Source organism: Apium graveolens, chromosome 7, assembly GCF_009905375.1.
Source record: "Apium graveolens cultivar Ventura chromosome 7, ASM990537v1, whole genome shotgun sequence".
NCBI classification, from domain to species: domain Eukaryota; kingdom Viridiplantae; phylum Streptophyta; class Magnoliopsida; order Apiales; family Apiaceae; genus Apium; species Apium graveolens.
Window position 1 is genome coordinate 5,494,361 of NC_133653.1, and position 144,179 is coordinate 5,638,539.

The window sequence follows — 144,179 nt, forward strand, 5'->3', positions numbered from 1 at the left end:
TGCAGGAAGAGAGATGAGTACCAAATGCACAAACAAGTCAAGCTTTAGTGCCTTAAGTTTTGAAGCGATGTTAGACATCTCCATAATGTACTCCCGAATATTTCCTTTAGCTTTGTACCTCATCTGAACAAGATCGGCTAAAAGCTTACTTGTGTCAGCCTTTTCATTTTTCGCAAAACGTTTTTCAAGCTAATCAAATAAATTCTTTACAGATACCTCATCAGAGTCATCGGACATACCGCCCTTGAATGCTTCAGAATTGTTGCACTTTATCATCATTAGACTTAAGCAATTAGAACGTTACCACTTCTCAAAGTTCAATTTATCAGTAGCTGAACTTTCCTCCGAAAAAGAAGAAAGTTGCTCTTTCCTTATAGCATAGTCTAAATCCATGCAGCCGAGAACTAACAGAAAGTTCTATTTCCAGCTTTTAAAGTTTGTGCCGTTAAGCACAAGATTGAAGTTCATGTTGGCAGTTATATTAGCAGCAGATGCATTAACCATCAGTTTGGAACAAAAAAAAGCTCGCATAAGATAAAATTCATATCACTTGCATATATAATAGCAAAAAAAATAAATTAAATAAAACTATATTGTTTGTGGGCCCATTTGGCAAGATACCTAACACAACATTAATATTTAGTCTTTGGACAGAAATATTAACTCGCAATTGGTACTCTCCACGCAACAATCAAATATTATTAATAAATTCGGTTAAGCAAAAAAACCTTCATTTGGGCCGGTTAGTTACTCACATGAAAAACTTAATAATTATTACATATTTATTCTCGCACGTACATTATTATTTGGCCATTAAATAACCTTCCTTTGGACCGATTATTTGACGCATAAATAATAAATATATACATCCTAATATTTCAAAATAAATAAATCTGCATATAATATTACTTTGGCAATATTTTGCTTCAACTCTCTTATTTGTGAAATAAAAGGACAAAACATATATTATTTATATATATATATTAAAAAATATGCTCCAAATCTGTAATATTGTAAAAATATTAAAATAATTTAAATGTTTATTAATAATATCTTACAACCATGAGATATTAATTTATTGGAACACGAGCCATTCACACAGGGAAAAGTTGAAATAACATTGTCGTGCATCACATGGATCGATGTTAAACTAATTACTCAACAAAAATATCGGACACTAATTTCATGTACTCGTTAACTATCTTACCTCGTATAAAATATAAATCGAATGCAAAAAAAAAAATCTCCTCATGAATAACCACTAGCCTGCTTCAATCAATAATAATATAAGAAGAGTATATGTTAACCAAAAGTCTACCCATTAGTTCTAACACTACAATACTACTATGACACTCTGTCTTTTATGTTTTTAATTAAGCACTTAATATGTGTTTGTCGCTAAAGATTAAAATTTCACCTTTCTATTGCAATTCATTAAACAACTTTTTTAGTCATGTTTTTTTGTTTATAAATATTTCTAAATAATTAAAGTTACAATTTAGATAATAATTTTGATCAATATCTAACATATAAAGATAAACATTACACGAAAAATTTAAATAAATTAAGACATGACATGTATTTAGTAAATAATGTAATATGTTTTCAAGTAATCGTCTTGTTAAAATCTACAATATTATATATAAGAATTAATTAACAATGTCAAATAATAAAGCTCACACTAATACGAAAAACAAGCAAATAAAGTTTATAATGCGTGTTTATTCGATAAAAAATATATTGTTAGAACGTATACATAATATAATTTTAAGAAAATAAAATGTTATATTTTAGTTATTTGACCAAATTTACAGCAAAAAATCAAATAAGTCAACAATTATGGTATAAATGTAATAGTGTTATATGTACACATAATTCATAAATTAATTCATTTTTTTATTTAGACCAACATATTTAGGTTTATTTCTAACTTGACATCATAATATACTCGATTTTAAAAAAAATCAAAATTTGTCCAATTTTCTAAAAAAATGAAAAAGTCGCAGAGAAAACCTGACAATCATTATCTATCCGAATTATAAGAATTCAATTCGTGGGAACACGATTGTTTTTGCTTCAAATGTGGTCGAAGTTATTCAAACTTCAGCTTCTCATTCTCCCAAAATTCTAAATTTTCAATATTATAAAATTTGAGAACCATCCTCACAAAATTCTAAAACTTTATACGTGAAATTCCGATATTGCTGAAAATAGCCCGTGCCTCGCACAGGCTATTATGATAGTTATTTATTTAATTACAAAAATTCATTATATAATCATATAAAAACATACTTTATAACTATTTATATGTAAGTTGACTTGGGAATATGATATCCATTATAAATAGTGAACATCTAATATAACAAATAAGGTACAGTTGGTTGTTGGTTGTGAGTGAATAAGTTGTTTTTTGTAACGTTACGTAAAACTAATGCATGTTAGTCAAATATCATTTTTATAAATATGAAAAATGTGAGAAATATGTATATTTTTTATTTTTTAAGAGATTTGATTGCGGATATGATCATATCCATTATGAATAATAAAGGGGCATATTAGATATGGAACAAAATATAGTTGGTTGTAAAATATGGGTGAAAGAATTATTCTTTATAGTCTCGCATTAAAATCGTGCATAATCATTCTTCAAATAATATCTTGCTTACTTACAAGCACAACCAACAACCAACCATATTGCTACCTAAATGCATATTTATATTGTAAAAGACAACTGACTGCAAAAATTTCTTAAAATTTTCAAAATTCCACTACTCACTTGTGTCATGTATATAAACAAGAGGAAATGTGTTATTATCTCCTTCAATATATGCATATAGTAATAACAAGTCTTGCATACAAACTACTCAATAAAAATGACATTTTCAAAAATCATTTGTTATGGCGTCTTGTTAATGTTTATCTCAACTTTCTATATTCAATCGGAGGGTGCAGTAAGTAGGATTCCAGCTCTGGATCAAGTGGCATATACTGCTCATTCTTTCCGTAAGATAGTTATATCTTGACATGTTATTGTGATTCTAATATTTAAAAGTTTTTATGACCGAAAATTTTGATGCACGATTTTTATTTTGTATTTATCAATTATAGAATTTTAAAATATTATATTCAAAAAATATATTTATTAAATATAATATATTTAATGACCTAAATATTATATTATATTGTATTAAAGTAAATAAAAAAATTAAAAATTAAATAATCATAATTTAATTGATTTGAATGATTTGATTCAAAAAATATGTAATTAGCAACAAGATAATTTATCAAGTTATTACAAGTATCTAAAGAATTGTAAAATGTTTTGTGCAGGAACATCGTGTCCTACTTGCCCTACCTATCAATGTTGTTGGTGGATATTTTGTTGCCAAGAAAAAGATATAAATGACAAAAATTTGACACCACTTCAAACCATCATTAATGGACAAGAATAAAGTTTTGTAATTCAATCATTCATGAGCGTATATTGTAATGTCCAACAATTAATACAATAACTTTTACTATTGGCCACCGGTGGTTTCTTTTTGCTTTCCAATTCTCAAAGAATGAATATGTATGAAATTAATATTTGAAAATATTTACTAATCCTTTATACTATTTAAAATATATTAATAGACGATAAAATTTATTTAGTACATTGTCGATGTCGATATGAGATATAAGAAACATTGAAAGAGCTATATATGTTAGCGAGAAATAAGTTATATATATTATTCAAATTTAATTGTAATCTTATAATAATTAATTTAAAAATTAAGTGACCTATAAGCTTTGAAAAAAATAAATAATAATGAATTTGTTGTTAAGTAATAGATGTATTATTTCAATAAACTAAAAAATATTCTAGGGCATATCCTAGGTGGAAAAATTTCAAGTTTAATAAAAAAGGCCGATCTTTATGATTCTACTAAAATGTCAATAAATACATCGGTTTATATCTAGCCAGAAACCACTAAAAATATTTAGTAAAAAAAGCAATAAAATCATTAAAGAATCAATCTTCTATATTGTGCTTATTTTTTTGTATACTTACACACCCTCGCGCACTCTCATTGTCTTTATCAAGTTTCGAACTCTCGACATCCCGTAAATGGAGCGATATAGACACTGCTACACGAAGAAGGAAACAAAAGACGACAGTATAAACTACACGATAACTATTTTATTCAAATTAAGAACTTATATTTGATTTGTAGTATTTATTGTAAAATGTGTATTTATTGTAAAATGTGTGATTTTAGTAATGTTTGTTTTGTCGAATATGATCCAATTTTGAATTTTTGTGTTAAATTACACGAGAAAGGTTTATAGCATCTATTAAAAATATATGTAAGTATTTTATATTATACATAGAAGATTTATTTATTTATGTAACGCCCCCAAATCCGAGGTCAAAGGATTTGGTCGTCACACTGAAATCTCAATATAAAACAACTTGTTTAAACAATAAACAAATGCCAGCAATTGCTCAGCAATTAAAATATATATTTTTTGACCTTAAACTAAACCAAGTTCTTTTAGGTTACAGTTCTATAAACAAGAATTCCAAAAGTTTCACAAATATATTTTTCCTTTTTCTTTTAAAACACTTTTCAACAATTCTCAAGTTCAAAACTTAACCCACTAGTATAAATTCGAAAAGAAGTATACTAGGCCAACTACACGATAAAATAACTAATATGCAAGAAACAATTTTATACAATATGACTTACTCTATTCCCGCATATCTTGAACCAACCCATCTTCACAATGGCACCTTTCTTTTCACTTTATGAATTACGCATCTAAACATTGTCAGACTATCTTTCATTGGAGGGTAAAATTTAAAACTGACAAGTATGAGCGAAAGAAATTCTCAGCAAGTTCAGTATAACATATTTATGGTCTTTTGATATAAAATCGATATCTGCAATAGAACAAACATGTATAAACATAATTGTTGAACCAGAAAATTTGTTAAGGAACACAGTCATTGTTTCCTCAACCGTATTCAAAACCATTTTGATATATGAGAAAAAAATGATTTGGCAATAATTTGAATCTCATTAAGGATCAGAACTTGTAAGACAGTATTTACGGGAATATCGTAAATAATAATATGAAACTGTGATTATGGACTGAATCATAAACTTTATATCAACCTATTCAAAACAACAATCTGATATTAATACTCATTTTTATGTCAATGTCAACTTAGATATCAATACTAATTTTGATGTCAACAACATCTCATACCTAAGTCAACAACAACTTAGATATCAATACCAATTTTTGATATTAACAGTAAATTAAATATCAAAATTAATTTTTGATATAAACCACGTAACAACAATTTATGATAAATCGTCTATTTTATGATTGTCAACAACAATTTAGATTGGAATCAATATCGACGGTATTTTGCCGTCGGTGATCAACCGCGAAGCAACACCAGTATGCCGAAGCACATCCAACCAAACAAAGGGTACGCAAGGTACACATAGGTCTAGAAAGGTATTATAATTAAATATAATACATAGCTCACACTGGACCACCGCAACGGCCTCCTACGCATTCATCCGATCTTAAAATATTTTATTGAAATGAACCATAACAATTAGCACCCATATTGTTTCTATCCCCCCATTCATTTGGGCAAGAATACTCACAATACAACTTTAATCTTATTAAAATATAAAACTTTTATCTATTCTGAATTTAGAATTGAGAATACTTGTATAATTTAAAACTCAACATCTGGATATGTAAAAATACATAACTATTATGAATGTAGAATTGTGAAATAGTACTTATATAATTAGAATTATATTTTTTGATATGTAAAGCATTGAACTATTCTGGAATAAACAAAGGGTACGCAAGGTACACATAGGTCTAGAAAGGTATTATAATTAAATATAATACATAGCTCACACTGGACCACCGCAACGGCCTCCTACGCATTCATCCGATCTTAAAATATTTTATTGAAAGGAACCATAACAATTAGCACCCATATTGTTTCTATCCCCCCATTCATTTGGGCAAGAATACTCACAATACAACTTTAATCTTATTAAAACATAAAACTTTTATCTATTCTGAATTTAGAATTGAGAACACTTGTATAATTTAAAACTCAACATCTGGATATGTAAAAATACATAACTATTATGAACGTAGAATTGTGAAATAGTACTTATATAATTAGAATTATATATTTTGATATGTAAAGCATTGAACTATTCTGGAATTAGAATAGACTAGCTTATAACATGTGCGATGCTTGGTTTTTAGCATTTTCACCATTTTTAATTTTTAATTTTTAAAATTTTTAGTATACATATATATCATTATTTCTGATGTTGTTGTAATATTATTTTTATTTTTAATATTTTTATTTTTAAAAGTTTAAGTATACATATATATGGTTATTTTTGACGTTGTTGTAATATTATTTTTATTTTTAATAGCTTGTTGGAATATTATTGCAATAAATATGCATATATTGAGAAATATACAATGAGGAATTGAATTATAACTATATATAGTATAATATCTAATCATATTTTATCTACTGTTGTATTATTGTATCATATTTCGGTGTTTAAATAGTAGTAAAAGAATGTAAGTTTTTTATATTTATGATTGCGAAAATCTCTAATCATATTCTATATAGAATTGTATTAGGACACTGTATCATAATTGGTGTGTGAATAATATTAGAACAATTTATATTAATAATATACTTATTTGAATAAGATATAATTTTAACCGTTTATTTTTAATTATATCAGATCAACGATTTAGATCGTTGTGGCGGTACATGACCAAAATTTTGGATAAAAAGTCTCTTACGCTTATTATATATAAAGATATAGTAGGGAATACTTGTCTTTGGTCCTTAACAATTAAGCCCGCTCAACTAACACAATTATCTCATCAGTCTTATGGCATCATCATTTTTATTACCAAGAATTTCTTGATATGTCGCTTCTACAGTTGTTATATAAGCCTGATATGCAATACTATTCAACTTTACTCTTCATCCAATCCGTCTGATCCTGATCATCTCGAACTATCCATAACCATAATTAAAATATACAACTTTAAAGATCTGTATGATAATTGCGCGATAAATTGCTCGTCTAACATTCTATCATCTACTCATACAATAGCCCACACATAAATACAACAATTAAACACACGAATCTCAAATCACGTAGACACGTAATTCACATCATGCGCAAGCACATAATTCAGATCATTACAACATTCGGCTCGGTATGTTTAAAACTGAAATCGAGTTCAAATACGACTTTTCGGTAAATATGCGACTCGGAAACATTTAAAAAATAAGCAACCTTTGTATAAAAAATGATTTATGTACGGAAAGTATTTGTAATGAAAGCAGAATAATTTTCCGAGTCTAGATGCGTTCGTCTCGTATCAAACGGACAAACGGTCTATTTATAATGAATAAAATACGAATAATATAATTAATCATTATATTAATTAGTTATTCAATACCTTTATATATTCTTAAAATCTCAAAATAATATTTAAAATATTATTCGTCTAAATTATAAATAATTACATTTTATTTAACTACTTATTAATAAAATTAATTTATTAAATGAATTAATCAATAAATAAAATAAATAAAATAATTATAAATAATCAAATCAACTTTAGATTTTCAAAAATAAAATTTAAAATAATTTTCTAAAATTAAAATAATTCATTTAATTATTAAAAATAATTAACCAAATTAATTTTGAATAAATAAATCAATTTTTGGAATTTAAAATGAATTTTGAATTATTTTAAAAAGTTAATCCTACAAACAGTTTTGAGAAAGGGAATTGGGGCTATGATGGATCGAACTTGGGTCACCCATCTGGGTTGCCAAGAACAGGTCCGGGTCGGGTATTAACACCGACCGAATTCTGGAAACAACCCAGTTTTTCGGCGGGTTTCCAATTACTCCGGTGAGCCCCGCTCCGGCCAAAAATGACCGGATTGATCCCGGTTCTCAGTCCAAACCACACGAGTAACATCCCAGAAGCCTAACGGAGGCATCAACAACAATAAAAGATATTGAAATCGTCGACACCGATGATATCTTCAAAAAAACCGGCGAACAAATCGACTTCCAAAAACTGACACCAATATCGATAAAATATATATCAAAATGTAGCTCCAATCGCATACAATCATATACAATAAGTTTTAGCAACAAACCACTAACGATCTAGCCGAAAAATCAATCTAAAGTCCAAAAAAAATACCGAACTCGGCCTACTACGAATCAAATTCAAAAATACACGAAATTCATATAACTAGACTCGATTTGCCTTGATAAACACAGTCATATCAGTTAACAATCATCATATATTCAAAACCCACATCCAACGAAATCGACAAAGAACGAGATTTAAAGATAATTAATCTTATACGAAAATCTTGGTATTAAAAGATTGGACTCGTCAAAGGCAACAATTTCATATAAAGATCGTAAAAATGGAGGTCTCTAGCACCTTCAATCGATTGAATTGCTTCAAAAACGAAACCCTAGCTTTAGTAGGATAATACTGATTTTTTCTGATTTTCTCAATATTATGGATAATTATGAAATAAACAAATAATTAAGTTATTTATACTTAAAAAAAATTATACCCCAAGAACTGTTTAAGAGTATTTGGTTAAAATAATTAGGCCCAAAAATAATAATTATGGGGAATAATTTATAAAATGATATTTTCAAACAAATACAAAATTAATGTCAAAATTCCTCAAAAATTATAAATATTTCAAAAATACAAAAAAAATGACTCTTCAAAATACACATGATTTTATAAAAATAAAAACGTAATTTTTGTGAGTTTTGACGTCCCGCTAGGGTCCCGATCGGAGCATTTTTTAGAAATTGAAATATTTTCTAAATTACCGATAAACCCCGAAAATAATAATAAAACATGTCGACGTACGCAAAACGATACAAAACATGACATACGAGATACATGCTAATATAATTAATTTCAGACAACAATTAAGTGCATACAATTGCATTTTAACATGTAACAAATATCTAAAAAATAATCTGGTCCATAGGGGACCGCTGATAATATTTACTGCATGTATATCATCGCCTAAATCATTTTGAACTTAGATAAACACATAATATTTTATTTATCATGTAACTAAATATTCCATAAATATTATTTTTGAATAATTTCACAACTCACCCTATACCAGGGAGAACACATATAAAATATTGAGACGAGTAAAATATCCCCTCGATCCCCAATAAGGCAACACAAACTCAATTTATCGATAACGATAAAATGATCGACTTTTAAATAAAAAAATTGAAAATTGTAAAAGTAATTAAATAATTTCACAACACCGACAAAGATCGACACCAACTATCAATTAGAATATTAACCCTGTAAGGACACAAACTCAAGAAACATGAATAAAATACCCATTATTTTATTCCATTTAAATCGAAACAATCACATATGATCATTTAACTAATAATAATAACAATAAAAATAATAATAATAATAATAATAATAGTAATAATAATAATAATAATAATAATAATAACAATAATATCTGAAAATCCAGTGTTGTGCAAGACATGCATGTACTATAATAAGACTAAGTCACATTGGCAACCCTAAGATTTAGTTGTATAATAGTCTAAATCTGTTTTTTGTAGCCCGCAATGGTTGGCTCAGTTGGTTAAAGAGAGGATAACTATCCTCTTGGTCACAGGTTTGAATCCCACGGGAAAAGAATTTATGATTATGCGTCCTGAGTCAGAGTCTGTCGCTTAAAGCGGTTTATCTTGGTTCACATGGTTTGCGGGCTATTGCGTGAGCCCGTAGGATTTACCAAGCGCGCACCTAAAGGATAGCGGTTGCGAGTTACCTACGATAAAAAAATCTGTATTTTGTATTGTATTACTTGAGTCTGTAAAAATGTTAAAGATTAGACTAGAGTATTTTTCTATGAACAGTCTCAAGTCTAAGAATAAACTCTGGAAGATCAACAAGATCATGCCTCAGAGAAAAGGTAAAGAAGCTTGGAGTTGAATAAATCTGTTTTAGGAAAAATGTTCTAAGTAAAGATATCTACAAGTCACAGATCAAGTCATATAGAGAAGTCATTCGAGAACTCCACAATGACTTATCGAGAAGTCCAAAATGGCTTATAGAGTAGTCCCAGAGATATCGACAAGTCAAATGAAGATATAGAGATTGGAGATATCGACAAGTCAGTTTCTCATTAAAGATCTCAGAGATATCGACAAGTCAAAATACATATAGAGATCGCAGAGATATCGACAAGTTATTTCTACATATAGAGAACTCAGAGATATCGACAAGTCAAAATGAAGATATGAGGATTGGAGATATCCACAAGTCATTTCTACATACAAAATTTTACAGACCTCGACAAGTCAAGTTCACTTATAGAGAACTCAGAGACCTCGACAAGCCAAATTCACTTATAGAAAACTCAGAGATCTCGATATGCCATTATACTTATCGAGATGTCAGTTCTCTATACAACAAACTGGAGATCTCGATATGAACCTCAAGTACAGAATGCAGACAAGTTGAAGATTCAAGATTATCAATCAACAAATGATCTAATCACTTAGATTGAAAAGTCTACAAAAGCAGCTTGAAGAGTGCAAGATTAAGGGCCAAGATTAACTGACAAAGGAAGGTCACAGATCTACAGGATTTGCAAAGATTTACTAAGCCATAAATGGAAATCTTTAGAGATAACTTAAAGTAGGGTTTAGTACATCTTATTGCATGATGTGCAAACCTGTGTTTAATGATCTATAAAGTAAACACTGGTCTTTTGTTTTAAAATGTAACAAAAAGATCTAGATTGTGTTGTACTCTCTCAAGCTAGAAGCTGAGTTTTTTACTTACAAAGAACCCATTAATTTGTAGCAAGACATACTTAATTTAAATACAAATTTAATTGAGTTTTGAAAATACTGTGTTTGTTGTGCATTCTTTATTAATTCTGTTAAACACAATATTTCTACAAATTAGACTGCCTTTGTTCACCATATCCAAATAGTTTGAAAAAGCCTAAAAATCAAGAAAACACATTCACCCCCCCCCGGTGTTGCACTCAATATCTAACAAGTGGTATCAGAGCAAAATCTGAAAGCAAACAGATGAAGATCTTGGAAGTATAAGTGGACAGAAGATAAGAAGTATTATGATACCAGCCTTTGACATAATCAACTATACACTCTGGAAAAAGAAAATGATGTTGTTCATAAGGATGGTCAATCCATTATACATCCAGATTCTCAAGAATGGCCCTTTCACCCCCATGGAAAGGGTAGATGAATCTACAGATGGAGACATGGTCATCCCAGCTCATTATACACCTAAGGACCCTTCAAAATACTCTGAATCTGAGAAGGAGAAAGTCTCTCTAGATAGTGGCCTACAATTAATTCTGATAGAGTCATTTGACAATTTCATGTACAACAACATTGTCAACTGTGACAAAACTAAACAGATCTGGGAGAAAATATAGATTTTATGTTAAGGTACAGAGGAAGTTAGATCAAACCAAAAGAGAATATTGGTGTCTCGGTATGAGGGATTCATGGCAAAACCCAAAGAAGGAATTATTGAAGTTTTTGAGAGGTTCAATAAATTGATAAATGACTTGCAGCTACATGATAAATATTATGAAGCTGAGGAGGTTAACCTGAAGTTCCTGCTAGCTCTTCCTAACCATCTTGAACAGAAGATATCAGCCATTAGAGAAGGAAGATATCTAAGCAGAATGACACTGGAAGTTCTGTATGGAATCTTGAAAACTTATGAACATGAGATGCTGCAAAGAAATTCATTCAAGGCAACCCATGGACATGTGGTTGATGGTTCCAATGCCTTGGTTGTACATGAAAGTGAAGAAAGTGAAGATGAGCAAGATAATCAAGTTCCAGTTATTCAAGCTGTGGAACAAAAGAACAAATGACCTCAGAAGCAAGTTATTTTGGAACTGGAAGAAGATGAATACTACACCTTGGATGAGCTAGATGAAATGGACCAATCCATGGCTTACTTGGCTAGAAATTTTTCCAACATAAGAGTCAAGAAGCCAAGGTTCTTCAAGAACAAGGGACAATCTTCCAACAGCAATAATTAGAAACCAAAAGCTCGGTATAACTCAGCTAGCAAAGGTGGCTACAAAATTGAATCTGTAGACAGATCAAAAATAAGGTGTTTCAATTGTGATGAGTTGGGTCACTTTGCTACTAAATGAAGGAAGCCCAAGAAGGTGAAAAAGGACAAGGCATATTTGGAGTTGGAGGCAAAGTATAAAGTTCTCTTGAAGAAACAGTCTGAAAAAGATTATATTGCATAAGGCAGAAGTTGGGATGATACTGATAATGATGATGAGGATGAAGAAGTTGGAAACTATGCATTAATGGCTCTTGAGCATGGAGAATCATCCACTTCAAAATCAGAGGTACCAACTCTAACCACTATTGATTTAAATGCTAGTCAATATAAGGAGACTGTTGAAAAGATGAGTGTAGAGATGTTTCATATACACACAAGCATGGTGGCAGCTACTGAGGAAGTGAGTAGGTTGTCAAAGATAAATGAGGAGCTTGAGATTGGGAAACAAAATTTAGAACTGCAGCTTGTTGAGGTGAAGAGAATTTTCAAATAATTAAAGGGGACTCCAAACTTGGAATTATGGTGTCCTAAGGGAACAGGATTTGAAACTGTTGGATACACAGATATAATTTTTGCTGGATGCAGGGTTGATCAAAAGAGCACTAGTGGAAGCTGTCAATTTCTTGGACAAAGACTTGTATCCTGGTATAGCAAGAAATAAGAATTTGTGTCAACTTCCATAGCTGAGGTTGAATACATAGTTGCTGGAAGTTGTTGTGCTCAAGTGCTTTGGATTAGAAATCAGCTAATGGACTATGGCCTAGTGTTACACAAAATTCCAATTATGTGTGACAATACTAGTGTTAAATCTATTGTGGCTAATCCAGTAAATCATTCTAGAACAAAGCACATTGATGTAAGGTACCATTTTATTAGAAAACATATTGCTAATGGTACCATTGAGCTCATTTTTGTTCCAACGGAAAAATAGTTAGCTGACATTTTTACTAAACCTTTGGATGTAGCAACTTTCACCAGACTTGTAGGTGAAATTGAAATGCTAAATTCTTCATCTTAAAGGCAAGAACTCAGCTAATGTGTTGTAGCAGAGTGATTTCTAATAAATCAAAATTAATTTGATTTAATTGGAAATTAACTGAAATATGAGTTATAAATATTTCATAAATCTTTGTATATATATTTTTCAAAATTCAAAACTTAGCTTGAAATTTTTCAATTCTGAGAAAACTGTCTACATGAAAATTTACATCTTTAATATGTAAAACTAACATAAGACAGATTCAAAAAGGACAAAAGTATATAGAGAACTGAGTTCTCAATAAGTCTAACTGACTTCTCGACAAGGAATTTTGAGACTTCTCAAGTGAGTTCTCGATAAGTCATTTTTCTGACTTCTCGAAGGACTTCTCGATAAGCATTATTATGAATTCTCGATAAGTCATTGTAGAGATATCGATAAGTGATAATTCACAAAGTTCTCTACAAGTATAAATTTTAGACTTATTAACAACTCAGAACTGAGATAATTTAATTCAATAAATTATTTTAGTAAAATACTTTTGATAAAACCATTCTAATTTTATTTTGATTTATTCAAATAAAAATTGAAAAAAAAATTCAGTCCATGCAAGACAAACTGGGTATTTACTGGACATCTCGATAAGACATTTTCTAGTTCTCGATAAGAGTCAGGAAAATGACATATCGATATGTATATATTCTCTCTATATGACTTCTCGATAAGCAAATTCCAAATGTTTATCTTTGAGTTCTCGATAAGTCATTTATCTTTTATTATAAATACCCAGACATCTTGACATACACCTCTTTACGCCTTCGAGATCTCTAAGTAACCTAATTCTTCCAAATCCAAACCGTTTTCTCTCATTTCAAAATCTTTCTCTCTAATTTTTCTTACCCACTCAAATTCAAACACTTCAAATGGCATCAAACACAGTTACACCTTTTATCCCAAAGGAGGGCACCAACTATCTTGCATTTACAGATGCAAACCAAGCTCATGATAGCTTCAAGAGCTTTGTGAAGTTTCTTTCTGAAACGTACTTTGCAGGTGCTCTAACTGCAAATCCAATAATGTACTTGGATGTTCTTAGGGATTTCTGGAACACGGCTGTGGTGAGGACAGTGGTACATGAGAACCAAGCTATGTCCATGGTGGTTAACTGCTCCATTCAAGGCCAACAGGTGGAGTTTTCTGAAAATGATGTGAATGCGGCCTTGGGGGTTCCTACTGACAACTTGGTAGAGGTGCCTACTCAAGAAGAATTGGCTGAATTCATGGACTTCATTAATTACAGTAAAAGGATCAACCTAGTCAGTCTGAAATAAGAAGAATTTGAGAAAGGAATGGTCATTCCTGTTTGACTCCATTGTGAGAGATTTCACATGCAGAAAGGCAGGGTATGATAACATTTCAAGTGTAGTCAAGAAGCTGGTATTCTCCATGGCTCACAACAGACACATCAATGTGGGGATGCTGATGCTGCAGTAACTTAGCACAAGGCTGACTATGCCTTTGTCTTCAAGAGGTAAGGAAAATTTTCTTCCTAAGTTTAAAATGTCTACTTTAAACCATAAAGTTCAAGACATTCATTTACTTAATGGTATAGATAGAACACAAATAGGCAATTGTAAACAGGTGTCCAAAATTCTATTTGGTTCACTTACTACAAAGAACAAGGTAACTGTAAGTCTTAGAATTACTCCGTTTATGTTGGAGAGATTCAGGACTTACCCTTACCCTATGCCTGACATGAGGTCTACAATCACAACTAGTACAGTAATGGCTCCTGTACCTATGGAAGAACAAACACAGGAACACCAACAGGGGTCTTCCCAAACTGAGACTCTTCTTTCCTTACCAATAGAAGCTAGGAAACCAACCACTTCATCCTCTCAAAAGGGTGAAATGAGTAAAAAGAAGAGAAAGTAGGAAATCCTAACTATAATTAATGAGAGTGGTGAGGATCAAACTCAAATAGAGTCCACCCTGGTCAAGAAACCAAAGTAGGCAAAGAAAACTGAGTTGAACACTCAAGCCAGCTCTGCATCCTCCCAATATGATGTAGTTGCAAAAGAGGGCATAAAGCAGACCCTAGGGGCATCCTCTCAACAGGGTGTCTCTATTGAAAAGAGCACTCTCCCTAGTGCACCTTGTAAAGAGTCTGTACCAACATTTGACCATATTCAAGTATATGAAAGAAGGAATAAGGATGGCACAGACACAGAGAGCACATCTTTTGAAGCTCCCTCCTCTATTCAGGGGGAGCTGTCAACACTCAGTTCTGAAATCTCAAATCTTATATCTAAAATTTCTTCTTCATATAATGGGACACTTGAATCTAATTCTCAAATGTTGCTAAAATCAAGTGACATGATTCAAGAAACTATTATCACCACCCAGGAACCACATTTAGTTGGTGAGAGGCTACACTCTGGGGTAGACCTTGATGACACAAACACAAACACAGGGGTTTCATCAGTTTTTACTGAAGACCCCCTGGTAGCTATTCAAGCACCTTCATGTGCTAAACAATCTTCACATATTGATAGGTTTGAGGGTAGTACTCCTGAGGGGGAGCTATCTAAATCCTCTCCAATTCAATTGGAGGTTCCTCATGTAGGGATAACTCCCCTCAAAACCTTAGTTGAAATTGCCTTAACAATTGAAGCTAGGAGTCCAATTGCCAATGAGCCTGTTATAGGGGAGGAAATTCTAGAACATTCAAGTGCCAGCTCTTTGTAAGAAGAGCAAGGGTTTGAGACCATGGTACATGATAGTAACTTGGTCAAATCCCCTACAATTCAATTAGAGGTTCCCACAAGTGGTGAACAACACACTGTCATAACAACAGTTCCAACTGTGAGTCAAACTATGGCATCTGTCACAGGTAATGTTACTAAACCTCAACCATCAACCTCAACACAAACAGACATACCTTCCCCATCTAATCCTTCTCAACAACCATCACACCTTATCTCTCAGTGGCTTCAAGATGCCCAAGCTCAACCCATTACAATGAATGACCTCTTAGTTGATCAACTTTTGGGCCTTGCCAACATCACACAACAACTTCTTACCAAAGACATGTCCAATCAGGACTATTAATCCATCTTGTTATCTTATAAAACTGATGTTGAAGAGCAACAACAAAAGATTGTAAATAAAGACTTTAGCTTGAGCATCGATGAGGTCTTGGCAAGATTTAGAGAAGAATATATCACAATATTGGGAAGCAATGCCAAGGCACTCACTCCACAGAAAGTCTATGATGTTGTGACAGAAGTCTACAAAGCTCAACTTAAAGCTTTTCACCTCATGAGTAAAGCACTCCAACGGACTCTGGATAGCCATCAAGATAGGATAAGAATGTTGGTGAGAGACAAACTTGATGACCTTGTGCCTACTCAAGTTCAGATCAAGACCAAGTTTCAGACATTTGCTGACCAAATGGCAAGGTTTTACATGACTGGCATGGAGCAGAGCATCAAAAATCTCAAACAATCAGTTGTAGCTTTGCATGAATTTGTCCAGGATCACATTACCAATAACAATGACACAAGGGTCAAACTGGATCAACTTCATCAAGTTAGATATGAACCATCTGCTCTTTTAATGGAAGACATCAAGGAATCAGTTCAAGCTATATTTGGTACTTCTACTTCAAGTTCTCACCAACCAATGTCAACATTTGCAAACTCGAAAATTCAAGCTCTCCAATCTCAAGTCTCCACCTTACAGTCTTCAAATAATTCATTAACAGGTTAAGTCTCTCAACTCACAGCTCTGGTACAAAGTCAATAAGATGAAATCAAGACTCTGGTGGACTTCCATAAGCATCTTCAAATGTAAAATTCAGTAGCTTTAAGAGCCATCATGGGTGCTCTAAACATTCCATTGCCTACACTTCTAGAAGCTGTTAGGCCTGAAACCCTACACCTCTCAACTTGCATGCTAACAAGACTAAGGGGGAGATAGAGGCTAGGTTGCTAAGATCATTTGTCCACGCTCAAAAAGGAAAATCCCAGGAAACTGAACAACAAGTTGATGTTGGAATGAAGAGGCTACTAAAAGCAGTTGAGGGACCTAGTCTAAGCAGAGAATTTGATGAATTGCTAAAGGCTCTCAGGGCTTCTCTAAAAAACAACTTCTTCACATACAAAAAGGCCTTTGACAAGACAGTAAACTTCCTAAGGCTGATCATGGTAACTGTGGATGGGTTTCAAGAAAGAAGAATTGTTGTCAACATAAATAACCCTGGGGTGGATAGATGTATGCAGGTGTCACTTAATTATCTCATAACAAGAAGGGCATCTGAATTGGACATTCTAATCAACAAAGTCAACAAAGTGATTCAAGAAGACACTCTCTTGCTCAATGAACTGAAGAAGGCTCAAGTAGCTGCTTTTCCGGAAGCATATCTACAACCAAGCAAGGGAGTGGCATACATCTGTCCAACCACCATATATTGCAAATATTTTTAAATTCCAAAGCAGTGTGTCATGGCAAACAAGAGGCTGATAATGACTCTGGAAACAGACTTGAAGACAAAGCAGTACAAGACTGTTGAAGATGAAGACATGATCAAGATATTGGGGAGATATTTGAAAAATGCTGAAACCAAGTTGCCCAAAACATAAATAAATACTACTGATGACTTGGATGATGATGAGCAGAAGAAAGATGATCAAAAACCTTCTGACTCAAATCCAAGTCAATCTACTAAGGCAACTGGCAGCAAAGTAGAAGACAAGAAAAGAGATGATAAGAGGAGGGGAGATGAAAGAAGAAGGAAGAAGAGGGAAGATGGTGAAGGCACCAAGAAAAATGTCCTACCAATCCAAATCCAACAAGCTCAAATCTCTAAGCCTGCAAACTTAAACACTCAACTACCTTTAACTCCTAAGCCAAGACTTTTATTCAAACAAACTACAAACACTCTACTTAAAATACCAATCACCTCTAGCCAAACCACCCTAAAGAAAATCTCAAACCTATCTTCATTTAAGTCACCTATCAAAACTCATTTCAAAACTGTTGGGAGAAAGCCAAAGAAGATGCAAGTTGAAGAGAGGGTTATCTGGATTGCTTTGATCAAACTGATTTTCTACCATTAAATTGTTGCATTACAGATAATGACTACTTTCAATAATTAACTGAAGAAATAGTCAAATTTTGGGTTGTATCATTGAGAGAAGACAAAATCTACTATCAAGATGGCTCTTTCACTCTACTTAACAGGGGATTAATGGACACATTTTCAACCACGGAAATTAAGAGGGTGATTAGCTTAATGAAGGATAAGGACACAAGTATAAGGGCATGGAGGGTTGTGATGTGTGTATGGTTAATAGTAAGAAAGGAAAGAAGAGCAAAAGAAAAAGCTGAAAGAGAGGAAAGGGAAAGGAAATATGCAGAAGAACTAGAAATGTTTGAGTAAAGATCTAATGAACTCAATGCAAAGGGGCTGAGCAAGATATCTAAGGATGGATACTTTCTAAACATACAAGCTGGCGGATTCTCTAGATTCAGAGTAAATTACTTGAACAGTTATTCATTGGATGATTGACTCAAGCTTGTGGAAGCTCTAAGGGGGATAGAAATCATAGAGGAACTTCAAGTTCTTGTAAATCTAAAGTACCTCATTAGAAAAGAATCAGGCTATGAGAAGTTTGTGTGATGAATGTAATTATTGAAATCATGTAATCCCTCAATGTATAAAAGCTGTATTTATTAGTCTGTCAATTTGTGTGTGTATTTTTTTGTAACTTGGGGTTAGTCTTGTTACCAGTCATGAATTTGTGATGAGCAATCTTCTCACAAATTGGGGGAGATTGTCGTGCAAGACATGTTTGTACTATAACAAGACTAAGTCACATTTACAACCCTAAGATTTAGTTGTATGATAGTCTAAATCTGTATTTTGTATTGTATTACTTGAGTCTGTAAAAATGTTAAAGATTAGACTAGAGTATTTTTCTTTGAACAGTCTCAAGTCTAAGAATAAAATTTGGAAGAAGTTCAACAAGATCATGCCTCGGAGAAAAGGTGAAGAAGTTTGGAGTTAAATAAATCTATTTTAGGAAAAATGTTTTAAGTTAAGATATCTACAAGTCACAGATCAAGTCATATAAAGAAGTCATTCGAGAACTCTAGAATGACTTATCGAGAAGTCCAAAATGGCTTATAGAGAAGTCCCAGAGATATCGAGAAGTCAAATGAAGATATGAAGATTGGAGATATCGACAAGTCAATTTCTCATTAGAGATCTCAAAGATATCGACATGTCAAAATGCATATAGAGATATTAGAGGTATCGACAAGTTATTTTTGCGTATAGAGAACTCAGAGATATCGACAAGTTAAAATGAAGATATGAAGATTGGAGATATCGACAAGTCATTTCTACATGCAAAGTTTTGGAGACCTCAACAAGTCAAGTTCACTTATAGAGAAATCAGAGACCTCGACAAGCCAAATTTACTTATAGAAAACTCAGAGATCTCGATAAGCCATTATACTTATCGAGATGTCAGTTCTCTATACAACAAACTGGAGATCTCGATATGAACCTCAAGTACAGAATGCAGACAAGTTGAAGATTCAAGATTATTAATCAACAAATGATCTAATTACTTAGATTGAAAAGTCTAAAAAAGCAGCTTGAAGAGTGCAAGATCAAGGGTCAAGATTAACTGATAAAGGAAGGTCACAGATCTACAGGATTTGCAAAAATTCACTAAGCCATAAATGAAAAGCTTTAGAGATAACTTAAAGTAGGGTTTAGTACATCTTATTGCATGTTGTGCAAACCTGTGTTTACTAATCTATAAAGTAAACACTGGTCTTTTGTTTTAAAATATAATAAACAAATCTAGATTGTGTTGTACTCTCTCAACATAGAAGCCGAGTTCTTTACTTACAAAGAACCTATAAATTTGTAGCAAGACATGCTTAACTTTAATACAAAGTTAAGTGAGTTTTGAAAATACTGTGTTTGTTGTGCATGCTTTATTAATTCTTTTAAACACAATATTTCTACAAATTAGACTGTTTTTGTTCACCATATCCAAATAGTTAGAAAATGCCTAAAAATCAAGAAAACACATTCACCCCTGTATTGTGCTCAATATCTAACATCCAGGATTTACAATTTAATTATTAAAGGATCAATTTTATAGAATATTATTTAAAATATTGTAATTCATTTTTTTAGTTTTTATATGAATTGTAAAAATTCATAAAATGAATATTTGGAAAACATTTTTAATGGAACATAATACATAATTAAAATAACTTTTTTGTTGGGCATGTTCTGTGTTTGATAGAAAAATAACTTTTTTTTGGGTCTGTTTGGTGTTTAATAGATAAATAACTTTTTTGTTGGCCCTATTTGATGTTTGATAGACAATTTGATTCATAATTTTATTTTTCTAGGCCTCGTTTATTTCGATGTAACCCAACTACATAACTAGAAGTTCCTTAGATTGTAAATGAGTTACGGTGTTTGGTTTGTTGTATTTTAAATTAGAAAAAGAAATTTCAAGTTCCCAGATTTTTGTAATTTCCACAAAACATAGGAACTTACTTACCAAGGTCACCCATGATCATCACACAAGTTACATAGTTATTTAAGTATAAAGTTATTAATTACTTACCAAAAATCATTAAATACTTACCAAAATTAACTACATAATTTCTAATTACATAGTAACAAAACAAACACAAACATTTTATTTACCATGGAACCTCTAGTGGTAACTTAATTTCATGGAAGTTCAATGTCCTTAAGTAACTATAAAATTGACGAAACAAAAGAGGCTCTAGTGTGTAACCAATAACGCACAATATACAATAAAGATGAGTTATCAAAATTTTAAAGTTCTATTTTTTGTATTTTTTATCAGAGTTTGATAAAGTCCTTGTCCTGAAATAGAATGAAGCTAAAGTGAGAAAACGACACTCCATTGGAAGCTAACTTCCCGGGGGATCATAGAGATCAACAACAAATAAAAAAATGGCCTGAGTTGACCCCATACAATTGCCGAAGATTCAAGTATTTCGCGGTGATATCATTTCCGTAATTATATATATAATTATAATTATAATAATACTCTTGTTAAAATTATAAAATTATGGTGTTTCTTTCGTGAAATACATAACCTCCCGTAATTACTATGACACTTTAATTTATTTAGTAGGAATATCCTTAACTTTTTAGAATCTCAAACACCTTAACTAATTAAAGGTTAAGTTAGAGCATACATAATGGGGTTCCCCATTTTGAACCCCTAAATAATATTAAAGTAATGGTTAACTAAAATATAGGGGGTCAAAATGTTATTTTCCTATATTGGTTCCCTATATTTCAAAAGTAATTAATTGATAATTTGAAATTGTAACAATTATATATTTACGAAAATATTTTAATGAATGTATTCCAGCGGTTATATTTTAACATCCATATTCTAATGATTATATTTTAATATTATATATATATATTATATATTTGTTAGAAGTCCCAACATATTATCCAAACATACTTGAATTCACTCCACAATGTCAAACAATATTCGAATTATTCACAATTTGATAAATGTAGAAGAAGAAGAAGCTCAAGACCTATTGACGATGATTTTTTTTTGACAAATCTATTGATGATGATTAATGTTGCTTATTATATCATCAACACATATAGCAAATATGACATCACATCATGGTAGATCACTAATGAATCGCAGTATGTTTAATCAAAATAGAGAAGAAATCATGCTAGAATTTATCACGATTACTTTTCTAATACTCAGAGGAATGTTTCCGTTGAAGATTTCGGATGCATCCGTCATTATTCTTACAATGTCAAGAAATGGTTATGGTTCATGATAATTATTTAACTTAAAGAAGTGATGATGTGGGATTTCATAGATTATCATCTATTCAAAAAATAACTGATGCACCTAGGATGCTTGCATATGGGACATTTGTTAAATCAGTTGTCAAAATTTTTGGTGAAAAAGATTTGAGACGGCCAACGAATGAAGATGTGGCTAAGTTGTTGGTGGAGAATAAATATCACGGCTTTCTTGGAATGTTAGGCAATACTGATTGTATGCATTGGAAGTGGAAAAAATATCCATTTGCGTGACAAGATATGTTTATTGGTAATATTCATGAACCCACTATTATCTTGAAGCAATAACCTTAAAAGATTTGAATATGTAGTTGCACTCGTATGAGGGATTTCATGAAATTTATGTCGGTGCATCAACAAATTCGTGACAAAAAGGCTCATATCCAGTTACAAAATGATGTCCGTGGAGCACCTTTGGGAGATTTACGATGCAGAGAAATAGTACGTCCGAAATAAATAGAATAATATTTTCCGAATAAGAAAGAGCGTGCCCGACTATTCATAAAAAAAATTATTGTTGTATTATGATGTACTCTTTTATTATATGTTGCTGAGCGTCACCATGTATTTATGTCCCGGATAATTAGAAACAAAAAATTGACCATACGAATACAACCAGGTATGGCCAATGATTTGTAATAATTAGTCATGACATGGTGTATATGGATGAAAATATATATATAATCAACCCTAATAATTCAACATAATATAGGCTCAAATATCATTTGTTAGATCTAAACATATAATCAGTATCATTTTATGCGATATTATTAAGTTTACATAATAAACTGTAATACGAAAGAGTACATGATTTCATGACAGTAGATATGAATACGGATTGTGGGATTTGATCTTCCGCAGACTTGATCCGACTTCTAGTTGTATCTCGCTCAAACTGATGGGAACAGAATAATAGAGGTTGCGAATAATCTCGAGGACCAAGACCCTATTATGTTCTTTATATAATAGTCCAATTAGACCCCATTAACCCTGATTAAACTCCTATTGGATATTACAATTTACAAAGTTCATACCGAATAAGATGTTATTGGAACCTTTATTTTACGAAAGATGTTCATAGCTTTTTGAATTACTCTTTTAAGAAATTCTCTCATTTATATTATATTCGAATAATATGTTAGCAAAAGTATTGCAATTGCAGCTAAACTCAGCTCAGGTAATGGGTAAGAGCTTTGCAAGATCCAGCCCAAATCTTTATTTAGTTCGTGGGCTTTTACCACGGCCCAATAACGTCTGCCCAAATACATGCATATTATTATGCAAGTATTTTAAAAAATCCATTACCAAAAATACAATTTTTTTTAAATTTATTTAAATTTTAACATCATTCGACAACATTTGTAAAATTCGGTTATCATATCAATCAAATATTCAATTTCTTTTTAGTTTTATGAAAAATATTTCAAAAAAAAATGATTACATTCAAAATTGCACGTGATTTCATTCAACTTTTTTTTTATCGTAGGTAACCCGCAGCCACTACCTTTCGGGCGCGCACTGGATAAACCCTACGGGCTCACGTAATAGCCTGATTTCATTCAACTTTACATGCATTGAACTGAACAATTTTATTTTTCACAAAAAATTAAAAAAATAATATTTTTTAAAATTGAAAAAATTGCATTTTTACAAAAATTACTTAAAATTTTATGTTTTAAAAAGAAAAAAAAATGAGGGTGAAAAATCAAAATATCCATCATTTGAGAAGAAATGCCGAGAATATCAATTGGGTGCTCAAAATACTCACGGAACACACATGTGGGATGCGTATTCAGCTTTTAAAAAATTAACAAAGCATACGCACGTAAAAATATGCATATTCATATTTTATATTTTTTGTAAATATGTATGTTGAATATACACATTTTTCTTAAAAGCAAGCAAAAGTGATAGCCATAACATGTATACTCTTTATTAAATTTTGAAAAGTTGAATACACATTTTTTAAATATATATATCGTGAATATTTTGGGCGATGTGCGCGTATATAATATTCTAGACGGTTAAGGCTAGAAGTGATTTATTTTAGGTATTATTTCTATTATTTCAAATAAAACAACTTCCAATAATCAGATAATGCATACGTGGACTACACAGAACCTCATTATCGTACAGTCTTTAACTCCAGTTTCTCTTTCTCGTCTTATTACAACCAAATATACTTACACACATACACACAACTTCACCTGTACAAAAATGTATATATAGCTAAATATATATTCATTTCTGCTACACTTTTAAAAATGGAACTATTATTAAGCACACACACTGTATATAGATCATCTTTCTTGGGCCACCGGCCGGAAAATTTTCCGGTGAGGAGAATTCCGGCGAGAAGAAATTTAAAGACGGCGAGAATTTCAAGTGCTTCGAGTGTAAATGAAGGTCAATTGTTGAATTTGAAGCTGAATAGTAGCGCTTTAGAGCAGCTCGATATCGAAAGAGGCGTTTGTATTCCGTTTCGAAAATATACTCCTGAAACTGTATGTATGATGCTTGTGTTGTTTGTGATTTTGTGTGTTTTTATGCTTTTTTTTGGATGATTTTGGTTGATCATGTGTTTGTTTGAATTTTGATGAATGGATGATTTTTTTCGGGGTGAACGTAATGGAGACGGTGTATTTTTAATCTCGATAAATGATTAGGATTATGTGTTAAGGGATTATTAGGTTTTTGAGGTTTGACTTTATTTTGTTGTGGATTTAGGGTTTATGTTTGTGTGTGGATGGTATAAGTTGATCATGTGTATAGTGATATCTCGATAAATTAATAATTTAACGTAATTTAAACGGTGTATTTTTAATTTCGATAAATTAGTAGAATATTGTGGCTAGGGATTATTGGTTTTTTGAGGTTTGACTTTATGATTGTGGATTGAGTGATTGTGGATTGAGTGTTTTTTTTTGTTTGTGTGTGGTTGGTGTAGGTAAGGAATAAGGTATTGGAATCACAAGGGGCGATATTGTCATTGATTGGTAGAGGGGTTGAGATTGTGTGGAGCTTGGGGTTTTATTATTCAACTTTGGTGTATGATTTTCTAGTTGGTAGAGATGAAGAAGTTGTTCCGTTTCGTGCGAGGCAGCTCAGGAATCTTTTGTGTGATTTGGGTCCTTCTTTTATCAAGGCTGGTCAGGTTTGTTTTATTTCTTGATTTCAATTGAACTTATTTTTCCAGCATTAGTTATTTAGATCGTTTTATGAATAGGAATGGAAGGATGGTGTCTGTTTGAGTCTATAATAGTGTTTGTGGCCCTGCTAATGGTTTAAATTTACTATAGAGATCAGTGGTTGTTTCGAATGTGAAGGACAAAGTTTGGTTTAAATGAATCTTTGAACATTATAATGTTTACTGGTTTTTCTTCTATAGGTTCTTGCAAATAGACCTGATATTATTCGAGAAGATTACATGAATGAACTTTGCATTCTTCAAGATGATGTTCCATCTTTCCCCAATAAGGTATTACTACACTAATAGTTCATTAATAACTTAATTTGTACTCTCTTCTTTTTCAGTAATATGTAAACTATGGTGTAGGTTGCTTTCAACATTATAGAAGAGGAATTGGGTCAACCACTTGAAACTGTCTTTAGCAAAATTTCATCTAGTACAATAGCAGCTGCAAGTCTGGGTCAAGTTTACAGAGCTACTCTACGTGCCACAGGGGAAGAAGTTGCAATTAAGGTAGATTAAACCCTTGTCGTGGTTCTATTCCAATCTTTTACATATAGGCATTCATTAGTCTTCATTTTCCACGTAATTAATTTTTATATTATTTTGTTACACTTAGAAATAAAGATGGTGCAAATCTTCATTTTCTTCAATTTTAATTGAAGAAGTCTTTGTTTTTTTCCTTATTAATATGATTCTGGACGAAACTATTGGTCCATCATATCTAAAACTATTTGGATGCAAGTTATTATAGTTTGAGGACCAAGAGAATGATCACATATACTAAGGAGAAAGTATTAGCACAAAGGGAATATCCAAAGTTGTGAATTAGATTTTTGAATGAATTTTTTGTGGTTTGTTTTGTGACCTAAATCCATGCATAGATATATAGCAATCATAATTCCCCCACTTAAGAGGTCGTTACACACGTATTTTATAAATATATTGTTGAGATCAGTTGCCTATTAATAGAAATAAAATGAGATCATTGTTAAAGATTCAGGGATTGCGTAGTGTGCTTACATTAGGTAGGCACTTGTTGCCCACCCCCTGCCCCCTGTAATCACTCCTCCTCCCCATGTAATTAAAAACTCTACTATGTTCCCGACAAAAATAAAGAAGCTATGTTGAAAATTTTGTAAACTATTAAAAGAAAAGTATTGAAATCATGTATGTTCACATTAAACTAAAATCACCACGGAAATGTAATTACAGCGCTGTTGCATGTTACCGCACACATATTTTAAAACAGTAAGATATCCAATTTGACTGGACTTGCCATGTAAACTAACAGCAGACAACTCTTTCAGAAGTATAGGAAACCTTGAACATGCTTTATCGCATCAGGTAGAGGAATGTGTACTTTAATTTTTTTCAAAAGTCCCAACAACGTACTACCTACCTTGTCCTTGCCTATTGAATCTAGGCAACCTACTTAGTAAAGCAGAATTAGTGGAATTATGCACTGCCCCCCCCCCCCGGCTAAATTACTGGTTAGGGTTTAACCTTGGCCTCAGCAATTGTTCAAGCTGTTTAATTTATTTATCTTGATTGGCCGAAATTGGAGTGTTTGGAATTTTTCTGTAGCAAAGATGCGTAATGAATAAAATGTGATTCAGGTGCTGGTGCAGACTTGGATAAATATCTAAGATAAGATTTATTGCACGATCACATTATCAAACTACTTGATGCTGATTACTTCCGCTCCGTTACTCCTCTAAACTTAACACTGACAGTCTAACATACACTTATAACAAGAACAGTGCTCATATTTAAAAAGCCTATGAAATGTGTAGCTTGCTAAAACTAACACATTGACTCTGTTTGCAGGTTCAAAGGCCTGAGATAGAGCCTATTATCTATCGAGATCTTTTTCTTTTCCGCACTCTTGCATCCTTTCTGAATGGCATCAGTTTACAGAAACTAGGTTGCAATGCAGAACTTATAGTTGATGAGTTTGGCGAAAAGCTTCTGGAGGAACTTGATTATACCTTGGTATTGGTTGCAATTGTTTTTATGCTTCAAATGATATACCGCTTGTTATAGTCTGAAAAAGATAATCCCGCCTTAGCTTTGTTTTTTTTTTAGAAATGATTGATGTCCTTAAGTTGCTCCTTTAGTTTTAAATTATATTCTGCGTAGGTAATTTCAACATATTTTATCACAGCCTTATCACTTATGAGATCATATATTAAACATTCTTATTAAATTTATTCTGGTATGCATTTTCTTTACTAAAATGCTGCTTCTCTCTTGCAAATTTTTGCACCAAAAAAATGACTATTTCATCATGGTCTGAATTAGTATCTAGAAAAAGAAAAGAGAGACATAGTAGTAATCTTGATTTCTTAGGCCCAAATAACTTAAGTTTTTGGTTTCCTGCTATCTTTTTGAGAGTATGGTAGAGAATTTTGGTAAAAGTAAATGTAGCAAGAGGTACTATTGAGAAATCCTATATATGAAATCAGGACATTACGGGAGTAAATTAATGTGGGCCTGCTGATCAAATTTTCCCTTCATATGATTTATTATTCACTTGTCATTTCCAAATCAGACGGCACCAAGTTTTTGTTACGTAAATTTTAGCTAACTGGCCCGAAGATAATGTAGCATCTGAACGTTAGGTGTTTCCTTGACTATGTATTTTGAATTTCAGGAAGCTCGGAACATTGAAGACTTTTTGGAGAACTTCAAAGGAGATCCTACTGTGAAAATTCCTCGGGTCTATAAACAACTTTCAGGTTCACGTGTTTTAGTAATGGAATGGATTGATGGTATACGGTGTACTAATCCACAAGTATGTTGTCCATCTTTCTTCTGTTAAGAAAGTTAAGAGTTTATCACCTTCTTCAATTGACCGATGGTCCGATTCTTCTTATTTTGTCAGGCTATTAAGGACGCTGGACTTGATATAGATGGATTCTTGACTATTGGAGTGAGTGCCGCTCTGCGTCAGTTGCTAGAATTTGGATTGTTTCATGGGGATCCACACCCAGGAAATATCTTCGCTATGCGTGATGGACGAATTGCATATGTGGACTTTGGAAATGTTGCTCAGTTGAGTCAGGTTGGATATGTGCTTCAAAACATATGTAGTGTCAAATACGAGGGCAAACATTTAATTACCATTGCATTTTTCATTTCTATGGTATAAAGTTTTTCCATACCTAATAAGATCCATCAAAATATACATTGAACTAGAGTTGTTTTATATACGCATTGAAGCCTTGTGTACTTTTGAATGGACTTTCCAGCCATCTCCAAATCTTTTGTGTAATGTGTGATAATTGATGAATCATAAGGGTTGTTGGGTATTTTATATGAAGTTCTTGTATACGTTGATTTTTCTGAGATGTTTGTTTAGGTAATGCGATACAGTAAGTAATACTGTAATAAATGAAGTATACAAAACTCTAATTTCTGAAACCCCTTTCTTTAATAGTGTGAAGTTTGTTGAGTGTTGACATTACAATATAAAATTGATTCAAATATCTGTCTATAGTGAATATCTGACCCTTTTCGCTTGTGTCATTGATTGTGTGTATGCGCAAGTATGAAAGACCTAGGTTTCTAAATTATTTGTTCGGTGTTCACTGATTCTGATATTAAGTATTTACCTGTTTCTTTTGTTTCTCCATCCAGCAAAATAAACAAATTTTGATTGATGCTGTGGTCCATGCTGTTAATGAGGATTATGCTGAAATGGCTAACGATTTCACTAGGCTTGGGTTCCTTGCGAGTGGAACAGATGTCACTCCAATTGTCCCAGCCTTGGAATCAATCTGGCAAAACTCTTCTGGGAAAGGACTGTCTGATTTTAATTTCAGAAGTGTTACAGGTTTTTTCTCTTCGAATAAATTGCAGTTTTCTGATGCTTAAATATAGAGTGATGTAAAGGGCACTGTAGTGTCGCAACTGCTGCTTATGGTCCTTATAATGAGCTGGGATTCAGTACCAGGGCCATAAGGAATACAATCTAGATTCAGAATTTATGTGCACATAACAATATTTTATCGAATTATGATATCTGAGACCTTTGACAGTTCATGTTTTTGGTTTTAATTTGTCCTTGATTGGAATTAGTTGTCTAAAATGTGATAACCATGAATATCTGATCTAATTACATATGCTGCAGGAAAATTTAATCAATTGGTTTACCAATATCCTATCCGTATACCTGAGAGGTTTTCTCTTGTCATTCGTTCTTTATTAACTCAAGAAGGCATCTGTTTTACATTGAAGCCAGAGTTTAAATTTCTAGAGGTTAAATCTCCTATCCTCTTAATTTATGTAGCGCACAATGTTTGTTAAAATGCTTAAATTTACTAAATGTAAGTCAGTTGTCATGCCTCTCTTCTATTAATCTGAATCAAGCTTGATTGCACTATCGGGCAAATTTTTCATTTTATGCAAAACCTTAGGAGAATGGACAATGTATTGATTAGATTCTACCGAGCTGATATAAATCTTTGACTTCTAACTTTACGAAGAAAATAAGCAGCTTATGTCTTGTGTTGATAAGAAAAGCAATTTGCGGGGATCTTAATTTTTTAATTGGTACATAATGGAGGTTGGGCTGCAATGAAAGTATGAAAATTAAATGGAGAAGGGAAGGGCAGATGACGAGGGAGTGAAGAGACTGGAGTCACTGGACTATAAATTTTCGAGTAATTATGTTTTTTAAAGAATATATGAGTGGGAGGAAGGAATGAGTGAAATCATGAACGGGGAGGACTGAGCTCTAGTTTGAGGTTGTGGAATAACGGAAATTACGGCGAATGAAGCAAAAGTTATGCATGAATGTCTGCATAGTTTATTCATTCTTCAATATGTTCCTGTCAACTGGATGAAACATAAGAAATAAATAAAGGATTGTGATAACATTCCCCTCCACCCCCCACCCCGGCACCCAACACTCGGCATTTCTCCTTATTCTTTCCAGCATAAATACGCGTACAGACACATGCAAACAGGCATATAGAGTATATCTTTTTTATGGTATTAGATGTCATGCTAATGTTTATTATTCTACGTTTATTAATTCGTTCATATCTTCTTTTATCTTGTACCAGGTTGCGTATCCATATGTGGCAAAACGCCTACTAACAGATCCAAACCCTGCTCTACGTGAACGCCTTATACAGGTTTGTCAAAATTTTCTTAGATGATAATCCATCACTAAAATTTTAAAGTGTTTCTTTATGAGGATCTTTTTGTTTTGTAGCTAATTTTCTAATTTAGTATATGTGAATTACTTTTTAGATTCCTTCTCTAATGTTATACGACATTTTCTGTGTGTCTAGCTTAAAAAAAATACTCTCAGTAATGAACTACAGTATATACTATTTCAGTGCTGGTGACCTGAATTTTTTCTGCTCGCTAGTACTGAACTATAAAAGATGATTCCATTCGGCATCAAATACATAAACTTATAGGATAGTCTTATGAGCAACTATCTTGCTATCATTAAATTGTAGAATATAGCTTCTCTACTCCCGGTTTCCACTTAGTTTCCGACACTTAAAATTACTTTGATTCACAAACTTCTGCTTCATGTTAGGTTTTATTTAAAGATGGTCTTTTCCAATGGAAACGGCTTGAAAACCTAATTGTTCTGGCTAAGGAAAATGTGGCAAAGATGAGTAGCAACCCAGCATTGCAAGGGAAGCAAATGTAGTACCCCTTTCCCTCTTCACTTCATGTTTCAAAAGAAAGTATGTTTTACTATCTCACTTGAATGTTTCAAGGATCTAACTCGCTCGCATCTGACATTTGTTTCAATAGGGAACTGTCTAGAGAGATGCAGGTCCAGAAGAAATTGGACCTAACAGACACTATAAAAGATGGTGCTCGTCTTTTCCTAGTTGATGCTGGGATTCGAAGGCAGCTTCTCCTTGCTTTAACTGAAGACTCTAAGCTTCACATCGATGAACTTGTTGACGTATATAAATTGCTTGATGACCAAATAGATATACCATCTGTTGCAGTAGAGGTAGCTCGAGGTAAATTTTACATAAACACATTAATATTAAGTGCTCTATTGGTTGTTTATGTGGTAGTAATCTTTTGAATAGGCATCTTACAAATCTCTAGTTTGACATCTCCTGTGATTTAACTGGCCATTTCTTAAAATCATGTGACCAAGAACTAGTTATTTTCCGCACAAAAATTACAAAAAACTAATATTGCAAGTTATGTTAATCCTTGATATTTGTTTGGTATAATGCATTCTTGAATGATATTGAAGTACTTTGTGATACCCTCAGGTTTTCCATCAGTTGCTCGGGAGGCCATGCTCTCATGGAGTGCATCTGTCTTGTCTGATAGATGATTCATAACATGTCATCGATATAGCAAAACAGCACGACTTCACCTAATTGTTGGTTTCGAGGTGAAATTCCAAAGTGTGCATATATTAACACAAGAAAATTCAGATGCAAGGGTGAGACACACTCTACGAAAATACATGTATATAAATATTGAAATGTATACATAGCTAGGTTAGTCGAGGCATGCGTCTTGCATGTGCCTTTCTACAGTTATTTGCTCTTTTCTTTCTAGTATAGGTTGAGGAGAGTTATTTCATATACGGAGTGATTTTTTGACAATTCTTTATCTGACTGTTGTCTCATATGAACCATGTATAAAGCAGTGGATATTTGGATATGAAGTAGATGTGAAATATATGGACTCCAGATTTCTGCGTATATTTATGAATTATATGACTCAAGATTTCTACGGATTAACGCATCGCTCTATAATGTGTGATGTTCTAGCCAATTGGCAAATAGAAAGTGTTGTTGTTCCAACTATGCTACAGGGTGCACACTGAAGTGCAGTAACACCTGATAAGGTAAAGATATGCCCTTCAGAAGTTCAGATGAACTAGAAATATTGAAGAGTTATCCCTGATGGATGCAGAAATGTTTCAAGACTCAAAATTAGGGCTGTCAAACGGATAATTCGGATACGGATACGCCTAATCCTAATCCGCATCCGTAATCGTCGGATTTGAATACGGATAATATCCGCTTTATTTTGGATACGGATATTATCCGCTTTTTCTCGGATACGAATGCGGATATTTCGGACGGATATCGGACATTTTGAAATTTTTTTATGACCTCACCGTATTGACGATAATTTTAGAATATTTTTTACGATTAAACTCAAATGATATATTTATATATGTATAAAGTATGTGTACAATCATGTAAAATTTGTATAAATGTAATATTTAATGTATATACACATATTATAAACTAATTGAATAAATCTTAAATTATATATAATTATATATTTATATAAATTAAATATCATATACTTATTTGATTTCGGATTCGAATATCCCGGATTCGGATACGGATAATATCCGCTTTATTTTGAATACGGATAATATCCGTTTTTTCTCGGATACGAATGCGAATTTTTCGGACGGATATCGAATTTTTTTAACAGCCCTACTTAAAATACATGAAGGCAGAGAAATGTATCAACACAGACATCATAAGCACAAGGAGTAAGGTCTAAAGCACCCTTGCAGATGTCGAGATAAATCACTACAAATGCATCACATAAGAAGCGCGAAACCAGTTGAACAAGCAACTACCTGCTGTCACTACAAATGCATCACATAAGAAGCGCAAAACCAGTTGAACAAGCTCTTGCTATATAGAACCAAATCTTACTTCTCGATCGTTTATTGACATAATTTCTTTCCTGAGTAAATAGTAACTTCTCGATCGTTTGAGGGATCATGCTTACGATAATGCTCTTTTAGAATATCAATCCTGAAGAGAACATTGAGTCATCAGCATAGAGAGGGTATGGTTACAACGACAGACAATAACACAAAAATCATAGATGCACACCTGACTTGCTATTTTTCCAATCATCTTCTGTCAGCTGATTGTAATGTACAACCACAACTCCCTGCTTATTATTCCCTCTTTTCATCCATAACCAGATACCCGAAATTGATGTTTGCTCCAGTCGACCACAATGTACTCGAGCAAACATCCCGGTGTTATTTAAGCAAATTATCGCTAAAGCATTTTTCTGAATATTTCTAGATTCATCTTCATGAAACACCCAATGTAGATAAACAAACCAAAAGAATGAACTAGCACACGATTACCCTCAACATTTCCGAGGCTTATCTAATCATCCCTCCCCCCAGTGGAACAAACGCCTAGAAGCCTAGTACCACTCGATCATCATCATCAATTTACAACCTACATCCTTCTTAATAAAACACACGCCTAGATGCCTAGAACAACTCGATCATCATCATCATCATCAATTTACAACCTACATCCTTCTTAATAAGAAACGCCTAGACGCCTATTACCACTCGATCGTCATCATCATCAATTTATGACATACATTTTTCTCAATCGACAACTTGACGATCACAAGGCACTAACTTCCCGCCTTTCTCACACAACGCTTGCTCACCAACACTCCTAACAACCTTCCCATATGAATACCTCAACGGCATTCTCCCAAGCAATCTATGAAACTCCGTAATACATTCCCCTCGTCTCTTCCTATGATCCTTTCTCCGACTACTCAATCCTACACTCTCCACTCCACTCCTCCCTTCATTTCTCGAATCTCCGTAATCCCTAACTCTCATCCCTTCCACCACCATCACTCCCTCCCCTATCTCCGCCGCAACAAAATTCATCAGAATATCCTCACAGTTCTTCCTCCTATCCACAACCTCCCTCGCTTTTGCCATCGCCACGTCACCACCACACCGATAAAAATACAAAAACTCGATTTTCGCAATCATAAACTTCGTCAACACAATCGAATACTTCTCCGAATGCATCGTGTACATCCAATTCCTATTCACAATATCCAAGTCATGCGATCGGCCGAAGAATCCGATCAACTTATCGCGATTCTTCGACCACATCGTAAACGCAAATTCAACCGATTTCACATCAATTTCCACATCGTCATCGCAAATCAACACCGCGCGAGTCAAGATCGATCGCCGCGGGTTGAATCGCGAGTTCAAACTATCGTTTTTCTGCCGGATCACGGCGATCGGAGCTCCGGGAGATGCAATCGAGAGGTTTTGAGACAATAAAGATAAGATCTTTATCGAAGTTCTAGGGTTTCCCCATAGAATCTGTACGGACGATACAATCGGAGAAGATGCATACGTGGCAGCTATTGATTGGAGGAGAGGTATACGTGACTCGGAGTAGCCGTTGATGAGGACTGTGAGCTGATCGGGTCGGAGCGTTTTCGGATCTCTCTGGTTGTTCGGGTCACATGGATTTGAATTTGTATAAGCGGCGCATAATAGCATAAATATATAGAAGATTATGATCCTCATTTTCAAAGCTCCGGTGATTTGCTAATGTGCGCCTGTAGAGATTTTAAAATTTAAACAGTGTTTTTATTCTGATGATTGGTTTGAAATTTTGATTTAACGATTTGTTGTAGGCTAATGTGCGCAGGGGTGTTAAGTTTAGGATGTGGGGTCGAGTTTTGTGTCAGTGGCATTTTTGTAATTTATTGGAGATTGAGGGTGTGATTTTGTTTGGTTTCTTGATTATTCTTATCATGTTGTTGAGATGGGGAATGGTTGTGATTGTGAAAGAAGCAGATGGCTATGCCTACTACTACTCACTGCATGGTTCGGGAGGTTTCTCGAACCATGTTATTGCGGGAGTCTTGTGCACTGGGTATGACTAGTCCTGAACTTGTGCGATTAAATACGTCTTTGTCGTCGGATAGAATAATGTGGAAGCCACTGCGGTGCACACCTCTGGAAGAACAGGTTTGCGGGTTCTTTGAATTGGATTAGTGATAATCATAATGTCTCACTGTTTTGAGTATAGTGCATATGCATGATATGTGAGTACAATTGCTAGAGTGAAAATATCAGGTTCTTTTTCTAGTGCTAATTGTATTAAGCTCTTTTACCCTATGGTATTATAAATGTTTTACATCAGGCAAATGTAAGTTATTCCGAAAATAAAAGGTTGTTTGAATAGTGTAGTCCAAAAACAGAACAAGGTCATACAGTCTTTGTAGTGTCTTTAAGATAGTGAAGTTTCAGGATTAGAGAGTGCAACAATCCTATCTTTCTAATTAATGTTATGCATCTGCAGTTACTTTCGCTCTTGAAGCAGAGGTTACAGCATAGCTATAAAAAAGAAGAGTGCTTTTACAACTTTGAAACTATAGATTGCATATTTTTATCTGATAAATGACTCCATATATTTTACACCACGGTGCATTGATTCGATATAAGTATTGGATGTTGGCTTCAATTGTCCAATAGTGCCTTCCTAATTCTGTAAAGGCACTAGTCAAAATTGCATAAATAAAACATGAACCGGCCTATACCCCAATTTCACTGGCTATTCCTGAAATGTCGCAACATTCAGATAGATGTCGGGTTGATGCATATGTCTCTGTTTGTGCTCCTACAGATAATTCAGAATCTAGCCTTTCGTTCTAAATTTGATCCATTAATTTCTATTGAAAGGTTGATGGGGGAATTATGTGTGAACCTTGTGAAGGAAGAGGATGGCTGCTTTGTGATTTTTGTAAAGGGCAGAAGACGAACGTGAAATCAGAAAACAATAGGATCTACCGTCGTTGTCCATCTTGCAGAGCTGTAATTATTACTTCTTGCACCTCTTTTCTTTTACTTGCCAAGTAGTGCTCCTTATTTCCTATCAAAGCACCAATTCATTCACTAAATGTAGCTTAATATACTTCAGCAGTGGAAATGTTTTTATAGTGGAAAGGAAATATGTGGAAACCAAGTAGTTCTGGATAAACCTTACACAGACACTGATGTGAGGGAGAAAAATCTGTGATACTATATGCATTTAAAATTCTTACCATCTTTGGGTGTTTTCCCAGCTATTAGTTTCATTCTCGTGGTTCAGCCAATAATGATTAAACTGGATACCTTAGTTAACTTGTGAGTACATAAGGTGAACCTAATTTTACTCGGGTAAACATTCTATGAGATTAATTCTGTTTATGAAAGATATTAACAGCTAATTAGTTTATCTCCGTGTGTGTACCGTAATTCATTCATTTGCAAGATTCACTTCTTCATCAAGTCAAGCAATTTTTTCCCTAAAGAGACAAAATAATCCATATGCACCAAATGGGCTGTAAATAGTAATTCATGTAGTACAGAACTCTGGATGAAAATTCAGTTTGTAGTGGTATTATCGGGATAAACCCTGCTTATATGAACTCTTTCTTTAAATCTTTGAAGTGCTATATTATTCGCCCTTTTCTATTTTATGGGTCATTGAGTATTTTGTTGGAAAACATCCTTGTCTGATCCGAGTGAAAGGAACCCCGAGTGTTATCATAACTTTGTTAAATTTTATCATGAGCAGAGGATAACTTATGTCTTGATTGTTGATCATTCAGATTCGAGAAAGATAGTGCATGTTAAAAGTCTTTATGATAAAGGCGTTTGATAAAGAAAGTTACTAGAATATTTCATGTCATTAGATAGCATTGGTCCAGTTATCTTGGCTTCTTATATATACTGATGCATTTGAAATGCATTAAATTTAAGTATTTTAACTAAGTAGAGTTGCAGGTTGGATATATACTGTGCTCCAAGTGCAAAGTTTTCAAGTGTGTTACCTTCCCAAATTACACTGATGGAGACATGGCATAAAGAACCTCGAGGCGGAATCGAGTAGTTTCAAAAGCAAAGTGGTAGCTATGATAGATCATGTTGTTGCAAGTTTAATTTGATCTGATTGTTTCAAGTGCCTCTATCCAGGTCTCCTCTTCTCTCTAGTGTACTCTTTCAATGAGATAAGTTATAATTGATGCATGAATTCACTTTCGAGTTACGACCCAATGTAAATCTTTAATTTAAGTGAACAATCTATATTATTATGTGATTCTATATCAATCTGGTTTTTTGGGGGAGCTGTGGTCATTTATTTGTGAATATATTACTATATTCCATGGCTGTATGAGACTTTCAAGGTCTACCTTTTTTATCATATTCAGTATTCATAACCATTCAATTCTCTGAATAGCTATTGACAACATTTTTTTAATTGGAATCATAAACTTTATAGTCCTAAATTGAGAGAAAAACTTCCTAACAACCATCTACTTTTCTAAAGAAATCTACTAGCATAATGGATGCGGAAAAAATATCCAATCTAAAATTAAACTACTAAATCAAGTACAATCATTTTTATTCCTGTATCTAATAGAAAATACATAGTTTAACAAATTTTGACTTAAAAAAATAGGTAGCCCAATCATGAGCCAGTTCTGGCAAAATCCCTATGAGGTATAGCATAATGGTTGACAAAAGTTAAAACTCTAATTCTCTGAGATACATTAATCTTCTTCTTTGTTTACCCTCCTCCTGTTTTTTCTCCAAAACTTACTCTCTCTTTTTTCAGTTTCAATTTTTTTTGCCTATTCTACTAAGTCTGGAGTAATATCAGTATCTATTGGAACCGAACTTAAAACGTTGTCTTTCTATTGAATAATATGTAAAAGACTGAATTACCACTGTTATATAGATATCTTGCTATTTCACAACCTCGTAGATTAAACTGATTAATGTAAGTTTAAGTTGCAGTAAAACTTACTTTTCAGTTGAATTTTATAATCATCCAACTGAAAAGTAGCTAAAACACTTTGGCCATAGTTGGAGAAGGCCTTTTGGGGTATAAACAACATGTCTTGGACATGTATAATGTGGATCATTACGTTGTTAAAATGCTTCGTAAAATATGGATCAACTTCTAACCCAGTGTGAGAGATTAAATTGGATAACACAGGGCAAGTGTGGCTCAGTGGCTGTTACGTGTAATACTTGGGAGAAAATTCCTACCCAGTTACTCATGAAGGGGTATAGGAGAATGGCAAAGAACAATGTGTGTAATATAGTTCAGTAATGTTACAGGATTTAGACAGTTTTAAATTTCCAATAGTATATTAAAAATTTATTATTAATTTTAGTTTGATTTGATTGTTTCAAGTGCCTTCACCCAGGTCTTCTCTTCCCTTAAGTGGACTCTTTTATTGAGATAAGTTATAACTGAGGCATGAATCACTCCTGAGTTTTGACCCCTTGTAGATCTTTAAAGAAATCCAAATTATAATGAAAAATCTTTTTTAAGCTTGTTTGTTGAAAAATGTGATTTTGTTACCTATATCCGAGCATATTCCATTGCTGTCATTATATATAGAGTTTTCGTTATCATCAGATCTGTAATTTATATTAATCATTAATTCTTTCTAATAGTGATTGACAACATCTGTTTGAATTGAAATCTTAACCTTAATAGTCCTACATTTTAAAGAAAAGTATCTTAACAACCATCTACTTCCATAAATTAATTAACAACCATAAAAGTTGAGGAAATATATATCCATTCTTAATTCAATTGAACTACTAAATCAAGTACAATCATTTTATTCCTATACATGATTTAAAGTACCTAGTTTAATAACTTTTTAACTTGGAAAAATAGGTAGACCAATCATGAGCCCCCTGGCTGGCAAAATCACAATGAGGTCCAACACAATCGTTGACAGTTTCTAATTCTCTGAGATACATTAGTTTTCCTCTAATTTACCTGGGATTTGGGATCCGACTTCTTTTCTGCTTCCCTTGTCAAATTAATTTCTGCATATTTTTACTAGTCTGGAGTAAAAGCAGTTCTCTATTAGATCCAAAATAAAGAAGGCCAATTTACCACTAAATATCTTGCTATTCAGCAACCTCATAGTTTCAAACTTAATTACTGTACATTTAAATTGCAGCAAGATTTACTTTTCTTTTTTTTTTTGAATGCAAGCAAGATTTACTTAATAGGTAAATGTCTATCTTCGTCCAATAGGTTTACGAATAAAACTTATCGGCATTTATAATAGAGCTAAATATGCTGTTAACATGCTTAGTAAAGTATGGTAGGACTTCTAAACAAGTTTAGGAGATTATACTAGGTGCCATAGAACAATGGTGGTTGTTGTATCTAACATATTGGAGAAATTTCCTCCTTGTCATGTAGGCAAAGTAGTTTATGATATGGTCTAATAAACCTACAAAATTAGGTGGTTTCATAAATTTTTATAGGTCAGCTGATTGTACATTTTTTAAATTTATCATTATTTGTAAACATATATATGAAAATATGGAGTTTGCAAAATATGCTGTAATACAAAATTCAAAGCTGAAGTTCCACTCCCTTTTACAGACAACCGTAAATTATGAAATTAAAATTAGACTAATGAGATGAGTACTTCTTATTTGGAAGTACATGTTTATTAATTAGTATAAACTTGTTGGAAGACTCAAATAGTAATGCTTGCACAGATAATCTGCATTTGTGTCAGTCAGATTTGTAACTGTAAATAGGATTATTTTTGCGTAACTAAATTTGAAACAGTTGACATCTAAAAACTTTGGATTCGGATGAAGAATCTAGTTTCTCTGTACAGGAATTTAAGTGCAGCAGAGTTCATTACATTAATCTAGGTTTGTTCTATGTAATCTCATTCAAACACAGATCCATAGTTATAATCATATTAGGTCTTTGATACATATCAAAAACAATTCTTGAATAGTAAAATTAATTTAAATGAAACTATATATTAATAATTTATATCTAAGACTGTAAGATATAACATCTATGTATTAGTACTCTCTATAGATTTACTATTGCTTACAATTCAAAAAACAAATATAGCAGATTGCCATTCCATCTTAAGAACTCTGTCTATGAACCTGAGGAATCCCTATGTTTTAACATGATTTGTTTACTACTTACAAGGTGTGTATTTCTGTAAAGAGAATTATGTTTAATAAATCATATGCATTTTTGCGAAGTTGTCATATTTCAACTCCTATAGTCAGGTTTATTATTAAGATCTCTTGGTGGTAGTTTGAAATTTCTTTGATTCCCATATGTTTTACTCTTTGCTTACAATTGGTAAGATAACACATGGGTATCAGTACAGATACCATGGAGAGGTCTTATGCAAATTAAATCTTGGGGTGGCAATTTGACTTTGACTGTGTCGGTTTCTCGCATACTATGTAAGAAATTATGTAAAAATACACAATTATTATCCCGCTGTTAATTTTAAATGCCAAATATCAGTCAGTGACTCTGTTGGTGCATGTGATCTGAGAAAATAACATATGATTTCTCTTGTTAGAAGTGCACATTTGTGTATTATATTAAACACACATGCATTAGTTAAATACATTGTATGCAGGGCAAGACTTACGGATCGTACATTTACATGCCTCACTCATTGATCTTGTTTGGCTAAATTAACATGTAGCTATCACGTCTGTTTGAAGCATTACTTTAAAGACAGTTGATAAACGGATCCTTGCTTTATGTTTATTTATATTACAAGCATCCAAACTTCTGTGATATCAGTTATACCATCCTCAAAAGTTGTAGCGAATCTCATCAGCTGTTACTTCTGTTTAATACATGACAAAGTTGTGATTTACACACTTCGATGCACTACAGTTTTGACACTTTTCATATTAGCTTAGATTTGTCCAGATGCTTATCTTATAGGAGTGCATAGTATCTGATAATCTTCGATAACCTTAAAAGAAAAATCTGAAAAACTAACTAATTAAAGATCATTTAATGACAGGTTGTGCATTATCTAGTCATTACAATTTGTCTGCCATGTTTTTTATCCTTGAATGATACTTGAAGCCTGAATATTGTTTGAATCTGAGGTTTTCATGTGTCTGTGTGGTCCTGAGTTCTGGACTAACATCTGGAGAACTTGGTGGTTATTATTTATATGCAACTTGATACGTAGGCATAGTTACAGTTAGAGTTATATTCGAGATATGCTTTTTTTAGGTAATCCTGTGACAATCCTAAAACTTAATAAGTGTTTTATATTTTGATTTTGTGTCTGTAGTGTGTGTGTATTCATGGCTGCACATGGATTAAGTAATGCTGCTTAGAACTTTTAAACTGCCGTACAAAACACAATACGACTCTATTAAAATTAACTTAAACCTGGATTAAATGGAATCAACTTTTTGCTCTTGTAAGCATTTGCATCTGTTTTTATTAAGTTCAAAGTAATGTTTAATATACTAATCATTTTGCTATAGCTTTTGTTGCTTTAAGATCTGTACATAAATTGATATGAGTTCTTCTGAATGTTGAGTTGGTAAAAGGAAAAAACAGTAGGTAAAACTTAGTCTTACTGTTACCTGTACGGTTATCAGAATCCGGCTATTATAGAGTGCAGGCGAGGGTTTTCCTGGTGGTAGTTGACAAATTTTCAATGTATTCTCTTTTAGTCAAGGGGGAAGTGAAGATCAAACTCTAGACATATTTTAGCACTAGGAGCAGTTTTGCAACCACTGCGCAATCCTCATTCTTAAGTGTAGGCCACTTTATCATGTTCAAATGTCTTACCTTGTCAGGTTATCATAATCTGGCCATTTTAATGTTTAGGTGAGCGATTTATGAGGATCGCTGACCTATTTTACAATGTATTTAGTTTCTTAAGTACAGGGGAAGAGGGGAGTGAAAATCGAATTCTGGACCTATTATAGCACTAGGAGCAATTTTGCCACCACTGCCCTCTACTGATTCTTAAATGTATGCCAGTTTATCCTGTTTAAATGTACTAATACTTATCATTAATTAGAAGTTTATCAATGATTCAAGATAAATTTTTCGAAACAACATTGCTGGTGATTCAAATAGTGAATGCATTTACATTATTTGTGTACGATACATGTCTCACGTGATCAAACAAATAATATTCAAAAGTAAGAATGATGAACATTGTTCTCCCTCTCTAATTGCTTCAACATAAAAACAAAAGCAGGTTGAGAAGTCTCAACTCTAAAGTTATCTGCAGACTGGACTTTGTGGATGGCAAGTATTAGTTATCGGGCTTTCTGCTAAGCTGCAGGCCAGTGAGTTATTGCATGCTGTAAAAACATAATCTTGAATGACCTCTGCATCTTTATTGTCATCCAACAGCTTGATAACTTCCTCAAAAAGCGAAACTTGGCATGGAATCCTTAAAATACCTTCTTGCTGGAACCCGAATTCTTCTTCTGCTTCCTTCAGTAGAATGTCAAATGCTTGACACCTTAAGTATGCCATAGGAATGACAAATCTCTTCATTTCTTCTCCAACACAGACAGCAAGGGATCCTTTCGGGACAGCACTGTCCCGAGCCATCCCTTGCAGTGCATTGTGATCAGAGAAGGACAGAGTTTTCTTAAGAAACTTGATGCTCTTTCCACCTCCTCCACCAGGGCTGGTTGTTTTCTTTGAGCTAGCAACCTTTCTCCACTTCTTAAGAATTTGCTGGAGCTTAACAATCTCACAGATCTTGTTAGACATCTTGGAATCCATAGGATATGATTATTGTGTTGTGTATAAGATTAGACCTCTATCTTTGATATGATTAGTGAGTGATGTAATCTAATGTGTTGATCTGTTTTGAAATTTATACTAGTAGGGTGATGGGGATTGGAGTTTAAACAATAGTTTCAAGGATTGTTATTATATTGCATGTACTGAGTGGTTTCCAGGTCTATGATTTGCAGATTATTAGATTTAGCTTATAATAATACAACTGCTCTTTCATTATTAGCCAATTAGGAGGGGTTCTTAATTATTAAGGGAGAGTTAGTTGACAATCAAATATAATATTGGAAGGAGCTCTTAGTTTTTTTCTTTGGCTTCTAGTTTGTTGATTAATTTATACTCATGCAGTTATGTGTACTTATATGATTACATAATTTGTTGTAACATACGGTCCGTGCTTATTAAAGATCAATCAGTATTTATTAAAGATTGATATGATCAACTGTAACATACTCTTCGTACTTAGTGAAGATCAATATGTTTAATGTCAAATATTTCACGCATATGCAAGATTTACTATCCTTATTTCCGTTGAAGATCGTCTTTTACGATACTGTAAATATGTATATAACAAATTTCTATATTGTAACGATCGTTTGTTCCTTTGAATCTTATATGCTATCAAATAATTATTGGAAGGAGCGCTCTTAGTTTTTTTCTTTGGCTTCTAGTTTGTTGATTAATTCACACTCCATGCAGTTATGTGTATTTATATTATTACATAATTCGTTGTAACATATTATCCGTGCTTATATAAGATCGATATGATCGAATATAATATATTATTCGTGCTTATCAAAAGTCGATACATATAATGTCAAATATTTCATGCAAATGCAAGATTTACTATCCTTATTTTCGTTGAAGATCGTCTTTTACGATATTATAAATCTGTAAATAACGAATTTCTATACTGTAACAATCGTTTGTTCCTTCAAATCTTATATGCTATCAAAAGCACTGAGCTCTCATTGAAATGGAATCTGTTACTCAACATATATTGTTTTTTACTCGAAAACTTCACCTGCTTAGGGGCACTTTGCCTTGAGGTTGTCAAACTTAACCTTGCATTTAGCATTTCTAGGAAATACCATGTTAGAAGTCTTTATTTTTTGTATTTTTAATGTTGTTTATGTTGTCATGGACTTATGGTGAAGGTCGGTCAAAGGAGGGGAAGGAGAACTTAAATTTTAACATGTAAATAATAATATTATATGACTTTGAAATTTACACCAGTTGTGATTAAAAGAAAAGGTTGCAAGTTGAAGTAGTTTACACACTACAAGAGTTTGGCAGTACATGTCACATGGCTAACTGCTGTATGTGATTCTGAGTTTGAAGTTTGAGTTGTACATGTTAAGTATAAACTTATACACTATATTTCAGGATATATTAAGGGAAATATATCACAAAATAGTTCTGAAAGATAAAAAAATTGCTTGGACAAGTTAACCTTACTGTATATCTATCCGATCACTGCAACTTTTTATAACCGGTCGAGGGATCAGTTTACTCGCACCTCTACTAATGAGCTATTTTAACATTCATATTGAGATTTGAGGGTTAAAAAGATTTCATTAGTTATTATTTATATGAAATACTAGTGTTTCATGTTTTAATTAAACCTTATTTGAGATAAGTTTAACTATGCTCGTATCATTCATCTGATTTCTCCAATTATATATTTTAGCTTGTTTTTGGGAGAAGAGGTAAGAATCTCAAATGTTAGATAATAAAGAGAAAGGATCTGCAATGGGCTATGAGTCCACATTTACTACGGTCCCGAACTCCCGATCCATTAATCTAAATGGGCTTTCTAATAGTTGGGCTGCCTATGGTTATACATTTAGTGACCCATGTACAGAAAATTATATGGTCCTTTTAAATTGGGCTGCCGTACATATAATGAGATGATAATGAATTTGAGGCATTTTCGCCCATACACATTATTCCATTACAAATTTTGTGAATACATAATTTTATTAGTAAACATAAAAAATTTAATGAAATTTGATTTTATAACTTAATTCAATTATATCATAGAATCACACAAATATAAATTCTAACTGTAAAATATAAAATTGTTAAAAAGACTAGCTTTTGTTTTAATTAATTACGAATAGTATATTTACGAATATGTTCATGAAACTAGTTATATATAAATATATTTTTTATTAAAAAAAATTTATTCAATTCTCTCAAATCCTAAAATTTAGTTTTTCAAAGGAAGAAAGCCAATCCCAAACATTTCAAAGAAATGAACTTTTTTCGATCATACAAAAATATGTAACACGTACCACTGACACTCGCCAAGTATCACTCTCGCTTTTCTTATAAAATGTCGGATCAACACACATTATTATTCATCCATCTAATCCACTTTCTTTGAAGTATTGTGCCTCAATGTTGTACAACAATTCGAACGCATTTGTTTTGTTAGGTCACATGATGTGACCTAATTCTTGTGGGGGTCATCAATTTCAAATAAGACGTGTATATCACCATGTGTGTGTAATGGAGCATGCGATGTTAATATGAAAGTCCATACCGAACGCATTATGTTACGGATTAATTATTATTTCCCGACTAATTTTTATTTGATGGCATTCGTACTGATTTTGCACATTATAAATCAACGCATTATAGGGGTTTTGCTAGTTGTGGGTTAAAAAGTAAAAGGGCATATTAAAAAATGGGATATCAGGTAGATCTGGCAAATCGTTTGTATCATATACTTTCGTGTCGTGTATTTTCGTATTTCGTGTATTCGAAGGTCAAATACAAAATCGGCATGTTTAGGGTTCGTGTACTTTCATTTCGTGTCATTTCGTGTCGTGTTTTTCGTGTAAAATTGAATATTAATATTTACTAAAATATATATATAAATAAAAATATAAGTTTTTAGGTAAAAAATTTACAAAATATATTAAAAATATATATTTAGATCACATTTATATACATATTATAAAATTAAATAATTGTTTTGAAAATACATACGCATATATCTATTATAAATATACATATATTTATTATAAATATTAATATTTAATTATAATATTTATTTATATCGTATACTTCGTGTCGTGTCGTGTACTTGAAGGGAAAACACAAAATCGACACTAAATCTCGGTCGTGTACTTTTGTGTTTGTATATTCTCGTGTCGTGAACTAAAAAAACAAATACAAACACAAACACTAAATTTTCGTGTCGTGTAAGTCATGTCGTGTCCAAAATTGTTGCGTCTAATGTCAGGTAACTCCTATGAAATTATAAGATTTTTGTATACATTTTTAATGTCATTTTTGTAAATATCAATTTTTTATTTTGAATTTATAAATTTATCCTCGTATATTTATATGAGAAAATGTTATAATCTCAAAATATTACCTGAGGTCAGGTACATGATTCTCCTTATTTTTAATCAAAACAAACAAGGTATAATCTATCAAGTTGTTAATATTTCATGTGTTCGGCACTCTTAAAAATGTGGATTAATCACACAAAAAAATGTGGATTAAAAAATAAAACATCACTTTTTTTTTTGAAATAAAATAAAGAGAGCACGGTCTATAATCTAATCGTAAAACTTGATAGTATATCTTAAAACTTTTTGAGGCCACTAAAATGTAATTACCTTGACCTTTGAAATTGTAAGTGTCCTCACTACAATGTCGCCCTTCCTTTGTAGTAACTGATAACTAATGAAATTACCTCCTTATAATTAATAGCTTCTTTGGACATCTAGTTATTTTTTTCCTAATTAATAACAACTAACATACGTGGGTGATCGAATTCCAGACAATAACTCAATCACTGCATCAACACTTTATTTTATTGATGAGCACAATTGTCGTCTTTCTTTAAAATAAAGAAAAATTAGGTAAATTGGTATTGATATTGCGCAAAAGTTCCTTAACTTTAACTTAGTATATTTATGTAATTATTGGCTTACACGAATCAAGCCTCGAAAGGTTTTATACTTTCAAAATTAGCTACATTCAACATAATTATTTAATTAAGTTGGCCACACCACCTCTTACACATCTCATTCTTCACCCTGCACAGACCCGACAATTTTGAAAACGACACGACTTATACGACAAGAAATGACACGAAAATTTAGTGTTTGTGTTTGCATTTTTAGTATACGAACACGAAAGTACACGATCAAGATTTAGTGTCGGTTTTGTGTTTAACCTTCGAGTACACGACACGACACGAAGTATACGACATAAATAAATATTATAATTAAATTTTAATATTTTTTATAAATATATGTAGAACTATAATAAATGTATGCATATTTATTTTTAAAATATTATTTGATTTCGTTATACTGAATATAATTGAGATCTAAATATATATTTTTCATATATTTTATAATTTTTTTACCTAAAAATCTTATATTTTATTTTATATTAATATTAAATTTAATATATATTAATATTCAATTAACACGATATACACGACACGAAACGAAAGTACACGAACACGAATGTACACGAATGTTAAACATGTCGGTTTTGTGTTTGACATTCAAGTACACGAAACACGAAAATACACGACACGAACGAATTGTCAGCTCTACCTGCACCAAACATGAAACACCCCTAGTCAGATTTTCACTATGTTCCCCTCCACCTTTTCTTCTCTCTCTCCTCGTGATCACATTCCTCTTTTATTTATATTAATTACATTAATAATTAATCCCAAATTTCCATTTTATATAGTGCTTTCTTATGGTCGTTACTATTGTTTACACATGCATCAACACTTTACCGAACAATTCTGCTAATCTTTTTTTTTAATTAACAAGGAATGATGTGTATCTGCTTTGCTTTGTAAGCGCAATTTATACTACTTGAAAGGTTCAGAAAAAGTCATAATGCTGAAATTGATGATAGTCATAAATTTGATACAGATAGCTAGGTTACCATCGTAGTAATTCTAATGCGTGTCTTTCTCTTGTAGTGTCATAGTGATACGGCAACAAGAGGTCATGTTTAATGAATTCCAACCATAACAACCAAACTAAACCTATGTGTCCCGCTCATCGGTCCAAGGAAAGTAAGATGTACGTTCTTGTCCCTATTTGAAAAATTAGGAAGGTTATTTTGTACATAAAAATCCCGACTTAATGCGAGACAAGATATACGTGTGTGTATGTATTGTTATATACATGATATTGTTGGTACATCATAATCAACATGATTGATCTACTCAATCGCACCAACTGCTCGCACCGCTCCCAATCACACCACTTATTATGGATATTTGCAAAATGCGGATCGAATACGAATTGAAAGTACAAGAATCACAAATTCACGGATTGACTGCAGTTTTAATTTTTAAATAATCACAAAAATCGAACCGCAATCACAAACCGCTATATATATATAATTATATATTATAAAATACCAAATATAAAAGTTATAAAATAAAAAGTTTGGCCTAAAGGTGTTGGGCTTTGGTGTACTATCTATTTATTTTGTTGGAGTATATTACTGGATGTGTTTTACGATTTACGGTAATCAAGCACTTAAATTTTACAAAATTCTAAGATTTCATAGGTATATAATAAACTATTTTATTTATCATTTATCGTACAAGTCGTGATTGAATCACAAGTCGATTCGCACCAACGGCAAAGTTGCGGTTGAAAAAATCGTGATTAACCGCAACCACAATTGTGACTAAGGTTGGAGATTTAAGAAACCGTCATATGTGATTTGATGCGATTTTGAGCTACCAACTACACCAAACCTAATCGCGTACATATAATTTTTTTGTTACATAAAGAGAAAGTAATATTAACAATATGGTGGAGGGACGGAGTATGTTTTATCATGTATACCGCATATATAGACTATATAAAATTTCAAATTTTATGCCTATGTTTTTGTAAGAAGTCATATAATACGAAATATTCATCAATGTAATGAAGTTTTAGGAAAAACGGGTAACTAAATAATATATTTTACATAAGAAACATACACATCAACAAATTTGTTTAATTGCTAAACTGACTGTTTAATCTATTAACGTATATGTTCATGACTTAACGTTTGCTTTTATATCTTGTGTACTAGGTTAAACATACATAGTCACATGTTTGATGATCAAGTATATGGCCCTTGCGTATGTAGAAGAAGCAAAAGAGGCAAATAAATTCATTCAAACTCGAGGAAAAAACAAAAACATGCACAAATTTAGCAGTACAACACAGTGAGTGGGAGTTATCTTTTCTATCTTACAAGCTTTAATTCTTTTCATTCTTTATATCATCAGGTTGATTGTTAGTTGAATGTTGCATGCAGACATTGTCTCTGTCCATTTTCATTCTAGCTTCCTCCTTTTTGTGCCTCTATAAATACGTATCCCAGTTCCCAACATTAATCACTTTGAGAGAGTTCTTATAAGTAATCATTCTCTGCAACATCAGTATATATCATTAGTAAGTTAAGTAGCTAGGTTTTGGTTAATCAGAATGGAATGGAGAAAGTGTTATCTGGATGCTGTACTCGTGCCTCTAGCGTTTCTTGTTTCAGTAAGTTATCATGCATGGTTATGGCATAAAGTTCGAAGACAACCGCTCTCGACTGTCGTCGGAACCAATGCCAGAGGTCGTCGATTGTGGGTTACTGCTATGATGAAGGTAAAACACACACTTTACTACAACAAAACTGCTCTCAGAAAAAGAAACTTAACCCGGACGTTACTCGTTAATTATAAATATTTGACTCGGAAACAGACTTGTGAGAGGGTAAAATGTACGCATGCTTTTCAGGAGTACCTTTTTATATGAATTCAAAATACTCTCTTGACTTTAGTTAAATTTCCAAAATTCGTTATCTATAGTTTAGGTTCAACTCTACTCTCCTAAATTCGTAAGATATTAGGAATTGGACTTGCCCGGATCATAATCATCAACATCCCCCATCCAATTTTAGTTACTAGTTGGGGATCTTGCGGAGCTTCTGATGTCATGTTAAGTTGTAATCCGTCCGTCCCTCCCATTTGTTATCGTTTATAAGAGAGTGTTTGACACGTATTTTAAAATGAATCGAAAATATAGTTCTATAACTTTTTTAAAAAAAATTCTTTTTCTAAACAAAAGAATAAACATTCTAGTTTTATTCAGAGAAAGAAAATTTTCAAAAAAAATTATAAAACTATACTTTATATTCATCTTAAAATACGTGTCAGACACTTTCTCGGAAGCGATAACTATTGGGTGGGACCGAGGGAGTACTAGTTAGGGATCATGTTCTATCATCAACATTTATACTTGTTAACTAGGTTCAATAACTTTGGCTATTTTTTGTAGGACAATGAAAAGAAAAACATATTAGCAGTCCAAACACTCAGGAACACAATCATGGGATCAACACTAATGGCCACAACCTCAATCCTCCTCTGCGCTGGGCTCGCCGCGGTTATAAGCAGCACGTACAGCGTAAAGAAGCCTCTCAATGACACCGTTTACGGTGCCCACGGCGAGTTCATGGTGGCCTTAAAATACGTCACACTTCTACTAATTTTCCTTTGTTCTTTCATGTGTCACTCCCTCTCCATAAGGTTCATAAACCAAGTAAATTTCCTCATTAATACGCCGCAGGACGACGCGATGGCGTGCATCGTGACTCCAGCGTACATTTCAGACCTCTTGGAGAAAGGGTTTACGTTAAATACGGTTGGAAATCGGATGTTTTATTCAGCATTGCCGATTTTGCTTTGGGTATTTGGTCCGGTTCTTGTGTTTTTGTGTTCTGTGACTTTGGTGCCTGTCCTTTACAATCTTGATGTTGTGTTTGTTAAGGAAAAAGGAAAGGGTAGTGAGTTCAATTGTGTATAGAAGAGGTTTGAAAATTATGGTATTATAAGTTTAATAAAGGAAAATGTTATTTCCGGATAGTTTTTCTTATTTCCGGATAAAAAAGAGTGAAAAGACAAAATTACACCAATAAAGACCCCTTGAAAAAATTAATGCAAGAATAATTTGGTCATTTCATACTTGTTGCTCTCAAAATAAAAAAACCTCTCCGAAAATAACATTTTCCTTAATAAACTATTTATTATTTTTGTTAAGTAAGTGTAATACACTACTTTAATGTATATGAATGAGGTGCTAATCACTAGTATTAGTTGTTGGATTGGTGCATTTCAATTGTCAAGTTCGATTGTGTTATCTACAAATTATGGTGTAATTCCATGTACTTTTATTGTTATTGATTGGTTGTTATTTGTTGGAGTGATATGTTAATCCACTTTAGCTTGTCGTTTCTCGTTTATAAAGGGGTCTATGAAGACTATGACACACATAATTTATTGAACACTGCAAAAAGCTTTTGCATTCTAATAAAAGATTGCAAGTCATTTTAGTTATACACCTAACTAGATGGATTTAACGACTATGAACTTATTCATAATTCGCTTGAAAATATAATGAAAATATTCATCTAAATTCTGAACAAATTTAAAATAAGGCAACGAAAAATTGCTAGTCCCATTCCTGGTCGCTACGAAATTTGTTGAAGATCTGGAGTTCCAATATTCGTCATTGCAAATTTATCCGTGCCCGTAAATATGACTTCTATACACAACTGCCCACAGCCACAAGGCAAATCATGCCTAGGAGAATTTCTCCGGTGCCACCTGTCCACGGCGCGGATTTGACATGGTTAGAACTAAAAATTACCACACAAGAACTTAATATCTTAATACCTAATGAACACACCAAAGAGAATTAGAGAGCAAATTCACAAAACAAAAAATGATCTAAGCCTCGAATCTTTAACAGAAACAATCAGTAGGAAAACAGTACAGCAAACCAGACAATTAGTTAGTTGCCTACAATCAGATAAATAGTGAACCAGTTACTTTCCAATCTTTACAAAACTACGTCGCACTAAGCACTAAATCTCGCAATAAATAACTTGAAGGAAAGGCCAGAACCAGCAAATTATTATCTAGATTTTACACCTCAACTGAGTACTTTCAAATACAACCTACATATTTGCTACAAGTGGAGATTATCTAGCCTAATGTACAAATTTAAATTATACAGGCACATCCATTCAATGACGTCATTTCCCCTTCCCCTTCACCCTTCTTTGGTTTCTGCTGGATTTTCTCTCTTGAGGCTTCTCATTTAAGCCCTTAGGAACTGGCATACCATTCTTCATATCTACTTGGTGGCCCGAATCTTTCAAGTCTTGGGAGCCATCAGCAGGGCTAATGATGTCATTTACAAGTGGAATTTCAAGAGAAGCTTCACTTGAAAAGGCACAGACTTCATCTGCAGGGATGCTGGTGGTTGGCTTATTGTCAGGTTGCTTGGGAAGCTGCTCTATATCCATGCCTTCTAATGAACTTTAGAGGGAAGCAAAAGTACAAATGAGTCAATACAAACATAACACAAATGTAGGCAAGTACATGACCTGATAACCTTTACCTAAATCTTAGAGATGCTGAACCATTAGCATTTGGTGGTCCACTGTTACTGACATTAACATTCGTAGAAACATTTTCAACTTTTGAGTTTGTATCATTTGCTGCACAATGATGATATGTTAGATAAACAAGAGTAATGGTAGAAAAGCAGACGAAAGTTTGCTTTATTCGGTATTAATAAATTACTCAAAAATGATAAGAAAAAGGTACGCACGACAAGAGCAACCAAGAATTGTTTTTCAGTACAAGGGGAGCAAAGTTAAATAAGATACTCCCTCCTCCTGTTTGACTTTTAAGTGGTCAAATTGACCAAAATTTGACTGAAAACTTAAGTTATTCTTTTATAATTTTAAAAAAACTGAAAAACGACATTTTAAAGTAAATTACATATACATTCTAATTTCTAAAAATATAAATTTTTTAAAATCATGTAATGTGTTACTTCCAGTCAATTCAACTAACAAAAGTCAATACTGAACTATTTCTAAAGATGGAAATGGAACTATTTAGTCTACCGCAAAAAAAACAATATCAGAGATATATATAGTGGAGAGTAATATACTGGGAAAAAAACAACGTAAACTTCTTTAGTTTTTTTCCTAACCCAACTAATCATGTTAAAAGAATCTACTCTGATAACAGAACACCACCTCAAGTAATTATATTGTATATTTACAAAGTTCACAGTTGCAGGCATCAATCTACAAAGAATCTCTCGAGTAGTACATAACAACCCCGGTGAAGATAATTGCCCGAACAAAATATATCAACTAAGATATTCTATTTACTCTTTCTTTGCGTTAGTATCAATTCTCTAATAGATGGATAAAGTTATTTTAAAAATACGTCAACTACAGGGTGATGATGTTTTAGTTTACCATCATGCTGCTTCGCCAAATGCTCCAAACTGATTGATTGGTGAGAATCAGTGGTTGTGCCCTCTTTGACATTTACATCCTTTGCAAAATTAAAATTCAATACGTCATTAATAAAAGGATCATTCCAGAATCTGAATGATGAAAGAGGAATATCACAATACCTGATTAGGTTCAGAAATGGATGTATCAGGAATAGTGGAAAACTGTTCAGCCTGCAAATGATCTTTTTTCATCCCCAAAGCAGAACCTGAAAGAACGTCTCCAATTAGCTACAGTATCCTGGCACTTACATTTCACATGTGATGCTCAAGGAATTACATAGTAAAAGTCCTATAGCTTATAACCAATTACATGTACAAAACGTCATCTCTGCAACAAAAAATAATAATACCTTTGGAGTCGTGGATAGTACTGGATCCAGCAACCAAGTCGACAGATGCATCTACAGGTTCTATTTCAGGTAAAGATTTTGACACATGCGCCTTGTCACTACTATCATCAGGCACAACAGAACTTTGGCTTTTTTTATGCTCTGAAGTAAATGATGAAATATCGATTCTTGAGGATGGAAGGCGTAGCATCTCTTCTGTTGCTTTGGAACGCACTTTTCGTATCTCGTCCTGGATAGTCCAAGAACCAGCAGAAAGAGTACCTCTTTTCTGCCAAAATTGAAACAGATTTATTCATATAAAATCAGCAAATAAAATTTGTATTCGTACTCTAGAGATATCAAAAAACATAAACAGAACATAATTATAATCTCTGCAATTTTGAGTCCCTGACAAACAGGGGTGCCCAAATCTCAAACATCAGATGTACTTCAATAAAAGTGTCATTAGAAAGAAGTACAGAGATACATGTTAAAATATGAGAAAAAATCATTCCACAATCTCCGGTTCATAGTCATCTAGCAAAGACAGCAAGATACCATGTGTCGATATTTAACCACGCAGATAGCTTTTCATTCTTTTTCGATTCTTTGCGGTTTCTACACCTCCTGTAATCCACTAAAATGGCTTTCAACAATCCATTCTGCTGAGATAAAAACTCGAGGGTTCTAGGTTGGCGACGGATCACAATCACTTTATACTTAAACTGCTTGCAATATTTCCCTTTAGAAGCGTAATCATCTTCCTAAATATATTAAGGGTCCCCTTCCCGAACCTCAGTTGGTGGTTAAAAACATTTCAACAACCAACAAACATCATCCATTCGTTTAAAATTTACACGACCAGGATTGAAGCCTTCTTCAATGTTTCACTGAGGGGGAAATTACCCTTTTGCCATATATTAATAATAAAAAATATATACTACATTTACATTTGTATAATTTAGTCATTTTATAGAGAAATAGTCCTAACATACCTAGGAAAGGTATCAAATGAATATTTTATAATGCATACCAATACCAAGTAGTAAACTTGAATGAATATCATAGCAAGCCTAAACAAGCAAGGTATTCTCCTCTGTCTGAGATATGGGAAATATTTTATTCAAGTCTTTATGTTTTAGCATTTGTCATTTCAGGCAATGACATGGGTCATAGTCATTTATACTAAACTACGAATGTAACAGATACTTGTCCTACTTCTACATCAGCCATCTAAAACTCTACTTCATTCCTTTTCAGTAATGTGGGAGAAGTGATGACATGATTAATGCTTATTAGATATGCAGAACAAAAACAAAATTACACAGCAGATCATCTTTCATTGCATCTTATTATCGTCCAGGAACATTGTTACATAAAAAATATTGAACCATTCAAAGAAGTACTATAAACAAAACCTGAGCAGAGGAAAAAGAACTGCCATCAACAGAAGATAATTTTTCATCTTTAAAGAGGTCAATGACCATTGGTGAAGGTGTTCTTGATCCAGAGTTCCTCAAAGAAGGAGAGGCCCAAGGAGGGCGAGCTTGCATATAGGATTTAGCCACATCCACAGGTGAGCCCTTGTCGACTTGGGCAAGCTGCATCAAGTAATAAACAAACAACAAATAGGGCACCAACTTTAAATGCTTGTCACAAACTAACTTCACCAGAATAATAATGACCGTAAAAATACATATAAAAGAACTGTGGAGTCAATTTGACAACAACATTAACACACACACACATATACATATCAACCAGCAACAAGATACTGTAAACATTCTAACGAAGCTGCTTGCTGTTATATATAAATTGTAGCTTTAGAGTTACTGACATGCTGCAATAGGACATAGCCAGAATCAGAAAGTCCATTACCATATCAGACTTGGAACTTGATCCTGTTTTCTTTTCTTCCAACCAATATTTTGCTTCCATGACCGCTTTACTGCATCGATCAGGAGTATCTGCATTATGAAAGACATGAGAATATTTGGGACAATATTCTGGAAACATGTCATACACTTTGTTCTTTATATTCTTACAAGTCCAAGAAGCAATATTATCACCATATCTTCTGCTGGGTGTCTCCATTAAACCAGCACCCTGTCCCTCTTCCATAGTGGAACAATCTACAACCCGCGACTTAATAATCTCTATCAGTTTGTCAGACTCTTCCCTGATCAAAGATTTTTAAAAGTTCAATAATTTGATTAATCACTAAAGGATCGGTAAGCTACCAATGACACAAGGGCAGCAAAGAGAATATGCTAGACCAGAGAGCTTTAGTATAAGGTGCAAGATGAATGGTGCAAAACAAACCAATTTTTGTCATACAGATGTGCACCCTTTAGCTAATTATATTGTCTACCAAATCTGAGCTCAACTAAGACAGCGTACAGTTTTATATCCTCGAAGTTTAGATGTTAGATGTTAGTGGAAGCTTGGATGAGCAGAGAAGTGTAATAGCTAAGAGCTAAGAGCTAATAAGCCACCATATTAGTCGTATTCATTTATTTTACCTAACTTTCTCTCCAAGGCTTCGTGCTCTCTCAAACCTCATCCTAGGATACATAGGTTCAAGGAAATTCACATTTACACCTTTTATTTCTTATATTTATCATTACAAACAATAAGGCCGTCTCCTTATGGAGACACAGACCACATTACGCCAAAATGCCATATGATTGCATAAAAAATCATGTGCCTATAAGGATAACCGGCAACCAATCATGTGCCTATTAGGAAAATGAACTGATTTCGTGACAAATTAATATACCCTTTGAGGTCTGAATGCCACTGCCAACCAATACGCATTGGAAATGTCTTAAAAGTGAATGCAAGGCTAAAAATATCATTATATAAAAAATTTAATACTAATAAATTTGCCAATCCAGATAAATCGCCAGTCTGAGAACACATGAAAAGAGGTGTTCAATAAGTTTACAGCGGTTAATAGCATCACAAGTTCACCATACATAGAAATATCATTGTAAGGGAATTAGCCGCTCACAATTTACAATCACGATGGGCAGTAAACAAAGAATCAGAACGAAGCTTTCTAAAGAACTACGAGAATGCTGAAATGAGGTGAAAGATGCTTAAGAATCCTACCACTACCAGAGGATGAAGCTGTGCACACTTATTTGGAACATGGAAGTATGAAGTACATTAATAAGAAAGTTGAAAAAAGGTTAGCAACTAGCAAGGTATGCCTTAAAGAGACAAATGTAAGGTAGGCGACAAGTTCAGGAACAAACACTTAAAATATATAATATACAGAAACTGCTATATATTAAACAATATAATAAATCTGACCAAAATAAAAAGCAGAAAGAGCTAGAACTATACTGTCATCTATATAATTACTGAAGGGAGAACAGAAGAAATGGATAATATTGGTTCTGCTTTTAAAAATCAGTTTAATTAATTACAAATAATATTAGCATACAGAAAAAAAAACTAAGCAATAACAATTGCAAAGTACAGTATTTGTTTTTCAAGTAACAAGATTAATTTGAGCTTCAAAAATGAGAAAGCTTGATTTTTAAGATTTGACAAATGACAAAAAGATGAAGAGCAATACAAACAAAACAGGTAATATTGTGGCAAATACATGTAAGGGAAAGGCACACCTGCATGAACAAGAGAATAAAAACACAACATTTTTACAGAGAGCAGTATAAAGAAGTTTAGCAGAAAACTAAATATATTAAACATAGAACTTTGTAAGTTACCTGGAAAATGTCTCCTGAAGAAGTAGCTTTTCAATCACCCATTTTGGGCTCTTTCCAGAAAGTTGAGGTTCCTCTCCATTATTTATCTCTGTTGCTGTATTATCCTTCTGATAGAGGGGAAAAATTATTTCACAAATCAGTTTTCTGACATTTAGTTTGCTGCATTATTCCTATAGACCCACAAATCATCCTGGCAGTGTCATTAACAGAAGGGATAAAGGAGAAAGGTTTGTGCATAAATTGTCGGGTTTTAAACAATGGGCATTACAAGAATATCAGTCCAACAAATATGTTTACTTTCATTTTATACCGACTTACATGTAGACTGTAAATATAAGCTCAAAGAAATTACAGCCCTAGTTTTAAAATACGCAATACAAATCCAACAGAATAGGCTTCCTACATATACAATGCTGGCCCGCCAGCATAAAAAACATGAAGTGCAATTGCTTCTTTCCATTTACTAACCTTGAAAGGGACATCATCATCATCGCAGCTAGCTACATCATCTTCATCTTCTAGCAAAATGAAATTATGCATCAGTGGATCTGATTGAAACTTATATCAAACAAAAAATATATATAGAAGATACAATCATACAAGGTCACGCGTCTTAATGAATTATATATATTGATCAGGAAGTTTAATATATATACATATATATAATGCTTATTTTAGAAAGAAAAAAAATTAAATCTCACTGACTTGATAGAACTTGTATCTAAGTTTAAAACTCGATTGAAAAATATAAAACTAGTAGAGGACTTTCACATAAGAAAATTTGCGAGCATCTTAATGTTCGTAAAATCAATACACGTACCAAAATTACAACTAAAACCGCACATAAAATCAATACAAACACTATTACACTAACATCAAGCGTAATTTCACCGCCTCAACTAAAATTAGATTAGTGTGACCATAATTAGGGCATATTAACACACGTACATATAATACAGTTACAAAAAGCTAAATTAACCGCAGTAAAAACTAGAAATGGCTCGAGATTTACCGGAATCGTCATCGTCGGAGACTGAATTAGTGTCAGTCATGAAGGTGAAAAGCTTCATAGCACCTTTCGCGATCATTCGAGAAGTATTGGGGAGAACATGACCTGTAAGCCAATTAGTTCTTGAATTCTCCGGCGGCGGTGGCGGAGGGCGGTCGTACGGTGTTTTGGCGGCGGAGGAACGGCGTCGGTGGGTGATTTTTCCGCCGGATCTGGCGCCGCCGGCGGCGGTTAGTGCCCTAGAATAAGGAGTGGTTGTGTCGTCCATTGAGAAGAGACCGTTGAGAAACTGCGTCTGTTTTTTTTGTTTTTTCGGGTTTTATTTTTGGGATTTTATGTTTATCCATTAAAAGTCCATTATTATCCGCTTTTTTGCTTTTTGTTTGCGACACGTAAGGTAACTAATAATTTAGGTAAATATTGTTTCAAAAAAAATTAGGTGAATAAGAGCAACTCCAAACCTCGATTTTTAAGACATTACAAGGTATGGCGACTTAAACAACAAATCTTATTTTGATTCCTTAATATTAAGTTCAAATAATATTCAAATTTTCAAAGAAGGAGAGAAAAAGGAGTGAGAAGAAAAGTGTGAAACACGAGGAAAATGATTATTTAATTATTTAAAATAAGATGAGAAATGATTATGCATACTTAGAGCAAACCCAATAATGTCTTAGTTTTTTTTAAAGAAATACTTCTCGTAAAATAAATTGTACCGAAATATAATACCGCAAAGGGAAGAGTTTCGTTCGTTCTATAAAAATTATCATCTGACGGGAGGTCATGCATAATATAAAATATTAACTCCTACTGATTTAGGATATCATTTTACATTTCAACTCCAACAATGATACACATTCTTCTTCCTTATTATTATTATAATTATAATAATAAATTTGAAGTGATATAGAAGAAAGAGAGAGAAAAGAAGTAAAAAAAAAAGTGAATGAAATTTTTATTGATAAAAATGATATAAGGATTGCTTAGTGGTTCGTTGAACATAAAGTTAGAAGGAGATGTATTAATGATATAAGGAGTCACTGAAACACTATTGAAGTGCAATTTTATGTCACATTCTTTCTATTTGGACATAAGAGTATGTTTAAGAAAGATGTTGGACTAACTCTTATGTTTAAGGAAATAAAAGAGAATCTTAACTTTTTATGGATTCACCAGGATGTTGTTGGAGTGTTAATATTGATTGAATCCTTAAAATTTTATGTAAAAACCCTTATAAGTGAGTCGTTATAGTTACTCTTAAACCAACACTATGGGTTAAGATTTGTTTCTAATACTTTTCAAATTAAGTTGGTTATTTTCACTTTTTACGTATTTTTACACACACACATCGAGGGTATTTCGAAAAATATCATATTCAATCTTCGGAATGAGGATAAGGTTACATACTTCTTACCCTCCTCAGATTATGCGCTAAGCGGGATATATTGGGTATATTTAGTATGGTTTGGTTTGTTTTGGTTTATTGTACTCCATTATTCTATTTATCTCGTTTGTTTATATTTGGTTTAACACGGAAGTTAACACATTACTCCCGAGTGTTTTTTAAGTGAAGAAAGTAAATATATGCAAAAGAAGTAATTTTACTGAAAGTAACATGTTTCACTCACTTGCTCTGAATTGTGAATTTAATTTCATCAACATGTTCACGAGTTAAAAGAAAAATACACACACAAATATATATATATATAATTGCCAAGTCACAATATAATCATTAAAAGTGTAAGAAGTTGTAATTTAAGTAGGAGTAAAATGCATTTCGTATACTTGTGCTTTGTGTATCTTGAGATTGTAACGTTTAGAAACTATCACTTACTATATCGGGTTCCTGATTTTTTTACGAAGTGTGTACCGCCGTCAAATATGTTTAACTCTGAGTACTAATTCACTGATATCTCAATCTTTTTCACTTTAAATTGCAATTAAAACTAGATTCATTAACATAAAATAGTATTTATTAAAACATGATAATTCATCCACCAAATTTGATGTATGCATTAGTTGGAGTCGATATCTTCAAAATCGCAATTATGAATTGAATATAAATTAGACATCTCATGTTTCTGACTTTTTTGGTCATCATCTAGTGACAAGCCCGTGATTTTCACCTGGAAAAATTAAACTGATGATTCTTCATTCTTTGATGTTTCAAAAGGTGAATAAAAATAGCTTATAAAATGAACCCTGGGCGTATTCATTTTTAAAAGAATGCAACACTATAAAAAGATGAAATCCAATGTATTGAACAATAGCCAAAACAATCTGACTAGTTTCGGTAAATAATATAATTTCGTATATGGTTTGTAGTTCTAAAAATGTGAAATTAAAATGAAAAAGTGATAGAGATGACATAATCACCAAAAAAATCACATGATGTAATTGATGATATCAGTATATAACTATCAGAGTTTGCCATCAGTACTTGTGATATCAGAGTTTGACAAATAGTGACGTCATCAGCATTTATCATCAGTATTTTCTGATCAATATTTGTCATCAACATATGTTCATATCAGTATTTGTCAAGATGAATATCATGAGATATTACAGGAAGATATATTTGCAGAGATATGCCGGTGTATGACTTTACTTGATTGTAGCAATCAATTGTTGGATATGTATTAGAATTCCTTTTTCATGTATATCATATCAACTGATTGATTGTGTAACTGTGCAGTATATAAGCACAGGTTAGGTTAACACTATATGTGTCATGCATTGTTTTATCAGACACATAACCTAGCGGTTCTCAAGAATATTTGTTCATCATTTGAGAGAATTTTGTAATCAGTTTTTATTCATTAATATAAAAACTATTTTTAATTGTTGAGTACTTATTTCGAATTGATTGTTAGAACTGTATTCATCCCCTCTACATTTACTTAAAGGCCTAGCAATTGGTATTAGAGCTTGCAGTTGATACACAAACAATTTAAGATCCAGTAAACAATAAATAATGTCAGACAAAGAAACTCAACAAAATCCCCCACCACCACCAGCCACAAACCAAATCAACCACAACATGAGCAGATATGAGACTATCAAGGTTCCAATCTTGAAGATTAATGAATATCCTATCTGAAAAGTTAAGATGGGTATGTGTCTGGAAGCAACAAATCTAGAATATCTGCACATGATTTATGATGGTCCTCACAGGCCCATTAAACTAGTTGTTGCAGTTATTGGTCAAAAGGAAAAGATGGTTGATAAGGACAAAAGGATTATACTCTTGAGGATCTTTCATCTATTATGAAAGATGCAAAAGTCAGATATTTTTTGCATAGCAGTTTAGACAGTGTGATGTCCAATAGGGTGATTGGATGCAAGACCGCCAAAGAAATTTGGGACACTTTGGAGGTAAAGTGTAAAGGCACAACTGCTATCAAGAAGAATAGAAGGACAATACACACTCAGTAGTACGAGCACTTTGACTTAAAAACTGATGAGTCTTTAACTGAAATCTGTGATAGATTTCAGAAATTGCTGAATAATTTGTCACTTGTTGACAAAGAATATGATTCAGAAAATTCAAACTTGAAGTTTCTTCTTGAACTCTTTGAAAAGTGGGACTTGATAGTCACATCAATAATGAATAATTATGATCTTGAGGATACATGAAACTCAGATGGAGCACAGGAACAGGAGGAAAGAGCCAAAAACAAGACAAGTTGCACTCAGGGTTGAAGAAAAACTAAGGGAGAAATCTGGAAGAAAGAACCATTCTAAAGGAAAGGTTATGATTGCAAATTCTGATACTGAGTCATCAAATACTGATGATGACTCAAACCTGATGATTATTCAGACTTTGAAAGTGATCATGATGATGATGAGAATATTCTACAGATGGCTGCTCTCTTGGTTAAAAGCTTCAAGAAGATGACATGTAAAGACTTTTAAAAAAGGAAAAATGTCTTCCAGAAAAGGCTCAAATTCCTAAAACTCTGATAGGAGGAATTTCAGGAAAAATGATGAGAAGGAATCAAGGTCTGGGAAAATTGATAAGTCAAAGATCAAGTGTTATAACTGTGATAAAGTTGGTGTTAGATAATGAATCACACACAGAGGGGGTGAATGTGTGTTTGTGTTTTTCTGCTTTTCTTGAAGTGTTTTTTACGGTGAACAAAGTAAATTAAAATCTTGTAGTAAAATGTGTTAGTACTGAATTTAGACAAATAAAACAGTGAACACAAATATTTCAAAACTCACTTAATTTTATATTAAAATTAAGAATGTTTTGATGCAAAATTTCTAGGCTCTTTGTTGATAAAGAGCTTAGCTTCTTCCTTGAGAGAATACAAGATTTTTCTTATCTAAATTGTTACTACTAACAAAGCATCCAGTGTTTACATTATAGAATAGTAAACACTAGTTATTACACAACATGCATTAGCATGTACTGAACCCTATTTTTGGATAATCAAATCTTTCTATTTTTGTCTTAGTGTATCTTTGTTAATCTTGCACGCCTGTGACTTTACTTTGCTGGTTAATCTTGGCCTTTGATCTTGTATTTTTCAAGCTGCTTTTGTGGACTTGTCAATCCGATTGATTAGATTGTTTGTTGATTGATAATCTTGGATATTGAACTGGTCTGCACTTTGTACTTTGAGTTTTACCTCGAGATCTCCAGTTTGGTATATAGAGAACTTGACATCTCGATAAGTGTATTGGCTTATCGAGATCTCTAATCACTCTATAGTTATTTTGACTTATCGAAGTCTTTGAGTTCTCTATAAGAGAATTTGGCTTGTCGATATCTCTCATCTTCATGTGTTCACTTTGGCTTATCGATAACTCTGAGTTCTCTAATGACAAGTTGACTTATCGATAACTCCGAGTTCTCTAGTGACAAATTGCCTTATCGATAAATCTGAGTTCTCTAGTGACAAATTGCCTTATCGATAACTCTGAGTTCTCTAGTGACAAATTGGCTTATCGATAACTCAAAGTTCTCTAGTGAATAAATGACTTGTCGATATCTCCATTCTTCGTGTCTTCAAATTGGTTTGTCGATATCTTTGAGTTCTCTAGTAGCTTTTCCTGACTTGTCGATAAATCATTCTGGAGTTCTCGAATGAATTCTCTATAACACTTAATCTGTGACTTGTAGAGATCTTGACTTAGAATATTTTTTTCAAAATAGATTTATTCAACTCCAAGCTTCTTCATAATTCTTCTGAGGCATGATCTTCTTCCAGATAGAATTCTTAGGCTTGATACTGTTTACAGAAAAAGACTCCAGTCTGCCCTTGAACATTTTTACAGACTTAAGTGGTATAATACAAAATGCAAACTTAGATTACAATACAACTTACTTAGGGTTAACAATTTGACTTATTCTTGTTATTGTACATGCATGTCTTGCACAACAATCTCCCCCAATTTGTGAGAAGATTGCTTATCACAAATTCATGCCTGTTAACAAGACTAACCCCAAGCTTCAATGGAAAATTAGACTAATACATAAAAAATTGACACAGATACATCATTTATACATTAGGTGATTTCTTGAGTTTAAACAGTTACATACATCAGACAAAGACTGGGACTTTTGATTCTTCTCTAATGAGGTCCTTTAGATATACAAGAATTTCAAGTTCCTTTATGATTGGTGTCCTTGTTAGAGCTTCCACAAGTTTGAGTCTATCTTTCTTTGGATAACCATCTAACAACTCAATCCTAAACTTTAAGAATGCGCCAACTTTTACATTTAGAAATCTTCCATCCTTGGAGATACTGCTCATCCCTTTTTCCTTGAGTTCTTTAGATCTTTTAATATACATTTCAATCTCCTCATCGTACTTCCTCTTTTTCTCCTTATATTCAGCTTTATTCCTTGCTCTTCTTTCCTCCCTTGCAATCAACCATTCAGCTAAAACAGATCTCCATGCTCTTGTAGCAGTATCCTTATCCTTCAGTAAACTTATCACTCTCTTTATTTCTGTGGGTGAAAAGGTGTCCATTAAGGTACTGCCAAGAAATGTAAAGGACCCATCTTCATAGTAGATTCTTACTTCCCTTAATGTTACAACCCAAACTCTGACTATTTCCTGAGCTAGTTGTTGAAAGTAGTCTACATCTAAGATGCACCAATTTAGAGGTAGAAAATCACTTTGCTTGTAACAGTTCCAGATGGCCCTTTCAGTAACTTGCACTTTTTTAGTATGCTTAGCTTTCTTAGATTTCCTCCCAACAGACTTGTAGTTAACTTTGAGTGATGGCTTGACAGAAGGTAGGTTTGTGATTTTCTTGAAAAATGTTTGGCTTATGGTAATTGGTATTTTCAGAAAGGTGTTAGCAGTTTGTTTGTATAGGAATTTAGGATTAGAAAATTGGGGTGATTTGGTGTTTGAATTTGTTGGCATAGAAGGTTGAGTTTGGTTAATTTGGATTTTTAGGGTTTGTTGGTGTGGTCCTGAACTGTCCTCATTTTTTTTCCTTCTCTCATCACCTCTCTTTTTCTCCTTCTTCTTCTTTTCTTTGCTTCCAGCTGCCTCAGAGGATTGACTTGGATATTAGCCATAAGGTTTTTGATCATCTTTCTTCTGCTCATCATCATCCAAGTTATCCTTATTGATTTGAGTTTTAGGCAAGTTGGCTTCATGATTTCTCAGATATCTTCCCAACAACTTAATCATTTCTTCATCTTAAACAGTCTTGTTTTTCTTGACTTTCAACTCAGTCTCCAGAATCATGATTAGCTTTTTGTTGGTCATGACACATTGTTTAGGGGTCTGAAAATGTTTGAAATATTTGGTGCTAGGACAAAAGTATGTCACTCCCTTGCTTGGTTGCAGATATGCTTCAGGAAAAGCAGCCACTTGAGCATTTTTCAATTTAGTTAACAAGAGAGTGTCTTCAGGAATCACTCTTGTGACCTTGTTTATCAAAATGTCCAACTCAAATTCCCTTCTAGAGATAAGATAATTAAGGGACACCTGCATACACATGTCTACCCCTGAGCCATTTATGTTGATCACGATTATTTAATCCTGAAAATTGTCCTTTGTCACTAAGATCACCCTTATAGAGTCTATTGTCCTGTCCAAGGCCTTTTTGTAGGTGAAGAAATTGTTATTGAGTGAAGCCCTGAGAGCCTTGAGCAATTCATCAAATTCCCTGCTCAGAATAGGTCCCTCGGCTGCTCTAATAAGCCTCTCCATGCCAATATCAATTTCTTGAGTTTTGCTCTTGTCAGCAACTTGGACAGTTTGAGTAGATGATCTTAATAGCCTAGTCTATATCTCCCCCTTAGTCTTGTTGGCAGGCATGAGAAGGGGAGTAGGAATTTCAGGCCCCATAGCTTCTGGAAGTGTGAACAGAGGTATGTTAAGCTTGCCCATGATAGCTCCCAAGGCCACATCATTTTGCATTTGTAAGTGCTTGTGGGAGTCTACCAAGGTTTGTATATCTGTCTGTTGACTCTGCACCAATGAGGTGAGAGCATGCACTTGAGATGTAATTGAGTCATTTGAAGACTGCAAGTTGGAGACTTGTTGTTGAAGAGACTGAATTTGAAGATTTGTAGATGTTGAAACAGGTTGATGATAGCTGGAAGAAGTAGAAGGTCCAAAAGTGTCTTCCATAACTTGTTTGATACCCTCCGTTAGCAATGCAGAAGGCTCATATCTGCTTTGGTGAAGCTGGTTCAACTTAAGCTTTGTGTCATTTGAACTTGTTATTTGTTATTGAACCACTTCATGGAGAGCAATGAAATACTGTCTGAGATTTTTGACATCTTTTTCCATAGTAGTCAGATCCATTATGCCATTTGATCAGCAAAATGTTTAAACTTTGAAGTGATCTTGACTTGTGAGGGTATAATCTCATCCATCTTCTCATTTATCGGTTTCCTTACTTTGTCTTCATGACCAATTAGCTTGAGTTCTAGAGCTCTACCAAAGAGATGGAAAGCTCTGAGTTTTGCTTTGGAAACTTCATTGATTGCATCATAAACTTCAGCAGGAGTTAAGGCTTTAGCATTGCTTCCCAAGATAGTTAGATAATCTTCCCTGAATTTAGCTAACATACCCTTCATTTCCAGATTGTAGTCCTTGCTCAGCCAAGCATCACAGTTGCCATCCTGTTCAGCTTCATTAACAATTTTATCTTGTTATTCTTGGACATCTGTTTGATATGAGAGCATTATGGCTTGGTAATCTTGGTTAGACATATCCGAGGTTAAGAGTTATTGAGAGATATGTGCAAGTCCAACTAGATGATCAACCCTGAAATCTTCAAGATTAGATTGAGATGCAGCTTCTTGGAGCCAGTTGGAGACTAGATGAGGTGGTTGGGAAGTTGAGGGTTCAGCTATTTAGATTTGTGAGGAGCCAGGAACACCTGTGACAGAAGTCATAGTTGAACTCACAGTTTGTACTGTGGTTATGACAGGTTGTTATTCCTCACCAGTTGTGGGAACCTCCATTTGAATTGGAGGGGATTTGACTGTGCTACTGTCATCTGCAACAACCTCAAACCCTTGTGTGTCTTGCACCACACTGTTACTTAAATGTGTTGTTTTTGCCTCCTCTATGACAGGATCATTGGCAATTGTTTGAAAAATTCCAAGCTGAATTTTGAATTTTGAAAAATAAATATGCAGAGATTTCTGAAATATTTATAATTCATATTTCAGTTAATTTCTAATAAAATCAAATTACTTTTGATTTGCTAGAAGTTAATCTGCTGCAACACATTAGCTGAGTTCTTGCTTTAGGATGAAGAATTAAGCATTCCAATTTCACCTACATGTCTAGTGAAAGTTGCTTCATCCAAAGTTTTAGTAAAAATGTCAGCTAATTGTTTTTCTGTTGGAACAAAAATGAGCTCAATGGTACCATTTGCAGCATGTTCTCTAATAAAATAGTACCTTACATCAATGTGTTTTGTCCTAGAGTGATTAACTGGATTAGCCACAATAGATATAGAACTAGTATTGTCACACATGATTGGAATTTTGTGTAACACTATGTTATAATCCATTAGTTGATTTCTAATCCAAAGCACTTGAGCACAGCAACTTCCAGCAACTATGTATTCAGCTTCAGCTGTGGAAGTTGACACAGATTGTTGTTTCTTTCTATACCAGGATACAAGCCTTTGTCAAAGAAACTGACAGCTTCCACTAGTACTCTTTCTGTCAACCCTGCATACAGCAAAATCTGCATCTGTGTATCCAACAGCTTCAAAACCAGTTCCCTTAATATACCATAATCCCAAGTTTGGAGTCCCCTTCAGGTATCTGAAAATCCTCTTCACAACCATCAAATGTGATTATTTTAGATTGGCTTGAAATCTTGTACACAGATATGTTGCAAACATGATGTCTGGTCTACTTGCAGTCAAATAAAGCAATGATTCAATCATTCCTCTATAGCTTGAAATATCTACACTCTTGCCCTTTTTATCTTCATCCAATTTTGTTGCTGTAGACGGAGGTGTAGATGCAGGTAAAAAATCAACCATGCCAAACTTTTTCAATAAATCTTTAACATATTTAGTCTGGCTGATGAAGATTTCATCACTTCTTTGACTGACTTGAAGTCCAATAAAGTAACTTAATTCCCCCATCATACTCATTTCATATTCACTTTGCATAAGCTTAGAGAATCTTTGACAGAGTTTCTCATTAGTAAAACCAAAGATGATATCATCCACATAAATCTGAACTAGGATCATATCACCACCATGCAGCTTGTAGAAGAGTGTCTTATCAATTGTTCCTCTAATGAAACCATGTTTAAGTAGAAAATCTGTCAGTGTGTCATAACAAGCTCTAGGTGCCTGTTTTAGTCCATACAGAGCCTTGAGTTATTTATACACAAAATCTGGAAATTCTGGATTTTCAAAGCCACAAGACTGTTGCACATAAACTTCTTCTTCCAACTCACCATTTAAGAAAGCACTCTTGACATCCATTTGATACACTTTGAAGTTTGAATGTGCAGCAAATGCTAGAAAAATCCTTATTGCTTTAAGTCTTGCAACTGGAGCAAAAGTTTCATCGTAAATAATTCCTTCTTCCTGTGAGTAGCCTTTTGCAACCAGTCTTGCCTTATTTCTGGTAACTATACCATTTTCATCCATCTTGTTCCTGAACACCCATTTTGTTCCAATTACACTTTTGTTCTTAGGTGTAGGAACTAACTCCCAAATTTTATTTCTTTCAAACTGATTAAGCTCTTCTTGCATGGCAGATATCCAATCAGGATCCATAAGAGCTTCTTCAATTTTCTTAGGCTCTACTTGAGACAGAAAGCATGCATGTAGGCACTCACTGACAGTTGCACTTCTAGTCCTTACACCAGCATTAGGATCACCAATTATTGCATTTTGATTGTGACTTCTATCCCATTTTCTGGTGTGAGTTTGTTGACTGATGCCTTCATCATTCTCTTCATTATTTATATGACTGGTAGATTCTTCTTTTCTTTCTCCCCTGAGTTTGTGCTATCAAATTCAGATGTATGAGATGAGCTTCTATTTTCATGATTTTCCTGTTCAGTAGTCTCTTCATTCATCATCTATTGTGCATTGCCTTTATTCTCTTTATCAGAATCACTGTTAATGTTGAGATTTTCGAATGCAAGGGCTTCAGCTTCATTATCATCAAGGCATTCCAAGCCTGGACACTTGTCATCATCAAAAATCACATTTGTGCTCTCCATGATTTTCTTTTGATCAATTACATAGACCTTGTAGGCAGTTCTCTCCAGTGAATATCCCAGAAAAATTGCTTCAAAAACCTTTGAGTCAAATTTTCCCACATATTCAGAGTTGTCTTTTAAAATGTAACACTTGCTTCCAAACACATGAAGATGCTTTACAGTAGACTTTCTCTTAGACATGATTGATGTTGTGAATATGTTGAGTACTTGATGATTACCTAAACAAAATATCTAAGTAGATTTTACTTAGTGAAATAATATAGCACTCGACGGATAAGAATTATAGTCCCGACGGATAACTCATTATAGTCCCGACGGATGATTAACTTATTATCCATCGAGTGAGTAGCTTATGTAATAAGTTTGTAGCACAGTGTTGTATGCACCTTTGTATAGAATCTGTAGTGGCATATAAGTCATGTTGACTTTAACTAGATATGCAGAATAGGTTGATTAACTGTACATAAGCAATGTCTTGTAATTCTGTATAAGTGAAATGAAGTCAAGTGCCAAAATAGCTACCAACGGATGATTAACAAAGCTTCGACGGATGACCAAAATAGCTATCAACGGATATTTAACATAGCAGTCGACGGATGATCAATTAAGTCATCGACGGATGATCTGAAAGTCGACAGATGATCAAGATTCAAACATCAGTTGAACAGTGAAAGCTGACACACAGCCGTTGAGTTGGATACAAGTACACTGTGGAAGCTCATTAACTGGGTAATAGAGGACGAAAAGCAGCAAAGATCAAGACTGTTAGATTTTATATTTGTTCAGTTCTTTTGACTTTGTAATCTTGGTATTATATAAACCAAGAGAGTAGCAAATAGAAAAACAACTGAGAGAGCTAAGAAACAACAACAGAGAAATCTTTGTAATCACTATCTTTAGCATTTCCTGTGTTCTTAGCAGTTCTATTTGTGTAAGCAGTTGTGGGCATTTCTGCACACAGAGTCCTCTCGATATATTAAATATATCTCTGGTGGAATTGTTTAAATCCACCAGAAAGTTTTTAAAGACTCTTGTTTTTAATTACTTATGTGTTGATTCATTCAAGTTTACATTCCGCATTGTGCTAATCAAAACAAATATATCCATAATCGAGTTGAACATTTTTTTAAGAAGAAAAAGGTTCAAGAATTCCATTCAACCCCCCTTCTGTAATTCTTGCTATATTGTTAAGGGACTAACAATTGGTATCAGAGCAGGCTCTTAATCAACAAAGAGTTTAAAGATCAAAATAATTCAGCAAGATGAACAAGAAAGATGTTGGAGTCAAGATTCCTTTTCTTGATAAAGACAATTACCATCATTGGAAGGTAAAAATGCATCTTCATATGCTTTCTTAATATGAGACCTATGTGGACTGCATAGAAAGAGGCCCTCATGTTCCAATGAGAGCTGCAACAGGAAATGAACCATCTGTTCCAAAGCCAAGGCATGAATGGTCTGATCCTGATATTGAACAAGTCAGGAAAGATAAAAAGGCCATGAACATTCTGTTCAATGGTGTTGATGCAGACATGTTTGATAACATCATCAACTGCAAGACTGCCAAGGAAGTTTGGGACACAATACAGATAATCTGTGATGGTACTGAGCAAGTAAGAGAAAATAAAATGCACCTCCTGATTCAGCAATATGAGCATTTTCACAATGAAGAAAGTGAATCACTCACTGACATTTTTAGTAGATTCCAAAAGCTACTAAATGCTCTTAAATTGCATGGAAGAGTCTATCAGACTAAAGACTCCAATCTGAAATTTTTCAGATCTCTTCCAAAGGAATGGAAACCAATAACAGTCTCATTGAGAAACTCACAAGATTATAAGGAGTTTACTTTGGAGAGACTGTATGGCATTCTGAAGACCTATGAGCTTGAGATAGAGCAGGATGAAAGAATGGAGAGAGGAAAGAAGAAAGGAGGATTCATTGCACTAGTGGCTGAACTGGAAAAGGAGAAGGAAGTGAAGATGGAAGCTGTGGAATCAACTTCAAAGGCCTGTGAAAGCAAGGGTAAAGGGCTAGCTGCAGAAAGTGAAGATTCATTGAGCCAAGATGACATGGAGGACATTGATGAGCACCTAGCATTCCTTTCAAGAAGATTTGCCAAGCTCAAGTTCAAGAAGAACTTTGGAGCTGCCAAGCCAAATAGAAACATGGTGGATAAATCAAAATTCAAGTGTTTCAAATGTGGCTTGGCAGGGCATTTTGCAAATGAGTGTAGAAAGTCAGATTCCAGTAAGAAAAGATTTGAGTCTATGGATTATAAGCAAAAATACTTTGATCTACTCAAACAGAAGGAAAGGGCTTTTATTACACAAGAGAATGACTGGGCAGCTGATGGTTTGGATGAAGATGAGGATGTCAGCTATGTCAATCTAGCCCTTATGGCCAAGTCTGATGAAACAGAGACAAGTTCCTCAAGTAATCAGGTAATCACTACAAACCTTGCACATTTATCTAAAGCTGAGTGTAATGATGCAAAAATGACATGTCTACAGAATTGTATCATTTGCGTGTTACACTTAAGTCCCTCACTAAAGAAAATGCTAAAATCAAAGAAAACAACTTGTTTTTGAGTGAGAGGAATAATGTGCTTGAGTCTCAGTTTGTTGAGTTTGAGAAACTAAAAATTGAGTGTAGAATTGCCAAGGAGGAATTAACTGAGTCCTTGAAAAAGGAAGAAATTTTAAAGAAGCAGCTCGATCGTGAACAGGAGGTGATTAAAGCATGGAAAACATCCAGAGATGTTCATGCTCAAATCATCAAGGTTCAAGGAATTGAGTCTTTTTGTGATGAAGCCTGGAAAAAGAATAAGGAGAAACTAGAACCTATTTTGGTAGATGGATTGCTGACAGATGTAGACTCGACGGATGATGAGATCTATCCGTCGGATAACAAAAAGTGTTATCCGTCGAATGATAAAAATCCTCATCCGTCGGCTATGAGCAAACCCATTAGCAAAGCCAAATTAACCAAGCTAAATGAAAAGTATGGGTCTGTTTTCAAGAACTTTATTTCAGGAGAGTCAAGTCAAGCCAAGAAAGGGAAGAAGGCTAATGTTGGTCACATGACTGTCAAACAGTTAAGTGACAGACTTGAGAAGATAGAGGTAAAAACAGAGACTAAAAGGAAAAATAATAGGAATGGTAAAGTAAGGATTAACAAACATAATAACTACACACCTGGAAAATATGCTCCTAGAAAAATCTGTGTCAAATGTGGTAGTGTAAATCATTTGTCTGTTAGTTGCAAATTTGCCATGCCTACTCCCATGTTTGTTCAGCCTCAATTCTCTAACATGAATGTCATGCCTCCCATGCCTGTTAATGCTATGCCTACACAGAACATGAATGCACAGTTTGCTAATATGCCATTTTCACCTAATCCATATTATGATGCATATAATATGCCTCAAATGCCATTTAGCATGCCTTACTGGAATAACATGTTTGCACCAAGCATGCCATTTCCTGTTAGCCATAACATGCATGATAATTTTGTTGCATCTAGTGGTTTCAAAGGCCCAACCCAAATGACTAAGGAAGAATCTGAAATTCCTAAGTCAAATGAGTTAAGACCTAAGAAACAGAAGAAGAAAGCTAACAAGGCAGGACCCAAGGAAACTTGGGTACCAAAATCAACTTGATTTGATTTTGATGTGTGCAGGGAAATAGAAGGAATATTTGGTACTTGGATAGTGGTTGTTCAAGACACATGACTGGTGATTCTACCCTGCTCACAGAGTTTGAAGAGAGAGTTGGCCCAAGTATCACTTTTGGAGATGACATCAAAGGTTATACTGTGGGATATGGCTTGATTTCAAAGGACAATGTCATCATTGAAGAGGTTGCCTTAGTGGATGGTCTCAAACACAATCTGTTGAGTATCGGCCAGCTTTGTGATAAAGGCAACTAAGTAACCTTCAATAAAGAAACCTGTGTTGTGATTAATAGTCTAAACAACAAAGTGGTTCTCACTGGTGTGAGAAGAGGAAATGTGTATCTTGCTGACTTCAACTCAACTAAAGCAGAATCTGTAACTTGTCTTCTCAGTAAAGTAAGTCAAGATGAAAGTTGGCTATGGCACAAGAAACTATCTCATTTGAACTTCAAGACCATGAATGAGATGGTAAAGAAAGAGCTGGTTAGAGGCATTCCTATGGTGGAGTTTACAAAGGATGGACTGTGTGATGCCTGCCAAAAAGGGAAGCAGATTAAAGCATAATTCAGGAAGAAACTTGATTCAGCAATTGAAGAGCCTCTACAACTGCTTCACATGGATTTGTTTGGACCAGTCAATATATTGTCAATCTCAAAGAAAAGATTTTGCCTAGTAATTGTAGATGATTTCTCAAAGTTCTCTTGGACCTATTTCCTAAAGTCCAAAGATGAGGCTAGTGAAATCATCATCAATCACATAAGGCAAGTTAACAATCATCATGATTTCAAAGTTAGAAGAATCAGGAGTGATAATGGAACTGAGTTCAAGAACTATGTCATGAGAGCATTTTGTGAGGAAAATGGAATCTTGCATGAGTTTTCAGCAGCAAGGACTCCACAATAGAATGGAGTAGTGGAAAGAAAGAATAGATCTCTTATTGAAGCTGCAAGGACAATGCTTGAAGAATCAAAACTACCAACATACTTCTGGGCTGAAGCTGTAAACACTGCATGCTACACTCAGAACATCTCTCTGATTAATCAAGCAAGATGCATGACACCTTATCAATTGTTCAAGAACAAGAAGCCAACTCTGAACTTTCTTCATGTCTTTGACTGTAAATGCTATATTATGAGAAATCAAACTGATCAAAATGGGAAGTTTGATGCTAAAGCAGATGAAGGAATTTTTGTTGGATATGCTGTTGGTAAAGCATATAGACTCTACAATCTAAGAACCAACATTGTTGTTGAATCTATACATGTTGTGTTTGATGATAAAAAGATTGAAGGACTAAAAGATGGAGATTACCATGAGAGCCTCAAATTCGACAATGTTGAGATGGTCAGTGATGAAAGTGATGATGAGAGTGATCAAGAAATAGTGTCTAAGGATAATGCAGACAAACCTACCACAAAACTCAACATCCGTCGAGTTACATAACGCTTCATCCGTCGGAAGGCAATCTGTATTATCCGTCGGAAGACAACCTGCCTCATCCGTCGGTACTCAAAATTCACCATCCGTCGAGTTATCAAAAGGAGCAGGAAGTCAAGGCAGATCACCCATAGAAAGCACCCCAATCTCAAATCAAAGATCCACAAACTCAGGGAGGGTTTCTAGCAATCAAAACTCAATTACACATCAAGACAACATTGAGGTCTCCTCATCTAGGGCTAATCTACCTCAACCAAGAAAATGGACAAAAGATCACCCCTTTGAACTGATTATTGGTGATGTTTCTTCCAGAGTTCAAACCAGGAGAGCAACTCAAGAAGAATGTCTATACAGCAGCTTCCTGTCTAAGGAAGAACCAAAAAAGGTAGAAGAAGCCTTGTTAGATCCTGATTGGATTGTAGCTATGCAGGAGGAGCTAAACCAATTTGAAAGGAATAAAGTATGGAAGCTGGTACCCAAGCCTACAGGAAAGAATCCAATAGACACCAAATGGGTATTCAGAAACAAGATGGATGAAAATGGCATAGTAGTAAGGAACAAAGCAAGATTGGTTGCTAAAGGCTATTGTCAGCAAGAAGGAATAGATTTTGATGAAACATTTGCTCCTGTTGCAAGACTTGAAGCCATCAGAATCTTCTTAGCCTATGTAGCCCATGCCAATTTCAAGGTTTATCAAATGGATGTCAAAAGTGCCTTTCTGACTGGTGATTTGGAGGAAGAAGTGTATGTAAGTCAACCTCCTGGCTTTGAAGATCCAAATTTCCCAGAGTATGTCTATTATCTACTGAAAGCACTTTATGGACTGAAGTAAGCACCTAGAGCCTGGTATGACACTTTATCAAAGTTCCTTTTGGAAAATCACTTCACAAGAGGTACTGTAGATAAAACTTTATTTTTCAGAAATGTGAATGGCTCTAGCATACTTGTTCAAATTTACGTAGATGATATTATTTTTGGCTCTACAGATGAGAAACTTTGTAAAAAGTTTGCCAAACTGATGCAAAGCAAGTATGAAATGAGTATGATGGGAGAACTAACTTACTTTCTTGGTTTACAAGTTAAGCAAGTTAGTGATGGAATATTCATTAGTCAAACTAAATATATTTTTGATCTTTTAAAGAAGTTTGATCTAATGGATTGCACATCTGCAAAAACTCCCATGGCCACTGCAACTAAGCTTGAACTAAACACTACTGAAAAGTCTGTGGATATTTCAAGTTATAGAGGCATGGTTGGCTCACATCTGTACTTAACAGCTAGTAGGCCAGATATAATGTTTGCTACATGTTTGTGTGCTAGATTTCAGGCTGATCCTAGAGAGTCTCATTTGATAGCTATTAAGAGAATTTTCAGATATCTCAAAGGAACACCAGACCTTGGCATTTGGTATCCTAGAGATTCTGGTTTTGATCTAACTGGTTATTCAGATGCAGATTATGCAGGTTGCAGAATTGATAGAAAAAGCACAACATGAACCTGTCAACTTTTAGGAGACAAGCTTGTGTCCTGGTTCAGTAAAAAGCAAAATTCAGTTTCTACTTCTACAGCTGAAGCTGAATATATTGCTGCTGGCAGTTGCTGTGCACAGATTTTATGGATGAAAAATTAATTGTTAGACTATGGTTTGCAAGTTGAAAGGATTCCTATTTTCTGTGACAACACAAGTGCAATTGCCATCACTGAAAATCCAGTGCAACATTCAAGGACAAAGCATATAGACATCAAGTACCATTTCATAAGGGAACATGTAATGAATGGTACTGTAGAGTTACATTTTGTTCCAAGTGAGAAGCAACTTGCAGATATTTTTACCAAACCACTGGATGAATCCACCTTTCTAGGTTGGTAAGTGAGTTAGGTATGCTTAATTACTCTTGAATTTATCTGAATTATTTTGCAAGTTGAAAGGTAGCCAGAAATTTAACTGATTTTTAGTCTTGGATGAAAATTTTGGCTAAGTCAAAATTTGCATCTCGACGGATGACCATTATCCATCGAGTTGAGTCATCCGTCGATATACAAATTGTAAATAAAAATCAATTACTTTTTTGGAGTATTTTAAAGCTCGACGGATATCAACTTATCCTCATCCGTCGAAGTGTCTAAATCTTAACCGTTAATTCCCTGAACATTATCCATCGAGTATACTTACAGTTTGTAAGCATTGCACGACGGATAATGGGTAGAATTTTTACAGTTTATTTTAAAACGGCTATTTTAGACAATTTCTATTGGGTAATTTACTTCTCTTTATTATTTTTATCAGTTGATTTTGAGAAAAGTATAAAAGCTTATTTCATTCTAATCATTTTCTTTTATCATTCTCAAATTCAACTGTGTTACTTCATTCTCTCTCAAGCAAAAATCCTCTTTCTCTTCAAGCTTTTCTTCTCTAATAATGGCACCCGTAGTTAAGATCATGTCACAGACTGGGTTCATCTATGAGAAGAACAACTTCACTGCTTTGGTCAATAAGGGGATTTAGCAATCTGAAGACTATCATAAGATGATGGACTTCGTGCACAACTGCAAGTTAAGTTTTGCCATGCTGGAATCACCCACAATTTATTGTGAAGTTGTTGAGGAGATGTGGACAACATCAATCTATAACTCTACTGACAAAACCATCACTCTAACCATCAAAGGTAATGATTTCTGTATCAATAGTGATGTAATAAAAGCATGTTTCAAGATTCCTGATGATAATGTAACTGCACCACACACTGACACTGATATTGTCAATATGCTCAATTCCATTCACTATGCACTTCCTACTGCAAAACTAAGTGAAATTAGAAGACTAGGTCTTAGGAAGGAATGTAGTTACTTGTGTGATGTAGTAACTAAAGTCTTTTCTGGAAAAATCAGTAATTTTGATTCTGTGAACATTTCCATATTTAACATGCTATACATGCTAGTTACAGACAAATATTACAATTTCAGTGACCTTGTTGTGTATGATTTAGGTTTTAAACTAGGTGACTTAGCCAAAAGAGGAAAGAACATTTACTATGCTAGATTTTTTATGCTTTTGGCTAACCATCTTTGTCAAGAGATTGAACTTGAGAACCCAAACAACAAATTAGCTTGTTGGGTTCAAGAGAGGAGAATCATTGCAGACTTGAACAGAGCCAACCATCACAAGGATATGCCAATGTTCTATTTCCCTGTAATGCTAACACCTCAGGTAAGTGAGGTAAGTTCATCCAGACCCTCAACTATTCCAATCTCTTATATTTCTTTGACTTCAGGCATAGCTATGGCATCTGTGACAATGATCAAACAGTTGCCTACCAAAGCTGCCAAAACAACTGCAATTTCTAAATCCAAATCAAAGAAAACCCCCTCTGGTATCTCTCAAAAGGTACCAGTTCAAAAATCTACCAAAACCAAAGAGGGGAGTGTGAAGGAGGGTAAGATAGGTGAGGGAAGGGGTGAACATCAAAGAAACCCCAAGGATAAGGTTGGAGAGTTGAGTGAATCCCAGCCTAGCCACACTGCAGTTTCCCAACAAAGTGTAGTGCTTAAAAAGGACAAAACCTCACTTCTAGCTGCATCCTCCCAAAAGGATGTGGCTATTGAACAAAGCTCTCATCCAAGAGCACAGACCAAAAGGGTTAGGGACACAAGCTCACACCAAACCTACACTAGAAAGAAGAAATCTAAAACAACTGGGGATGCACAGGGCACACACTTAGTGCAAATTGGTGCTAAAGACACAGTCCCTGCACCTTCTCAAATTCAGATTGATGTGGCTCCAATAAATGTTGAGTCACAGCCAAAATCTCTCATAATAGAAGCCACAGAAACACAATACTCACCAACTAACTCACTGGAAGTGGACATGGTAAACACTTCAATTCCTGATTCCCCTTCTTTAACTCTGTTGGGGAAGTCAAAATCTAGTACAAGTGAGCATCACCTTTTAGATGATTTGTTGGCTCACTTGCCAATTCTTTCTGATTCTATTGTGACATCTGTGCCTCAAATAACTTCAATCAATACAGAGTCAACAATAGTTTCTCTTCCCACCTCATTTATTTCTACTCTCTCGATGGATATTGCTCATCCGTTGAGTAGTGATTGTATCCCGACGGATAAGCTTAACAGCAGTTATCCGTCGGATAGCTTTACTACTCACCCGACGGATATCACTTATCCGTTGAGTGTCTCTGCACAACTTTAAAATTCAATAATTTCAAGTGCAGAAGATTTGGTGGTAATATAATCACTCTTAGGACTGAGAGAGGAGAGTGCATTGAGTGAGAGGCTGGGTTGCTCCCAGGCAAAAGGAGAGGAAATGAGTGAATCTCAGCAATCCATTCATTCAGGATTGGCAAAAGTGAGTGAGAGGAGTCCCACCTTAGTAGGTGAAGGTGAGGGTGTGAGGGTGGGGAGCCAGGGTGAGACCCTGATGCAACAAAAGAGAGAATATGAGAGAAAGGCAGGTACTGGAAAAATAAGGATGGAACCAGCCATTGCTAGTGAGTCAATGATTGTGGATGATGCTAAAAAGGAAAGCCAAGCTGCAGAACAGAGTTCAGGTTATTGAGAATTCAGTGGCTCTACTTCTTCAAAATCAACAGACTCAGATAAATCTTTTTATGCAACTGGCTAAAGCACAAGGCCTAACTTCTCCACTTGATGATAACAAAAAGGGGGAGAGAGAATCAAGTAAGGGGGAAAAAGGACCAACTGAGGGGGAGAAACTTCTAGTTCAAATCAGCAAAGTAATTATACCTTCAATTACTATATCCAAGCCACCAGTTGCAGATGGTATAGATCTTATAAATGCAGCAGCAGCAGCAAATTCGAAAGATGCTGATAAAGGAGATTGACTCTGATCAACTGGAAAAAGATTGATGAGGAAATACAGCAAAAGTTTCAATTAGTCAAGGAACCAGATCAGTCAGCCATCCATCACTCTCATGTCAAGCCAATCAATGTGAATGAGATGAGCATGAACTATCTGGAGAAAGGATAATCTTCCTGCATCAAGACTACAAAGGCTGAGATAATTCTTAAACCAAGGGCAAACTATCCAAAGTTATATTTGAAGAACCCTATGGATTCTGTGTATGAGACACCCAAGCCTGATGAAAAAAAGCTTCTGTCAAGATCTATTCTCCTCTACAAAGATCCAGCTGATTCAGCCTCAAGAAAGAGAATTACAAAGATATTCAGAAATGGGAAGGAAATTTTTGTGGTAGCTGGACATCCACAATTTGCTCATGCAAAGGAAGAAGAAAACGCCAGATTGAAGCAGGAAAAGAGGCAAGCTGCTCTAGATGCAAAGAAGTCTAAATAAAAGAAAGAACAGTTTGCTATCTTGGCCAAGCTACAGGCTGTGAATTCTTCTCAACAAATTCCCTCTCAACCATCTCAAGCTACTGAATCAGAGAAGAAGATTGAAGAATAGAAGAAATCCTCAAGAAAGAAAGAACTGGCTAAAAGAACAAAAAGAAAGTTGGATGTTGTTGACAAAGAATTGGAAGATCAATTTCCAAAGGAATCCACTCAAGCTGAAACTCAAGCATCAAAGCCCTCTATGATGTTTGAAGACATAAGGGTGGTGGACCCCTACAGGAACATACATGGAGAGCCTATTGTGCCAAAGCATGAGCCAATAGAGTGGGATAAATTACCAATTCCTGACTTCAACTTGCCAATTCTTACTAAGCCAAGAAGGACAAAATCAAGGGCAGTCAAGACAGTGAAGCTGTCACCTCTCAAATCCAAGTCAGTAGTCAAAGCTCAACCCAAGGTCAATAGTGGAGACTACCTGTACTTGTGTGACATCAAAGAATTCTCAGATCTAAACCTTTATCTGGAGGAGCTGGATGAGGTAAGGGCAATTGATGCATACAGAAACCTACCTGAAAGGTTGGTGTTCAAGTACAAAGGGGGAAGGGAGATTCAGTGGCCTCTTCACAGGATACTTCAAGAAAGCCAAGCTGTGTTGATCAAAATCTATTCATCCTTCAAGAAAAACTTTGGGTTCAATATAACTGCAAGAAGATTAGTATTGAAGAAGATTGAAGAGCTAAGGAGTGTTAGAGCCAAAGATGTACTACCCAAAACTCTTGTCATCCCATACACAGGGAGAAGAGTACATCTAAGGCCCTACTGGCTGATGGAATTCATGGATGACAAGGGTGTGAGAAGATTTTTCAGATTACAAGACCAATTGAATATCTCTAGCAATGAGACTCTCTTGGAAATGCAAGAAATGTTAGATCTCTCAGAATCTGATGAATTAGAATTCCACAGACAGCTCCAGAATCAAATCGAAGAAAACAACAGAAAGCTTGGAAGAAGATCCAGACCTTCAAGAAACTAGAAAAATCTGCTCAGACTAGAGGAGCATCTTGAACTGACTGTGAGCCAAACCTTGTACATTTTTGTTTAAATTGAAGCACTTTCAGTTTTATCTACTTATCTTTAAAGATATATGTTTAGGATGTTTTATCATCATCAAGTATCTCTTAATTTATGGCTACAATTCCAGTAGACATAAATTGGGGGAGATTGTTGTGAATATGTTGAGTACTTGATGATTACCTAAACAAAACATCTAAGTAGATTTTACTTAGTGAAATAATGTAGCACTCGACGGATAAGAATTATAGTCCCGACGGATAACTCATTATAGTCCCGACGGATGATTAACTTATTATCCGTCGAGTGAGTAGCTTATGTAATAAGTTTGTAGCACAGTGTTGTATGCACCTTTGTATAGAATCTGTAGTGGCATATAAGTCATGTTGACTTTAACTAGATATGCATAATAGGTTGATTAACTGTACATAAGCAATGTCTTGTAATTCTGTATAAGTGAAATGAAGTCAAGTGCCAAAATAGCTACCAACGGATGATTAACAAAGCTTCGACGGATGACCAAAATAGCTATCAACGGATGTTTAACATAGCAGTCGACGGATGATCAATTAAGTCATCGACGGATGATCTGAAAGTCGACAGATGATCAAGATTCAAACATCAGTTGAACAGTGAAAGCTGACACACAGCCGTTGAGTTGGATACAAGTACACTGTGGAAGCTCATTAACTGGGTAATAGAGGATGAAAAACAGCAAAGATCAAGACTGTTAGATTTTATATTTGTTCAGTTCTTTTGACTTTGTAATCTTGGTATTATATAAACCAAGAGAGTAGCAAATAGAAAAATAACTGAGAGAGCTAAGAAACAACAACAGAGAAATCTTTGTAATCACTATCTTTAGCATTTCCTGTGTTCTTAGCAGTTCTATTTGTGTAAGCAGCTGTGTGCATTTATGCACACAGAGTCCTCTCGATATATTAAATATATCTCTGGTGAAATTGTTTAAATCCACCAGAAAGTTTTTAAAGACTCTTGTTTTTAATTACTTATGTTTTGATTCATTCAAGTTTACATTCCGCATTGTGCTAATCAAAACAAATATATCCATAATCGAGTTGAACATTTTTTTTAAGAAGAAAAAGGTTCAAGAATTCCATTCAACCCCCCTTCTGTAATTCTTGCTATATTGTTAAGGGACTAACAATTGAGTAAGGTGATTTTCCATGAACCTTGTTAATGAGATATCTGTTTTGAGTGTAGCATGCAGTATTTACAGCTTCTTCCCAAAAACTAGTTGGCAGATTAGCATCTTGCAGCATTGTTCTTGCAGCTTCTACTAATGTTCTGTTATTTCTCTCAACTACCCCATTTTGTTGAGGTTTTCTTGTAGCAGAGAACTCTTGAACAATGCCTTTGTTTTTGCAAAATTCACTCAATGTTGCATTTCTGAATTCTGTTCCATTATCACTTCTCAATCTCTTCACACAGTTTTGATCTTCAGTCTGTTTCTCTATCTTTTTATGTGCTCAATTATGATGTGTGGAGTCTCATCTTTAGAATGCATAAATTCTACCCATGTGTATCCTGAGTAGTCATCCACCATCACAAGTGCATATTTGTTTCTTGAAATTGATAAGACATTCACTGGCCCAAACAAGTCCATGTGAATAAGTTGCAATGATGCACTTATGGAATTCACAGTTTTTGACTTGTGACTTGATCTTTTCATTTTTCCTTTCTAACAAGCTTCACAGACTTCATTTTGAGCAAACTCTAATTTTAGCATGTCTCTCACCAGCTCTTTCTTGACTAGAGTGTTGATTGCCTTGTAGTTTAAATGTGAGAGCTTCTTATGCCATAACATGCTTTGCTCTATGGATGCCTTGGTGTAGAAACAACAAATTTCATCCTCATTTGTTGAGTTAAAGTTTGCAACAAACAAGCTTCCTTTCCTTGCTCCTTTCAGAACAACTTTATTGGTTTTCTTGCTGATGAAAATACATTCTTCTTTGTCAAATAGAACTTTAAAACTTTTGTCTGCAAACTGGCTGACACTGAGAAGATTTCCTTCAAGACCAGCTACCAATGCTACATCATTAATGATAACATTTCCATAAATAATCTTGCCATATCCCATTGTGAATCCTTTGTTATTGTCTCCAAAGGTCACCAAAGGGCTAGCCTTCTCCTCAAATTGTGATAGCAGGGCCTTATCACCTGTCATATGTCTGGAGCATCCACTGTCTATGATTCATATGACCTTCTTCATTTTGTCCTGCACACAATGAGTTTTAAGTGTGTTTAACAACCCAAGAAGTGTTGGGTACTTTCTTCTTGTTAACTGATTTAACAGAAGTAGAGTTAGAAGTTTTAGAAAGAATAGCATTCATAGATATTTGTGCATTTTCCCTTGCAGCTGTAGATCCAATACTGACTTCTTTGAGATCTACTCTCAGCTTGTGGTAACTTTTCATTACTTTTAAGTTACAGAAAATGCAGTCAAACTTATCACAAAATGAATAGGGATCATTTGCCTTGGCTTCATTATACTTGCAGACTCCTTCTGTTGGCTTGCTAATAACCTTTCTACATAGGTGAGTTAGGTGATTCACAGAGCCACACTTTTTACATTTCTTCCTTAAAGCATCTGCAACATAAGCAAAATTGTTGTTTTTTTATCCGAATCTTCCCATTTCTATTCTTCTTTTTCTTTCTTGCATCTTCAGTTTTTGTTTCCTTGACAGGTGTCTTGGAATCTTAGTTATCCATGAGCTTCTTTTCAGCTTTGGAAGTTTGAGTTGTTTCTGCACTTTTCTTTTCAGCTTTATGATCAACTCTTCTTCACTGAAATCTACTTCACATGCTTTGAACAAAGGTGAGCCAACCTTTTTCAGCATAGCTGGAACATCTTCATTTTCATTTGTTTTCCCTTTTTCACCTACAACTTCCTTCTTGTTGTTCAAGGCATCATAATCAAGACCAATAGCAATATTTGCACATGGATTGTTCTTCACATGGTATTGTCCAACCAACTCATATGCATTCCTGAAAGATTTTAACTTGACTTCATTTTTTCTAACTTTTCCCTTAACACAGCTTCAATCTCTTTTGCACACTTGAGCTTGTTCTTTAGATATGCATTTTCTTGTTTCACAGCTTCAAGCTCTACCAGCAACAACTCGGTTTCTTGTTTCTCATTTTCAAGTTTCTCATTTATCTTTGTCAATCTGCTAACCTCTTCATTAGCAGCAACCATACTTGTATGAATGTTTAAAATATTTTTGTGCTCATCTTCTTAACAGTTTCCTTATATTGACTCACATTTAAATCAATGGTGGTAAGAGTTGGTACCTGTATTTTTGATGAGGATGACTCTCCTTGCTCCAAGGCCATAAATGCATAATTTCCAACTTTCTCATCTTCATCATTATCAGAATCATCCCAACTCTTTCCCTCTGCAATATAGGCTTTATTTTGTTGTTTCTTCAGAAGAGCTTCATACTTTGCTTCCAGTTCAAGATAAGCTTTTTCTTTCTTTGCTTTCTTGGGTTTCCTGCATTCTGTAGCAAAATGACATAGCTCATCATAATTATAGCACCTTATTTTTGATCTGTCAACAGATCCAGTTTTGTAACCATTTTTGCAATCAGATGTGTATTTCCCTTTTCCTTTCCAGCTGTTGTCTTTGTTGAATGATTGTCCTTTACCCCTTGAAGAATCTTGGCTTCTTTACTCTAATATTAGAGAACTTTCTTTCCATATATGTCATTGACTGATCTAGCTCATCAAGTTTATCCAGGGTGTAGAACTCATCTTTTTCCAATTCCAGTATGACTTGTTCTTGTGAATCATTATTTCTTTGCTCACTTGTTGAGGCAACTGAAGTCTGGGATCTTGGCTCATCATTAGAGGTCTGGCTTTCATTGACAATTAGAGCACTTGAGACATCTACAACATGCCCTTGACCATCCTTAATGACTTCCTTTGAATCATTTCCAATTCATATGTTTTTAAAATTCCATATAGAACTTCCAGAGTTATTCTACTCAAATCTCTCCCTTCTCTGATTGCTGAAATTTTCTGTTCCAAATGGTCAAGGAGTGTGAGCAAAAACTTCAAGTTCACTTCTTCAGCTTCATAATATTTATCATGCAGCTGCAAGTCATTAATCATCGTGATAAACCTTTCAAACACATCAGTAATACTTTCCTTTGGCTTAGCCATGAAACCCTCATACTGTGAAATCAGTATCCTTCTTTGATTTGACCTAACTTCCTCTGTTCCTTCACAAAGTATTTCAATCTTCTCCCAGATCTATTTATCAGTGTCACAGTTGACAATATTATTGTACATTACATTGTCAAGTGACTCTATCAAGATCAGCTGCAAACCACTGTCTAGGGAAACTTTTTCTTTCTCTGGCTCGGTGTAATCTGAAGGATCTTTGGGAGCATAATGAGATGGAATGACCATATCTCTATCTGTGGATTCCTCAACTCTTATCATAGGAGTGAAATGCCCATTCTTGAGAATTTGAATGTATAATGGATTGGCCATCCTTATAAATAGCAAAATTTTCTTCTTCCATAGAATGTAGTTAGTCTTATCAAAAGTAGGGATTTTGATGCTACTGATTTTCTGTATATTCATTCTTCCAAGATCTTGAATCTGTTTACTTTCAGATTTTGCTCTGATACCACTAGTTAGATAATGAATCACACACAGAGGAGGGTGAATGTGTGTTTGTGTTTTCTACTTTTCTTGAAGTGTTTTTGATGGTGAACAAAGTAAATTAAAATCTTGTAGTAAAATGTGTTAGTACTGAATTTAGACAAATAAAACAGTGAACACAAATCTTCCAAAACTCACTTAATTTTATATTAAAGTTAAGACTGTTTTGCTACAAAATTTCTAGGCTCTTTGTTGATAAAGAGCTTAGCTTCTTCCTTGAGAGAATACAAGATTTTTTTTATCTAAATTGTTACTACTAACAAAGCATCCAATGTTTACTTTATAGAATATTAAACACTAGTTATTACACAACATGCATTAGCATGTACTAAACCCTATTTTTGGATAATCAAATCTTTCTATTTCTGGCTTGGTGTATCTTTGCTAATCTTGCACGCCTGTGACTTACGTTGCCAGTTAATCTTGGCCTTTGATCTTGTACTTTTCAAGCTGCTTTTGTAGACTTTTTAATTCAATTGATTAGATTTTTTGTTGATTGATAATCTTGAAGATTGAACTGGTCTGCACTTTGTACTTTGAGTTTTACCTCGATATCTCCAGTTTGGTATAAAGAGAACTTGACATCTCGATAAGTGTATTGGCTTATCGAGATCTCTAATCACTCTACAGTTGTTTTGACTTATCGAAGTCTTTGAGTTCTCTATAAGAGAATTCGGCTTGTCGAAATCTCTCATCTTCATGTCTTCACTTTGGCTTATCGATAACTCTGAGTTCTCTAATGACAAGTTGACTTATCGATAACTCTGAGTTCTCTAGTCACAAATTGTCTTATCGATAACTCTGAGTTCTCTAGTGACAAATTGGCTTATCGATAACTCGGAGTTCTCTAGTGAAGAAATGACTTGTCGATATCTCCATTCTTCATGTCTTCAAATTGGCTTGTAGATGTCTCCGAGTTCTCTAGTAGCTTTTCCTGACTTGTCGATAAGTCATTCTGGAGTTCTCGAATGACTTCTCTATAACACTTAATCTGTGACTTGTAGAGATCTTGACTTAGAATATTTTTCCCAAAACAGATTTGTTCAACTCCAAACTTCTTCATAATTCTTCTGAGGCATGATCATCTTGATCTTCTTCCATATATAATTCTTAGGCTTGATACTGTTTACAGAAAAAGACTCCAGTATGCCCTTGAATATTTTTACAGACTTAAGTGGTACAATACAAAATGCAAACTTAGATTACAATACAAAATGTCTTGCACAACAGTTGGACACTTTGCAGTTGATTAAAGAGAGCCAAAAACTGAGAAGAAGCAAGCATTGATCACAAAGAAGAAGAATCGGGATGATACATCATAATCTGTTGAGGATACAAACTATGCTCACATTGTAAATGTTAATAGTGCACTTGAGGCTACTGAGATGAAGGTACCTCAAACTACTCTTGCTTTTGATACTGATGATATCTGTAATTAAGACAATTTCTTAAAACTCTGCATATTAGTTATAGGGATCCAACACTTGAAAATGCTAGGATCATAATTAAAAACTCTGACTTAAAGAAAAGAAATGATCGCCTGGAAGCTTAGTTAGTTTTCATGCTAGAAACTAAAAAGAAAGAGATGATTTGTGTATGTAAAAGATAAATTATCAGAAAAGCATGCTTATCTGGAAAAGGAATTAGCTAAAGAAAGAGAAGTTATTAAACTGAGTTTGTATGTGTGATGATGTAGGTTGATGCCAAAAGGTATAAGGACAATACTAACCTAATCATACACCTATAGGCTAAACAATAGAGCTGGAAATTTGTTCGTTTTGTGTACTTTCGTGTTTCGTAGAGGAGAGCATGGGTTGGTTCGACTCGGTTTCAGGATAAAACCAGAACCCCAACCATATATTTTCGGTTTTTAAAATTTAGATCTGCAACCGCCGGTTCGGATTCGGTTTCGATTTGAAAAATCTCGGTTCAGTTCTAATTGGTTCGGTTTCGGTTAACAAGCCGATAAATATTAAAACGAAAATTAATATATAAACGAGATAATGAAAATATATTAATTTTAACTAATACTTAGTTAATGTTTAGCTCTCCGTTAATTCAACTTAAATGAGCTAAGAAGCCAACATGCACATACTCTTGCTATTTGCTGTTTGGCAAGTTCCATGAACTGGGTTATCTGCTGCACACAATCATATTTAGTTAACTGCCACAAAGAAACTTTGGTGCAAATTAACAACGGAAAAGTAATCGCTAGAAGTAACACCATAATTTCGTATATGAACACACTGATAGAGCCACAAAGAATACTATACACCAACTTTTCCATTGTCACTGTTATCAACGAAAAGTTTATGGAAGCATTCTGCAGAAACTAACAAGGTTATGTAATTAAAAATTACAGATTAAACAGTTAAATCAATTAGTTATAAATTACAAAGTATAGACTGATTTTGAAATATCATAATACAGTTATATAAATTTACAAATTATATATGTAAAATATAATAGTTATTTGGTAATATTAATAATCGGTTCGGTTTTTATCGGTTCGGTTGGAACGTATAACCGGAACCGAGCCATCTAAATCGGTTCGGTTTCGGTTTCAGATCGGTTTTACTCGGATCGATTTTGTCCGGTTTTTTACGGTTTCGGTTCGGTTTCGGTTTTAATTCGATTTTTTGCTCTGCCCTAGTGTTTCGTGTCATGAATGTTTAACCCAAACCCGAATTGTTAAGGTTTCGTTTCGTTTAATTACGTGTACGTTTCATGTAATTTAACATTAATAATAAAATATTATATATATTTAAATATTAAGTTTTTCTTAATCGAGTCTTAATTCAATAAGTCATAGAGACTCAAGTGCAGTCAAGTCTTGTAAAATTTAAATTTGAATCTATTTTGTATCTATTTTTTGTAAAAATTATATGTAAAATATTATTATATGATATATAAATTCATATAATTTTGATAAATTAATTTATTTCGTGTATTTCGTTTCGTGTCGTGTACCCAAGGATAATCACAAAACCGACACTAAATTCATTCGTGTACTTTGTGTTCGTGTACTTTCGTGTTCATGTACAAAAATATTAATCAAAACCCGTAATTTTCGTGTCGTGTACAAGATTGCCGGTTTTACCAAACATGTTCAAATTTAATTCAATCAAATTCATTCCATATGGTTCCGCCCTCACATATGATAAGTCCATGGACTTCTTTTACAATCCAATAGTTGTGCAACAAACTGCATTTGTCACCATCCTAGAAAACCTCCCTAACCTTAGTACAACCGACTTGAAAAACCTCTAAAACTCTAGACCAGTTGATTTTGGTTTTACAAGTGCTCCTCTTCATAATTTATCACCACATACGACTAATACAAGCCTTCTTTTAAGACATGAACTGGCTAGACTTCTTGTTGTGAATATTATGATGACTTATTTCAAATGGTCATCATCACTGTTGGATGCCCCACATGAGGGCTTAACCACTATATAGTTCTTTTCTCTTATGTGTATCTCAAACCTCGCTATGCCTTACACACAATCCTGCAGATGTTTACGTTTTCACTGACATATATCCACTTTGGCCAATTATTTCCTATTAATGACATCATGACCAGTAACTTAATGGTGGTTATCATTGAGCAGGACATATTCAGAGGGTTGTGCGGCTTCGACGTTGTCCCCATCCGTCGAGGTGGGGACCCTCCTGATCGAGTGGTCCAAAATCAGATTAAGGTGATTGTTATGAAAAACTACATTATTTACTTATTCATCCATATAGATTTGTTATTCTAACCATTTTTTATTAGAATTATGTGTGTTATTTACAATTATGGCACTTTAAGTTTCAATTAATTGTCGATAGTTCAATATATATTAATTCACATATCTTTTTTTTTGTTAGGCATTAAATCATATATCTTGTTACAAATAAATATCCTAACTACATATATTGTAATACAATAAGTTATAATTTTGATTTTTAAAATAAATTCACAATAGAAAATAAAGTTATTGTTGCATTAAATATTTTTAAGAATGTAGTTTATTGACCCTTCATAACCAAAAAATATATTATGTTTAAAATATTAGTTATGTCAAATTGTACAATTATAATATATAATTCTTATATTTTTAAAATATTAGTTTAGTAGAGAAAAAAATTCAATATGATAGCTAATGAGTATGTTGCACTGAATTATATTATAGAAGAGTCAAAATTCAATATAGATATGTAAGTAAGGGATCTTAAAATATTGACAATTATAAATGGATTTTAAAAAATTATTGTTGAATTAATTATATACGAATTTAATGGAGTTCATAAAAAATCTTGCATTGTTTGTAGGACAGAGTTTTTTAAAAATATATCAAATCTCGTGTATTTTAGAGAGTTTTCAATAAAAATTAAAAATTCCATAGTAAATCTATCAAAATCTACCAATTTTTAAAATAAATAATACCCATTAACTTTTGAATACCATATGATTTTAATAGATTTTTTAAAATTCAATTAAATACCATAAAATTTTAATGAAAATTTTAAAATCTAAATTGAATATACCCGTATTTTGATGATTTTTTTACAATAGTTATTAAATACCATTAAATTTTAAATAATTTTTCAAAAACTAAATTGAAAATTCATGAATTTCATAAATACAAACAAATCCTGACTATAGTACATTTAATTTTACAATAAACATATTTTCTTATTGAGAGTGTTAGTACCTTATTTACAAATATAGAATTTGTTTTCTTTCTTATCTTTTTTCAATAAATATCTCTTTTCATTAGGAGTGTTAGTACTTGGTTTACAAATATTTAATTTATTTTCTCTCTTTATGAGGTTTGATTTGACAATAAATAACTCTCAAGAATTTATATTCTGGCTCAATAATTTGAGTTGTACATAGTCATGATAATGATAAGTTATTCTAATGGTTTTTGACAATCAATTATACATTTCAAACAAATCTAACATATTATTAAAGGGTGATTTGCCTATGACACCTTAATTTTAAATAATACTTTCCATTACCAACTCTCGCCCAGCACTGCCCTATCTACCCATTAAACACACCACATTTGAAGGTGTATCTTCAGGACTAGCTATATTAAAAGGCGTATCGATCAGCTGCGCGGTCCTAGAAGCAGATTAACAGTCAACCATATCATATCAAAAGGCGTATCTGACCTAACATGTCACCCTTATAACCATATTGAGATAAGTCAGTAAAACACAATGGATAAGATCAACCAAGACAACAAACTATCTCGATCTTGAGCCTCATGGTGGATGAACCGGTCCTAGTAGTTGTACACTCATAGATTCTACATTCCAATAAAATAAGTGTATTCTACCTACTGTACATCTATGTCACTATTGTAAACATATCACGAACAAGATGAAACTTCACTACAAATTGATGAATTGATGATTATTTATTGAGACCAGGATACGCCTCAGGCATAAGCTTGTTGGGTTGGTAATTTGGGCTATGCAGCAGTAGGAAAACCAGTATTCTAGACATATTTAGCCCAAAAAGAGGTAGTTCGGGCAATTTTTATTATTAAACTATCTCTTATAAAATCATCAAAAAGTATGGATATTTAACAATATGAATAGAATATGTAATATAAATAAAGATTATTTTTATAAAGAATTGTAACGATTTCATTACTTAAAATCAACAACTAAAATACTTTGAATGTCAGGCGGGACAAACCCTCTATAAATAAAACATGGATTAGAACTAGCATAACGAGCTAACAAGTCCGCTGCATGATTCCCATATCACTTAAAAAAACAATCCCAATATTGTTCAGATCGTCTATAATCTCCCTGCTTCATTGATGGTATTGCCAAAGGGCGAATAGATCTGCTCCCGATTTTGAAAAGTCCTTACTAAAAGTTGACAATCTGATTCCACTACATAATACCTCATGTGATCAGTCCTTGTCATTTCTTCTCGCTTTTCCTCCATCATAACCCAACTAGAAGCCTTCTTTTTTCTAATGGCTTCTGCCCAATGTATTTTTTGGTGTATCAACAATGCAATGGCTAGTAGCATATATCAACTTCCCATCAACACCTCTAGCTATCCATCCCACTCCAAAACTAGCAGTGTATGGTAGCATCTAATTTAATCTTTGCACAGTCCTTCTGTGGTTTAGTCCAATGTGCAAGGTCCCAAGCTAAATTTGCTGGATTCAAGAAAATATGGTTTCCTCCTACTTGAACTTTCCTCTATTGTGTAAGATACACAACTGCATTATTCACTGCCCAACCTGCTCTTGTATTTTTATTATTCCAAATCATATCGTTCCTAGCTTTCCAGATACCCCAACATGTAGTACTGATAATTGTCGCTTTGTCTCCTCGTTGACTCAAGACATACGCAAACCAATTGCTAACATTCATCGTGTTGTCACATATGAATTCAGGATATATAATACTCCAACATATTTTGGCGAAAACACAATGAATTAAGCAGTGATCTGTAGTTTCCAATTATATATTACATAACGGGTAAACTGCACATGCATATACCATCTTAGTTTGTAGATTACATCTCATGGGTAAACAATTCACCAAGATTCTCCACATGAATATCTTAACCTTCGCTGATACTTTAAGCCTCCAGATTTTCTTTGACCTACTAGCATTATCTGTTATATCCCATATACGTTGCATAATTTGAATTTCTTTGTAAGCACTCTTAACAGAATATCCTCCATTTAGTTCCAACATCCAATACCAAGTATCTCTTTTTTATTTGCGTTAAATTGAATACTTTAAATCTGCTTTTTGCCTCTGTCCTCAAACAGGTCCTCAATAATATCAGTATCCCAACCACCACGGTCCATTTTCATGACACTGCTGCCTTTTATGTCCTCAATGCGAGGTGGTGCGTAGTTACAAATGGGTTCAATTTGTTTGGAAGCCCATGTTACCCTACAACGTTGATATTCCTCCCATCTCCCCCCTCCATCTTGCCCCATTTTAATTAAGACTTGAGATTCCAAGATGCTTCTCCAAACATAACTAGGATTATTACCTAACCTCGCTTCCAGAAAATTATTTTTGGGATAATATCTCGCCCTGAACACCCGACTAACCAAGGAATTTTTAAAAGCCAGGAGTCTTCATCCTTGTCTACCTAGCACTGCTAAGTTAAATCCCTGATTTTTTTGAACCCCATGCCCCCTCCATTTTTGTGTTTACTTAACAAATCCCATCTCCACCAGTGAATCACATTATTATTCTTTTCATAACTCCGCTAATATTTACTTATCAGACTTTCGATTTCAGTAGACACTTGAATCGGTAAAAGTAACACATTCATTGTATACGTAGGGATCGCTTGAATAACCATCTTTATCAAGGTTTCTTTACCTGCTCCTGAGATGCATTTATCACCCCATCCTTGGATTCTTACTCTCATTTTATTCTTAATGTACCCAAAAGCAACAAATTTACTTCTCCCAATCATGCTAGGTAGTCCCAAGTAATGGCTATTCTCATCAACCAAACACACATTAAGCTTGTTTAAGACATTCATTTTATAATTTGTTATCGTATTCTTACTAAAGAAAATCAAAGACTTGTCCAGATTTATTTTTTGCCTAGCTGCTCGTTCAAATACTTTTAGCATATATGTTACTCTACCTGCTTCTTTGGTTGTAGATCTGCAGTAAATAAAGCTATATCTACAAATAACATATGGGAGATTATTAGAGCCCCTTGTGCCACTTTGCATCCATGAATAAGCTTCATGCGCTCACAACCCCTGATTAGAGCTTAAAGCCCTTCTACACATAATATGAATAAGTACGGGGACAGAGAGCCTCTCTGTCTAATGGCCTGAGACAGATAAATCTGTCCAAAAACTTCTCCACCATGAGTTATTGAATATTTTACCGATTTAACACATTCCATAATAAGTTTGACCTATCGATCACAAAAACCCATCCGCTTCATGATTTTTTGAAGGAACTGCCATTCTATTCCGTCGTAAACTTTGCTTAGATCTAATTTCAACGCCATGGACCCCATCTTGTCTTGTTGTTTTCTTTTCAGATAGTGAAGAACCTTGAACAAGATCATCACATTGTCAGAGATTAGTCTTCCTTTCAAAAAAGCACTCTAATTTTCAGAAGTAACCAAAGGCAGTAGCCCTTTTAGCCGATTCGTCATCACTTCCCCAATAATTTTATACAGTACATTACATAGAGCTATTGGTCTAAGACCCGCCATTATTTCTGGATTTTTTAGGGATCAGAATTAACAATGTATCATATAGTCACTTCGGAAGCTTACCCTTCGTGGAAAATTCCTTAACCGCTCTTACCACATCTGGGCCAACAATGAGCCAACACTTTTGACGAAAATCTGGTGTGAACCCATTAATCCCGCAAGCTTTATCCGGGTTCATACTGAAGAATGCCGATTTAACATCTTCTGATCTAATATCCTCCGATAAACGGTTATTCTGACTTACCATAATGTTTAGAACCTCCCTCATCACATCTTCATATTCCACCCCGTCGATGAGAATATATCTTTGATGTAGTCTTCCATCATTTTATGAAAACCATTTTCTCTATGTTTTCAGGAACCATTTTCATCTTGCAGCTTAAGAATAAGATCATTTTTTTTTCGTACCGACGGTAAAGCATGAAAATATTTCATGTTAAGGTCTCTGAACTGAAGCCGTAAGTGTTTTGATCGCTGTCTCCAATATACCTCCTTCTGATGATAAATCTCAGCAAGATTTTTTGATATTCTTGTATTTCCGTATAACAACCTCATCTTTTCTGCCTCTAAATCTCTTTAAGACTGCCTTTACAATAAATCCGCCGCTTGAAATTCCTAGTTAGCTTCCTCCCCCGATCATCAATAATTGGCTTACATACTTCCATTTTTTCTGGGATTGAAATCAATAATCTGGCTCAGCTGGTTAAAGAGGGGATAACTATTCTCTTGGTCAGAGGTTCGAATCCCACGGGAGGAGAATTTATGATTATGCCTCCTGAGTCAGAGTATGTCGTTTAAATGCGGTTTACCTTGGTTCACGTGGTTTGCAGGCTATTGCGTGAGCCCGTAGGGTTTACCCAGTGCGCACCCGAAGAGTCGTGGCTGCGGGTTTACCTACGATATTTTTTTTTTATTTCGAACAAGTAATTTAACAGTGAACGACATTTTCTCTTTGAAAAATTTATACAAATTAGTTTGCAATCATACATGTGCAATGTACATATAAACAAAAAATAATTACGAAAAAATATATTTTCAACATTAGATTATTAAAATAATCATTACTCCGTATATTTTTGTTCTCGCTAGGATAAATATCGATTAATTGACCAAAGTTTTATTTTTATATTGCATGTATATCATTAATGAACCAAATATTAGTACAATCAACCGTTTAATTTTCAAAATCACCCTTAACAATTAAACTCACCGGCTAGAAAATGCATCGAAAACAATACTAACTAATTACCATTACTCTATTACGATTATAACTATAATTTTGATATTAGCTAACTATAGCAAAAACAAAAACAAACATTTTAAAACAAAAAAACCCCCTCTAAAAACATATATTCGAGAAAAGGTTACAAAATAAATTAAAAAAACAAGTAAATTAAAGTTGTCTTGGGAAGAAAGAAAACTCAATACAAATTATTCATTCGTCGTCTCAAATTATTGTTCATTTTGTTTCGAACAAAATAAAAGCCCTAAAATCAACCAGAGCCAGAGAGATCTAATAATCACTAATCAGCTACAATGAGTCGAGGCAGCGGAGGTGGTTACGATCGTCACATCACGATCTTCTCGCCTGAAGGTCGTCTATTTCAAGTCGGTACGTTTATATTTTTCCTAATTCAAATCGAATTTGATTAATTTATCGAATAATTGAAGTTTGAGCTGATTGAATTGAATTGAATTGAACAGAGTATGCTTTTAAAGCTGTTAAGGCAGCTGGTGTAACATCTATTGGTGTTCGAGGTAAAGACTCCGTTTGTGTTGTTACTCAGAAGAAAGTTCCGGTGAGTTCTCGTTTCGCTTGCTTTGTAATGTAGCCTGGCTCGTGTACATTTGGAAGAATCTCGATAAATTAATACTCAATAGCTCGATAACTTAGTAGCCTGTATTGTTAAGTTCATTATCGGAATTTAGTAACCTGCCTCGATAACTTATTAACCTGCCTCGGTAACTTAATGTTCGATAACTTAATAGCCTGTCTTGTTAACTCAGAGGTGATAATGTAATAATAACCTGACTTGATAAATTAATACTTGATACTTTGTAATCTGTCTTGATTAATATATACGCCGTAACTAAATACATGTCATGTACTCAGTAGTTGATAACTTATTAACCTGTGTCGATAACTTAATAGAATGTCTTGACTTGTTAAGTTAATTCTCGATAATTTAACATGTCTTGATAAATTAATACTTGATCGTCATGTACTCGGTAACATAACAAACTGTTTTGATAAATTAATAGTCGATGACTTGGTAGACTCTCTATAATTTAATGCTTAAAAACTTTATAACCTGTGTTGATAAATTGATACTCGATAAATTATTAATTTGTCTTGATAAATTGAAAGGTGATAACTTCATAACCTTTGTTGATACTATTAATTTGTAGAGGTTTGACTGTATATATTTACATATAGAATTTGTGTGTTGTTAATATGTTGTATTTTTGAATCCAGGACAAGCTTTTGGATCCAACGAGTATTACACATCTTTTCTCCGTCACCAAGTACCTTGGCTTGGTAGCTACTGGAACAACTGGTTAGCCTTCCATAGTTTACATTCTTAATTTTTTGTTGGAGTGATTTTGTTTCGCATTATCGATGTATTACTTTATTACTTTTCAGCTGATGCAAGGACCTTGGTTCAACAAGCAAGAAATGAAGCTGCTGAATTTCGGCATAAATATGGATATGAGATGCCAGCTGATACACTTGCTAGATGGTACGAAATATATTACTTGTAGGATGCAGGTTCAACTTTGTTAGTTTGCTGGGGCCTCTGGCGCATTTTGTTTTGGCCCTTCAATACTTTCGATTTCGTTACTTTTTCTAAATAAATTGAGCAGCTGTCAATTAAATTTGGCCATGTAATCTAGTGATGATGTCCTAACAACTGTTAAGTTGGCATTATTGATAAATCTGGATACACGTAATAAGTTGAAATGAAGAGTAATACCTTTCTTTCTTTAATTGGATGATGGTTTATGGGGTCGTGTAAAAAAGTGTAAATGTTTTCTGCAATGGGCCTACAACTTTTCTTTTGTGACTTAAATGTCATGCTTTAATTTGATTGACCAAATTACTTATAACATATCACTATGTGTATGATATCTATTCACAAGTGGTGCGTGTGAGTACAATTTGCTGTTATTCCCCGATTTCTGTTCTGTCTGGTGCGGTTCAAAGTGTCACATATAGTCATATAAATTGTGTGCATGGTGTTTAGATTCCTATTAGCTGTTATATATATCACTCAGAAATTCTTTCCGGTTTCCAAAGTTTGGGGAATGTGTTGATAAGCAGTCACCCCTGCATATCATGGTATATCAAGTACTGGGATATAAATGGGATTATGAGATCTCTAAAAGCCATATATTTAAATTCCATATATGTATTAAAATAAGTTTCCACTTCACACTTAAATCATACTCATTGCTATGCAGGATTGCAGATAAATCACAAGTCTATACGCAGCATGCTTATATGAGACCTCTAGGAGTAGGTATGTAACATTGTAACTGACCTTTAGTTCTGAATAATGCTTTCTCTATCAGTTATCTTCTAATAGTCACTGCAACATTAGACACTGTATTTATGCTGAAATTTATTGATGCATGGACACATTTATTGCACAATACTGTTTTCCCAGTTAAATTTTCCCCTCCCAACTAGAAATGACTGTATGGGATTACGTGTGTGTATCTTTTTTTTTTTTGGGGGGGGGGGCTATGTACCCATCTGTATGCTTATTGACTGTACTGGATCACAAATTACTATTTGCAGCTTTAGAAAATTAATTTATTCCATCATGTGTAGATGGGAATTTTTTATTCATGTTTATTATTGTCAACCAATGAGATAGAGTAGTAAATGAAGTAAGGATTACTTTCTCTTATCACTTTGGCACTTTTGATTTTCTGGCAGTTGCTATGGTCTTGGGTATTGATGACGAGGTTGGGCCTCAACTGTTCAAGTGTGATCCTGCTGGTCATTTCTTTGGTCACAAGGTGCGTATTGATCAACTCTTCCTAAGCACACCATATAGCTCTATATCTGGTCATCAACATGCTTCTGTTAGGGGCTTTGTCGATCAATAGCTATAATGCCGAGAGTCCATTCTTCCTTTGTTACTTTTCTTTTTTCTAAATTATTTGTTACTTTTCAAGTTTGATGTAATAATAAATCTTATAGTTAAGAAGGAATAGTGATGACTGAAACTGGAGTATATGTTGATATATACAAAAAGTAAGATGGAGAGGTGATATAAACTGTTTTAAAGAATTATGTATGTAGGAAGACAAATTTCCTTTTACTTGTTCAATCATTAATGTTTATAATTCATTATAAAAACATTATGATAGAATCTAGATATGACTATCTGAAGCAAGTCTTTCAGAATGAGCTAAAATACTGAAGGACTCCTGCATACTCATCCATCTCACAGCACTTCTGATTAGTGCTACGTTGGACTCTGGGACCAGACACTTTAAACAAATAGTCAAAGAATTGTTTAGCCGGTCCATTAGCATGTGTCAGAATACTCAGAAATCACCCTGAAACAAACGGTCTTTTTCAAAAACAAAAGAAAGTTGCCATATTACTTGAAATATTTTAGACAAAATTGTTCCCAGTCCATTAGCTGTCTCAGTAGAGAAATACTTTACGCGTCTTCTCTTGATTGGTCCTGAAGTTTTTTACACTCGGTTGACGATCTACATATCATGTAGGTTTAGATTCGTCCGCGTTACCGTATAATTTTTCATTTAAAGAATCTTAACCTAGCAATGCTTGTTACGACAAATTTGTAAAGAGGCCATAGCTGGGATGTACTATATGGAGATCCTGCCCCAAGAATTCGGGCCACATAATATAAATAGCTGTTGTATACTGTGCTCAACTATGCACCATCAGCAATTAACAACTAGAGTAAATGCGCTTGAGTAGGGCACAATGCATGGGAAGTTGGCCCCTGGGAATGAAATGGCCTTAACTTGATGTTGGGCTTACTTCTGCTTGGAAGGCATATCAATTGCTTATATAAGTACCCGAACATAAGCAGTCATCCACCTTACATATTTACATGATACATCCCTACTCCCCATTCCCCAAACTTCAGTACTATTTTTCCCTTTAATCTATTTTATTATGTATAAGACCAACAATCCTAAACATTGCAAATATTTAATTGCAATTTCTTGAGCCTATTCAAAATCATGTGGCCTTGCAATATTTCAGAGTTCTTATTCAGTCTTTCACCAAGGACTATAATTTTCTGTTTCGCCCCTATGATTTAGGACATTAATGCAGGCAAAAATGAAGCATATGCTTTTGAAGTTCAGTAATTTGTCAATGTCAAAATTTATAGCAAATTACAGATGGATACCCATAGATCAATAGTAGTTATAGAAAAGTTTGAAGTTTCATCCACTTTTATACTTAACTATGTGATTCTGAAGTTGCATTTTTGCCTGCCAAGAATTGAATATTTGAAATGGTTGTGTGCCACTTGTTCCCTTTAGGGGTCTGTCATTCCTTCGTGGAAAGAAAGCTGATTCCATATAACCTATGTCTGGTTGGAGTACATGTCATATAATCTAATCTCTTTGGTGGATCTGATTGATAACGATATTTTCTAGGCAACAAGTGCTGGATCGAAAGATCAAGAAGCAATAAATTTCCTCGAGAAGAAAATGAAAAATGATCCAGCTTTTACATATGAGGAGACTGTCCAGGTAGATATTCCCTTTTCCTTGCTGAAAATTTGTTTATATTTTCATGAGTACATGATATGTATGTCTTCTTCTGATATGTCGTGTCATAGCTAAATTTCCTTTCTTTTACTGTGTTTGACATCAAAACGAGTGTCGCTTACCTTGAAATTTATATAACGTAATGGTGCAACTTTTGGTTTTACAGACTGCAATTTCAGCACTGCAATCTGTTTTACAAGAGGACTTGAAGGCTAGTGAGATTGAGGTATGCTATAAGGAAGACAAATTTCTTGTGTAATTGTAATTTTCTATGTTAAAATGGTACTAAAGTGCAAGTTTATTTGCACTACTCCGAGTTTTATTTTTAGCACATTAGGGTAAAAAAACTTCTCTCGAAGTGGCATTATCCTTATTTTGATATACGTGTTAGCAATAGTGTGTGTGTATATATATTGATTGATATAAATGTATAGGAATTTTTTTTTTGCATTTCGTATATTACCATTTTTTTTTAATCCAGGCCTTTCTTAGCACAAATCTGAGTCTTTTATTAGCAATAAATCTACCCGTCCTTGTGCTTTTGGCAAAGGTATTAAATCCTTTTCAGGAGATAATGACCACAGTGATATTCTTGCGATCATACTGAAATGTATTTGTCAACCGGCATCATCTTCATTAGCTATGTTTTGTATTACAATTTTTCTTATATTTTCTTCTTTCTTTCCTTTTTTAATTTATCATATTGTATTTTAGATTGGCAGAAAGAAAGCTAAATTTGTCTGTTATCATCATTTATGCTTTTTCTGTTCTTTTGTTTTGGCTAGCATACTATTACTTGATTACATTGTCATAATCTATCTCGGTACTGATGGTTACTTGTAGTTGTTAGGTCTTCTCTAAAAGATTGAACTGTAAGGGGAACAAATGAACAACATATCTAGTTTTTAGGAATCGATTCTTTTGTGTCAAGTAATATGCTATAAAAAAGTTCCATGTGAAGGATAACATTAGTTTTATGTAATTTTAAGTTCGCGCTTGGGATGATAATCATGAAGATTAGCACATCTCCTACTAGTGTTTGTCATATTTTGTCGGCATTAAAGTTTATCTTGTTAACAGGTTGGAGTTGTGGTGAAGGGAAATCCTATCTTCCGAGCATTGTCCACAGATGAGATAGACGAGCACTTGACTGCAATTAGTGAGCGTGACTAGATCAATGAGCATGACATGAAAACAGCAAGGGGGTGCCTTCCTCAACTTGTGTGAATTGTATGTGACGAAACATGTAACTTGCTTCTGATGATACTGCCCTCCTTTTAAAATTGAATGTTTAAAAATTAAATAATTTTCCTCATGTTTTGACTGCTTCAGATATTTATTTGCCAAGTAGAGTATCTTTGTTATGGGTCAAATTATTACACAAGATGGCTAATTGGTTGACCAATCTGTCTCTTTTATTCACCTGTGTTGATAACTAACTGTTTACATGTTAAAGAAAAAACAATTGTTAAAGCAACTTAAAAAGGTAAATGAAATGTAATCTTTGCCAGTGTATTCAAGCCATTATATGTACTTCGGTATCATTAGTTTTTTTATTCTAAATTATTCAAATACCTCACAGTTTAGTTGGTCGTTTAATGTTAGCCAGGGATTTTATGAAGAGTGTTAAGGTTTGCATTATATAAAGATCTGGAAACTTGTAATTAGGTGAAATCAGTTGCCAATTGCGATCTCTTCCTTTCTTTACTAGGAGATTAGTTTAATAGGAACCTAGAACAGAGTATGAATGTTATCAACATTGTTAATATTTTTTTATTTTAATATAAGTTCTTGTACGTTACTTGAGCAAAAGCTCCATCTCCCACCAACTTTAGACAGCAGCACAGTAATTCACCGTCATAACCACATTTCAACATTGTAGTTTGTGATTTTAGTAACGACGCCTATATAGATTCCAGTTACAGACAGTTTAGTACATTTAGTACATAAAGTAGCAGCGCAAAAGATTCATCGGTGTTTAAGTGCCTTAAGTCACTCCGCTGTTCATGAATGAATGGATGAGTGCTCTCACGTGACACTTTCCTATCTACATTCTTCTCTCCTGTTTTCCTCTAGCTCCCTCAACCGACCCCTCATTTTTGACTATCTTTGTTAAATATAAGATCCTATTAGGACTTTCCTCTAACACCTTAAGGTTTTAGATGAGCTGGTTACTCTACGTGATTATATATTCGGATCATTGAGAGACTATGTTTCTTTCAGCATTCAAGTAGATTGATATGGACTTCCAATAAGGTTAATCTACCAGAATCAACCACCACAATCAATCAAAACCTAATAAATAACTTAAGATGATGGCTTCCTCTTTCGCTTGTCACCGTCTTCTGTCTTCTGTTTCTAGATGTTCGAAAGTTATCAAATACCTGTTACAAAACGCAAAATGTCCACCACTTACCTTCGTCTCCATACTCTCAATTACAGTCCCCCAGTACCATCCCCGTGGAACTTGTGATTGTATAGTGCTTAAAACATTCACGATCTCTGATAATTGCCGATAATTCTCCCAATATAGTTGTCCTGCAATATCGACTTTGAGGTGCAGGCAAGAGGATCCTCAAGCTGCATGTTGTCGAAGTTCATGTTACAGTGCCGGTAAATGTGCATTCTTTCTCTTAATAATTTTTTTCCGTCCAAGTTTGCACTGACAACTTTTTTGAGGAAAATAATAGAGATGCAAAACTGGGTATAAAATGATACAGTGTGATTTTGATTGAGTATAAAATGACAAGTGTAATATTTTGATTGATTAAAAAAAAGTATAATGGATCCAAGTGCTTAACACCGATATCAACTAATAAAAACGTTTTACAAGAACACATCACACAATTTTTTGTACTCTTGACCTTACTCATGTTCAATCAAACGGTATTTGTTAATGGAATTTTTTTACTACGAAAGAGGCACTAATTCTCTCTAATTTACATAAAAATTAGGGGCTCAAATTAAACAAACAATAAATGCAAAAAATTGTTAAGTATTATTAATAATGGGGGAAACTTTAAATTATTTTATTTGTTGTCTCAAATTAGGTCCTATCTTCTACTACATCAGAGTCAAAAAATGTTATTAAAATATATTGTCACGACATACAAAGATAGGAAGAAAAATGATTGATAAGATTAAATCTCATCATTAAGTAAAATATAATTCGTGATACTATGTTTTAGATAATAAATTATTATTTTAGTTTTCACTAATTTATCACTTTAAATTAATCGATACCATTGTCCAAAAATATATGCATAGCTGAAGCCGACTGTATATATAATCAATCGATCATCACGTTGGCGTGCGTTAATAATAATAAAATGCAATATTTGTTGTCTACAATTACGTTAACATAATAAATGAAAAAAACATTATTGGTGTGATTAAAAAACCTAACTAGGATATTCAATTGACTATTTCAAAATAATAGCATATTCGATTTTGTTCAACCAATTTTATAATCCAATCAAATTGCACTACCTAAAATAATAGGACAGGATTAAAAAAAATTTATTACCACCTGAGCGATAATAATAATTTCTGAAAAAGGATTGTGATATATTAAAATAAAATTTATTTAATGATTTTCAAACATGGCACAATTTTTTTACAAGGACAAAGATCTGATATATTTAAAAAATTGTTTATCCTGAAATGTTATTCTTTTTTGTAAACCTTATCTAATTATCAAGTTGATGTGCATCATTTTCAAGAAAAAAAAAATAATGCAAAGGATAACGAACAACAGATTTTAATTATTTCACGCAAACAAATTCTTATACCAAACAGTTCCTTAACAGATAAGGCCAATAATACCACGTCACTTTCTATCTTCTCACTCTCTACTTTCTATATAATTTGATCACTACAATCAAACTGATATTAATATATGATTATTTGTTATAATCTGTATCTATTGTTTTGAATTATAGAAATGGAGAAGAAAATGATAATTGAAGGTGAAACTAATGGTGATCATTCGAACCGGTTGATTTTCGCTTATTATGTTACTGGTCACGGTTTTGGTCACGCCACTCGTGTTACCGAGGTGCATTTTCTACCTACAACTTTTTCATTGCGGTTTAGGAGTGGTCTCGAGTTGGAGTCATCGTTCTCGTTATTTAATTTATAGTACAATTTGTTTGGATTAAGGAGGTTTTTGAGTGAGCGGGAGTGTTAGATGCACGTGTGATTAGTTTAGTTTGTTTTTTTAGCGTAACAAGGTTTTGGGAGCGTTGACTGGTGTTTAAGTTAGTGCGTTGACTTGTGGTTACTTATAAGTAGGTTAAAACTAAGAAAGTCGAAATATAAGTTATAAGTTACTTATAAGTTTGGAGTATAGAAAGTAGGTTCGGAGTAACTTTCTAATGCTTGCTAGGTGATTAAGGAGTTTCTAGCGAGGTTAAATGGATAATTGGAGATTAATCATGAAATGTATTATTAATTTGTTGTACAAATTCAAGCTTAAGAGTATAGCATTGACATTTTTACATATGCTTTAAGACTATGTTTATTTGGAAGGATATGTTAATTATAGTTCTGTTACTGCCGTTTGACACATTTCGATTATCTAATCTCGTGAAACAAACGTAGCCTAAATGTTTAATTTATGACGCCTTATTTTTGCTTGTTAGCGAGTCTGTATTCCTTAGTCGGTTAGTTATGGTGATCGGCTTAAGTAAGAGGGAGTGATAAATGTATATGATTCATTTAGTGTGTCTTTCAGCACGTCAAGGTTTTGAGAGGTGTTTATCTAAGTGAAATTACAAATTAGTGTGTTGACTAGGGCTTATAAGGACGACTAGCTTAAAATTAATAAAAATCAAAAGCAGACCAGATATGCAATTAGTGTAAGTAGTTAAGAGCAAAGTTCTGAAAATTGGCATGTGCTTAAGGACCTTCTAAAGGTTTATCCAATGTTAAACGGATATCTGGATATTTGATCATGAAAGTTGTCATTAATTTAATTAATCTATCTTAATTTGCTTTTAAGAGTAACTAGCATGAACTTCAGAAGCACAATAACAATTTCGCCGATATTCATGGTCATTCTCTTTTCTTTGTAAAATTTTCAATTTGAGCATTCCTTTTTTTATGTTTTTCATCTATTCTTTTCCTCCGAGCCAAACATTTCTGATTCAAGGTGCTTTTAATCCACCTACTCCTCAGGTGATGGACTGATCACTGCCTAAGGCAGCTTCTTAGAACCTTGAATAGGAGACATGTGTGTGTGTGTTTTCTTTGAAGTGATCTTAGTTCATTGTGTATGTGATGCTAAATATGTATAGATAAGACATTCAAGGATCATTGGCTTTTGGGTTATTCATTACTGTTTTCTTTCTCAATTTTATGGCTAGGTAGTTAGACACCTCATACTTGCTGGACATGATGTTCATGTGGTCACTGGTGCACCTGACTTTGTTTTTACGACTGAGATACAATCTCCTCGACTCATCCTACGAAAGGTTTGTGAAGGTTTATAGTGTCCAAAGTGTGATTGTATGGCTGAATATTATTTCTTACTTTTGTTTATATTGTATGTATATTAAGCAGTAACTGTTACATACTATTACAGGTACTGCTAGATTGTGGAGCTGTTCAAGCAGATGCTTTGACAGTGGATCGTCTCGCATCCCTGGAGAAGGTAATTTTAGTTACTGATATGATTGTCATGTAAGTTATGCTTGCAGAAACTATTTATTTATGCTGACTTGCTTGAGGGCTCTATAAAAGTTCCATGTCATACTATGCCCAAATTCCTATTTATCCTAGATTCTTTATTGCTTCTAATTTTATTGGTTATCATAGTATTCAGAGACAGCTGTTGCACCTCGTGACTCCATTTTAAAAACGGAAGTAGAGTGGCTGCACTCTATCAAGGCAGACTTAGTGGTAACTTGATATTTCTTCACATAATTTTTTATTTTAGATATCCCTTTTGGGATGTCTAGTGGACGTTCAGTAATATTCTTTCTTTTTTTAATAGGTCTCAGATGTTGTTCCAGTTGCCTGCCGTGCCGCAGCTGATGCTGGCATACGGTCTGTTTGTGTTACTAATTTCAGGTACTATATATTATTGTTGGAATTAGTGTACTCTACTGAGATTAATTCTACTATAATATGCCACCACAGGAATACTGACCTATTACTTAAGCAGATAGAACTTCCCCTTGTTTTTTCCTTCTTCCTATAGGCTTTGAATGAATCATGAGATTTCGTGTTGTTTTACATGTCAACATGGATCACAATTTAATTAATACCCCTAACTATTTTGTTGGCTAATTGTTGGTTTTTTCCACATGTCATGACTGAGCAATTTCGATTCCATTTCAGTGTATGTAAATGATTTTCTGTGAGTGTAAGAGGTTATAAGTTAAAAATTATTTATGTTATTTGCCAGAAGCTTTTATGATTTCTAAATCATCTATATAGACTGCATGAGGAAAACAGATTTTATTGGCAACACTAATTGTGCCCATCTCTTATGGGAGAGTTTAGTTCTGCTCCCGACCTTTATCCATGATTTGAAAGCAAGGTAGCTTTTGAAGTTCTGGTTTTTGTTTAGGTCCGTTAATGAAAATATTAAGACTAGTGACCCTTTCTATACTTCGCCCAGTAAAATTCTTTCAACCCAATTTATCGAGTGTCTGATAATGTTTTGTTCTTATAATACTTTTCTGATTCATCTTTTTACTCTGTAGTTGGGATTTCATCTATGCAGAGTATGTGATGGCTGCAGGATATCATCACCGATCCATTGTTTGGCAGGTATTACTTTTTTCAATAGTGCTTGTCCTACTGGCATGTCATATATTACGAATATCATCACCAAACTAGGGGCATTACTTCCAATTTACTTGGACTAGATTCTCTAGCACTCTTCTTGTTGAACGGACTCTTTATTAGATTTATCTAAATTTCTGTCTGCTCCAGTAAATTGTGAACTTTCCACCTGCTTCATTTATTTTTATATTATTAAAACCCCTGCTTATGGCATACCTGTATATGTACATAATTACATATCCAAAATTTGAAAGTCAGATAAAGAGCTTCCATGGAAATTTTTATTTTAATGAGAGAATAAGTGATGTATTCAATTATAGTGAACTAAATAATGCTTTACATTATTACGGAACAAATGATATAATAAAGCAGTGTTCATTTAATTGTACCAAAAGAAGAATGCACATGGTCTATACCCTTGTTTAAGTTTATGTTTGTTTCGTATATATACATTTTAGAAATTGAATAAATACCTTTATTTCAAGATTCTTTTTTTTTTAAATTATTATATCAGTTATTTCTTGGTTTCATAATTATGTTTCCATCTATCACCACTTCATAGTTCAATACCACACAGATACTACTGTCCATCTATTGGCGCTTCATACCCCATGATGCATGTTAGCTATTTCTAGTCTCACATGTATGACACATATGGTAAATAGTTTGAAGCAAACTTGTTCGAACTATATAGTGAAAATTTGTCCTTTTAAGTTTGATTATTCTATTTGTCACTTGATTTATGCATATGTAAAGTCATGGCAATATCACGAAGATGAAAAACATTTAACTCTTTTAGGTGCCGTTTGGATCATGGGATTTAAATCCGGTTAATGGGAATTGGAATGATATTTCAGTACAAAATGTATCCCATTCTCATTTACCATTGTTCAAATCCTGTGGAACTGGAATGCATTAATGTCTCTTTAGTACTCTGGAAGATTGTTGTTGGTTACTCCCTACCTCAACTTCTCATGCACTTGTATTATGTTAATAATATTCTGATATTTAATACTGTTGATTGACACAGATAGCAGAGGATTATTCGCACTGTGAATTTCTTATCCGTCTTCCAGGCTACTGTCCAAGTATGTGTTTCTGGAACATTCTTAACATTGATTTTGGCTTATTTAATAACTGCCTGGTTTGACCTTGGTTTTGGCGTCAGTGCCTGCTTTCCGTGATGTTATTGACGTTCCTTTGGTTGTCAGAAGGCTGCATAAACCTCGAGAGGAGGTTTGAAACAGAAAATAGCTTATATCTGTCTTTCCCTGAGCTATACTATGCTTTCTAAATACATGTATATTTTCTCAACTGTTCCAGGTGAGAAAAGAACTTGGAATTGCAGAAGATGTGAAGCTTGTTATCCTCAACTTTGGTGGACAAGTGAGCTACTGCTCCCTCTTTGCTATGCATTTTTATGAAAGATATACATTTTACATTGTCCATTGATGAGGACACGTGTTCTTTTTAGTTTTTCCCCTCCCCTTGGGGCACTCCTTCGTTAGCCCACTATTTTCCTTCCATCTAAGTCAATAATCACCGGGGTTATGTCCGAGTTACAATATTATACATTGTCGTTTTCTTAGTTGTTTAATCTTATGTTTGCATTCAGCCAGCAGGTTGGAAGCTAAAGGAGGAAAGCTTGCCTTCTGGATGGCTTTGCCTGGTATCTCCCCGGATCTAATTAAATATTTTTCAGTCACTTGATTTCATAGTAAGCACAATTTGGAATATTGGTCCTTACTGTTTGGTTTAGGTCTGTGGTGCGTCAGAAAACCAGGTTCTTCCTCCAAATTTCATTAAGCTTGCAAAAGATGTGTATACGCCAGATCTTATTGCAGCATCTGATTGTATGCTTGGTGAGTAGTAAAATCACATCCTTTACTTGAATATGAATTAAGTGCGTGCAAACTCATTAGCTATTCGATTCAGGAAAGATTGGATATGGTACGGTGAGTGAAGCCCTAGCGTACAAGTTACCGTTTGTCTTTGTGCGTAGGGATTATTTCAATGAGGAGCCATTCCTAAGAAATATGCTCGAGGTACTAGTGTATTACCATGTTCTCATTTTCCTCGAACTCTTGATTGCAGATTTCATTTATCCTTCTTAAAGTTCATATTAAACGAATCTTGGAGCAATTAAATCTTTTATTACAGTATTTTCAAGGAGGGGTTGAGATGATTAGGAGGGATCTGCTAACTGGACAATGGAGACCTTACCTTGAACGTGCAGTTACCTTGAAACCTTGCTATGAGGCAGGTTGTAATGGTGGTGAGGTATACCGTTTGCATCATTATCGGCAATTGTTTACAACATCATTACTAATGGTTGTGTCATGATCAAGTTTGCACTTACTAAAATGAAGCCAATTGGATTCCTGCGTATTTCTTCTTCATAAACATTGTTAACATTATAGAAAAATATGTTATATGTGCTCTTTGAATAAGTGTGACCAAATACTGCACATGCTCAGATGGATGTGCTTACCAGAGACGATGAATAAGATATAATGATATATATCATATGTTAGAAGGAGCTTTTTGTGTTGAATATTAGGGCTATGAAATGCCTTCACATTGATTTAACGATAGACTGAGGTAGACCTATAGGTGTGCTAGCAAGACTATCATTTGTGTACGAAAGAGAGAGCTGACGACTGATACATGGTTGTATCTGAGAGTTACTTCAGAGGTGGAAATTATATCCCTAAATGGAGCAGTGTCATATAAATTACACACCTGCTTAAAGCGTGACAGGCAACAAAAACAACTTTGGTTTCTATCCAAAAAAGACCTTGATCTTGCTGGCAAATTTAGTTCCATATCCAAAGTTCTTTGTGCCTATCAGTCACTATAATTGGCTTTTTAAAGAGTTTTGAAGTTGCCTATATGTGATAAAGATAATAAGTTTTAATGTTTTATACTGAAGACTTTCCCGAAGTGAAAAGATATCAGGCATGAAATTGTGTTTGAAAATAGTAAAAATCTGTTATCAGGAGAATTGGATTTTCTTCATTCGGCAGCATATGTATATGGGCCTTTATTTTGTTTTCAGTAGACTGTTGTTATTTCATAAAAGGTGTTTCTAATTAAATTTTGTATATTCTTTAATACTTTATTTGAAATGTAGGTTGCAGCTCGTATTTTGCAGGATACAGCTATTGGAAAGAATTATGCATCAAACAAGGTATAACTCCTTTATTTCATATTTTTTTTTCAGCTTTACTTTTTTTTCATTATGGTCAAGTGATTTATATATATGTGTGTGTGTGTGTGTGTGTGTGTGTATACTGAAGTGGTTGCTTGCAGACGCTTTCTCTGCATATGGTTGAGTTGTTACCATAAAAATATGTAACTTCTAATTAACAGTCATTTTATTAATTTCAGGTTTTATCTCGAAACATTATACATGTTTTCCAAAAAACATTAGAAAGTATATAATTAAAAATATGAAATGTGCAGCTTCTTCATAAAAAGAGCTACAAATGTTGAAAAAAGGCTGTGTCCATTGCACCATGCTCGCACATCAGCATGGTCTGGGGGAGGTCCTGATGTATGCCGCCTTATCCTTATTTTTCATATAAAGGCTGTTTTAAGGGACCGAACCCATTTCAAGTAAATTGGGAGATTATTAAGGGTGGCGCTATTGTCTTGATTGGGTATTTCTGAATGGAGCATTTATTTATTTATTTATTATTATTATTATTATTATTATTATTATTATTATTATTGTCATTATTTAATAATATTAATATTATTATTATTATTATTTTTTATAGCTAAAATGAGCATTTATGATTTTATATTTGCTAACTTAAATGGGGCATTATAATGCCTGGTAAACACTGGTATGCCACATTGTAGTGATTCATTTGGACTTGTACTTTAACCCCTCCTAATTCTTCCATGATCATTGAGTTTCCAAAACTTACTTGGAAACTGGAACTTTCATATTAACTTGTTAAATTTGTCTGATTAGTGATCTCCGTCAAATAGATCGAATTTACAGAAGCTAGTGAGTTAAAAAAGGTAAATGGGTCTACATTTTATATTCAATAGCTTCTTTTATAATGTATTATTGCTTTGCTGGATGTAGCTTTTTAAATTCTTTGAAAATTGTTATACTTGCGCATGCACAGACATTCACTAATTCTCACGTGAATAGATCACGGTTTACTAATCTTTAACTAAGTACTGGTTTATATGTTTTTTCCAACATAATATCTAGACTGCTTGATGTTGTAGTTGAGTGGAGCAAGGAGATTGCGTGATGCTATTGTTCTTGGCTATCAATTACAACGAGTCCCTGGAAGAGACATTTCCATTCCAGAGTGGTATGCAAATGCTGAAAGTGAATTTGGTCTTCGTACTGGAACACAAAATGCTGAAACAAATCAGTCAAGTGTCTTCGAGAACTCGTGAGTTTTTTCTCCTTGCTGTTTTTGTTCGTCATTAACAATGTATGTTCCTTTTGTCTACTTACACTCATATCTTTGCATGTTTCTTATTGATCTAGATACATTCAGGACTTTGAGATTCTTCATGGAGATCTTTTAGGTCTTTCGGATACAATGAGTTTTTTAAAGAGTTTGGCAAAATTAAATACTTTACATGATTCTGGAAAGAATGCTGAAAAGCGACAGATGCGAGAACGCATGGCTGCTGCTAATCTTTTTAACTGGGAGGTCTCTTACATTTGGATATTTTTTTTGAGAATTCTTGAATTAAGTACTAATCACAATTTATGCACAAGCATGGGTAGTACCAAGTTGCCTCTATGCCTATATTTTGTACTCATAGCATGACGAGCTTACTGTAAAAGCTGGCTTGTTCAATTTTAATAGAGTACTATATGCTTGCAATCTGTTATTGGATCCCAGTTGGTTTTAATAATTGCCTTTAAGTATTTAATTTAGTTTTTGATTATTGCCTTTAAATGTTTAATCCGTGTTGGTGTCATACCAAAAATTTCGATCAATATTTGTGACCCTTCTCCTACTCTCCATCGAAACATCTTCTTACCTATAAGTTTGTTGCAAACCAACATTACTTGGAATAAATCGATCTTTTTATTGCACAATGTAATGTCTGGAGATTTAGCTTTTATATATACACATGTATGCACATTAAAATCAGTTCATGATTTCTGAATAGTAACACTGTAGCTTCTACTTTTTTTAATCATAAAATCTCATCATACAATTTTTTTTCCAACAACCTCTTACAAATTTTACTTAGCTTTAGTGTGCCATATTTGATGATCTTTCTTTTCTGATTATTGTTGTAAACAAGTATGAAGAAATACCATTTTAGTCTGGTCCTTGTTTATAATTTAGTGGTTTTATTGTATATCAATCTAAGCATACATTATATTATACAGGAAGACATCATCGTGGCAAGAGCTCCTGGAAGGTTGGATGTGGTTGGTGGAATCGCAGACTACTCAGGAAGCCTTGTCTTGCAGGTAATTTACTCTTTCTGTTTTCAGTGTTGCGGGATTATATGCTTAATCATCATAATAGGTAATTAAAGGAAAATAATCATTGTGCAATTAGTTTGGAAGTTTTCGCTGGACTCACTAATTAGAACTTAATTGTATGATGAATAAAAGCCCGTTGATTGGGGGCACTAGAGAGTGGGGGTGGCTGCAACTAGAAATGTATTCGGTTTTAACTACTTGTTGCAAGGTGATCAACAAAACACTGGCATATATCATTCGTATGGTATAAATATAAAAAGCAGAATGCAAACAAAGGTTTACGTTATTTGTCACAGCCTCCTAAATAGAATGAGAATTGTACACTAGTGTCCCTTTTGATTTGAAAAGGTTAATATGAGAATCGGGGTTGGAGTATTGGATTTTAATCTACTCCATCATATATATTACAGCAATATGGTAGAAAGAAAGAGATATTGTGTCTCCTTTACAATAAAAGACTAATAATCTGCACTATGGCCTACTTTGATAGGATAATATGATCGAAATGATTTTAAAATTAGTTTGGAGAGATAATTGTATGACATGATTCCCCAACATTTTCCATGCACTTTGCAGATGCCTATTAGAGAAGCCTGCCATGTTGCTGTCCAAGTGATTCATCCAAGTAAACAGAAGCTTTGGAAGCATGCCCAAGCTCGACGTCAAGGATCGTCGCCAGTGCTACAAATAGTACATCCTGGGCTCTGCTTATTACTATTTTCCTATCCAGTCGTTTTCCATATAGGCATACAGATATTAAAGTTTTAATCTTACATGAAGTAAATACCATTGTTACATGATAATTCCTTGTCTATGCATGTTAAAATGACAAAAAGGCATTTTTTTGTTAATAGTAATTAAGTGTATGCTTTTAGAGCAAGCAATATGGATGGAACTTCTCATCCCATGTCTAGTTTTTGGTTTGTGGAGTGGCATAATAAATTTTTTTAATAAATTTTTTTAGGATCATTTTTCTAGCAGGAGATGGCTCCTATAACTAGGGGTGTCGTCTATGAAAAAAAACAAGTTAGCCAAGTCTTCATGACAGAATGTATAACTCCAGACATGTATTTAGTCATTTATATCTATTATGTTTCTATGATATTACTATAAATAACGCTGGTACCGCTTATTTACCCATGTTAGGTATCATATGGTTCTGAACTAAGCAATCGTGGTCCAACCTTTGACATGGACATCTCAGATTTTATGGATGGTGGGGAGCCAATGGCGTATGAAAAAGCTAAAGTTTACTTTGCTCAAGATCCATCTCAAAAGTGTGAAACTTTTCTGTGTTTGTTTGGTCTGATTTCAGAGTGCCATGAGGTGTTTTACTAATAATGGTGCATTGTAGATGGGCTGCATATGTTGCGGGAACTATTTTGGTTTTAATGAAAGAACTGGGTGTTCGCTTTGAGAATAGCATCAGTATGCTGGTATAACTTATTTTCATATAGCTGTGGTGATGCTGTTCTTTCTTAATGCCTGGAGTCCCAACATTCATATAACTGCTTAAATGTTCATGCTTACTATCCTGCCAAGAGATTTTTCTAGATCTTTTTTGTTATTGTTTGTTATAATAAGGTAATGTTAATATTGAATAAAAAAACATTTATGATGAATTCACTTATCTCTTCGAACCGTCTTTAACAATTCAATCGGTTTTCTTTTTGTTGATATATTATTCGCCTGAAAAGTTGGATTGCATGCATTGTTTGGTAAACATTCTAGACAAGTTACTGGAATTTACTGATTGTATATGTGCGCTCACAATATTATGTTAGACAGTTGGATATACAGTGGCTTCTGTTTATGTTTTGTGTACACTTGGCTAGAAATTTTGATAAAAAATTGTTGATACTTTTTTTTTGGTTAAGTGTTAGAAGTGCTTGTATGTGAATGTGATGGTGATAAAATTAGCAGATAATAAAAATCATAAATTATAAAGGAATATGTTATTAGAAGCAATTCTTTTATTGTTTAATAGGTTTCTTCCGCTGTACCAGAAGGCAAAGGCGTTTCTTCTTCTGCTTCAGTAGAGGTTGCTAGCATGTCTGCTATAGCTGCTGCTCATGGTAATCACATTAATCGCCTGATGAATTGATGCATTTTATTTATACTTCCAAGTTAATATTGATAGCTTTTACGCATATTTGTTGAGAATTTATGAAAGTTGTGCATTTCCATGCAAAGAAATATTGGTACTTCTGATTTTAGGCGCTCTGTTTTTGTTTCGATGTTGTTTCCACCTTGAAATCTGTTATAGTGAAGACTAGATACTCTGTTGTAAATTTTATGGCTATTCCAACCAAAATTAACTACCAACTGTGCATGATTTTCAATATGGAAAATATCGTGCAATATGAATAAAACCTCAGTCTGTAAGGTTTACTTCGTAATAATGCCTAATAGTGGTTTAGCTTGGGCTGTATGAATAAACTTTTCTTTCTGAAATATGTGACACAGGCTTGGACATCAGCCCAAGGGAGCTTGCTTTGCTCTGCCAAAAGGTCTGACATTTAATGGATAAATAAGTAATAATTATAATGCGTCAGTACTCAACGTATAACTATTTTGTCTTGCAACCTTTTACGAAGTTATCTCTATTATTTATTCTAACAGGTTGAGAACCATGTTGTTGGTGCTCCATGCGGAGTGATGGATCAGATGACTTCAGCATGTGGTGAAGCCAACAAACTTCTTGCTATGATTTGTCAGGTATGAGGTGTGATATCTATTGCAGGATCCAACCTAAAGATAGTCTGATGTTTCTAAAAAAATGATTTTATGTGTTGCAGCCAGCTGAAGTACTTGGGCTTGTGGACATTCCTAGTCATATACGGTTTTGGGGAATTGATTCAGGATTACGGCACAGGTATCGTGTCTCTTACCAAGTTTCTAGTTATTCCTGTGATTATTGTAAGATGACCTCATAATTGTCTTCTTGATCAGTCTCCCCACCCCCACCAAACCCTGCTCCTTTTGAGAAAAAAAAGACTTATTTTTTGTTATGAACCCTTAATTGGAAAATATGCAGCGTTGGCGGTGCAGATTATGGTTCTGTCAGAATCGGAGCCTTTATGGGTCGAGAAATAATCAAATCTACTGCATCTGCCAAGTTATGCCAATTCATATCTATTGCAAATGGGACAAATACAGATGAAGTGGAAGAAGACAGCCTTGAACCACTTGAAGCTGAAAAGTCACTAGATTACTTGTGCAACTTGTCACCTCACAGGTACTAGGTCTAAGACAACTCAGCCAAGTACTAAGTCTCAAGTCTTTGCTTAAATTTTTGTGATTTTTTATAGATATTAAACTGAAGTAGAGAAATGACCTTTTCTTGACACGAAGTTGTCATGGTCCATTATGATTTCACATTGCGCGAGCTACCTTATTTCGGCTGTTGCCAACATCTTTATTACAGATTACTAGTGCCTAGCCACATTCTTTATGTAATTTGTTTAATTTATTTATATTGTAGATATGAATCGCTGTATGCTAAGATTCTTCCTGAGTCTATGCGTGGTGACACATTTCTGGAGAAATATGGAGACCACAAGGATCCCGTGACAATCATTGATGGTAAGCGTAGTTATGGAGTAAAAGCTGCTGCCAAACATCCTATATATGAAAATTTCCGGGTGAAGGTTAGAAATTTTTTATTTCCTCTCGTAATTATAACATTACTCGATTTTCCTTATGTCTGCATACATTTATTAGTTATTACTGACTTTTCTTTTTCAGATATTTCTCTGTGTAAATTCATTATATTTATAGTTCATGTTCTTAAATACTTCAAATGGTGGGTGTTTTTTTCAATAATAATCACACATATACAAAATGGTCGGTAGTTCTACATAGTCTTTAAAGAGATTTGATGGCTCTGGAAAAACGATAGCAACATTAGTTAAATGAATTGAAGGAATATAGTAAGATCTAGGGTGAACAGAAGAAGGCTATCAGCGTCGTAAGTGCAAAATTTTACCGAACAAAGATAGAATAAAAACCTACATACATGTTGATGGCCCTCAAATCTCTCTTCCTTCAGGAGCTATCCTTTGGAGCCTACGGCCTGAGAAAACCCTTACAGGAGCCGCAAGCTGATGAAACACCACCCTAACATCTACGGCCAGCCGAGAACAAGCCGTAGTCCCTTAAACCAACGAGCAAGCTCCTCTACACGTGATACATAACTTACCCTCGTCATCCCTGATTTCCTGGAATCCCGTCCAGCTGTCCCTATAGAATATTCAAATCACCTATCTAGGAAACTAGGATTCTAGATGGCAGCCACTCCTGAATTAGTGAGAACACACAGCAAGCAACGATTAAACTATAAAGGAACGGAAAGAAAAACCAGTAGGGACTAATGCTAAATTAATACACACGAGATACACACACCTATCTTCTGACGATCCCTACGGATTATAGCTGAAATCCCTACTGCCATGACACGTGTTTTCACATCGAAGTATCAAAGTAGTAATAATACATAGAAGTATAGAACTAAGCAACCCACCCGTGAGTCTTATTGTGGAAATAACGGAGGGTCTCTCTATACCTTGGGATTTTGTCTTCTGATGGATTGCATATTATTCTTTCTCCTCCATTTCCAGGTCAGATTATACTCTGTGATGAAGGTGATTAAACATTAACCAAGTATAACCATCATCCAACTGAGCATGCATGTGCTCTTGTGCATCCCTTGTGTAATTACATTGTAGAACCATCTGAGTGCAATAGCGTACAGAATGTAAAATATTGGCTTTTTGATCATCCAGAATCATAAAAACTGGCAACTTTCTTACGTAATTTGTAAACATTGAAGCTGTACATCAAACTAAATCTAGTATGAACTAGATCAAAACTTGTATATTTGCCATACAAATAGATAGCGAGAATTGTCATATACTACATTTGTATAAAGCATTGTGAATTAATTGCTCTTTACTTGTTCGTAGTTTCTCATGATTCTGATATGAAAATAACAATACTGTATCTATTATATTGTGTAATCTAAACAAGGAAATGAGCAACATCTACTGATTTACAGGCATTTAAAGCACTACTAACATCTGCTGCATCAGATGACCAACTTACGGCACTTGGAGAACTGATGTATCAGGTATGGTTACGCCAATATAACTAGAAAACCTCCTTTGTTTGAGTGGAGTTCTGACTCTGCAGTTGGTCTAGTAATCATGCCTTCTTGGATGTCAGTTTCAAGAATTTGTTGGTCGACAAAGTGTAGTTTTGTTATAAAATATATGTTGATTTACAATAAGCTTTTGGATATAATGCAAAATCTCAAGCCAGTAGTAACTGTGAAGGAAGTCCTACTGGTGAGGCACCCATTTCTATAAGGTCAAGTGTTTAAAACTTGTACAAGTGTGTGAGTTCACAATTATAAATTTCTGTCAAGCACTAAAATCAGTAGTTACTAAAGGTATCTATTGTTCCGAGACTCCAAGCATATTAGTTGATCACTTGGATTTGATTGTCATTAAATATTTCATACTTTTTTACCATCACATGAATATTATCGTCTAATTAATATATAAAAAATTATTAGAAAAATGTTATGTGTCATAAATTTTGCAGAAAAAGTTAAATATAAATAGAAGGACTAGTTTAGAACGGGTTGTACTTCATCCTTTACCATCTTCTGCAGTGCCACTATAGTTATAGTGCTTGTGGACTTGGCTCGGATGGCACTGATAAGCTAGTTCAACTGGTGCAAGAGACTGAGCAAAGTAAATCGTCTAAATCTGGTGACGGGACTCTGTATGGGGCAAAAATTACAGGTGGTGGATCTGGAGGAACAATTAGTGTTGTTGGTAGGAACTGTCTACGAAGCAGCCAACAGATTTTACGGGTAAGTTACTAATCATACTGATTTGTCTGTAATGTAAGTTGGTAATTGCTTAATAAACATTTCTAGTTTCAACTAGTCTAGAAGCTAGTATTTTAGGGATAAACATTTAGTGTAATTGTATGCAAGGACTGTGGCTTGCAATTATGGTGGCTTTTAAAACATGTTGTCATAGATAATAAAGTGAACTTGGTTAGTTTTTTAAGCTGTGCGACTCCATTTTCTTATTACCCCTAAAGAATGTTTCTATATTTTAAATCAATGAGGTTATAATAAAGTTATAGTGAAATTTTTGGCCCTATGGTTACTTGTCCTTTCGGGCCAGAAGGTTGAAAGTACATGAGGTAAGAAGATGTGAAAGAAACCTAGTAAGAGATAAGTTCACAGTGACTCAGTATGCAAAGTGTAGTTAGTCAAACTCATCAGTTCCATTGGTGTATAAGAAAGTTAGAGTAATGTATAATCTTCATTTTTACTTGCCACTGAAACTCGTAACATAAACATTCCTGATATGCTAGAATTCTTGGATCAATTTCCAGGATTTATGAAGAAATAACAGGCTAATTTCTAATCTTAAATTTACAGATTCAGCAGAGATACAAGTCTGCAACTGGGTATCTACCAGTTGTTTTTGAAGGTTCATCACCAGGTGCAGGAAAGTTTGGACACTTGAGAATTCGTCGTCGCCTCTCACACAAACAGGAGTAATATACAAAATAATCTGAAATTAAGAATATATAAATTCTTAGTGATCAATAATTTATCACGTTTGAGCTCACCATTGTTTCAAAATCTGCACAAAGCAAAGACAGTATGAGGTCTCAGGACATGCCAAAATCTGTCAAAAATATATTGTGTAATATATATGTGAACTCTTAGGTGGCTGAGAAGACTTGTGATTTTTATATCTTTTACATTATCAGTGAAATTTTAGCGAAAACTTGCATATGCATACATTTGTTTCTTGAAAAATTGTAGAAGTCTAATATTTTACATTTCTGAAGAGCAGGGCTTTGTGTTTTAGCACGATTCCTTTATATCAGATTGAGAATAATGTGTTTATGCAGATCCGTAATGCGGATACATTGATAGTTTTACATGTACAAAAACTGTAAGAACTAAAAACTCATAACAAAATATATTTCATTCAGCATTAACAGTCTTTGGCATACATGACATTACAAATCCGTTTCACTGACTTGTCAGTTTCTTACACTCTTCTAATCAGTCTAAAGCTCGAAAAATGAAGGCGCGGTTGTTGTGATTAGTGAGACTACAATGGGTATTATGGGTTGATTAAGCAGACTTTTCCAGTTTGATCCAAAATCGGATTACGAATCAGCGGCTACAGCTTCTTGGAGTGGCACCATTTTAAGAGGAGACGACGACAAGTGCGCGTTGAGGGGACTGGATGATCCGGTTAACCGTCTCTCAGATTTCACAAGACCGGTAACGGTTCCAATGTATTTCCTCACTTCATTCGCAAGCTCTATGATCGTATCATCTTCGTGGCCTGGTAAATTCAAGAAATATAAGAGCACGTTTGTAAATTTACATTTCATTTCAAATGATAGGATTTGAGTTGTGATTTCAAATTCTCATATTTATACTAATATTTGAATGTCCTGAATATGAAATGAAATTTAAATCCAAATTCTCAAACAGCTTATTTGATCAAATCCAGAATTTCAAATGAAATCTTGTTTCCCAAACAGGCGCGAAATCAAGCGTGACAAGGTGTACAGGGCAGAACTATCCAAAAGCCATTTCTGTTTAAGCAGACAAGTGAGAATGCTTACCAATATCAAACAGGGCTTTCTCCAACAAGAAGATATAATCTCTGTTGTTCCCACAGGGACCATGTGCTGTAGCAATTTGCCTGATAACAATGGCAATACACTCAACAGTATAAGTTATCGGAGAAAATACCAGTCAAGACATTAGTACAACAGGCAAAAGTATCGAAAATTTGAAGCAAAAACACTCACCATGCCATGTCCTCCAACGGAGCAGGCCCGAGGTAGTACCTATTCGACACTTTGTCAGGAGTGGATGTAAAACTGCAGAAGATAAACTCAAAACTGAGATTCTTGCTGTTGAAACAAAAGATAAGTAGTAAGTTCTTTCGAGGAAGAGACTGAATATCTTACACTAGCATTCCGGTGATAGCAGGTTGTTCCGAATCCTCTTCCTGGAGAAAGACGCATAAACAAACTAAGCGATACCATTCACACAAAAACACACATTGCTGATGAAAATGAAGAATATGCTTACTTTGAAGAAATCAACAATTGTCTTTCTGTCATACTCACACTCTCTTCGCTCCAAATACTAAAAATTAAAAAAAATATTACTTTCAGTCCCTCTGTTCAATTGAAACAAGAAAAATTCAATCAAATGAATGGATAAGACCTAATACCTCCATTGCAGCTCTTTCTTTCTCCGGGCCACCTCGAATGCAGTAAGCTGCACCCCACTGAAACAAAACAAAACACAGTGTCCGTTTGAGAAATCTTAAAATAAGTAACTTATAACTTAAATCAAATAAGTGACTTATAAGTATAGCCAAATCTCTGAAAAACAACAGTACTTACGCAAATGGCTCCTTCATCGAATTCCAGTGTGCAAGTTCTTGCAGGGTGTTCAGGAGTACCTCTATGGTCAATACATGCTGCAACACATCAAACAACAATCAATAAACGAATCAAATCTAAATCCAAATCCAAAATTTACGGATAAATAGTTAAATTTATGTTGGCCGAAACACTTACCAAGATCGAAAACACGCTTGTAGTTCTTGATATAACCAATCACTTTCTCATCATACTCGAAACCAAAGTTCCACACTAGAGAGCCATAGCCAAATACCCACAACACCATGATTTCACACAACTATCAAAATAATAAAACAACCATAATCAAACCCACACACATCCTGTTTTTAACAAGATTCGAACCCATCCTGTTTTTAACAAGATTCGAATATATTTATTTAACACACTCCGCACACATCCTGTTTTTAACAAGATTCGAACCCGTAACACCCGTAACAGATACCAGTAAACCAAGAGATCACGAGTTAAAAAACATCAAACCATGACAAAACAATCATAAATATACAAGTTGCATTGTTCAAAACATCACAAAACAAGAATCAAATCTTGCAAGAACTTAAAAAATACATAAAGATGAGAACTTACGGATGAAAAAAGAGGCAATGTGGAGGTGGAATGAGAAATATGAGACAGAAATAAAAGCCCTCGTTTGTTTTGTTAGGTTTACGAGGGGGTGAATGAATGAGAGGGGATGTAACAAAGTTCATATATTTATATGTGTACAATTTTTTGAAGGCATAAACTAGTTAGGAATGAATTTGGACGGGATCACGTGTATGTACGTGATGCATATGAGTGCCCACGTACGTCACGCCGATCTTTTCTTACTCTACATTAAATTTTGTGTCATTGATTTTTTTTTCGGTTTTTTAATGTCGGTTCAAGGACACACGTTAAATATTAAATTTAGAGCCGGCAATTTCGTACATAACACAATAACACAGACACGAAAATGATACGAAAATAACGGGTTTGGTTTGACATTTTTGGTACACGAACACGAAAGTACAAGATGAATTTAGTGTTGGTTTTGGGTTTATACTTGAGTACACGACACGAAACGAAAGTACACAAAATAAATAAATATTTAAATAAATTTATCAAAATTATATGAATACATATATCTTACAATAATATTTTACATAAAATTTTTACAGAATATAGATACAAAATAAATTCAAATTTAAATTTTATAAGACTTAACTGCACTTGAATCTTTATGACTTATTTAAGACTCGACTAGTAAAAACTTAATATTTGAATATATATTTTATTTATCTTTATTTTTATTATTAATTTTAAATTACACGAAACACAACACGAAATATACACGAAATGAAGGTACGCGAACACAAAACGAAACGAATTATTAACGGTTCGGGTTTGGGTTAAACATCCATGACACGAAACACGAAAGTACACGATACGAAAGTACACGAAACGAACGGATTGCCAGTTCTAGTTAAATTTGATTTATTTTAATTGGTATTCTGATCATAAATATAATCATAAATATTGATAAATCAATTTGTATTTACAACAATTTTATTAAGGAAAATGCATCAAATTCATAAAATTTAGTATTTATTGTATATTTTGTTGGCACACATTAATAAATATCATTTTTTTAATATTTTAAATAGGATATTCCGTTAGAATTTATTTAAATTCTTGATTAATAAATGTCAATTTTATCCTCTTTTCCATTCTTTGAGTAATGATAAATACCTACTTTTAATGTAAAAGCGAGTAATTCCAAGTCCTCCAAACTTTTTCTTTATAAAATTTGAAAAAATAAGTGTTGACTGTTTAATTGATTGCTTTATTATCGATATGTTATGAACTTCGCATGTTACAAATTTAGCTAATAAAACACGCCATGTATTAAAATTTTAACAGTTATTTTAAAATTTATATAATTTGTTAATTATTAATAAATATTTTTTTATATGAAATATTGTATATAATTTTTTTAAATGACTTTGACGTAAAATGTAACTTGAATAATTGCAGCATTCACCCCATGTATTTAATACTAATCATTTGTACTCCTGTCAAATTTAAGTCTAGTTTTAAGCCAAACATTCCAAATCTGTAAAAGATTTGAGTATTTTAATTCTAAAACAAATCTTGATTAGAGCCACAAACGTAATGTAATAAATAAAGGAAATTTATCAAAAATACATTTTTTATAGAATTATTTGCAATTTTATCAAAAAGATTTGTAAACATACTATTTTATTCTGAAAATATATGCAAAAATACGATGTTGCATAATAGGTTGCAATTTAGTTTAAATTGTATCGTTGTTTTAGATTGCAATCCGGGTTGCATTTTATGTTGCATTTTTTTGACAAACAAAATAGAATGTATTCATTAAAACACTAGAAGACGGTCGGAACAGACCACCGAACTGATAATACAACCTGATTAGAAAACAAATAAACAAACTAAATAAATAGTCGTCTTATTTTCAGATTTCTTAACAAATAGAATAAAATTATTTGAAATAAAATGGATTATAATAAATTTCCCAACAGTCTAGCCAACATCGACCCTAAAAATAGCAGTATCACAATTGACCTTCACATTAATATCATCTGTAGCCCAATATTCAAAAATTTTAGTTACATTAACTAAAATCGGAGGAGCAAATGCCCTCAAACTATGAATAATCTTTTGTTTGTGAAAAGTAAACACTCGTGATATTCACCACCTTCTCAGTTTCTATGCAAGAAATTCAAATATGCCAAAAAATTATATAAATCCTTTCCAACGAAATCAACACCAAAAAACAAAAATATTTTAAATAAAATATACTCACACCCAAAAAGATTTGGGACAACCTTTTTTTTTTTGAAAAATGAAAATAATTCAATAATGAAAAGTCATACGACATCTACACATATGATCGAAATTGAACAAACGCATAATTGTATCGTTGTTGAATGCTTACTTATTGGATAACAACAAACGATTTTTTGAAGTGATATCTACATGATGTAATTCTCCCATTATTGTTTTGAGCAATCGACCACAAATTAATCACCACAAAAACCTTTATAACCGAATCAACACCATGAAAAATCTGCAATTTATAATATCGAACATGATGAACTGCAAACAAATCAAATAAAACCAAACTCTCACAAGGAGATACAAACAAAACCCAAATAAATTGGGAAATTATTGAAGATTAACCAGAGATGAACTAAGAGATGAATTAATAATAAAAACAAAGAAAAATAGATCGGGGCTTTCCACCGTTGAAAGCCGATGGAAGCCCCTTAGAAATGATAGGGAGACTGCTTCAAGGTTGAGAGAATTTTAGGGTTTCAGAGTTTTATGTATTCAAATTTGGGACAACCTTGATAACATGTTAGCAAAAATAATTACACATATTTTTATAAATATTTTTAAAAAATAAAAATATTTTTAAAAATCTTTCGTAAAACTTGAATAATTATGAAAGAATCCCATTCAAAAACCACTCTAAAATCCACAAAATGGGCGCACGAAAAAAGAGGGTGGTAGTAGAAAAGAGTCCAGGTTCAATGAACTGATTTTTTTTTCAAAAGTTTACAATTTACACACACCTCTGCTCTGTCAATCTTGTGATGCTGTGGTCACGGTCTTTGGTCACACGCCTATTGGAAAATTCTTCTTTAACGTTTATACTCCTACCTACTTTCTACCTTAGCCATTAACTTCGAAATTCGAATATCATATTTCGAAGATCATTACATTTTAGTTTTTAAGTTCTTGTGAGATAATATCATGGACCTGTTGCCGCCCACTTATAAGTCACGCCCGTTACAGTTTATCGACGACGAGTGTTTGTCGGTCCAACTTATAAACTGAATTTATAACTTATAAGTTGATAAGTTGAATGTTAGTAACGACGTACTTTTTTTCAACACTTCAATTTTATAATTTATATTTTTAAATGTTAATCTAACTTAAAATTCAAGAATTTAGATAATTATATTTAATAATTATGTATTTTAATTCATTTAAGAGAAGAAAATTTCTAACTTATAATTAAAATTATCCAAACATTTATTTAACTTATAAGTATTCTTTTATTTATCACTTATAATTCACTTATTCATTTTATTTTAAGTTGTAAGTTACTTATTTTCAGATATCCCAAACGGGCACCATATTCGAGCACCTATATTATATTAAGAGATTTAAATTAGTCATAAGAACAACACATGGTATGAGTTATTATTAGTAAAAGAGTCTTGCATTTAGATTCACTAATTTCGGCTACCAAACCATCCTTACACGTCATTATTAAATTTAATATCGTCAAAATATAGAATATTTATTTCATGATTAATAAATCTGATTAATATAAATTGAAACTTCATATTAAATTTTTGGATTAGTCAATAAAGTAAATGGAGTTGGAAACTCATTTTTCGTAGGGATTAAATCATAATTTCCCCCCTCCTTGAAATTTTATATTATTTTCATTTTCATTCAACCATTCTTGACGGTTGACACCTATCCAACACCCTCTTAAATATAATTTCCTTTTCAAAAATTATTAAAGATATAAGGCAGTGTTGCAGAAATAAAATATCTGACTAAACTGATTCAGCTACCAATTTACGATTTATCGAAAATCGAGAATTTATCAAAATATAAAATTACAATGAAACCGGATAAATTTTAATAACATTTTAAAATACATATTTGTATTAAATGGATGCCACATCACATATTATAATAATGAACTCTATTGGACCTTATGGATATGACCCTCTGTTATAAAAATCGGCCTATTTTTCAAAAATCGGTCAAAGATATTTGTCCGATTTGACCGATTTGCCGATAAATCGCCAATAAATCATCCGATTTTTTAAAAATCGTCCGATAAATCGTAAATCGGTACCTCAATCGAATAGTTCCGATTTCCGAAAACTGTAACACTGATATGGCCAAGGAGCTAAGGGTTCATTTAATTGTTTTTTACGGGGCCCATTTAATTGTTAAAATAATTGTACTACCTCGGTTGTACATGTACAAGAGGACACTAGTAGTAGTTAGTTAGGGGTGAGCAACGGGTCAAAACCGGACCGAACCGAACCGGAACCGAAAACCGAAATAGCAATATTTCAAGAACCGAACCGGACCCGTTTATAGGTAAGAACCGAACCGGAACCGAATCGTAAATTTCGGTTCGGTTCGGTTCCGAACCGAAAGAACCGAAGTTATATTTTATTTTATATTTATTTATTTTACATATTATTTTATATTCCAACTTTTTAAATTTTGACTAGTTTTGTTTATTTATTAAGGGTAACTTATTAAAAAAAAAATTATTAGTGGTGGATCATTTTAAATTTGATTACTTTCTAATATATAAGAAGAAAAATATTTATAAAAATATTCGAAACTCCATATATATTTAAAAAAATGAGTAATACAATAAAAATCATATTTTTCTTAAAATTTATCAAAATATTATAAATAAGAAAATATAATACGTAATATATATACATATATTTATATATATATTTGTATTTATTCATTTATATACAGTTCGGTTCGGTTCTTACGGTTCTAGTATGTTAAGAACCGAACCGAACCGAGAACCGAAATTTATAGAAAAACAAGAACCGAACCAAACCCGAATTGGTAAAGAACTGAACTGGAACCGAAATTTTTGATCGGTTCGGTTCGATTCTCGGTTCTAAACCGAGAAATGCTCACTCCTAGTAGTAGTCAATTTAATATTTTCAATCAGATGTTTTTTATCAACTTCTATTCCTCTTTCTAATTTCTCGCTAAATCACACCATAAACTGCCAAGCTGAAAGAATTGTTTGTGTTTGTGAGATTTTTTGTATGTATAATAGTTAACCCGACTTTCCTGATTATTGACCCGAATTTTGACCGATTTCAACTATATATATATAGTGCAGCGATTTTGAAGAATTATGTCGACAACTTGATTCTAACCGATATTTTGATCAAGTTACCGGTTCATAAGTCAATTTGTGGAACACTGATTATAAGGTCTTAATTGTCACTCTAACACCTATGTATTTAATTAAAAATTAAAAAAATTACAAAAAATAAATAATTATCAAGGGTCAACTTAAATCATCTTCACTAATTTAAACCGGAATAAATATTTAATTAAATCCAAACTAACAAAGTGGGCCATAAATTCATATCAACTTCATGGGCCACAACCCATAAATTTGGGCCACAACCATTCCAATCTCATCCAAACATCCCCAAAACAAACAAAACAAAACACTTTAAAGCTAAACTCCACTTTCATTACAAAACACAAACACAACCTCTACTTACAACCTCAATGTCCTCCTCCACCACTCTCCGCACACGCTCCCAAGCCGCCCCAGACTGGACCCACCAGGAACACCTAATCCTCGTAACCGAACTCACCGCTGTCGAACGAGATTGTCTGAACACTTTCTCATCTTTCCAAAAATGGCAAATCATTGTCCAAAACTGCCACGCTTTAGGACTCAATCGAAGCTTGAATCAGTGCAAGAAAAAATGGAACACAATGTACGATGATTTTAATAATTTGAAAAATTTCGATCCCGAAATTTATAAGGCTATTGAGGAGTTTGTTAGGGTTAGAGATGGGAGGTGTGAGAGTGACCCGGATGTTGACCCGGTTGAGAAGGATCTTGAGAGGGAGGAGTTGTTGGTTGATGTTATTTCGCGGTCCGGTATGGTGTGGTATTTTTTTTTAGTTCACGTGTTCTCGCGCTAAAACTGTTCTCATTTGAGCGCGACCCTATATATATATATGTGTGTTGAAATGAAATGCATTGTGTGGTTTCTTTGTTTTTTGAAATGTTATTGTTTTTTTGAAGTACTTGTTTTATATGGTAGTTTAACTTTTAGTTTACGAGTTCTCGTGCTAGAAGTGTTTTAACATGAGTGTGAGTTTGTTTATGTGTGTTGAAATGCATTGTATGGTGTATTTGATTTTTAAGTGTTTTATAAGTGTAGGAAATTATGGGGAATTACTTAGGGTGTGAACTACTTGTTATATATGTGTTTTTTATGGTTGCTAGTTTGTTATTGAAGGGGATGATGTTTAGGAGAGAAAAAGTATGGGGAATTTGTTATTTGAGTGGTTTGGTTCTTATTGGAAGATTAGGCGCTATGTGTATAGGTTTGTTGGTTTGGATATTTGTGTGTAAGATATTGTTGTGATAGAGGCATTTGTGAACCGAAGAATTGAGGAAGATAATATAAAAAAGTGATTATCAATACAAGGACTAAATGTGCAAGTTGATTATGAGTTAAATGTTTTGGGAAAGTGCTGGGAAGTGGCACAAGTGTCTTTCAGATGAAATAAAACAAAATTATAGGCTATGGCTCTTTTTGGCCTCTTTTACTAGTAGATTTACTGAATGCTACTTATCCCAAATTAGTTGGTGTTGGACATGCGATATTTTTAGTTATTTGTAGGTTTCTATATAGCTCCCTATCAGGAGGACCACGATACGTCCATGAGACCTGTTGTTGTGCCCACATTATTCTTCCCTATTTCTAGGACCATGCCCATCATAGTCATGAGTTCTGTTGTGCCTATATATATTTGTCGCAACTATTATCTGTCTAAGTTAATTTTGGCGTTTTTCCACTGCTGCTCAACCTAGATGTGGCAATCAGTCTATTTCGGCCACAAATGTTACCATTTGGTAGTGTAATCTTACCTTCAACATATCCACCATTCAACTGCAATCATGCTACCAGTCTGTTGCTTTTTCCTGCCTTCAAATTATAAAGCTGGTTGTTAAATTTATTCGGATACTAATAGAGAATTCTTTAATGTAGTGATTTTTCTATTCTATTTTTAAATATCATCTCTCTGCATTAGGCATAGCTTTCTATAAATACCCTGTGATGGCCATCATAGAGTAATTATTTATGAAGACAACAACCAGTTCCTCATTATTGAAAAGCTAGACATGTGATTTAATAGGCGTGAACAGAAAATTGGAATGGTGCTAATCATATTTTAAAACCTCAATCACCTAGTAGGCCTCTTTGATTTCTGGACTGTTTCCCCCTCTACTTGTTCCTTTTTGTGTGTGAGTGATGCCATTGGTGTTGAGCTTCATAAATGCATATATAGGAACATTCCGGGAAGCTTTTTATGCATATTCTTTGTTATGTTCAGTGAATTAATCCTAGTAAACAAAAGTTATAAGTGTTTAGTTGATTTTATATTTAAATGATCAGTTGGTTTAGTTGTTAAAACAATTTGGCTATTAGCGCCATTGCCATTTTAATGAAATTAGTTAACTTAGACTCATAAATTTTTTATGCACTTTGGCAGTCCACTGCTGTCAAGGTGCCTATTTTTCACGCATTAATGTGAGACCTTAAAAGAGATTATAGATAATTAAAGAAGCTTTTGGCTTTCCGGAACAGTCGTGAGTCGCCTTTGGTTTACCACTTCCCCTTGGCCAAGTCTTATAAACTATGCAAGGATTACCTGTTTCTATGTATATTAAGTAGCTATAATTATCTGGTGACTTTGCACTTGGCTGTACAATCTAGCTCTATGAATTATTAGCATCCGTGTTAAAACTTCACTACTGTCTATAAAATTTTCTGAGAAGTCGTGATACTATGGGACTCTTTATATTTCAGTATCACTACATCCCAAGAAGTATAAGCGCAAAATTATGCCAAAGAAACACTTTCTGGAAGGCTGGGGTGCACGACGGAAAAGCAGCAAAACTGTAAGAAAACCGAACAAGCTATTATGCAGATCAGCAGTAAAGGTAGAAGTAGAGTGTCCGAAAGAGAGTGTTGATGTAAAAAATGAGAAGAAAGAAAGTAATAAAGAAGAGAAGGTAGAAAGGATGACCATAGAGCTGCTTAATTCTGCAGAACAGATCAATGCTGTACTTGAAGGAAAATTTGTGGAAAAAGTCGACTACGTGTTGGCTGATCAGGAAAGTGCCAAGACTACTCAAGCTGTTAATGTGAGACGTCAAGGCGACAAGCTTATCACATGTTTAGAGAATTATACCCACACTCTTGACCAACTTTGCCAGATTCTCAAGAATAGTTAAATTTATTTTCGACACTGTAAAGCTGAGTTATCTTTACTAGTTTTTTTCCTCTTTTAAGTTCTCTCCTGTTTATAAATATCAGTTCTCTAGTGAAGGACTACTTCAAGGATATGTGAAATTGTACTTTGGGCCTGGAATATCCTTTTTAGTTGAATGTAACTTCAGTTTGGAGCTGTTAATGATATATGAAAAGAAGAAATGTTAACTTTTCTTCAGCTATAAATCTTGTTAATTATAATGCACTAGTTCATTTTTGTGGCTACTTGTTTTCAATCAGATTAATAAAAAACTTGCTACCAGATTTTGAAAATTTGCTTGCAGTACAAGCTTATGTAATCTACATAAATCAAATTAAAATACACTACCCACAGTTAGTGAAGACACTCTTTGTTCATCTGGCTATATTGTGGCAGATGCTATAATTTACATAAATAATTATACAACTTCGAGCTACTTCCAGGAAAAAAACTGCACAACCATTGACAGGGTTTGGACAAACTAATTGATAGATACAGAATGTTCACCGGAAAATAATTGCACCTTTTTTTTTTATCCAACTGCTCAGAGAGATGTCGCGATGGTACCAGTTGAGAATTGGAAACGTCGAAGTGAGCTGTGCCTTGTGGTGAAAAACTAGAGATTATGCTCTAAAGCGGAATAGACTATGATAATCTGTTAGATGATGAAGCCTGCACATGAGGTTTGATATCTTCCTTGTTTCAACTTTTTACATGTTCCTTCACTACCTTGCTTCTGAAGATTTATCATCTGTGCTTGTTCTGCTATTGTAGGTGCAGGTAGATCGCGGATAACTCGCCTTCATAATTCAGTTAGAAAGTTGTTAGGCATTGTAAGAAGTTATATCAGAATCCTCATGATGTTTTAGCATGACATGAGGAATCATTAGAATTTTAATGTCTCTACCACGGTTTTCAAAATTGAAAATAGGTCTCAAGTTTGTTTAAGGCTTATGTTCATGAAGTTAGCACCGCTATGTGATTTTATAATTGCCTTAACATGTTTGTCAGAATTATTCTGATCAGCGTCAATTACCACATTTACATTCTGTTATCTGATATTAATTAGCTCACAACAATGACTAGTTTGCAGCAAGAATTGAAATTTGAATATGTACAACAATGTCACTTACTTGAGATATGGAGGCTTGACTTTGGGTGGGCGAGGGAGCTGTCCCGTACAGCATTGCATCTGTCATGTTCTCTTCAGCAAGTTCTCTTAATCGCTCTAGCTCTGGCAAGACAACTGTGCCAAGATCTGGTCTATCTTTTCTCCGTAGCTCAGCACACTGTAGAGATATCTTCGCAAAGCTTAATGCCTCTTCAACTGGCCAATCAGGCACAGATTGATCCAGAATCTCATGAAAAGTTCCCTTTTCAATAGCCCTTTCAACATGATGTGTTAAGCCCATCGGTGACCTGGCAGTAATTATCTGCAGATACATGATTCCTAAAGAGTATATGTCAGACTTCACACCAAGCATGCCTGTTTGCTGATACTCTGGATCTATATAGCAAAATGTTCCAGCTGTGGATGTCACACGATACTGGGTAACAGTATCTGCAACTGATGGAGGGACAAGCCTGGCCAATCCAACATCACCAATTTTGCTAACTAAGTTGCGGTCAAGCAAGATATTTCCAGGTTTTAGGTCGCGATGTACAAGTGGTTCTGGTTTTGTCTGGTGAAGGAAAAGTAGCCCTGTTCCAATCTCGGCTGCAATCCTAAACCTATGCTGCCAAGAGAGTGGTTTCGAGTTTCCTTTCTGAAGAAGACGGTCTTCTAAACTTCCATTTGACATGTACTCATAAACTAAGCAGCCATACTCGGGGCAAGCTCCAAGGAGTAAAACCATATTAGGATGCCGTATGCAGCTCAGTATTTCAATCTAGTAGCAGCCATGGACATTTCATATTGTAAGGAAAAATACGGTTAAACACAGTGAACCATGCAACAAGATTTATTAGTGAAGTAACAAACATATATGAGAAAACCTGTCTTATATGTACTATGTGTTAAGGCATATATAATGCATTATTTGAACTTTTGGATGCATGAGTACATAAAATTTTGTAATTTTCTACCTAGTTACTGCTAAATAATTGAGGTTCCTGATGTTCTTGAACATATCTTATATTATTCATGAACCAGTGATTATTTGGAACACCTGGAACATTTAAAAATTCTGTCCATGTGGATGTGGTGTGTACACCTGGAACATTTAAAAATTCTGTCCATGTGGATGTGGTGTGTACCTCTTGTTGAAACTGTGTTCTTCCTTGAGCTGCATCTGGGCGCAGAACCTTAACCGCGACAGGTGTGTGGTCCAGATAACATTTGTATACTGGCCCATAACCACCTTCACCAATCTTACGAGACTTGGCAAAGAATTCAGTCGCTGCTTCTATCTCCTCAATGGTGTACTTTCTGTACCTTGCATCTGATTTTGCCATGGAAGTAAGTGCCTTGTTCCTCTCTTCTAACTCTTTGAACGCTTTCATTTCTACAGTAATCCTCTTTTGTGCTTCAATCTCTGCAAGCCTCTGAGCTGCTTCAGCATGTTCTATGGCTGCCTTGGACCTGGCCTTCTCTCTTTCTGCAAGTGCCAATGCTTTTCCTTCAGCAACTCGCGCCTCTTCTAATCTCTGCTCTTCTTCCATTTTCCAGCGCTGGAGCTCCATTGCCTATAAACAGAATGTTAAATAATGCTGTCGAGTTGTTATAGTGTAAGGACTGTTAAAGAGTATAAGATCCTGTTCGGGCCTTCCTCTACCACCTTAAGGTTTTAGTGTGACTGGTTACCTAACAAGGACGAATCAACTTTACATACCTTCTGTTTGGCCGAGAGTGCCTCTTTACAAGCTGTACTGTACATGTCTATCGTTTGCTTGAGCTCCAGCTTAAGTCTTCTCATCTCTGCTTCTAAATCATCCTGTAAATAATATATAACCGACATCAGTATTCATATTTAAAAATTATGGTTAAACATCTGTTACATTCATTCATTCATTCGCAGACTGGAAATTAAGTCTGATTATTATTCAATAACAGGAGAAAGCTGGCAAGGAGGTTTAAGGGAAATGTCACAGCTGCAGGTTCCTACATAAAATTTATAATTGACTCTCACCGTTGGCGGAGATGAGGACAAAATATCACTTTCAGCCGAGACAAAAGAGAGTTCAGTTGGTGTCATCGTGTCCACTGATCTTCTTCCATTTTGATATGGTTCAAAGCTTTGGAAATTGTCCAAGTCTGAGAAGTTTGAAGAGCTCGAAAGCCTTGGGGTTGAACTTGCATCGAAACTTTCAAAATACATGCGATCGGTGCTAGGTCTACTAGAACTGTTGAAGGATAAGTCGAGATCATATGAATTTGCAGTTAGGGCTCTCCTATTAGCAAATGGTGATCTGTTAGTGACAAAATAGACATAGTTCAGTTCAGCTATGATAAATGGTATTATCACAAGTAAAATAGATGTTCATTCACCAAACTAAGTTTCATGTACTCCGAGATCACATAATGCAGTTTTAGAAGAATTGCAGTTTAACCTACCAGACATCAAACATGCATAAATTTGAACGACTACAGTAATTTTTAGGTCATCCCTTCTAATGTCTCGAAATCTGAATAATCAGAACTTGCCTGCTAAAACCTGAATCACTTGGAAGGCTCTGAGAAGTTTGTTCCGATGGTGGCTTTGGAACTGATGAGAGGCAATGCCAGGTATTAAGCAAACATAATATGTGAAAGGAAATGGATATAGAAGTGATAGATTAATATTTTCATAAAGAGATTACCTTTTGAACTGTAGGAATGAGGTGTTGATGTCTCTGATTCGGATTTAATGCTAGGCGCGAACAGTATTTGGCTACGAAGGGGTGAAATAAATGGGGCAGGCCTTGAAGCAGCTCGCGTGGTGGAAATCTTTCCTTTAGAGATGACGTAGATGGTACAAAAATCAGGTATACTTTTTGCAACACTTCCAGGGATATCTTTCGATTTAAATCTAGTCAAGAAATGTCAGAGAAATTAGAATATGAGCATCGTTTATGTACTGATGCCTGATAAACAGCAGTCTAAATGTTGTAATTAATTTTTGAGGCCAAAGTAGTATGAATATTGATTGTAGACTTGTAGATAGAGAGATCAAAGTTCCAGAGATAGAAACAGACATTTAACTTAAAAAAAAACTTCATAAAAAGCAATGTTGTTACATGACTGTGGATTTCAAATGTAATTTTCTGCATAGTCACCATAAGCCAAAAGATATTTAACAAAAATATTTAGTCTGCAGAGTTGCGTTAGACATGGATTAAGAACTCTAAGCATGTAATGAATAAGTTACAAAACACTGTTAATTGGAATGTTCAAGACATTTGCGATTTTAAGAATGCATACCTAAAAAAACCTCCTTTCGCGCCAGCACCAATTACCAAAATCTCAATTGCTGTTTCTGTAACATACTGGACTATTGCTCTGGCTACATCAGTGTCTTCTAGGACAACATCTTGACAATTAATCTGATAACATGGGTATTTATTAGGTTGAAGCAGAAACATATGAAGAATGATCACTCCAAGTATAAGAAAGTTATTCATTTCAATTTTCTTTTACTAGTGCAAATCAAGCGAACTCAGCTAATTTTAATACATTTTATCAATCAAATATTGACTGGTGTTGGCAAAATCGAAGCTCTCATACGTACATCTTTACGTGTGCAAAAAGCACGAAAGGGTCGAAACACATCTTTGCAATCAGCATCTCCAGTTTCATCACTGCCATCAGAAATCTGGCTCGATTCTGCACTCAGAATCAATATAAATTCAATGTTTGAGAGCTATAAAGGATGAACCTGACTCTGTTTTCATATACAGAAGTCACGTAAATTGAAGAAAATTAAAAATAAAGGTTCCACACTGCAGTCTGCAGATATATAACATACGCCTCTTGACACATATGCATAGCATTTGCACTATGTAAAAGAAAATATGTACTATGCATCCCACATATGTAAATATGTTGAAATAATTGCAGTACATGTTCTTGGAAACTAACAAGTTAACTCTAATGAATGATCCTTCCATCCTTTAACAATGGTGACATTTTGTCAAGGATGTGTTGGAAGAATTATAATCTGCTCGAAGATGCTTCCTTAATCTTTCGGAGCATTAGTTAATACTTGTGTCATACTCTCCTAGGCATTTTCCTCGCTCACCTCTCAAAATTTTAGAACAAGGGAATGTGTTCCTATATGCATTTTCTTCTTCCGGCTGTGTACTACTACTGTATTACTACTAATGCATCATATCTGCAAATTACTAAATGCAGAGTAATAAATTTTGTACAGTTTATAATTAGTTTGAAAACCTTGGATAGTTTGATATTCGATAATAATATAGATGCCTAATACATTTCCATGTGTTCCTGCAGTGGGCAACATTGTCAAACTTAACTAGGGTATATCTGTAGAAACGAGCTTAGATGAAGCATAGAAATCTTATAATAGAAGAGCAGCTATAACCATAGAAGGAATGCAGAAAACCTAATCGTCGACACAGTATCCTCAAAGAAAACAATCAGACTAAATAACTACGAGGCTTCTTTGATTGACTACAAATCATATCCCAATAATTTGAAACCTCAAGTACAAAATGCAAGTGAAGTTACAAAAAGGGCAAAATATGTTTACATTGTTGCATCTATGTTTATGTTTTTCTATTAGGAAATAAAAGAAAGTAATTAGTTTTAGGCTTGTAATTAGATTATTAGTCTTACAAATAACTCACCTTGACAAAACAAGAAAGATACAAACAAAAAGAAACATGCATTCTTCACATAAATTCATATATATACTTATTAACAAACATGCATGTTTGATATAGTAGTTTTACAGGGATCATGATGAAATTTATGTAACACAAATATGAGAGAGAGAGAGAGAGATAGATAGAGAGAGAGAGAGAGAGACAGAGACAGAGAGAGAGAGAGAGAGAGAGAGATTGATAGATAGATAGATAGATAGATAGAGAGAGAGAGAGAGAGAGAGAGAGAGAGAGAGAGAGAGATACTGGAGGAGGAGGAAGTAGGCGTGACAGAATTAGGAGATCTGGATTTGACATGAACCAAAAGGATGGTTTGGCCTTTGCTTAATATATAATCAATAGCCCATTTCAATGCACCTTGGCTTCCTTTATCTCTATCTATTGCCAATGCTACCAGTTTATTTTTTGCTGCATTTTTATCTGCAGCACTTGGTGCACCCAACATCTCTTCCTATCAACAATCTTTCGATATAATAAATTACAAAAGTTTCCTATAAAAATTCATTAAAAAATGAAAAACTATTAGCAGAAGAGGTCTCTATTTTCCCTCCTAAATTTGATTGTATCATGCACCCATTCTAATCTTCTGCAAATATTGTTCTTAATTCTCAAGAACTTTTGTTTTTCATTTTCTGGTTTTTGTGTTGGTTGATTATGAATCTTTGACCCTGGTAAGGAGAAAAGTTAGGGAGTGTTTTCCATGTTTGGTTGACATCACTAATATTAAATTAAATAAATGGAACTAATTAAAGATAAAGAAGTAACATATAAATCAATCAAACATATTATACTTTAATATAACTAATGAAAATTAGAGCAAAACTGCAGATTCATCTTTACCGATTAGATTCTCATATACTTGAAACCCGAGATCACAAGCATTCGTTCTAAAACCTTAGAAAAAGGCTCCAACATGATCTTATACTATTCGAACAGTTATTTGTAAGGACCGCACAAACAGACTAACGTCCATGATTAAAAATTTGTAAGAAGCCAAGTCCATACACAAGTAGCAAGCTATTTTTTATTTAAAACTTTAGCTTCAGACAAAGCAAAAGTATTTAAACAAAGCGAACCATAAATCACAAATCGATACCATAATACTATCCCACACGCCTACCCTGAGAAGAAGGCATTACAGGTATACTTTGCTCGTTCCTAAAGAAATTCTCAGGATCAACTGCAGTTTTCACTTTCACAAGCCTGTCAAAATTTGGCCCAAAATAACATTCTCCGTAAACTTTACCTTCATTGTAACTATTTTTCCCATTGTCTGTCGTACCGATCTCAACATCTCTGTAGTTGAGGTATGCACCTCTAGGAGACTTTGACACATATGGTGTCATAAATTCATGAAGACTTCTTAGTTGATTCAAGTAGTTATTTTCCGCTGCAAGGCCTGATTCGTGCCAAGTGATCGAGTACTGAATTTTGTAAATGTTCCCAGCCCGGTGAGGAAATGGCACAGCTGTGGTTGGAATTTCACTCATTTTTCCACCATAAGGGTTCAACACAAGTCCTGCATTCCCTACTGCAATCATCTTTGCCAGTAATTCTAGCCCGGCTTTTGGAATCGGAGTTTGCACGTAATCTGATTTCCTCTTCATGAAATTCACATTTGATTTTCGAGACAACAACTGTTTCTCGGATGTACTATTGGTATCAAAGTTTGCCCACCACAGGACAGACTTAATCCAACTCATTTCAAAGCAATCACTCTTCTGTATTCCTAGTTCAGGGAACCCTGTTTTCAAAATGTTCAAAAGCCTATTGGAATCACCAAGAAACATTGCAGTAAACGACGCTCTCATCGTCTTCATGCCATTTACTTTCCCACTCACCGGTTGCAGAAGCACCCGAATGAATAATTCATTGTCCAACTTGCCCATAACAAGCTGGTACTTGTGAACAAGATCAATTGCATTTTCATCCAAAGACCTCATAACCCGAAAAACAGTCACAATTTTAGGCACCTTCACTAATTTTATGGTGTACGACAAAATGACACCAAAACTCCCACCTCCACCACCTCTAATAGCCCAAAAAAGATCCTCCCCCATTGCTCTCCTATCCAAAACCTCACCTTTAGCATTCACAATTCTTGCATCAATCACATTATCCACCGATAACCCGAATTTACGCAACATATTTCCATACCCTCCTCCACTTAAATGTCCACCAACTCCAACAGTAGGACAAACACCAGCAGGAAAGCCATGAACTTTACTCTTCTCCCAAATCCTATAATAAAGTTCACCAAGAGTTGCTCCTGCTTGTACAACTGCAGTCTCAGTAACAACATTTACATCGATATTTCGGAGATTAAACATATCGACAATGATAAATGTTTGGTTAGACACATAAGAAATGCCATCATAATCATGACCACCACTTCGAATTTTAAGTTGAATTTTCATGGTTTTAGCACAAAGAACTGTGCTTTGTACATGGGCTTCTTTCAAAGCAGTGACAATGAAAATAGGTTTAGGAGTGTCCAAGGTATCAAACCTAAGATTCTTAATGTAAGCTTTCAAAACTGATGCAAATGAAGCATTTTGAGGACTGTAGACAAAAGATGAGCAATCTTCAGTTGGGCTTAAATGTTCAGACAAGCACTGCAAGAAAGTTACATGCTCTGAACCAGTGGTTGCATTTGCAAAAACATTGCATGAAAACAGAACAACACAAATGAGAATATTTGTAGTAACACTATAATTTGGACACTGAAACAGATGGAAAATTTTCATACTTTTCTTAGGTACAAAAATTTCTTCCTAAATGATTGTTTATTTCAGCGATCTGGTAGCTAAGTGGTTAACGGCTTATATCTTGTCGTATCAAGGATATATGATTGTTGATTTCGATAATTACATGGAGTAGAGAGATGAATAAAAAGTCTTTATTAAGAAACTAAATCTATGGGACTAATAGAGGAAAGATGAGGAAATTGACACAATTAAGCTAGCATAATTGGTTCAGTTTTGAATCCCTCAGTTCTTTGTGATTCAAATCAGCAACTAAATTGTAGTGAATCAAGGTTTAAAATTTTAAAAATCTACAATTATATATTAAGAATTTTTTTTATTAACGGTATATATATTTTAACTTTATACTATCGCTCAATGGAATGGCGGAGAACGATCGATAAGTAATTATTAACTAGGCTTCCACGGAGAACTCAGAGGTGAGAACCATTATTTAGAAAATGTAAATACATAATTTATTACATTTTTAATCATATATAGTTACAAATTTCAATTACCAAATAAAAAAATGAAGTTACACAATTTTTTATTTAAAAAATCATTTAAATTTGATAAAATAATTTAAAGTAGTTCTGTAGTATAAATTTATCCAAAATTATTCTTCAGTAGAATTAAATTTAAAATCAATTATTTTTTTCAAATTTCAATTATTAAACATTTTATTATATTTAAATATAATTATTATTCTACATTAGCAACGAATTTGAGCAAATTCTGTAATAGAATGAAAAGTTCTCTAGATTCTCTCTTGAAAAAAGGCCTTATTATATGTATACTAATATCAAGGGTAGAGCTATTGACTTATATATTTGATACTAATTATTTGATTTGTTTGTAGTTTTTGTAATCAAAGAAAAAGCGCTGATTATGAAAACTAACATTTCATTTATATCCATACTGATACTATATACCAATTCTTATCTGCCACCTCAAATGTGCATTCAGACCTATGCTTATCTGCATAAAACTTCATACGTTCTTGAGCTTTGGTGAGGTTGGCTTTGAGCAATTGCTGAATCTGTGCTCTGTTCTGCAGAAATTCGTCAACAGTAGCATTACCAGTATTTTGAGCTTGCTGGTAATTAACGCTCGATGGTGGTTTACCATATAAGGCTTGGTAAGAAGTCATTTGAATGACTGAGTGATAATTGGTATTATACCACCATTCGGCTTGGGTAATCCACCGAGTCCATTGGCCAGGTTTTTGATGTGCAAAGCAGCGTAAAAATATTTCAATACATTAATTGAGGCGTTCACTTTGACCATCCGTTTGAGGATGGTATGATGTCAACAATTGATGTGTTGTACCCAGCGATTTAAAAAGCTTTTTCCAGAAGATACCAATAAATATTTTGTCTCTGTCTATGATCATGACAGTGGGAGGACCATACAACTTGACGACTGTGTCACGAACCAGCTGTGTGACTTGAGTTGCTGTGAAGGGGTGCTCAAGAACCATGAGATGACAATATTTTGAATAACAGCTTTTCGCTGAAAAGCAGCTAAAAACCTATTTGATAAAATTAAAAAGCTGAAAAGTATTTTGGCGTAAAAGCTGCTGTTATAAAATGTAAGGGGGTTATTATAAAATGTAAGGGCCCCATGCTCTTCAAAAAAACTGCTTTTGCGGGAAGCAAATGCTGATTTCTCCATCAAACCTCATCAAAAACATTGTTTTTTTTATAATTTTTTACATTAAAACATATACAAATTAAAAATATTACCAAACAGTCATCTAAAATATTACCAAACAGTCATCTAATATTTTCAACAACACTTTTTTCACCAGCACTTTTTCTAACAACCCAGTAATTATTAACAGCAATCTCAAACAGAGCCTAATATATGTCTTTACCATTCCACCTCAGATCACCCCCGGTCATTGAAAAGTCTGGTAGGAACTGTGGATTGACTGCCAATTGTTGGATGATATTCAAGTAAACAGTGTCCCCGTCGAAGGAATTGCGTATGTCAATTTTCCATTGAGGAGTAACTATAGAGATAACATAGAAATGGATGGATGCAGGCATCATTTATCCTATTTCTGACAGTTCTTGGGTGAGTCCCGTGCAATGTGTACCTAAGAAAAGAGGTATCACTGTGGTAGCAAATGAGAAGAATGAGCTCATCCCCACTCGAACAGTTACAGGATGGAGAGTATGCATGGACTACCGAAAGTTGAACAAGGTCACGAGGAAAGATCACTTCCCTCTTCCATTTATTGATCAGATACTTGACAGGTTGGCTGGTCATGAGTATTATTGTCTTCTGGATGGCTACTCAGGATATAATCAGATTTGTATTGCACCAGAGGATCAAGAAAAGACTACCTTCACTTGTCCATTTGACACGTTTGCTTTTCGCAGAGTTTCGTTTGGGTTATGTGGCGCACCAGCCACTTTTCAGAGATGTATGATGGTTATATTCTCTGACATGATTGGGAATAATGTCGAGGTGTTCATGGACGACTTCTCCGTCTTTGGACATTTGTATGATGAATGTTTGAATAATCTTCGTGTCGTGCTCAAAAGGTGTGTGGAAACTAATTTGGTGCTCAATTGGGAAAAATGTCATTTTATGGTGCGTGAAGGCATTATTCTTGGGCATAAGGTCTCTAGCACGGGTCTTGAGGTGGATAAAGCCAAGGTGGGAGTCATTGAAAATCTCCCACCACCTATTTCTGTGAAAGGAATCTGTAGTTTTCTTGGTCATGCGGGTTTTTATCGGCGTTTCATCAAGGACTTTTCGAAGATATCTAAGCCGCTGTGCAACTTGCTTGAGAAAGATGTGCCTTTCAAATTTGATGATGAATGTTTGACGGCATTCGAGACTCTTAAGAAGAGTTTAATCACTGTACCAGTTATTACAGCACCGGATTGGACATAGCCTTTTGAGATGATGTGTGATGCGAGTGATTATGCGGTAGGCGCAGTTCTTGAGCAGCGCAAGAATAATCTCTTTCATGTGGTCTACTATGCTAGCAAGACCTTAAATGGGGCCCAAATGAACTACACCACTACTGAGAAGGAGCTCTTAGCTATAGTCTTTGGTTTCGAGAAATTTCGATCTTATCTGCTTGGGATAAAAGTGACAGTATTCACTGATCATGCGGCCATTCGCTATTTGGTTTCCAAGAAGGATTCGAAGCCGAGACTCATTTGTTGGGTGCTCTTACTACAAGAATTTGAGTTAGAGATCAAGGATCGAAAAGGTACTGAGAATCAAGTAGCTGACCATCTCTCTAGATTGGAGAATCCCGAGTCTACTTCACAGGATAAGACATTGATCAACGAATCTTTTCCGGATGAGCAGTTGTTCGCAGTTCAGGAGGAAGAGCCATGGTTTGCAGATATTGTAAACTATCTTTTCAGCAATATTTTGCCTCCTAATTTGACCTCAGCTCAAAAGAAGAAGTTTCTACATGAGGTGAAGTGGTATATGTGGGATGAACCATATTTGTTTAGACAGGGAGCTGACCAGATCATCAGGAGATGTATCCCATTCTGTGAGACGGAAGGGATATTACGAGACTGCCACTCCACAGTTTATGGTGGACACTATGGTGGTGAGAAGACGGCAGCTCGTATTCTGCAAGCAGGTTTTTTCTGGCCTACTTTGTTTAAGGATGCTCATCAGTTTGTTTTAAGGTGTGATCGTTGCCAACGAGTGGGAAATTTGACGAGAAAGGATGAGATGCCGTTAAATGTGATGCTTGAAGTCGAGGTCTTTGATGTTTGGGGAATCGATTTCATGGGGCCTTTTGTCTCGTCCTACAACAATCAGTACATCTTGCTGGCAGTCGATTATGTCTCAAAATGGGTAGAAGTCAAAGCTCTACCGACAAATGATGCAAAGGCAGTGTTGAATTTTCTTCATAAGCAGATTTTCACAAGGTTTGGAACGCCTCGGGTAATCATAAGTGATGAAGGGTCGCATTTCTACAACCATAAGTTCACTTCTATGATGCAGCGTTATAATGTGAATCATCGAGTTGCTACTTCCTATCATCCGCAAATAAATGGTCAAGCGGAAGTGTCTAACAGAGAGATCAAGCGCATTCTAGAGAAGGTTGTTTGTCCGTCAAGGAAGGATTGGTCTTTAAAGCTCGATGAAGCTGTTTGGGCTTACAGAACAGCATACAAAACTCCACTTGGTATGTCCCCGTTTCAACTGGTGTAAGGTAAGGGATGTCATTTACCTGCGGGGCTTGAGCATAAGGCCTATTGGGCGTTGAAAAAGTTGAACCTGGATCTAGATACAGCTGGAAAAAAGCGAATGCTTCAGCTTAATGAAATTGATGAATTTCGACTCCAAGCGTACGAAAACAACAAAATGTACAAGGAAAAGGTGAAGAGGTGGCACGATAGGAACCTACATCCTAAGTTATTCGTGTCGGGGCAACAAGTTCTCTTATTCAACTCTCGTCTCCGACTTTTTCCTGGGAAGTTGAAATCAAGGTGGTCTGGACCTTTTATTGTCAAAACTGTGTTTCCACACGGAGCGGTGGAGATTTTTGAGAATGATCCGGACCAAGCATTCAAGGTTAATGGTCAACGTTTGAAGCACTAATATGGGGACACGGCAAACCGAGAAGTGGTTAGTGCCGTTTTATTGTTAACTTGAGGAAGGTACGCAACATCAAGCTAATGACGAAAAAGAAGCGTTGCGTGGGAGGCAACCCATGATTTGTTGTTACAGGAACCCTTAGAAGTTAATAACCTATCCAAAACCACAAAAAAATCAGAAAAACCGGGCTGAATTTTTTTTTTTCCAGTGACCCCCTGAGTGCCCGCTCAGCTCTGCTGAGCGACCGCTCAGGGGTCGGCTGAAAGAAATTTTTTTAAGTTCAATAAAAATTTAAAAAAATTAGAAAAATGAAACACAAATTATAGCCCATAAACCCACGACATATTCCCCATTATCCCATGATTTTTACCCTTAAACACAATCCTAATCAAATTCTACCCTAATCCATACCCTATATATACATACACCTATCCCATATATCTCCCACACAACTTCTACACTTCAACTCTCTCCCAAACACAAAAACACAATTCTCAAGCACTTTTATTCAGATTCAATGACACCCAAGAGAACAAGGACTATCGATAGCAGCAGCACTGTGCCTACGGCTGATTCTTCAAGGGGTACTGCTGTGAGGCCTCGGTTGAATGATAGGGTTGCGGAGGAGGAGTACACTAGGCTTTTGGGGAAGCCGATTCTGAAGGAGAGGGGATTTTTACCATCGGGGAAGGATGGTGAGTTGTTACCTATGATTGCTGAGAAGGGGTGGATAGCTTTTTGTGAGTCGCCTGAAGCAGTGCCGATGAGCGTGGTTCGCGAGTTCTATGCGAACGCGAAGGCCGAGAAGAATGGGTTTTCTGTGGTCCGGGGGATGACGATTGATTATCACCCAGCGGCGATTCGCCATGTGATTGGGCAGAGAGAGAGGAAGCCCACGCAGGAGAACTGGATCGAGAAGACTGCTGAGGATTTTGACTTGGATTTGATTTGTGCTACTCTCTGTAGGCCGGGCACAGTATGGACTTTCAAGACTGGAACTAATGAGTATCGTCACTTTTCGGTGATCGCGATGAACAGGTATGCCCGTGCATGGAATGCGTTTATTTGTGCTAATATTCTGCCTTCTTCGCATGCACATGAGGTCACAGTTGAGAGAGCACAGTTGTTGTGGGGAATTTTGAATGAGGAGTACTATGTGGACCTTGGTGAGTTCATCTACCAAGGAATTCTGAAGTTTTTGAGGGGAGCTAAGCACATGAACATCCCTTATGCATCCACGGTTACTAAGATTTGCTGAGCGGTGGGAATGCAGTGGCCGTCTCATGAGCAGTTGCAGTTACCGGCCGCTCCTATTGATTCCGGGACTCTGAATGCGATGCAGGAGTGGACCGGTGGTGAGCCCGAGGAGCATGGGCTGGGTTATCGTCTTTCAGGAGGGCGTCCAGCACGAGGTGCTACCATGGCGAGGCCAAGGCGTGATGAGGATGGTTCTTCGAGAGCTCAGGAGGGTGCTGGGATGGCTGATGCCCAGTATAGGAGGCTGTCACGGAGGATGGATGCTATGTATGAGACGCAGAGCAGGTTTGCTCAGGAGCTCACCCTTGCGCTAGGGACTACTTTTCGAGGCCTTGGAGCTGACATCCAGTGGCCAGTTTTTGGTGAGGACTCTGAATATCCGCCTCCTGATACACCACCCACTGAGGGTGATGATGATGGTGACCTTGAGTAGGTATACCCTGTGTTCCTTTCTACTACCTTCACTGGGGACAGTGAAGATTTTAAGTTTGGGGGTGGTAGTTAAGGAATATTTTGTGTGTGTGTCATATAGCTGTATATTCATGATAGTTAGTTCATATAGTTGCATAATTTTTGCCATATAGTTTTTTTTATATAGCTTTATTTGTTTATCATATCATGTAGCTCATGCATATACCATGATCCCTTTTGCGATGATTTACCGACTGATTTGTGATGTTGGTGCGAGTGTAGTGATAGCATTAAAGTGATGTTGAGTCGTGTAGGTTGATATGCATGCTAGAAACACTTGTATTTTCACTAAGTCTTAGAAAATGCTTAAGGACTAGATTGTTGTTATGATCTGATTGTTTTCAAGGTT

At 34.3% G+C, this 144,179-nt stretch overlaps 11 protein-coding genes and 3 long non-coding RNA genes across 17 annotated transcripts; 8 read left to right on the plus strand and 6 right to left on the minus strand.

The window, feature by feature from the left end:
* The first annotated feature begins 2,840 nt into the window (after window positions 1-2,840).
* Window positions 2,841-3,528, plus strand: LOC141670985 (uncharacterized). The gene is made up of 2 exons (XR_012554879.1): window positions 2,841-3,003; window positions 3,331-3,528. It is a non-coding gene; the product is annotated as an uncharacterized LOC141670985 (long non-coding RNA).
* A 20,755-nt stretch (window positions 3,529-24,283) lies between these two features.
* Window positions 24,284-32,029, plus strand: LOC141671459 (protein ACTIVITY OF BC1 COMPLEX KINASE 1, chloroplastic). Its single transcript, XM_074477714.1, has 13 exons — window positions 24,284-24,636; window positions 25,080-25,286; window positions 25,521-25,610; window positions 25,689-25,835; window positions 27,153-27,317; window positions 27,979-28,119; window positions 28,210-28,389; window positions 28,965-29,160; window positions 29,458-29,585; window positions 30,395-30,466; window positions 30,883-30,995; window positions 31,107-31,324; window positions 31,589-32,029. The coding sequence occupies exons 1-13, from the start codon at window positions 24,397-24,399 to the stop codon at window positions 31,651-31,653; spliced, it is 1,962 nt and encodes a 653-aa protein (XP_074333815.1). The 5' UTR covers window positions 24,284-24,396; the 3' UTR covers window positions 31,654-32,029.
* Window positions 32,030-32,485: 456 nt separating this feature from the next.
* LOC141671606 (glycosyltransferase family protein 64 C3) lies at window positions 32,486-34,841 on the minus strand. The gene is made up of 2 exons (XM_074477887.1): window positions 33,194-34,841; window positions 32,486-33,112 (listed from the first exon to the last, which is right to left on the minus strand). The coding sequence occupies exon 1, from the start codon at window positions 34,672-34,674 to the stop codon at window positions 33,715-33,717; it is 960 nt and encodes a 319-aa protein (XP_074333988.1). The 5' UTR covers window positions 34,675-34,841; the 3' UTR covers window positions 32,486-33,112; window positions 33,194-33,714.
* A 992-nt stretch (window positions 34,842-35,833) lies between these two features.
* LOC141671607 (uncharacterized) lies at window positions 35,834-37,239 on the plus strand. Its single transcript, XR_012555184.1, has 2 exons — window positions 35,834-35,967; window positions 36,946-37,239. It is a non-coding gene; the product is annotated as an uncharacterized LOC141671607 (long non-coding RNA).
* A 4,972-nt stretch (window positions 37,240-42,211) lies between these two features.
* Window positions 42,212-42,727, minus strand: LOC141673162 (protein SMALL AUXIN UP-REGULATED RNA 12). Its single transcript, XM_074479894.1, has one exon. It carries the CDS (start codon window positions 42,725-42,727, stop codon window positions 42,212-42,214), a length of 516 nt encoding a protein of 171 aa, XP_074335995.1.
* A 6,196-nt stretch (window positions 42,728-48,923) lies between these two features.
* Window positions 48,924-50,895, plus strand: LOC141672503 (uncharacterized). The gene is made up of 2 exons (XM_074479119.1): window positions 48,924-49,398; window positions 50,071-50,895. The coding sequence occupies exons 1-2, from the start codon at window positions 49,231-49,233 to the stop codon at window positions 50,596-50,598; spliced, it is 696 nt and encodes a 231-aa protein (XP_074335220.1). The 5' UTR covers window positions 48,924-49,230; the 3' UTR covers window positions 50,599-50,895.
* A 640-nt stretch (window positions 50,896-51,535) lies between these two features.
* On the minus strand, window positions 51,536-58,518 carry LOC141671768 (uncharacterized). Of its 3 annotated transcripts, none has more exons than XM_074478109.1 (11): window positions 58,194-58,518; window positions 57,650-57,696; window positions 57,182-57,288; window positions 55,490-55,623; window positions 55,323-55,411; window positions 54,863-55,045; window positions 53,466-53,733; window positions 53,236-53,321; window positions 53,075-53,153; window positions 52,198-52,297; window positions 51,536-52,115 (listed from the first exon to the last, which is right to left on the minus strand). In XM_074478109.1, the coding sequence occupies exons 1-11, from the start codon at window positions 58,456-58,458 to the stop codon at window positions 51,830-51,832; spliced, it is 1,644 nt and encodes a 547-aa protein (XP_074334210.1). In that variant the 5' UTR covers window positions 58,459-58,518; the 3' UTR covers window positions 51,536-51,829. The 3 variants fall into 3 exon arrangements, with proteins under 3 accessions (XP_074334210.1, XP_074334211.1, XP_074334209.1); XM_074478110.1 differs by having other exon boundaries at window positions 55,514-55,623; window positions 57,650-57,699; XM_074478108.1 differs by having other exon boundaries at window positions 57,650-57,699.
* A 36,226-nt stretch (window positions 58,519-94,744) lies between these two features.
* Window positions 94,745-100,394, plus strand: LOC141672079 (proteasome subunit alpha type-6). The gene is made up of 9 exons (XM_074478577.1): window positions 94,745-94,922; window positions 95,015-95,109; window positions 95,787-95,868; window positions 95,955-96,051; window positions 96,773-96,831; window positions 97,254-97,336; window positions 98,966-99,061; window positions 99,246-99,305; window positions 100,160-100,394. The coding sequence occupies exons 1-9, from the start codon at window positions 94,847-94,849 to the stop codon at window positions 100,250-100,252; spliced, it is 741 nt and encodes a 246-aa protein (XP_074334678.1). The 5' UTR covers window positions 94,745-94,846; the 3' UTR covers window positions 100,253-100,394.
* A 2,513-nt stretch (window positions 100,395-102,907) lies between these two features.
* Window positions 102,908-118,231, plus strand: LOC141671317 (L-arabinokinase-like). The gene is made up of 29 exons (XM_074477505.1): window positions 102,908-103,136; window positions 104,446-104,553; window positions 104,664-104,732; window positions 104,897-104,980; window positions 105,075-105,151; window positions 105,790-105,856; window positions 106,902-106,959; window positions 107,040-107,107; window positions 107,195-107,257; window positions 107,487-107,540; window positions 107,631-107,733; window positions 107,807-107,916; window positions 108,032-108,151; window positions 109,005-109,061; window positions 110,120-110,292; window positions 110,391-110,559; window positions 111,255-111,338; window positions 111,930-112,043; window positions 112,500-112,630; window positions 112,708-112,789; window positions 113,341-113,428; window positions 113,820-113,863; window positions 113,976-114,071; window positions 114,152-114,228; window positions 114,391-114,591; window positions 114,838-115,003; window positions 116,410-116,481; window positions 117,028-117,231; window positions 117,814-118,231. Exons 1-29 carry the CDS (start codon window positions 103,023-103,025, stop codon window positions 117,934-117,936), a joined length of 2,976 nt encoding a protein of 991 aa, XP_074333606.1. The 5' UTR covers window positions 102,908-103,022; the 3' UTR covers window positions 117,937-118,231.
* Window positions 118,232-118,357: 126 nt separating this feature from the next.
* LOC141671318 (gamma-glutamylcyclotransferase 2-1-like) lies at window positions 118,358-120,563 on the minus strand. Of its 2 annotated transcripts, XM_074477506.1 has the most exons (9): window positions 120,429-120,563; window positions 120,000-120,120; window positions 119,823-119,899; window positions 119,648-119,704; window positions 119,503-119,559; window positions 119,379-119,419; window positions 119,217-119,288; window positions 119,028-119,107; window positions 118,358-118,741 (listed from the first exon to the last, which is right to left on the minus strand). In XM_074477506.1, the coding sequence occupies exons 2-9, from the start codon at window positions 120,106-120,108 to the stop codon at window positions 118,560-118,562; spliced, it is 675 nt and encodes a 224-aa protein (XP_074333607.1). In that variant the 5' UTR covers window positions 120,109-120,120; window positions 120,429-120,563; the 3' UTR covers window positions 118,358-118,559. The 2 variants fall into 2 exon arrangements, with proteins under 2 accessions (XP_074333607.1, XP_074333608.1); XM_074477507.1 differs by lacking the exon at window positions 119,503-119,559.
* Window positions 120,564-126,122: 5,559 nt separating this feature from the next.
* Window positions 126,123-129,110, plus strand: LOC141671797 (uncharacterized). Its single transcript, XM_074478151.1, has 2 exons — window positions 126,123-126,561; window positions 128,504-129,110. Exons 1-2 carry the CDS (start codon window positions 126,180-126,182, stop codon window positions 128,929-128,931), a joined length of 810 nt encoding a protein of 269 aa, XP_074334252.1. The 5' UTR covers window positions 126,123-126,179; the 3' UTR covers window positions 128,932-129,110.
* A 122-nt stretch (window positions 129,111-129,232) lies between these two features.
* On the minus strand, window positions 129,233-135,361 carry LOC141670391 (U-box domain-containing protein 35-like). Its single transcript, XM_074476207.1, has 10 exons — window positions 135,018-135,361; window positions 133,655-133,749; window positions 133,348-133,469; window positions 132,747-132,955; window positions 132,592-132,652; window positions 132,077-132,356; window positions 131,780-131,881; window positions 131,205-131,633; window positions 130,082-130,837; window positions 129,233-129,748 (listed from the first exon to the last, which is right to left on the minus strand). Exons 1-10 carry the CDS (start codon window positions 135,214-135,216, stop codon window positions 129,674-129,676), a joined length of 2,328 nt encoding a protein of 775 aa, XP_074332308.1. The 5' UTR covers window positions 135,217-135,361; the 3' UTR covers window positions 129,233-129,673.
* Window positions 132,344-132,958, plus strand: LOC141670393 (uncharacterized). The gene is made up of 2 exons (XR_012554533.1): window positions 132,344-132,672; window positions 132,761-132,958. It is a non-coding gene; the product is annotated as an uncharacterized LOC141670393 (long non-coding RNA).
* Window positions 135,362-135,739: 378 nt separating the features above from the next.
* On the minus strand, window positions 135,740-137,459 carry LOC141670392 (berberine bridge enzyme-like 19). Its single transcript, XM_074476208.1, has one exon. The coding sequence runs from the start codon at window positions 137,186-137,188 to the stop codon at window positions 135,875-135,877; it is 1,314 nt and encodes a 437-aa protein (XP_074332309.1). The 5' UTR covers window positions 137,189-137,459; the 3' UTR covers window positions 135,740-135,874.
* Window positions 137,460-144,179: the final 6,720 nt, after the last annotated feature.

What these genes read in the sequence shown, in the direction of transcription:
- LOC141671459 (XM_074477714.1), top strand. Translation starts at nt 24,397, where the DNA reads ATGGAACTATTATTAAGCACACACACTGTATATAGATCATCTTTCTTG. An exon ending in TAATTTCAGAAGTGTTACAG is followed by an intron (nt 29,161 to 29,457) that starts GTTTTTTCTCTT and finishes CATATGCTGCAG; the next exon opens with GAAAATTTAATCAATTGGTT. An exon ending in TACGTGAACGCCTTATACAG is followed by an intron (nt 30,467 to 30,882) that starts GTTTGTCAAAAT and finishes GCTTCATGTTAG; the next exon opens with GTTTTATTTAAAGATGGTCT.
- LOC141671606 (XM_074477887.1), bottom strand. Translation starts at nt 34,674, where the DNA reads ATGAGGATCATAATCTTCTATATATTTATGCTATTATGCGCCGCTTAT.
- LOC141673162 (XM_074479894.1), bottom strand. Translation starts at nt 42,727, where the DNA reads ATGGATTCCAAGATGTCTAACAAGATCTGTGAGATTGTTAAGCTCCAG.
- LOC141672503 (XM_074479119.1), top strand. Translation starts at nt 49,231, where the DNA reads ATGGAATGGAGAAAGTGTTATCTGGATGCTGTACTCGTGCCTCTAGCG. An exon ending in GGGTTACTGCTATGATGAAG is followed by an intron (nt 49,399 to 50,070) that starts GTAAAACACACA and finishes TATTTTTTGTAG; the next exon opens with GACAATGAAAAGAAAAACAT.
- LOC141671768 (XM_074478108.1), bottom strand. Translation starts at nt 58,458, where the DNA reads ATGGACGACACAACCACTCCTTATTCTAGGGCACTAACCGCCGCCGGC. An exon ending in TAATATTGCTTCTTGGACTT is followed by an intron (nt 55,412 to 55,489) that starts GTAAGAATATAA and finishes TTCATAATGCAG; the next exon opens with ATACTCCTGATCGATGCAGT. An exon ending in TTTGGCGAAGCAGCATGATG is followed by an intron (nt 52,298 to 53,074) that starts GTAAACTAAAAC and finishes ATCATTGTGCAG; the next exon opens with CAAATGATACAAACTCAAAA.
- LOC141672079 (XM_074478577.1), top strand. Translation starts at nt 94,847, where the DNA reads ATGAGTCGAGGCAGCGGAGGTGGTTACGATCGTCACATCACGATCTTC. An exon ending in GCTGATACACTTGCTAGATG is followed by an intron (nt 96,052 to 96,772) that starts GTACGAAATATA and finishes ATTGCTATGCAG; the next exon opens with GATTGCAGATAAATCACAAG. An exon ending in CATATGAGGAGACTGTCCAG is followed by an intron (nt 99,062 to 99,245) that starts GTAGATATTCCC and finishes TTGGTTTTACAG; the next exon opens with ACTGCAATTTCAGCACTGCA.
- LOC141671317 (XM_074477505.1), top strand. Translation starts at nt 103,023, where the DNA reads ATGGAGAAGAAAATGATAATTGAAGGTGAAACTAATGGTGATCATTCG. An exon ending in AGCATCTGATTGTATGCTTG is followed by an intron (nt 107,734 to 107,806) that starts GTGAGTAGTAAA and finishes TATTCGATTCAG; the next exon opens with GAAAGATTGGATATGGTACG. An exon ending in CGTCGCCAGTGCTACAAATA is followed by an intron (nt 112,044 to 112,499) that starts GTACATCCTGGG and finishes TACCCATGTTAG; the next exon opens with GTATCATATGGTTCTGAACT.
- LOC141671318 (XM_074477506.1), bottom strand. Translation starts at nt 120,108, where the DNA reads ATGGTGTTGTGGGTATTTGGCTATGGCTCTCTAGTGTGGAACTTTGGT. An exon ending in AAGAAAGAGCTGCAATGGAG is followed by an intron (nt 119,560 to 119,647) that starts GTATTAGGTCTT and finishes TTTAATTTTTAG; the next exon opens with TATTTGGAGCGAAGAGAGTG. An exon ending in GCTATCACCGGAATGCTAGT is followed by an intron (nt 119,289 to 119,378) that starts GTAAGATATTCA and finishes TATCTTCTGCAG; the next exon opens with TTTTACATCCACTCCTGACA.
- LOC141671797 (XM_074478151.1), top strand. Translation starts at nt 126,180, where the DNA reads ATGTCCTCCTCCACCACTCTCCGCACACGCTCCCAAGCCGCCCCAGAC. An exon ending in TGATGTTATTTCGCGGTCCG is followed by an intron (nt 126,562 to 128,503) that starts GTATGGTGTGGT and finishes TTTATATTTCAG; the next exon opens with TATCACTACATCCCAAGAAG.
- LOC141670391 (XM_074476207.1), bottom strand. Translation starts at nt 135,216, where the DNA reads ATGTTGGGTGCACCAAGTGCTGCAGATAAAAATGCAGCAAAAAATAAA. An exon ending in GCCTACTTCCTCCTCCTCCA is followed by an intron (nt 133,750 to 135,017) that starts GTATCTCTCTCT and finishes TTCTGAGTGCAG; the next exon opens with AATCGAGCCAGATTTCTGAT. An exon ending in GAACACAGTTTCAACAAGAG is followed by an intron (nt 130,838 to 131,204) that starts GTACACACCACA and finishes GGCTGCTACTAG; the next exon opens with ATTGAAATACTGAGCTGCAT.
- LOC141670392 (XM_074476208.1), bottom strand. Translation starts at nt 137,188, where the DNA reads ATGAAAATTCAACTTAAAATTCGAAGTGGTGGTCATGATTATGATGGC.